Genomic DNA, 133,681 nt, shown 5'->3' on the forward strand with positions numbered 1-133,681 from the left:
GGCCCTGGGGCTAAGGGGCTGAAGAGGGGGCCCAGTGGGAGTTGCACCCTGAGGCTGGGTCTGCAGCGGGGCTCAGAGGCTGTATGGGGCCCAGCTCACAGACCCCCAGCCACCTGCACCGGGCGAGGGGCGCTGGGCCCTGTAAGGAGGACAGGGGGACCCAGAGGCTCTTGCACAATCTCGCTCGGCTAACAAGTACAGATGGGCCAGCCACAGCCTGTGACCGACAGTGCTCTGTCCTCAGGAGGGGCTCTGGCTTGGGTGAAGGCCGCCCAAGGAGCTGGTCCTCTGAGGGCTGTGAGCTCTGGGCCGGGCGGAGGGTGACCCTCTGCCCCCCCTTCCTCTCTGCAGGTGGGGACGCATGAGGAGCTCCTGAAGAAGGGCGGGCTCTACTCGGAGCTCATCCGGAGACAGGCCCTGGACACCCCGCCTCCGGAGCCGCCCCGAGTCCTTGGGCACCGGCACTCCAAGTCCTGAGAGGTCTGGTCACCGCTAGGCATCCGTGGCCGAGGCCAGGGCTCAGCTCAGGGGGCAGCTCCCGCAGACCCAGCCCCCAGGAGGAGAGCCAGCGTGCTGGGTGGGGCGGCTCCCCCTGCTCAGAATAAAACCCCGGGCCAGGCGCTGGGCTGGGAGGAGGCTGGGAGCAGCCGTCCTCCTGCCGCTAGGCTGCCCGCCTCCTGCTGGAGCTGAGTCCTTGGGCTGGCCGCACAGGGAGGGGGCGGGCTCCCAGGCCCCGCGCGGGCCTCCTCCCTTAGCCCAGCCTCCTGACCCGTCTCTCCACCCTGCCGCGCCTGCCCTCTACCTGACACCTTCACGGTGTCCCGGCCTCAGCTGCAAGGGCTCTTCACAAGTCAGCGTTGAGGGAGGGCAGTGGGGACTCACCCCAGTGTTCCTCCCACACCCGAGCCATGACTTTGAGTTCCTCCAGGGACTCGTAACGCGTCTCTCAGACCCTGGGAGAAGCAGGCCACCCTCTGAGCCAACCCTTCAAACCCACAGCACCGTCCTGGGCACAGCTTCCCTTCTCCTTGCCCCGTAACACAGTCCTTTAGATGTCACCCCCCACTACCGCTGTCTGAATGGGACAGGTGCCCCACCTAGAGGGCGGGGGTCCACAGTCTCCCCAGGTGACAGACGCGAGGTGCATGGGGCCGGGGCAGTGGGGAGACAGACTGGCTCCTGGCAGCCTCGTGTGGAACAGGCCACAGCCACCCCCAACCCCCTGCCCCCGGTGTGCGTGCAGCAGCCAGGACTCAGTCCCCCTGCAGCCTCCGTGGATGTGGTCCAGGAGCAGATGCTACTGTCGGGCCACGGCCAGCCTGCTTGGATGCCCTGCTTCCTTGCTGATGAAAGGTCGACTCCCTGAGCAGGCCTGGCCTGGCTCCAGCTTGCTCTGCCATTAAACCCCTCCCTGGGGAGGACAGCCAAGGGCAGGTCTCAGCTTCCCAGCCAGGTCCACACTGGCCGGCTGGGCCCCTCTCAGCCCCGTTCAGCTCCTGTTCCACCAGCAGCCTCCAGACGTCTCCCGGGTGTTTCCTTACCTCTGCAGGGCAGCCTCTCCAAATCCTGTCCCCCCCCTCAACCTCCCCTGCTTTGGGGAAGTAGTGAGGCCATGGAAGGCCCTACGCTGGAAGAACCCGCAGTCAGCCGCCCACTTGTAGTCTTAACCCCAACCTCTGCTCCTGCAGCCATTCCGTGTGGGTCATAAACCCAGCTGTACTTCATTTTGAGAGCCTGTTTTTAAGAGTTTAATTAGAATGATCTGTGGTAACGTACTTGCGACTGCAGCCTCAGAAGCTGGTTACATCTGTGCAGTAAACGGTGTTATTCACTCCTTCAAGATGTGCGTTCATTAAGCGCCTGCTGTGGGCCGCTGAGCCTACGAGGGGGGACGGGGAGGCCCCTGCCCGCTACGGTCTCAGTGGGAGGACAACCTGGAGGCCAGGGGATCACGGCACAGCGTGCCATGTTCAGTTGGCACACTTCCCCTCACTGCCAAGAGCCCACACCTCATGGAGCCTTGCCGCAGAGGCTCTTTGAAAGGACGCGGAGTAGAAATGAACATAGTCAATAAAACTAGCAGAGGTCAACCCGCAGCACGTCTCAAGCCAGCAGCGCCTCCTGCAGCCGCACACAGGCGGACCAGCAGCTAACCAAACACTGGGTCTGGCGGCCCGGCCGGCCCTCCCCGGCTAGGCCCCCTCAGCAGCTGCCTCCTTCCTGTCCCCCGTACTTCAGGTCAGCAAGACACCGGAACCCCACGAGGCCAGCGGGCCTGCAGCTCTGCTCTCTGTTTTCCAGCCACTGGGAGCTCTCCTCCACCCAACCCATCACTGTAACATCTGAGGCTTCATTCAAGGGCCCCGACTCTGCCCTGAGACAGCCAGTGTTACCACCCCATGCTGGGCCCTGTGGCCCAAGACTCCCCAGCTGGCCCAGGGGCCATGTAGGTCCTCCTTTAGAAAAGCGCCCTCCCCCTCCCCCCGCCCACCCAGGGAAGACAGACACGCCCCTGTCGCTGATGGGAGCGCCCACGTGGGGAATTTCACGGTGTCAGTCAGGTTCCCCATGCAGTCACCTCTTCTTGACCCAGCGGCTATATTTCTGGGAGTTTCCATCTGTGCAGCGTTGCTGAGAGCGCCATTGTTTGCCACGAAAGACTGGAAACCCCCAGTGTCCATCAGCAGGGGTGGGGCTGTATGAATGCGAACGATGGTGCATCCGCATAAATGAAATGGTATGCAGCCGTTTAAAAAACGGGAGGTTTCCGTGTACTGGATACCACACGGCCTCCAGGATGTGTCGCTAAGTGAGAGGTGTGAAGTTCACAGAGCATCCGTACTATCCGGGAGGGCGGACCATGGGCACCTATGTCCCATCTGAAGGGTGTCAGGTGAGCCCACTGTCACTGTGGCAGAGGCCAGCCCCCCCACCCCAGACAGGAGGGCCTGCGTGTGGGGAGGTGGGAGAGGACCGCCAGAGATGGACCGCCTCTGGGCGTGGGGCCAGAGGAGCCCTGGGCACCCAGAGTCAGCTGGGACACTGGGGGCCCGGAAGGAAGAGCTCGCTGATGCCAGCTCCCCATCGCTTTCCAGCCTGGTCGAGAGCCAACTCTGCTGTTTGCAAAAGAGCAGATGAGCCAGGGTGAGGTTGGGAGGAGCGGGGGGAGCGAGGGCTGGGCCAAGGGTCAGTGGCTGCCCCTCAGGCCGAACACTCAGGGGCTGCAGCTGGGAATCTGGGGTCCACCCAGAGCACCCCCAGCCCTAATTTATCTCTGGGCTCCCCCTCCTCAAGCCCGATCCAGGAATGCTGTGGTTTCCTGCTGGCGCCTCTGGTAGTCTCCACGGCCACCCACCTCCCTTACCCCCCCACACTGCACTAATGGCTCAGCCTGGGGCCCCAGGGACCTTCCCCCACCCCACCAGACTGCTCTGCCAGCCCCCTTGCCCCCTCACCGCTGAAACCCAATCCTCTGCGGCAGCTTCGGCTCAGCCAGGCAGCCTCCAGCAGAGCCTCCCTGCTTGCAACGTCAGCTGCACCCTACCTGGTCTCTGCCACGGAGCACCCCCCGCAGCCCCTGCACCCCGGGGCCCATCACTGTGCCCAGCGGGGCCACGACCCGGGGCCAGACGGACCCTCCGACGGACAGGACAGCCCTTCTCCCCAGGCCAGTGCCTCTCCCCCACCTCTCCCCTCCTTGACGCACCCCTGCATGACCCTTCCCAACCCTTGACTGACCCTCTCGCCTGCCCCCCTGCACCCCCGCCCCTGGAGCTGCAGCCATGAAGCCCCCCGCGGGCCCAGAGGAGGCCCAGCTGCCTGCCTCGGACATCCGCGCGTTCGCCAGCAGCTGCACCATGCACGGCCTGGGCCACGTCTTCGGCCCGGGGGCCCCGCCGGCGCGCCGGGGGCTGTGGGCCGCTGCCGTGCTCCTGGCACTGGCCACCTTTCTGTACCAGGTGGCGGGGCGGGTGCGCTACTACGGGGAGTTCCACCACGAGACGGCCCTGGAGGAGCGCGAGAGCCGCCGGCTCACCTTCCCGGCCGTCACCCTGTGCAACGTCAACCCGCTGCGGCGCTCACGCCTCACGCCCAACGACCTGCACTGGGCCGGGCCCGCGCTGCTGGGCCTGGAGCCCGCCGAGCACGCCGCCTACCTGCGCGCCCTCGGCCGGCCCCCCGCGCCACCCGGCTTCATGCCCAGCCCCACCTTCGACGTGGCCCGGCTCTATGCCCGGGCCGGGCACGCCCTCGAGGACATGCTGCTGGACTGCCGCTACCGAGGCTGGCCTTGCGGGCCAGAGAACTTCACCACGGTGGGTGAGCCGTCCAGGGCCAGCCTCCCCCAAAGCCAGGGATCCTGGACAGCCCAAGAAACGGTCCTTCTCAGCCCCCTCCCAGCCCTCAACTGGACTGCAGAGGGCAAGGTCACACTGGGGGCACTAGGGGCCCTGACCCAGGCTGGCTCTGGGCCCAGGTCTGGTCTGGGGAGAGCCTGCTCCTGGGGAGTTGGGGGCATCTGGTGTGCTGGGGCAGGGTCCCCCCTACTTCTCTGCCAGCTGGGAGGAGGCTTGGTTTCCCTCTGCCTCTTCTGCCAGACCTGAAGGAGGGCAGCTGGGACCCTCTTCCTTTTACGCCAGTTTCCAAAGAAACCCTTGTTCTGCGGGCTGTGCCCGGGGCCTGCGGTGAGGGTGAGGCATGGGGGTGATGGGAGCTGATAAGGGTCCAAGCCCATGTGCCGGTTGAGGGAGGGTCAGGAGGCATGAGGCTTTGCTGGTGGCTCAGCTTCCAGGTAAAGAATCTGCCTGCAGGGCAGGAGACCAGGGTTCAATCCCTAGGTCGGGAAGATGCCCTGGAGGAGGAGATGGGCTATCCACTCCAATATTCTTGAGCTTCCCTGGTGGCTCAGCTGGCATAAAATCCACCTGCAATGCAGGAGACCTGCGTTTCATCCCTGGGTCGGGAAGATCCCCTGGAGGAAGGCATGCAACCCACTCTAGTATTCTGGCCTGGAGAATCCCATGGACAGAGGAGCCTGGCGGGCTACATAGGGTCCATGGGATCACAGAGTTGGGCATGACTGAAGCGACTTAGCACACACGCTGGGGGCGTTAAGAACACGTTGGCTTCAGTGTTCAAAGGGAGAGCCAGGCAGAGGCTGGGGAGGACAGAGGTGGCATGGTCCTTGCGCTGGCCTCGGGAAAGGGCCGGCTGGCCCCCGGAGACGTCTGTCCTCTGCGCGCCCCCCAGATCTTCACGCGGATGGGGCAGTGCTACACCTTTAACTCCGGCGCTGACGGAGCCGAGCTGCTCAGCACCCCCAAGGGCGGCATGGGCAACGGGCTGGAGGTTATGCTGGACGTGCAGCAGGAGGAGTACCTGCCCGTGTGGAGGGACGTGGGTACGGCCCGCGTGGAGCCAGGCCTGCCCTTTCCTGTGGGAAGGGGCGGAGTTAGCTCGTCACAGTTCTGGGGAGAGGGGGCTGCAGCAGGGGGCCCCCGGGGACCTGGGCCTCAGGACTCAGGGTCCCCCTCTTTCTGCAGAGGAGACCCCATTTGAGGTGGGGGTCCGAGTGCAGATCCACACCCAGGAGGAGCCGCCACTCATCGACCAGCTGGGCTTTGGGGCGGCCCCTGGCTACCAGACTTTCGTGTCCTGCCAGAAGCAGCAAGCATCCTCCCTGGTGCCCCCCAACCCCCCTCCTCATCCCAGCCCCCACCCCACCCTCCCAGACCCCATCCCAGCTCCTCACACCCGCTCCAGCTCCCCAGGGAGCCTCCTTAACCCTCCCGCCTCCAGCTGAGCTTCCTGCCGCCGCCCTGGGGCGACTGCAGCTCTGTCCCTCTGGACCCTGACTTTGAGCCAGAGGCGCCTGGTCCTCTGGGTACCCCCAGCCCTGGCCTCAGCCCTCCCTATAGTCTAATTGGGTGTCGTCTGGCCTGCGAGAGCCGCTATGTGGCCCGGAAGTGCGGCTGCAGAATGATGCACATGCCGGGTAAGGGGCTGGGGGCCGCGGAGGAGGGGGTAGGGGAAGCGGGGTGCTGGGGGCCGCTCCTGAAGCTTCTCCTGCCCCTCGCCCCACGCCGTGCAGGCAGTGCTCCGGTGTGCAGCCCCCAGCAGTACAAGGACTGTGCCCACCCGGCGCTGGGTAAGGGGCGAGCCTCCCCCGCACCCCGGCCCCATCCCCATCCCGCACCCGGCTCTGACCGACCCGACCCAGCGCCGGCCCCGCGGGGCGGGCGGCCCTGACCCGGGCGCCTGTGGCCGGCAGACGCCCTGCTGCGGAAGGACGCGTGCCGCTGCCCCAACCCGTGCGCCAGCACGCGCTACGCCAAGGAGCTCTCCATGGTGCGGATGCCCAGCCGCGCCGCTGCCCGCTACCTGGCCCGGAAACACAACCGCAGCGAGGCCTACATCGCGTGAGCCGAGCCGGGAGGGGGCCCGGCCCGGGGGCGGGGCGGAACCTCCGTGCGCACGCAGGGCTGGGAAACCCGGCTACCCATCGCTCCCCGGCTCAAGGGGCTCTGGGCAAGCGGCTCAACCTTCCTAAGCTGGGTTCTTCTGAAAAACGGGCTTCCCCACCACCAGCCCCTCCTCCCTACCCCGGCTCATGAAAGGACCCAGAGACCAGAGAACAGGGCCCCCGTTCCTGCCAGCAGCCTGCACTAGGGGTGTCCAGAAAACACTCTCCTCCTCCAGGGAGAACGTGCTGGCGCTGGACATCTTCTTCGAGGCCCTCAACTATGAGGCGGTGGAGCAGAAGAAGGCCTATGAAATGTCCGAGTTGCTCGGTGTGTCTGCGCCCACGTGCAGCAAGCGCCCTGCGGCCTGGGGGGAGGCGTGGGCAGGGCAGACAACTGTGGGCTGACGGGGTGACCCCGGCTCCACAGGTGACATTGGGGGCCAGATGGGACTGTTCATCGGGGCCAGCCTGCTCACCATCCTGGAGATCCTGGACTACCTCTGTGAGGTGGGTGGGCCTGGGCCCCAGCTGGGGGAGAGGGGGAGGAGTCAAGCCACAGCATCCTGGGGTGGGGTGCAGTCCACCTCCAGCCCTGCTCCTCCCCAGGTGTTCTGGGACAGAGTCCTGGGCCGTCGCTTCTGGAACCGAAAGCACCCCCAGAGGCCCTCCAACGCCAATCTGGTAACAGCCCCCCTACCCCCAGCCCTGCCATCATCACCGTGGGTGCTCTGCCCCTTCCTAAGTGGAGAACACCATCCCTCCCCAGTTGGGAGACGGGAGGGGAGCGACCCAGGCTGGTCCCCGGGGGAGGGGGGGTGGGAGAGGCCCCCTCCATCCCCACCCCCACCCCTGACCCTCTCCTCCTCTCCCAGCTTCAGGAAGGGCCGGGCGGCCATCAGACCCAAGCTCCCCACCTCGGCCCAGGCCCTAGGTAACAAGAAATGGCCTCCTGAGGTCAGGGAGGAGGGCAAAGCTTAGGTCTGGGAGGGCAGGGGCCAGGCAGGCCCCGTCGCTGCAGCTGGTCTGTCTCCCCAGGCCTCCCACTTCCTGCTCTGCTGTCGCCAAGACCCTCTCTGCCTCCCACCGCACCTGCTACCTCGTCACCCGCCTCTAGACTTGGGCGTGGGGGGCGGGGGCGGTCTGTGTCTTCAAGGCCGCACCCCAACACCCTGGACGTGACCAACCTGCCTGCGTCTTTGCCGCCTTAGCCCCAAATAAAGCTCTAGCCCATCAGCCTCCGCCACGGTTCCTCTTATAGGCCGACTGGCCCGGCCACCCTCAGCCTTACTCAGCCCCAAGAAGGCTCCTGCCCACCGTCACCCAGCAGACACGGTGTCTGAAACGTTAACCCCCCAGAAATCTCTCTCTGAGAGAAGCGCGCTGGGAGGGCAGAGGTCACTGCGCCTCTGTGTGAGTGAGTTTTGTCAAACCGACATCTCAGAGGCAGACATGAAGGCAGACCCGAGGCAGCAGTAGGACGAACCCCTGGGGTCCTATCAGGGAAGGGCGGGCGGGAAGGCGGAGGGGCAGCCCGCTCCCAGGAACCAGGATGTCCTGTTTGAGGCCATCATGACTTTTTCTCGCCTTAGGGATTGAGTGCCGGCGTGCCCCCCGGCTCCCCTCTGCCCCCCCGTCTCCTTGGGAACCTCTGTTTGCTTCCCCAGCCTCCTGGCAAGAGCCGAACGCCTCAGCTTGGGGCTGGGGCGCGGGGGGAGCCCTGGCCCTCCCTTCCCACCCCTCCCAGGAAGCACACGCCCAGATCCGCTTTCCCTGCACCCTAAGTGTCAAAAAATGACAAATTGGGGAGCAGGGCTGGAGGGGTTCCCAACCACTGTCGCGGGTCTCTCCTGGCCCAGCCTGCAGGCCTAGGTGTGGGGGGTGAAGACGGAAGAGGAGGGGCAGGCACAAGGGACCAGAGGAACCATAAAGAAAGGCCCGCTCTCTGCTCCCCATTTCTGGTGGTTGCTCCCTATTTCCGGTGGAAGCCCATCCTTGCCTTCAGACACTGGCAGCCTCACGCCCCAGGACCAGCCCCTCCTGGGCAGAGGAGAAGGGGGCAGGGATGAGAGCACACAAACCGCTGCACGTGCATGCACACGCACACACACACACGTGCAGGAGCAGCACTGCCCCCGCCCCCCGAGCACGGGTGAGCATCACAGCCGCCAACCCCCAGCCTCCGGTCACTTATCGTAACAGAGCAAGGGCGGGACAGGCTGCTGGAGCTGGAAGCAGGGTGACAGAGGGCGACCCAGCGACGCAGACGCCCCCCAGCACCGCCCCGGCCACCCCACCCCACCCCACCCCAGAGCCGCGTCACCACCACATCAGCCAGACAGTGGGAAAGGAGCCAATTTATGAAATTAAATAAAGTCCACAGAGGGAGTGAAGACCATGGGTGAGGGCACCTCCACCCTGGCCGGCCCAGCACAGCTGGAGCTTGGCACATGGCGCATCCCTGCCTTTCGGTCCCTCCCCAGAGGGGGCGTCGAGTAGGCCAGGCCCCCAGCCCTGGAGCCTAGGGGGGGCAGAAGTCAGAGAAGTAAGGGTGCTGCAGGGCCTCTTCCGCCGAGATGCGCTGGACCGGGTTACACTTGAGGAGGTTCTGGACGACAGGAGGCAGCGAGGTGGGTTCAGGCCGGGAGGCCCCGGGCTACCCAATCCACACCCCACCCCCACCAGCCCCAACAAGTGCGCTGGCCACCTCCCCACACTGCCCTTCATCACCTGCAGCAGGTCCCGCCCTGTGGCATTGAGCTTGGGCACGACGTTCACCAGGGACGTTGTGGCCGGGTACATCGGGTAGGGCTGTGGGGGGTCAGGGAGAGTCAGACCGGGGTGCAGGGGTGTGGAGGCTGCCAGGGCCAGACACTCGGCGGGGGGGCTACTGATGAACCACCACGACCCCCGCCGCGCTCTCCCGTCACACCTTATAGTCTGGAAGCTTGGTCATGGCGGGCCACTGCTCCTCAGTTGGCGTCCCCAGGAGTGTGTCCATGGGGTCAAGGGCCACTCAGGTGGAGGAAAGGGGCAGGTGAGGGACTCTCTCCCTGGGGAAGGGAGGTTCCTCCTACCCACCCCCCACCTCCCGGCCCTGCTCACTTCACCCCCTAGCTCACGACACAAGCCAACCCCGGCCCCTGCCACCCTCATGTGCAGTCTCAGCTGCATGCTATTCTAGCAGACCAGGTACTTGACAGCCGTGATTAACTACTTTGACCTAAGTCCTGAGGTCCGTGGCCCCAGCCTCCCCCTCTATCACGTTCCTGCTCCTTTTGGCTCCCTTGCCCTGAAGATTCAGCTCTCCGCTGGGGAGGAGTGAGCCCTCCCTGCCTACCAGCCACACCAGCAAGCAGCATGCACCTGCCCCGTAACCTCCAGGGTGCTCACCACTCTCTGCCCTCAGGACAAGCCCGGAGGTGCCCCCAGTCCTGGCCCCACCCCTCGCCGCCCTCCCTGCCTGCACTCTGAGCTCCGGGGGGGCTTCCAGATCCCCTCCTGGGGGTTGGGGGCCGGCGTGAGGTAAAGGGAGACAGAAGGATATCGGAAGATCCTCTTCAGCTGGTCATCTACGTCATTGCCAGGGAAGAGGGGCCGCCCAGCGTTAGCCAGCTCTGGGAGAGAGGTGGGGGCGATATGAGAAGAATCCCTCACCCCCACGCCCCCCACTCCCACCGCAGGGGCCCCACCCCCTTCCCCGGAGGGACCCTCCACTCCAATGGGGCTCCGCAGACCCAGACACGTCACCTGCGAAGATGCAGCCAGCTGACCACATGTCGATGGACGTGGAGTACAGCTTGGCCCCAAAAAGGACATCAGGTGGGCGGTACCACAGCGTGACAACCTGGAGAAGAAGACCCCACCCACGGGAACCCCCAGTTAGAAATGAACGAGGGTGCCCAGATAGGAGTCCTGGAGGAGGAGCTGAGCGATGCTCGTTGGGGACCCCCTCCCTCGCTCCCAACATCCCCCCACACCCCCACAGCTCACCTCAGCTGAGTAACAGCGAACGGGGATCCCAAAGGCGCGAGCCAAACCGAAATCAGCCAGTTTCAGCTCCCCATTCTGGGGGGTGGGGGAACACGGGCAAGGAGAGGGGCTCTGCACAGTCTGAGGGCAGGCCCCCTGCTTCCACCTTCCTGCCCGGCTCCCCTCACCCTGCCCCAGCCTCCCAGACGCCCTGCCTGCTCCCCAGAGGTACCCTGTTGATGAGCAGGTTCTGAGGCTTCAGGTCCCTGTGCAGCACGTTGCGGCTGTGACAGAAGCCCAGGCCTTTCAGCAGCTGGAAGAGGAATGACTGGGGGAGGGGCAGGGAGGAGGTCATCAGACCCTCGGGATGGGATGTGCACCCTGTGGGGGATCACGGGCCCTGAAACCCCAGCCGTCTGTCAGCACCAAGCTCAGGGCAACTCACCCTTCACTACCGAGGGCCTTCTTTGTACTCTGCTGGGTACTCGAAATGAACGCCGAATTGGGGAGCCCTGGTCCCCATCTTTCTGGAACTGGCAGCCTGGTGGGGCTTCCTGCCTTCCCATTCCACACTGCTCTCTCTCCCCTACCTGGCCTCATTTAACACGTACATCATAACCATCCATGTATATGTTGTGCCGTGTTATCATTCATCATTCTCGAGAATCCCTTGAACAGCAAGGAGCTCAAACCAGTCCATCCAAAGGAAATCAACCCTGAATATTCATTGGAAGGACTGATGCTGAAATGTTCCAATACTCTGGCCACCTGATGTGAAAAGCCAACTTGTTGGAAAAGACCCTGATGCTGGGAAAGATGGAGGTCAGGAGGAGACGGGGATGACAGAGGTTGGATGGCATCACCGACTCAATGGAATGAGTTTGAGCAAGCTCCGGAAGATAGTTAAGGATGGGGAAGCCTGGTGCATTGCAGTTGATGGGGTCGCAGAGAGTCCGACATGACTGAGCAACTGAACAACCACCACAGTCGTCAAGCATTTGTTTCCCCCTGGAACCTTGGACAGGGCACTTGGGCCGAGAACAGTGCCTGGCACAAAGCATTCAATAAGAATTTGTGGGATGAGTGAATCTCTCGGAACCTCATGTTCCCACCTCTCAAATATAAATCCTATCACTGACAGCAGAGTTCCTTTCAGGTTAAAGGGATCGCGTGAAAATGATCACTAAGACGGAGGCTCCTGGAAGCAGACACAGGGTTTTCTCCTCCCCTTGGGCCGTGAATGTCCCAGTGCGGGGCTTGAGAGCACGTTCGCTGAATACAGACTCCAACTCCAGCCTCAACGAGCTCCCAGGAAACCAGTTTCCTTACCTTCACTATTTCAGGATCTAGGTCACCATTGCAGCTGTCGAAATACTTCTTAAGGTCCTGATAAAGGAACGGGGGTGGGGGATGGGACAGAGATGAACCTCAGCTGGGGTCCCTGTATCCTCCCAAGGCTACTGGCCCTCCAGCTCCCCTTTCACCTGGTCGCAGAACTCAAAAACCAAAGTCAGCTTCTTGTCGCTGTGTAGGACGTCATGGAGCCTGGGGAAAAGTGAGGGCTTGGGCAGGCAGGGCCACAGCCCGCACCTAAGAGCCCAATATCAGCCCAGCCCATCTCTGAAGCCCCCACCTCCTCTGACCCAGCCCACCCACACACCTGACGATGTTCTTGTGCTTCAGCTCCTTGAGTAAGCAGATCTCCCGAAGGGCAGAACTCGGCACACCCTACACGTTGGAGGGGCCAGGTGGTCATAGTCACATCCCGCCCGGCCCAGGCCCCCGGCCCCTCCCCGGCCCTGGCACCCCAGTCCTACCTCATCATCGTCATCCAGCCTCACCCGTTTCAGAGCCACGATCTCATGAGTCTCCCGATTTTTGGCCTTGAACACTGTTCCATAGGTGCCTAGCGGAAGGAGGGGAGGGGTAGGGAAAGGATGGGGCACATTTTCCCAACCCAGGAAGCCCCTGCCAGGACAGCAAGCAGCGTGGGAGGGTGTTACTGCTGATGCTGGAGAAACAAGGGAAGAGATCCGGGGTAAAGGCCGGGCACTGGCAGAGAGCTCTTTTGGGGGGGGAGGGGGGAATGTGGCAGAGAGGTGCCTGCAGATGGCTCAAGGGTGTCTGCAACAGGCAGAGGCTGCAGGGGCCAGGTGAGGAGGTCTATCACAAAGGCCAAGCTTCTGGAGGGTCTGGAAATTGGGAGCAGGGGCCTGGGGAAGTAATGAAGGCCAGCAGGAATGCAGAGGTTGGAGGTCTGCAGCGGGAACTGAGGCTGGGGCTGGGTGAGGTTGTGCAAGTGGTGCTGAGGATGGAGAGGAAATGCAGGACGTAGAGGTCGGGAGGTGGGTCACTGGGAGTGCTAAGGTGGGCAGGGGGGCGTCCATGGGAAACGCTAGCAGGGGGAGGATTGCTGTCTGCATGGAATGTTGAGCTGGGGGGCCGGGGCTGCAGCCAGTGCTAAGGTCGGAATCTGTGGGTATTGCTGACGGTAGAGGAGCCAGGGCTGTAAGGAATGCTGAAGGATCTGCAGAAGATTTTGCAGGAGCATCTCGCGGTCCCATTACCTTCCCCAATCTTCTCCAGTTTCTCGTATTTCTGCATCGCGGCAGCCGCGCGGGGACCCTTGCGGGCCCTGGGTTCTAAGACTCCCGGCCCGGCGTTGCAGAGGAGGCGGTACCCCAGCCTCCGGGCCCTGCCCCGCCCTCCCGCCTGCGCATGGGCTTCTGGGCCTTGTAGTCCTAGGACGCCAGGTGTCCCAGTAGTGCCCGGGGCCGCAGGCAACAAGAAGACTACAACCCCCAGCAGGCTGCGCTCGGACTCGCTGCAGCTCTTGCCTCCCGGGGACTCCGGTCCACCGCGGATGCCACCCTTGGACTTCAAGTTCCAGGAAGCACTGCGTGTCCGCTTTCCCGACTCCCCACAGTAGCGTGCGGCTCCCAGGTTGCCCCACTCGGGTATCCCTTTCAGTGATTACACCCTTCTTTCGGGAAAGAGCCTCTCCGGGACTACACGTTCCAGAATGCAGCAGGGGTGGGGGCGGCGGGGTTGGGTGGGGTGGAGGGGCGCTTTCCAGAGTCTGGGCTTTGGCAACCTGCCTCCCGAGCCCAGGTGGCCCTGGCTCTGGCCGGGTTGATGGTGTTGAGCTTCCAACGACCTCCTGACACTCCCATAACCGGTTTGAACCTCTCCCTGGGCCGTCCGGTGAGCTCAGGATTGCCTGCGGAATGGCTCTGAGCCATATCTTGCCGATGATGACTTCACAGGGGCCAGCTGCCCGCAAGGCTGGAAAGAGAGACAGGTGTGCCCCATTGGAGGCTGGATTCACCATACGCCAGACTCTTCTCTCTCCCCTTTTTGTGGTCCTGGAATCCACCCGACTCCAGCAGTTCGCTCCACCCTGATATTCCGAGGCAAGCTGGCGCACTGGGGAGGTGTACCCCCGCCCCCACCCCACCCCACCCCACCCCCACCAGTCTACAGAGCCCTGGCCCACTGGAGTCGGCCGGGGTGTGGCCCGAGGGCTGGCAGGTTGGTTACCGCCCTCAACAGACAGAAGGACAGACAGAAGCTACACTTGAAGCGGCCTTGACCTCATCCCTTAAGGAGTTGATTATAGATTTATCTTGTGGCTTCTCTCTAATTGTCTCATGATTGCATTCTTGAGGGCTGTGAACTGGATGAAAACTGCCCCCAAACAGCACTCCTCGGCGCCGCCGGAACCGACGTTGGGGCTTAAACAGTTTGTTAATTAACTCGTTTATGTCTGAACGTTTTCTGCGTACACAATGCTGTCCTTCCCTCGGTGGCAGACTCTCAGAAGCGAAACATAGATTCGCTTACCTGGAAGAATTTATAATTTGAGAAAACAAGAAATAGATCTTTAAATGACAGATGATGATTATGAATAGGGTTCGAGAAGGGAAGGCACGGCAGGGAATCTCTCCGAGGCAGAAGTCCCCCGGTTCGGAAAGACTTAACTCAGCACAGAGTAATGGGTATCCACCCCGCGCCGCCATCACCACTCTTCGCCCCCACCCCCATCCTCCTGGCAAAGACAGGGGCTTTCTTGGAGGCACTGGGGACAACTAGGGGTGGAAGGCTGGGGCTGCCTGCGGTCGCAGAGACTCTTGACCCCCGATGCATTGACATTTCAATTTCCTCCGAATTGCCTGATAGCTTGGTGCCTCTTTTTTTCTTTTCCTGCCTGGGATCCCGAGGATGAACCGGGCTTCCTTTCCGCCCAGAGGGGCCAAATGAAGCCAGGAGACGGCGTCTCTAGGCACCCGAGCTCGTTGCGGGGAAGCGCGGGGCGGCAAGCCGGGGGCGGCCTCCTCTGCTCTGGGATCCGGGCGCCCGCAGTGCCTGGCCGCGCGCCTCCGCCCCCCGGGTCTCGGCCCCACTCCCCGCCTCCGGGCCCGCCGCGCCGGGGCCGCGCACGGTGCGCCGGGACGCGCGCACGTAGGGGGCTGGCCTGCCCGCGACGCGGGGGAAAGTTGAGTTGGGAGAAGTTGGGAGCGGCGGGGGGCGCGCCCCGAGGTGGGCCCGGGGGAACCGTCGGGAGCGCGCGAGGGCTCGAGAGCCGGCGGGGAGAGAGACCCCGAGACCCCTGGAGCGCCAGGTCCAGAGGAAGCGGGTAAGCGGGGAGGTGGCGGCGGGGGAGGGCCGGGGCCGCGGAGAGAGGAAGGGAGGGGGAAGGAAAGGGGGGAACTCGGCACTCGGAGCGGGGAGGGAGTGGAAGTGCAGGAAAGGGCGGAGACTGGGGCGCGGGGACGCGAGCTCTTGGGGGAGAAGGATGGGGAGGCGAGCGGAGTGATTGCGGGTCGGAAGCGGGGTCTTGAGTCCGCTTCTTCGAGTTCTCTAAAAGCGAGGGTGCCGCGCCCCCTGCCACCGGGAGGGGGCCCTCCCGACCCCCGGGCGGTACTCCAGACGACACCCGTCGCGTGCCACCCCCTACTCTAGCCTTAAGGCCGGTCCAGGGCTCCCCTGCCTAAGAGTTGCTGCGAGCCTCAGCCTCTGCCCCCCAATCTCGGGCTTGGGAGGCGGAGCCAGGAATGGGGGTGGCGGGTCAGGTCGGGACAAGGGGTCAGGCCGGAGAGGGAGCAGCTGGGTGGGGATGGGAAAGACGAGCCCGGGACAGTGCGACCTAACTCCTGGCGGGGGTGGGGGGATGCTGGCTGGCTGGCCCGGGTGGGGAGCTCTGTGCTGGCTGTGGGGGTGCGGTGCTGAGCTGCACTCCAGGGTTCACTTTCTCCTCTTCCCTGAGCGCCCCACTCCCGCCAGCCCCGCGTCCGGAGAGCGGTGGAATGTGCCAGTCCACTGCGGGGGCGATTAATGCCCATGTGGGGGTCCGGAGTGCTAATCCTCTGGGCCGGTCGGGGCTGGTCCCTGGAATGTGCCCCCACCCCGGATTATCGACACCGATGCTCTGGACAGAGGCGGCTTTGTGTTCTGGGGAAGGCGCGGTGGGGGTGGGAGGAGGTGGAGGGAGGAGGGCGGGGGAGGACGGCGGAGCACACCGAGAGCCCAGCCTGGAGGTGGGAGCCGGGCACCGGCAGGTGCTGGGCACTGCTTCCCAGACCAGGTCGCCTCCGCCAGCGCCTGGCGCCCCATAGCAGACTTGCCCTGGCGCACAGCCTGCCAAGGGGGGAGCTGAAGAGAGCACTCAGCTGAGCTGGAATGCCCCGCTAGGGGCATGGGTCGCTCCAGGCCCCCTAGCCCGGACTGACCCCCAGACCTATATTGTTTGACCCTACACTGACTTGTGTCACCCCTGAGTTGGGCCCTAAATCCAGTAACCCTGACCACCAACCCACCACCCCCACCCCCAGCGACACACCGGGGCGGTCAGTTCTCTTGCCATCACAGAGCACCCCCCACTAGGAACGGGTCCCCCCAGTTTGCACTGGCCAGCTTCCCTAAACGCAGCCCTTCTGGCCTCCTTCCGCACGGCGTCCTCCCCAGACGCCCCTACAGTCACAGTCAGGAGGGCGTCAGCCGGCCGCTCAGATTTTCCTGGCCGCGGGCTTGGGGAGGGGAAGCCCTGAAACTGCCCCCGAGGGCAGAAGCTCAGGGTTTCTGTGTCCCCCTCCTCCCCGGGCATCACGTGCCCCTCCCCCAGTATAAAGCGCTGCCGGGCCAGTGCTGCCCTCCCACTGCCAGAGTGGAGCTGGGCTACCGCCCCTCCCCCGGGAGCCTCCTCCTCCCCCACTTTGGGGCTGGGCTTTTTTTTTTTCCGGAGGAGAGGGGCACAGGACTGCAGCCCCCTTTGCAGGCTGCTCTGGGCTCACTCCAGATTTCTGTCTGCCTTCCTTCATCCCCGCCCTGCCCTGGCCCGGCTCTGGGTCTCACCCCCCGGGTACACCCCTCTCTGCTCCCACTGCACTTCTGGCTCGGCCTGTCCTCCCTCTTCTTCTATCTCCCCACGCTGATCTCTGCTGCTGTCTCTCCAGGTCTGGGCCTGACGCCTTCCTGCTTCCCCCACCCCCCGCTGGGGGTCTCCCACCCTCTGCTCTCTCTCCCTAACTACGCTCAGTCCCTGGGCCTGCTGAGCCTCCATCCTTGCTTTGTTTCTCTCTTTTCTTCCTATAACTTTCTCTGCTCCCCGCTCCACTCTCCCAGAATCAGGCGCCAAGGCCCTTGGGAGCCCGGGAGGATCCTGTGCAACCAGGAACCGCCCCCCCGCCCCCCCGCCCCGCGTGACTTCTGCAAAGCCCCCGCCCTCCCCTGGGGGTGGTTTGGGGTGGGGGAAACTGTGCAATGTTGGGGTGCCCCCACTGGCCTGGGACCTCTCTCACCCGGTGATCGGTGCCCTCCCTCAGGTTATGCCGCCACCTTGCCTCCCTGAAAGCCGCAGCTACAGCGAGAAGGGCTAAGATTTGGCCATGAGCAGCGGCCCCCGGCGCCCCATGTCGGGCGCGGATTCCTTCCGCACGGTGAGTATTGCTCACTGCCCCTCCTCTCCTGTGCACCACCATCCCTGGGGCTGTGGCTCAGGGTGTGTGCGTGTGTGAGTGAAGAGGCCACCACTGGGGCTCTGGGCAAGGGTGAGGGTCTGTGTCAAACAGGGGTGTGAGTGTGTGTGTGTGTGCGCGCGTGTGAAGAGGCCCAAGAGGGGAGCCCAGGATGAACTTGGGAAGGGCTCTGCCATGCCTGTCTGAGCCTTGCACGGGCCACCAGGTCTGGGACAGGTACTGGTGGTGGCAGTCAGACAGCTTCCAGCCCTGGGGAGGGCCTTGCGGCTGTTCCCTGAAGCCCCGGGAGGTTGTTTATGCTCCTCCTCAGCGGGAGAGGAACTTTGGGAATCCTGGGTCTCTAACCGGCGACAGCCCCCTCCCCCGCCCTGGGTCTTGGAGGCTGCTCCCGCCCGGCCTGCTACACGGGGCTTCTGGGCAGACCGCCCCGCCCCCCAGCCCCACGTGCCACCCAGGCCCGGCCCCTCCCGGCCCCCACGTGTCCGCCGTCCCACGTGTCCCCCTCCCAGTGATCCTGGGAAGGGCAATGATTAACCCCAGCGCCGGCATCATCATTGCGTCATTGGTCACTTGGGCCCACGGGGACACGTGACCGGGCGAGGTGCCGGTCGGTCCCCTCCCCCTCCGCCCCCAGTTCACCCCGGCCGGCGGCCATGGACTTCCTCCTGCGGCCTCAGGTGCGAGGGGCTGTCTGCCCTCCTCCCCCCACCCCGGGCTAGCCCCCTTCTGCTCGCTGGCTTCAGCCGCCCCGCTCCGCCACCTTCCTCCCGGTGCTTTTTCTGGTGAGAGTGGGGCCCCGTGCCTGGAGGGTGGTGGTGGGGATGCCGGGCTCGAGCGGCAGAGATGGGCTGACCAGGGTTGGGGGGGGCAAGCTCCTGGTCCCAGCCTCTCGTATCCAGTGTGTGCCCCCCCACAGCGGCTCCTGACCCCACCTCCCAGGCTCTGCAAGGCCCGCCCTCCTTCCCAGCCCACCTCCCTCTGCTCTTTCTTGCTCGGGTACCCCTGCCCTTGGAGATCTCGATGCCCTTCAAGTCCAGAAGCTCTCGCTTGAGCAAATATTTGGTGGTGCCTGGAGCCGAGACCAGCCGGCAGGGGGTGGTGGTGGTGGTGGCAGGTGGGGGGGCGCTGGACTGAGGCCGCAGAGTGGTGGCCGCCCACACCGCTGGGCCAAGCTCTCCAAAGCACCACCACGGTCCTGGGCTCCCGCAGAATGACTCAGGTGCAGGGGGGGTAGGGAGAAGCAGGGCGGGGCGGGGCCGCGGCCCGGAGCACTGGCTCCCTCCGGGAGCTGCCCAGCAGGGACCTCTTCCAATGGGGTGACGTGCTGCCTTCCTGCCCAGGAGCCTCAGATCAACCCCGGTTGGTTAGATCGGTTAGCTCAGGTGCCCCGAGAAGTTACTTCTCAGGCTCAGTGGGATGGGTCCCAGTCGTATTCACGACCATCAGCGTCAGCTGTGTGAACGGCCCAGGTCACACCCCCGACCTTGAGCTCTGGAGTGGACACACAGGACTTCTGCAGAGGCCTCCAGGGCTGACGCTTCCCACCTGTCCCAGAACCGACAGGAATGGATCCAGCCAGGGTGTTGATGGCCCAGGACCCTGGGGTGGGGGTGGGGGGGCAGGCTGCTGGGGGTAGGGTGCTAAGTCCTGGCTTTAGGGATGCTGGGGCAGCTGGGAGGAGGGTACTGGGTTTCTGCCGCTAAGCGGGCAGGGGGTGTGCAGAGACACACACCCCCCTGCCCCCTGAGAGTCTTCACTGCCCCTTCTTCCTCGCAGCCAGAGCCTGAGAGCCTGGGCCCCGTGACGGCGCCCGGCTTTGCAGCTGAGCAGGAGGAGGACGAACTCCACCGCACCCTGGGCGTGGAGCGGTTCGAGGAGATCCTTCAGGAGGCGGGGTCCCGAGGAGGGGAGGAGCTCGGCCGCAGCTATGGGGAAGAAGACTTTGAATGTGAGGGGGTTGGGGGAGGCGAGTGGGGGGCTGGCGGGGTGCTGCTCCGGGTGTGACTGAGCTGGGGGCCTGGGGGCGGGCAGAGGCTGGGAGCCGGCCAGTTGGAGAGGGGGGAAGCTGGGCCCATTGGCAGCCGGTCCACCTGTCCCTGCAGACCACCGCCAGTCTTCCCATCACATCCACCACCCGCTGTCCACCCACCTGCCTCCCGACACCCGGCGCCGAAAGACACCCCAGGGCCCAGGACGGAAGCTCCGCAGGCGCCCCGGAGCCTCCCCGACTGGGGAGACCCCTACCATCGAGGAGGGTGAGGAAGAGGACGATGAGGCCAGTGAGGCCGAGGGGGCCCGGGCCCTCAGCCAGCCGTCGCCTGCCTCTACTCCCTCTTCTGTGCAGGTGAGCGGGCAGGGTTTCCCGGGGGTGGGGGGCGCCTGCAGGATCTCTGACCCGGCCTCCCCTGCTCACACGGCGTCCCTGTTCTAGTTCTTCCTCCAGGAGGATGAAGGTGCAGACCGGAAGGCAGAGGCCACCAGTCCCTCTCCACCTCCACCCCAGCCCCACCAGGAGGCAGCTCCCCGGGCCACCAAAGCGGCCCAGACTGGGTAAGGGTCCCCACACTGAGACCCCCCACACTGAGACCTCCCACACCGGCGTTGGTCAGGTGGGGTGGGGAGACAAAGCCAGAGCCTTGAGAGGCTCAGGTTGGGTCATGCCGCTAGGATTTGACTCTTGTCAAGAGCCGATGTCTCTGAGTCTGTCTCCCCGTCTATAAACCAAGTGTAATAGGACTTTTCCCACAAGGTGGTGGTAGGGGCTGAAGGGTGGTGTGAACAGCTTTAAATATGGTTTAGCCACCTCCTCCCACGCCTGCCATCCCCACCCTCCTGCTCACGACTTCAGGGGAGCAACATCAAACAGATCAGGGACTGGACAGCTGACCTCCTCACGCCCCCTGGGACCCCAAGGGGGTGAGAGGAATAGGAGGCCCCCCTCCTGCTTTTGGGGAGCTGCCAGCCCACCCTGGCTGTGGTCTGGTGAAGTGGCAGCCAGCACAAGTGACTGCGCCAGACGACTGGGTTCAGGCGGAGCGTCAGTACCAACAGGTGATTGTGGAGTTTGGGGACGTCAGCCAGGGAAGGCTTCCTGGAAGAAACCACTTTGAACGAGGTCTCAAGGTCACTACTATCGCCTCCCTGTTGTTTTCCGGGTGCCAGGCAGTGTGAAGGGGCGGGGGGAAGTGAAGGGCGAGTTGCCCCTCTGGGGCGGCACAGACTCGCTGGGAAGACAGGCTGTGTGGATGGAGCTGGGTCCACCTCGGCCGTCTGCATGGGGGGTGCAGGCCTGCGGGCCGCTGGACAGCCAGGAGGCGGGGGAGCCCGAGAGAGAGTGCGGCATCGGACAAGGGGGTCAGATTTGTGGGCAGGAGTGCGAACAGAACCTCGGGCACAGAAGGTGGGTGCAGGGGGAGAGAGCCTGCCTCAGGGCGCTGGTCACGGGCGCGGGACAGGGGCTTGGAGCCATGGGGGTGCTGGAGGCTGGGGGAATGATGTAGAAAGGTGTGGCAGGGACAGGGCCCTCTGGGGGAGGTGGAGAGAAAGGAAACCACCCCTGCCTGGGAGATAAACGCAGAAGCCAGAACCCTAAGGGACAGGCGCTCATACCCTCCTCACGGCTGTGGGGCGGGGGCAGGCGTCTCCAACTCCAAAGGCCCATTTCCATGTCCTTTACTCCATTCGATTAGAAACAGGGTCTCCTGTGAGCCCCGAGTCCATTGCTAGGGGTCCCACCCTGGGCACTTTTCCGATGTCACTGGGCCACCCTGGGCCCTGGGGAAGGCTGGCTTCAGCCTCCCTTTGGCGGCTTGAGTTTCTGTCCCGGGGCGGCTCGGGGGATTGCTGGGAAGGAAGGAGCTGGGTTTAAACGCCACCCCCTGATTCCAGAACCTTTGCTGCGCTTCCACATTCCCACCTACCCAGGCGTGTGGGGATGGAGGCAGGGTTGGGGCCAGTGGGGTCCCCTTTCCCAGGGGCTTCCCGTGTGGCACCTGGCCAAGCAGGAGGGGCCAACCTTCCCAGGCTCACTCACGGCCTCCCTGTCTATGCAGGGCCCAGGTGGAGGAGGTGGCGGCCGTGGCCAGCGGCACGGCGGGAGGTGATGACGGGGGTGCCTCCGGGCGCCTCCTGACCAAGGCGCAGCCCGGGCACCGCAGCTACAACCTGCAGGAGAGGAGACGCATCGGAAGCATGACGGGGGCTGAGCAGGCGTTGCTGCCTCGGGTCCCCACGGACGAGAGCGAGGCGCAGACACTGGCCACAGCTGACCTGGACCTCATGAAAAGTGCGTGCCAGGCCTGGGCGAGCCTGGAGCTGGTGGGGCTGGGGGTGGGGGTAAGAGAAAGGGACCTTTGACCCTGTCCCCCCCCCCTCCACCGCAGGTCACCGGTTTGAGGATGTTCCTGGCGTACGGAGACACTTGGTGCGGAAGAATGCCAAGGCATCTGTACAGAGTGGCCGGGAAGGGCGAGAGCCTGGCCCCACGCCTCGGGCCCGGCCCCGGGCCCCCCACAAGCCCCATGAGGTGAGTTCTCCGCTCCACCATCTTCCATCATCTCCCTGTTCATCTGTTCTCCACAGCCCCCACCGCTTCTCAGACCAGTGGTGATCTTGAGCCCCGGGGTGGCCATGCATGGTTTTCAAGGTTGCACACTGCACAAGAGTGCAATCTTCAACAGTATTGATTTTTTTTTAAATTACATATAGTTGATAACACAATATTATGTTAGCCTCAGGTGCCCCACATAACCAGTCAACATTTAAACATTACAGAATGTTCACTACGGTTAAGTCTAGGAGCCGTCTGTCCCCAAATTGTTATTATGGTGTTACTGAGCTGCTGTTGCTGGTGTGGCTGTTATCTTAGACATGTTGACTTCTCTCACGGCCGTTCTCTGGCAGCTGGCAGTGAGGTGTCTGAGAGGGGCTTTGTGCAGCAGCGCACGTCATGTCTCAGAGTCCAGTCACCTCCCCGCTCGAGTCCTCCCACATCCTGTGAGGGTGACAGGGACAGTGACTGGCCAAGGCCACTCAGGTACTTAGTGAAAGTGAAAGTCGCTCAGTCGTGTCCGACTCTTTGTGACTCAATGAACTATACAGTCCATGGAATTCTCCAGGCCAGAATACTGGAGTGGGGAGCCGTTTCCTTCTCCAGGGGATCCTCCCAACCCAGGGGTCGAACCCAGGTCTCCCGCACTGCAGGCAGACTCTTTACCATCTGAGCCACAAGGGAAGCCCCGTACTTAGTGATGCTGCCCATCTAAGATTTCAGCGCTCTGGTCTTGAGCCCTGCCCCTGCCAGTGGGTTTTTTTGGGGGGTAACTTTTGATTGCGGTCAAACAGACACAGTAAAAGCCCACTCAGGTTAAGTGTACAACTCCGTGATGCTTTGCATGTGTCAATCCTAGCCAAGCCTACCTTGATACAGGACATGCCCACACTCAGAAAGTTCCTCCAGGCCTCTGCCTAGTCGGCACCCTCAGAAGTGACCGCTGTGTCACTCTTCAGTTTTGCCAGTTCTAGAAATGCGTGTAAATGCATCCTGCCGAGTTCCTGTGTGTGTGTTTAGAGACCACTCATCAAACACTTCCTCTGAGTCATACGCCATCCTAAGTGTTCCATGTACTTTTCTTTTATCCCCCACTATACCCCCCATTTTTTTTAATTATAGTTGATTTACAAGGTGGAGCTGGTTTCAGGTGTATGGCACAGTGATTCAGTTATACATATGTATACCTATCTGTATTTTCAGATTCTCTTCCCTAACAGGTTATTACAGACTATTGAGTACTTAGCTCTTTGAGCCGTACAGTAAGTGGGTCTTTCTTGGCCCGCTCGTGGCCTTTGAGGTGGGTGGCATCGCTCGTCTTTCACAGCCGAGGGAGAGCCGCAGGTGGGTTGGTAACTCGTCTGGGCTCCGGGCCTGCGCCCTGTGCCCCCCGGGGACACAGCCTCCGTCCCGCCACGCCCTCTCCTGTTGCCCCAAGGTGTTTGTGGAGCTGAATGAGCTGCTGCTGGACAAAAACCAGGAGCCTCAGTGGCGGGAGACGGCGCGCTGGATCAAATTCGAGGAGGACGTGGAGGAGGAGACGGAGCGCTGGGGGAAGCCCCACGTGGCCTCCCTCTCGTTCCGCAGCCTCCTGGAGCTGCGCCGGACCCTGGCCCATGGTAACGCGTGCCCCCGCACCCACCCAGCCCGCCCATCCTCACCCTGAGAATTGCCTTTGCCCAAGCCCGTTCTCCGAGGACCAAATGGTCCTGTTGTCTTGAGCAACAGGGTGTGTAATGTCACCAGAGCCCAGGAGGGAGCATCTCTTGTCGTGACGTCACCTCTCGCAAGGCCTGCTGTTCCTCGGGCTCTGTCGTTGGGTGACTGCAGGGCAGGACTGACCCTCTTCTCTGGTCTGGCATCTTCAGCAAGCAGCTTCTCTAGAAAGTGATATTTTCAGATAAACTGAAGCTGGTATGTTTTGGATGCTGCGGTGTTGTTAAATGGTTTTGGTGGAATGCTTTCTGAGATCCTAGAGGTTCTGGGCAGTGTGACCTAACCTATAGGGCGGTGTGGGCTTTTGGCAGTGTGACCTAACCTGTAGGGCGGTGTGGCCTCTGCCGTGTGAGCACAGGTGCTCCCGTCTGATGTTCTGCTCTTGGCTTGTTTCCTCCTTCTGCTGGGGAACCGCTCCCACTTGCTGTCAGCGGTCGAGGACTCAAAAACCTGCTGTCAGGACTGTTTCCCAGCTAGGAGTTACTAGGCTCTGAGTGAGGCTTGAGAGCTTTGGGTGAGGTGCCAGAGCACAGGGCTTGATGGCAAGGCTGTGCCATCTGCCTTATGGCTGCTCAGGGGGCCTTCGGTCCTGTTTGTTCCATGTCCCGTGAGTTGACCTTGACGGGAAAATGACCTGGTGGCTTTTGAGAGGACCTTCATCTCTCTAGGAAATGATAGCTCAGAGCAGGGACGGGCTTGGTGTCCTTGAGCAGCTGCTGGACTTGGGGACGCTGAGGAGTCCAGGGTCGGCGGGGAGGTTACCCTTCAGATGGCTTCGGGGCTGCCACAACCGGCTGGGTCGTGTTCCAGAGGGCAGAACTGGGCCCTCAAGCGGACGGCAGAGGCAGCAGCGTGGTCTGGAGGAAGTTCCTGGCAGCGAAGGGCAGTCCAGCCTATGTGGGTGGCCTGGGACGCTTCCTGCTGTGTGCTTCCAGAAGGGGCGTCTGGGCAACGTCTAGCCAGGTGTCCTCTCTGAGAGCTGGGGTTTCCTGGCCTCTGCTGAGCCTCACAACATTCCTGCAGGGAGAGAGGGCCTGGGGACTTGGGCCTCAGGCCCAGCTGGGCCCCGCTCACCGGTTTTGGGGTTGGGCAGTGCCTCCCTGGCTGTCCCCCCATTCCCAGCCCAGCCCCCCGATTCTTGGCTGGGGACGAGGCCCCTCTGTGTCGACCTCATTCCAGGGGCCGTGCTCTTGGACCTGGATCAGCAGACCCTGCCTGGCGTGGCCCACCAGGTGGTGGAGCAGATGGTCATCTCGGACCAGATCAAGGCTGAGGACAGAGCCAACGTGCTGCGGGCCCTGCTGCTGAAACACAGGTGAGACCCTGCGTACCACATTCTGCCTGCCTGACCCCAGCCCCAGCCGCCAGCCCGCCTCACCTCCCTGCCTGCTGCCCTGCAGCCACCCGAGTGACGAGAAGGACTTCTCCTTCCCCCGCAACATCTCGGCCGGTTCCCTGGGCTCCCTGCTGGGACATCACCACGGCCAGGGCGCCGAGAGCGACCCCCACGTCACCGAGCCCCTCATCGGAGGAGTTCCCGAGACCCGGCTGGAGGTGGAGCGAGAGGTGAGGGGGAGAAGGCGGCCTTGCCAGGGTGAGGTCCGGCCACCCCAGCGGCTGCAGGACCCCGAGCCAGCAGGGCGGGGGCGGGCAGGGGCAGGGCGGCCCAACTGAGCCCTGGCCTCCCGCCTCCCCAGCGCGAGCCGCCTGCTCCGGCTCCTCCGGCCGGCATCACTCGCTCCAAGTCCAAGCATGAGCTGAAGCTGCTGGAGAAGATCCCTGAGAATGCCGAGGCCACGGTGGTCCTCGTGGGTATGCAGGGCGAGGAGTGGGGCGGGGGCTGGGGGCCACCCAGGCTGAGCTCTCACCCATGATGGCCACACACCCACAGGCTGCGTGGAGTTCCTGGCCCGCCCCACCATGGCCTTCGTGCGGCTGCGGGAGGCGGTGGAGCTGGACGCGGTGCTGGAGGTGCCTGTGCCGGTGCGCTTCCTCTTCCTGCTGCTGGGCCCGAGCAGCGCCAACATGGACTACCACGAGATCGGCCGCTCCATCTCCACCCTCATGTCTGACAAGGTCAGCCGCTGCAGCACGCCACCCCCACCCCCGACCCCCCACCCCTGGTGCCCAGCCCGACTCCTGGGCCCTGGCCTCTTGTCCTGCATCCTCACTCGTCCCAGTCCCGCTCCGGCAGCAATTCCACGAGGCGGCCTACCTGGCGGATGAGCGGGAGGACCTGCTGACGGCCATCAACGCCTTCCTGGACTGCAGCGTGGTGCTGCCGCCGTCGGAGGTGCAGGGCGAGGAGCTGCTGCGGTCGGTAGCTCACTTCCAGCGCCAGATGCTCAAGAAGCGGGAGGAGCAGGGCCGGCTGCTGCCCCCGGGGGCGGGGCTGGAGCCCAAGTCGGCCCAGGATAAGGGTACGGGGCCAGTATGAGCCAGGGGGCTGGGTCGGGCTGGGGTGTCAGGAGGGCGGACGGGTGGGCGGGCGCCCTGACGCAGGCCCCGGGCTGCAGCGCTCCTGCAGATGGTAGAGGTGGCCAGTGCGGTGGAAGACGATCCCCTGCGGCGGACGGGCCGGCCTTTTGGGGGGCTGATCCGAGACGTGCGGCGCCGCTACCCCCACTACCTGAGCGACTTCCGGGACGCGCTGGACCCCCAGTGCCTGGCTGCCGTCATCTTCATCTACTTTGCGGCCCTGTCTCCCGCCATCACCTTCGGGGGGCTGCTGGGTAAGGAGGGGCTTAGGCACGGCAGAGAGGGGAGGGTGTGACCACCCACGCCCCGCCACCAGCCCCTGAGCAGGCTCCTGCTGCCCTAGGGGAGAAGACGCACGACCTGATCGGGGTGTCGGAGCTCATCATGTCCACGGCCATCCAGGGTGTGCTTTTCTGCCTGTTGGGGGCCCAGCCATTGCTGGTGATCGGCTTCTCAGGGCCCCTGCTGGTCTTCGAGGAGGCCTTCTTTTCGGTGAGCGGCCACAGACTGTTGGTGCTGGTTCCTCCTGCCCAGCTCAGCTCCCTCTCCCTTTCTCTGCACCTGCCCCCCCACACTCCCCCCCCCCCCGCCACTCCCCCCACTCCTCGAGAGCCCCCAGGCTCTGAGCCCGACTCTGCCCACCCCCTCCCCCTGCCCACCCCAGTTCTGCAGCAGCAACGACCTGGAGTACCTGGTGGGCCGTGTGTGGATCGGCTTCTGGCTGGTGCTGCTGGCCCTGCTCATGGTGGCCCTGGAGGGCAGCTTCTTGGTGCGCTTCGTCTCCCGCTTCACCCAGGAGATCTTTGCCTTCCTCATCTCGCTCATCTTCATCTACGAGACCTTCTACAAGCTGGTGAAGGTGGGTAGGGCCCCCGTGGGACCTGGCCCGCGAGGGAGCTGGGGGCCTCCTGCCCCTGGGTTCTCTACGTGTGAGGCCTGTTGCTAATACATACACCGGGACTTCAGATCGGTCTCAAAGACTCACCCAGTTTTAATAACAAAGGTGACGTGTGCTTTTGATAAGATGGCAGAGGATCCAGAAGTCAGAGGGAAAGGCCCCCAAGTTGACAGACAGGCTCTCATGTCTGTGTCTGGGTCAGGATCAGACTTGTCCGCAGGGTTTGCCACGCTCCCCTGGATGCTCCTCCAGGCCTGTCTGGAGCCTTGTTCCCAGCTGCCTTCCCCAGTTAGAGCAGCCCCCCTCTTAACCCTTAGTGGTCTTGCGCTCCCGTCTGTTCACCTCAGTCATTTTCTTAAGCTCCTTGAGGGCAGGCCGACTACCCTGGGCCCTCCTGTCCCACCCAACACACTCAGTCCCAGACCTCTGGCCAATTAAGCGTATGGAGTCCTTCATTCTCTCCCCAGATCTTCCAGGAGCACCCCCTCCACGGCTGTTCCATCTCCAACAGCTCTGAGGCAGACAGTGGCGAGAACGCCACATGGCCCGGGGCAGGAACCACGCTGGGGCCAAGGAACGAGAGCTCAGCCAGGCCGCCCGGGCAGGGCAGGCCCCAGGGCCAGCCCAACACCGCCCTGCTGTCGCTGGTTCTCATGGCCGGCACCTTCTTCATCGCCTTCTTCCTGCGCAAATTCAAGAACAGCCGGTTCTTCCCCGGCCGGGTGTGTGGGCTGGCAGGCCTGAGGGAGGCATAAAGCCCCGGGGCGGGGGAAGGAGGGGGGTTACCCGGCCTGGATGGCGGTGTGGGGCCTCTGAGCGCGGTGCTTGCCCACAGGTACGGCGCGTCATTGGGGACTTCGGGGTGCCCATCGCCATTCTCATCATGGTGCTTGTGGATTACAGTATTGAGGACACCTACACGCAGGTATGGTGGTGCGCACGCAGTGATGAGGGGGTGCTGGACTCCAGACCCCCAGGACCAGAGCTGCTTCTAAACTGGGCAGATACCCAGCCTCTCCCGCAGCACACGCTCAGCGTGCCCCCTGCCCCAGTGCAGCTCAGGGCATGCCCCCCACCAAGGTTCACCCGCCTCGGCCCCACCCTCTGCCCTGCAGAAGCTGAGTGTGCCCAGCGGCTTCTCAGTGACAGCCCCAGAGAAGCGGGGCTGGGTCATCAACCCCCTGGGGGAGAAGAGCGCCTTCCCTGTGTGGATGATGGTTGCCAGCCTGCTGCCCGCCATCTTGGTCTTCATCCTTATCTTCATGGAAACACAGATCACCACGTGAGTGGTCCTGGCAGAGGGGTCGCTGTGCAGACAGGGACGAGCTGCTGCATGGAGGGGCTGGAGCCCCCAGCAGGCTGGCTGCTGAAGTTTGTAGACAACAGAAAACCCCACTGCACTGTGCCCACATGGGCACAGTGCACACTGGCTGCCTCCAGGGGGTAGGGGGTGGCCACTGGGATAGGACTCAGCTCCATGATGGAACCCTCATCCTGAAGGGGGTGGACAGGGACCTCCGGGCTCCAGAAACAGAAGTGACTGCCTGGGCGCCCTGGAAAGACCCAGTTGTCTGCCGAGCTGGGCTGGGGGGCCCGGGGCTCAGGGCGTGCCTGTCCCCGCTCAGGCTGATCATCTCCAAGAAGGAGCGCATGCTTCAGAAGGGCTCCGGCTTCCACCTGGACTTGCTGCTCATCGTGGCCATGGGCGGCATCTGTGCCCTCTTCGGCTTGCCCTGGTTGGCTGCCGCCACTGTCCGCTCCGTCACGCACGCAAACGCGCTCACGGTCATGAGCAAGGCGGTGGCGCCTGGGGACAAGCCCAAGATCCAGGAGGTCAAGGAGCAGCGGGTGACAGGGCTGCTGGTGGCCCTGCTCGTGGGTATGTTCGCCTCTTCCTCCCAGCCTTCCCGGAGGGGTCTCATGGCCATGGCCACTTCGGGTGGAGGGGTGGAGCGCCCCGGGGCCAGCTGTTCCTCCCCCTCGCCCGCAGGCCTCTCCTTGGTCATCGGGGATCTGCTCCGGCAGATCCCCCTGGCTGTGCTCTTCGGGATTTTCCTATACATGGGCGTGACCTCCCTGAACGGGATCCAGTTCTATGAGCGGCTGCACCTGCTGCTCATGCCGCCCAAACACCACCCAGATGTCACCTACGTCAAGAAGGTGAGACCCGGCTGGGAAGGGCCCCACGCCTCTCCCCCCTGCCCAGTCTGTGTGGGTCACCCTCCGGCCCCCCATCTATGCACCCTGGCCAGCCACCATTCAGCCTGTGCAGACCTGGCTCCCGTAAGCACCTACGCAGGCACTTCCACCTGCCTCTGCGGAGGGGAGAGGGGCCGTCATCCTCTGGTCATGGCAGGCCCTGACGGCCCTCCGGGGCCGGGCTCACTCTTCTGGCCCTGTCACTCCGCCCCCAGGTCCGGACCCTGCGTATGCACCTGTTCACGGCCCTGCAGCTGCTCTGCCTGGCCGTGCTCTGGGCGGTCATGTCCACCGCGGCCTCCCTGGCCTTCCCCTTCATCCTCATCCTCACGGTGCCGCTTCGCATGGTGGTGCTGAGCCGCATCTTCACCGAGCGGGAGATGAAATATGTAAGGCCTGCGCTCCTCCCCAGCCTCGCCCGGCCCCACCCACGCAGTCTTGCTGGGAGGTCGCCCACCTTCCTGACTCTGTCCTGGCCCACAGCTGGATGCTAACGAGGCAGAACCGGTGTTCGATGAGCGGGAGGGTGTGGACGAGTACAACGAGATGCCCATGCCTGTGTAACTGCTGCCTGGACGGACAGCCAAGGGATGGACGGACAGAGGGAACGGGGGCTGGGGGGGAGCTCTCCCCATCCTCTTCCCTCCTCATTTTTATTTAAGTGAATAATTTAAGGCCCTCCCCCCACCCCTCCGCAGTAAAGCGCTTCGGCCCCCACCTATCTCTAGTCGTCTGTGTGTGTCAGTGTCAGCCGGGTGTGAATGGGAAACACGTGGGGGAACCCAGCCCGCCCGTCCCAGAAACAAAACGTGCGATGGGGAAGGAAAGGGACTTTAATGACAAATCAGAGGGAAGCAAAGTGCAAACTGTCCACCCCCACGAGGGGGCCATCCTGAGCCCGTGTGCACCCCTCACCCCCCTTCCGGTCCCCAGCGGAGGCCCAGGGCCTGGAGCTTCTGCCTCAGGTAGCCCTTGAGCTGGGGCAGGCCCCTCTGGGACTCCAGTTCTTCAAAGGGTAGCTGCGGGGCAGAGGACAGAATTCGTCATCCCTGGGGGCTGGGGAACTGGCCGGGTCGAGTGGGGGCGTGGCGTTGGCACGGGGTGGGCGGGGCCGCAGGGCGTGGCGCGGGTGGGGCGGGGCCTCACCGGCAGGAGCTGGTAGCCCATCAGGCCCAGGTGCCGCTCCCGCAGGGCTCGGGAGCCCAGCAGCACCCGGCCATCCCGACAGAAGTGCCAGCGCTCCCGCAGCATCAGCACCACCCTGGAGAGGAAGGCACTGCGGCTCAGGCGCTATGCGCGGGGGCCGGGGAGGCTCTCCCAGGCTCCCGCCTTACCTTTGGGCAGGGTCCCGGGTGGCGCGGGGACAGGACCTGGGAGGGTACGGCAGGAAGGGGTCCTGGGCTCTCACGGGCAGCACCGCGCCGCAGCTGCTGACACACAGCAGGAAGTCTGCGGGGCCGGGAGAGAAAGAGCCACTGGCTTCCGGCGGAGGCTCTGCTTCCCGGGGGCTCGCCGGCCCACCCAGAGCTCACCTGTGCTGTAGCCTGGAGGCACGGTCAGGTCCTGCCGGTATTTCTCCTCCCCCAGCAGCTGGCGCAGCCCCTCTGCTACTATGTCCTTGTGACTGAGGGGAGGAGCCCCGGTCAGAAGGTCCCCCAAGGCACTCTTTAGCTTGGTCCCACCTACTTCCACAGCCATGCTGGGAAATGGCCTTCGGGGGCTTAGCTTTCTGGTGACCCAGAGCACAGCAGCATAGACAGCTCAGGGTCCCCCAGGCCGGTCTACCCGGTGCTCCTTGCCAGCCAACCCCTCCCCTCCCCTTCCCCAAGTGCCCACCCACCTGTACTTGCAGCGGGCGCGGTCAGTGATGAGTGGCTGGGGGAAGATGGGCACTTGCTGCCTTCGGGGAAGGCGGGCGCCCTGATATCCTGGGAGCTCCAGCTCCACCGCCGTGTCTAGCAGGGAGAGGTAGCGCCGCACAATCAGGGCATGAGGGGTGCCTGTGGGGAAAGCAGGACGAGGCTTACTGGGGTGCAGACCCTCACTCCTGCTTCCCCGGCCCCCCAGCCCTCCAGGACACAGCCAGCCCCCCAGGCCTGCGCACCACTGACGTGGTTGATGAAACCAGGGGAAAAGACAAAGTGCAGGGCTCGGAAGGGCAGGCACCGCAGCTGACACAGTGACATCAAGATGTTGACAGTTGCCAGGGGGGCCACCCCTGCTTCCCGAGCCAGGATCCTCTCAAGGCAGGGCATAAACTGCTGCTCCAGAGGCACGTAGTTCAGCCGCCCAAAGGGCAGGACCAACTTCTGTACCACCTGTGGGGCAAAGAGCAGCCCATCACCCAGGGGGAAGGTTCTCTGGTCTTCTTTACAAGCTGAACCTCAGGAATGATTGGCCTGCAAGCTGATAACATCAGTCACTGGAAAGGCAGGACAGTCCCCTCTACAGCACAGACGCTCAACAGCATAAGCAGTGCTCGATCTCCGTGAGGTCAGTCTCCAAACAAGCAGAGATATGGCTGTGGGTTCTGGCCCTGAAGACTTGGTGGAGTGGGATCAACCAAGCTAAGACAGTGGCTAAGGGTGTTTGGAGAAGTGCAGAGAACCAGGTGTACCTAGGGGGCGGTGTGAGCCTAGGTGGTACCCCAGGGAGAGGACAGAGAGCCTAGGTGGGTGGTCTGCTGCATTAAGCAGCAGCCAATCAAGTGGACAAGGGGGGAGGGGTGGGCAGCCAGGCCTGCCGGGTGTCTGAGAACCATCAGGAGAGGAGCCTGGGAAGGTGGGAGGCAATCCCACCTTGCTGTTGAGCTGGGCTTCCTGGACCACCAGGAAGTGGGCAATGGCTTCCAGAAGCTGGGGCTCCCTCAACCGGTGGCGGGCCAAGTGCTGGGCCAGGAGCACCATCACGTGGGGAGTCAGTTCCTCGGGCCTGGCCCCTGTGAAGAACAGCTTATCACGCTGGACCCTCAGGCCAGACCTGGGTGAGATTCCAGCAGATACCACCTGCCCCCAGCCCCCTATCACCTGTCCCCCCCTCCAGCACCTGCCAGGCTGCGGATGAGGTGCTGCTGAGGCCGCCGCTGGAAACGGGGACAGCTTAGAGCAGCTTCCAACCTTTGCCCACCTCGAAGGACAGGCGGCAGAGGGGGCGGTGGCTTCGGAGGGAGACGGAACCTTCGCTCCTGCTCCAGGGTGCAAATCAGGGGCCCATCTGATGGGAAGCCTGAGAGGCAGAGGGTCAAAGGAGGCAGGGAAGGAGCTGCTCTGCTCTGCTGCAATCCTGCAGTTTTAGTTAGTGAATCCCTAGTCCTTCTCATCTCTGTTTTCTGGGCTGGAAGTTCTGCTACAGAGCACGCGGAACCACTAGAGAAATGGGAACTACCACGTGAATAAAGGTATCACAACAGTCTGTGGGGAAGGCCCTATACAGGGAAGGTAGTAAGATCTCGTCTCTTGCCAATGGTGATAAATTGCAGTGGCTCCCTAGGGCACTGTATTAGAAGAGACCTGGCGGCTCAGTGATAAAGAATCCACCTGCCAATGCACAGGTTTGATCCCTGGGTCCGGAAGATCCCCTAGAGAAGGAAATGGCAACCTATGCCAGTATTCTTGCCTGGAGAATCCCATGGACAGAGGAGCCTGGTGGGCTATGGTCCATGGGGTCACAGAAGAGCCAGACATGACTTAGCGACAAAACAACAACAAAAAAAGGGGTGGCACCCTAATCTAAGCTCCAACTCATGCTGCTTGATTCGTGATAACTGTTGTGGATTCTGCAGAGCAGCAGCAAGTGTGGCATCCCTCAGCAAGTGTGCCGTTCCTGGTAAAGCCTCAGGTGGGTTCTGTCAGTATCTCGGGTGGGTCTGCTACAGTTTCTCTATCCTTCCGTTAACACCCACCCACCCCTAGACACCGTCCTCACCCAGTAAGGCTGCAAGGTGCAGACACACGTGGATGGTGTGAATGTCAAAGGAGGGGCAGTTTCGGATGATGAGCTGACTCAAGTCCTGCAGCGTGGCCTGCTCCACAGGAGGCGGCCGCGGCAGAGACCCCAAGAGCTGGCTCAGACGACGAAGTGCCACAGGGTAGTGGTGGGCGCGCACCTTGGTGGGATTCTGCCCCAGCCAGCGCAGCAGCTCCCCAGGGCTCCTCGCCTGTTCCAGAAGCCGCTGCAACCCCTGCACAGGGCCTGCACGGGGGCCTCCTCCAGGAGGCCGGTGGTCTCCCCATTTGTTGGGTCCCAGACAGCAGGGCTGTACTGGTGGGAGCAGCAGCAAGCCAGACAGACGAGCACTGGAGGCCTGGGCAGAGAGCAGGACTCGAAGCATGGAGTTGGGTGCTGGAGACCCTGAGGGGTGGCCCAGAAAAGGGGGTGAGGTATTCTCCAAAGGGGAGAAAGACCAGCTCTCTATACTCCTCAACTCACTCCCCATCCAGAGAAGCCTAGGGTCAGAGCAACCCGGGCTCTCTTCGCCCTTCTTTGTGACTGCTCTGGTCCTCTTCCCCAACCCACCCCTCTCTGACTCCTTCCAACCTTTGCGAGAGCAATCGGAATCCTTCAGAGTTCTCACGGAGGGATTTTTACAGAGCAATTCCACATGCATCATCTCCTCTGATCCTCCTCTGACATGCCCGGGAGGAGGTAGGCAGGGGCTGGTACTATCTCGATTTCACAGGTGGAGAGACCAAGGCCCAGAGAGGCGAGGGGGTTAAGGCAAGCCCCGAGGTCCCGAATCTGGTTAGTGGTCGCGCCCAGCTTGGAGCCCAGCTCGCCCCACAGATACGCTCCCCCCTACCCCCGACCACCTCCCCCTCCCGCAGGAGGCGGCGGCGGTACCGGAGGGTGGAGCGCGGGCTCCGCGGTCCTGGGTTCCATGCTGGGCGCTCCCACTTACCAGCTGCGTGACCTTGGACAAGTGGCTTCGGTCTCCCTGCCCAAACCTTCTCGCCTGTGAAACGAGAACGCAAGGCCCACCTCGGAGGGCGCCCGTGGAGCCCGCGGGCGCGGCCTGCGCTACGGCGCGGAGTCGGCGGTGTCAGGGGGGCCCCCACTACACACACACCCCCACCCGCGGCCCGGGGGTGCTGTCAGGGGACCGTGGTCGCGGTCGCCAACACCAACTCCCGCCGCCCTTCCCCGCGGCCCGCCCCGCAGGCGCCACCCCTACATGATTCCCCAGGCCCCGCGCAGGTCGCTCCCTCAGTCGGTCTCGGGGCCCGGGAGCCGGGCTCCCCCCGCGGCCTCCTCATCAGGGGGCCACCGAGTCCTCCATCTTCCCGGCAGCCCCCGAACCGCGCGGCCCGGACGCCAATCGCCGAGCCAAGTAAGTCCTCCGCCAGCAAAAGACGTGGCTCCCGACAAGCCCCGCGCGCCAAAGCGCCACGCGCCCCGCCCCCTGCTTCCGGGAAGCTGCGCGCGCACTCGCACGCGCGGCGCCGGGCGGGGCGGGGCCAAAGGACTGGGGCGGGACCGGGGCGGGGCCAAAGGGCTGGGGGCTGAGATTGGGGTGCAGAGGGGAGTTGGCAGCGGTTGTCCTGGACGGGCAGGGCTGGGCGAAGCGTCTGGCCCACCCCTTTTCTCCCAGTAGGCAACAGCTCCCGGCAGCCCCACTCACCGACCCACACACGCAGACTCTAGGCCAAGAGTGAAAACTTCACAGTTATTTAATCTGCAGGTGTTCCAGAAAGCCCCCTCCACCCACCCCGACTCCCCTTCTCCAGCCCTTCCCAGTCCTCGGGTCCCCAAACCAGCCAAGGAGTGATCCGGGACTAAGAGGTGCCCAGGTCCTCAGGCTAAGCCCTAGGGGCCCAGGGGCGTGGCCCCACTCTGTCCAGGGCCGAGGCAGCGACAGCAGCTATCTGACCTGGGGTAGCCCACTGTCAGGGGGCGCTGAGGGCCAGCTGCCCCGGGACGTGGCCCAGAGCCAGGAAGGTCACAGGGAGGGGCCTCCGCCGACCCCCGGAGTGCTCTGCGGCGCAGCGCTGGGCTCCAGGGTAGCGGGAAGAGGCAAGTCGGAGAGGCGGGCCTGGGCAGACAGCAGCTCCCACCTTGTCGTGGCGAGCAAGGTCCCGAGGGGCCGGCGGCGTGGCCAAGAGCCCGCGGAGGCACTACGGGCGGTACATGGCAAAGGCCAGGAGGCTGAGGAGCAGGGTGAAGCCGGCCAGACCCAGAGTGGCGGTCAGGGGAAAGAAGGGCCGGTACTGGATCTGGCAGTACCAGAGCAGGAGAAGCAGCAGAAGGAGCAGGGGCAGCAGCAGGCTGCCTACTTCCAGCCCGGAGGGGCCTGGCTCGGACCCCGGTGGGCAGGGCGGGTCGGGGGGACCCACCCGTGTGGACACGTGGCAGTGGAGGACACAGTTGGGGGGGAGGTGAAGGCTGCCCAGCGTCTGGGTGTCGTCTCCTAGTAGCTGCCCTTGGTAGATGAGTCGCACGTGCTGTTCCCGGCCGGGAAACTGGGTCCTGAGGAGAGAGGGACCTGGGTAATAGAGTGGGTCTCAGGCACTCCTGGCCCCTGGTCCGGAACAACTCTCCCACCCTCACCGCTGGCCTCCACGGTGTGTGTGGGAGGGCCCTCCTGTTTCAGGGGAACAACACACTGTGTTGTTGTTTCCTCATCTATAAGAGGATCTCCTGGATCTTTGCTGGCCCTTCTAGGACTGTGATCATCCCCGCCCCACTCTTTAGCACTTCTTTCCTGTCGTCCTCCTGGCTTACCTTTTCAGGGAGCCGATGGTGTCGTGGGGCCAGGCTCTGGCCACCTGCTCGGAATCGTTGAGGAATTTCAGCCGAAGTACCAGGGGCTCCTGGGGGGAGTCCGGAGGTGGCGGCGTTGCTGCGAGCCCCACGCTGGGTTCTGGTGGTGCCGCCTGACCTCGCTGTCTCAGGCCGGGGGTCTCAGCTCCTGGGGCCTCCCCTCTGATGCTGTCCGTAACCGCCATGGCTTCGCTGGGCTGCGTTGGTGTTGGGGTCCCTGACGGCTGGGGCAGTGGATCGGCGCCCTCGGCAGTGTGCGTTGAGACCCAGGCGAGAGCCAGCACCAGAAGGCAGGCAAGCACCGAGAACAGGATGGTCACCTCATCACCTACCCCTTCAATCAGGGCCATGGCACCTGCCTTGCCCGCCGCGCTACCGAGCTGGAGAGGCACAAAGAACCCGTGAGGGGCTGGCTCACCCGCCAAGAGCCCTCTGAACTTCAGGGGGCCCCTGACCCCACCCCACCACAACTCTCCCACAGTCCTCATTCCGCCCAGTTATCCCAGCCCTACCCTGGGACATATACTGCTTGACACCTGGCCACCCCAAACTTGCCCCACCTACCTCTTCCCAACACCAAATCACAAGTCCTAATTTTCTGTAACCTAAATTTCAGGTGTTTAAGCAGTCCCCCAGTTCACCCAAACCCTATTCCGAAGTCAGAGCTTTGACCTTCTAAGCAGCCTCTCCCCTAAATTCAGCCCCCACCAAACCACCCCAAAGCTTACCTATTCTTCCCACCTAGATCATCTCAAACTTTATCTACTCATTTGCCTATTTCATAGCAAAGCCTATCTGTTAATACTGCTCCATCGCTAAAGTTTCTCCAAGGGAGAAGAAAAACGGTCTCTGCACACACATACACGCACACACGCACACCGCCCCCTTATAATTCAGCCAACCCCCCCACCCGCAGCACAGGACGTCTTCGCAAGGCTTCCCCACTCCAAATGTCAAAGTGCTCCCCTTTGGCAAATTGGAACCTCCGAGGGTTCCCACCCCCGCACCCCTACCCCCCACCCCTACCCCCCATCTCAACTCGGCCCCCCCTGGTCCACTGAAACCCCACCCGAGGCGTCCCGATCCCGCGCCTCCCCGGGAAAGCCTCTCCAAACCCAGCCTACTGCAAGACCCCTGATCTCGCCTGGGAACCCGAGACTTTGCCCTCCCCACCTCCATCCTCCACCACCCTTCGCATCTTCCCGCCGCCCGCCCCCACACCCCGAGTGGCTGGCGGGCGCGGGAGATCCCGGGGCGGGGCCAGCCGGGCCCGCTGCTGGGGCAGCGGGGTGGGGTGGCCAAGGTGCAGGGACTCACCACCCGACTCCGCCAGCTCCATAGCGGACCCTCGGGCACTTCCGGGCGGGAGGTGGCGAGGTCGCAGACACCTGAAGGCACCCCCTCCTTCCCCGCTGCCGCCGCCGCCCGGAGCATTGTGGGTCTTGTAGTCTGGAAGGATGCGCAGTCCAGCGTTCTGCGCTGCGGACCCACGTGCGGGGCTCGGCCGCCTGCGCCCAGCGCCCACAGATCGCTGAGGGGCTGGCGGGGGCGCCTTTGAGTTTGCACCAGACCGCAGAGGTTCGGGGCGGGGTGGGGGACAGCAGGATCCTCTCCCTCGCCCGCGGGCAGCCAGGACGTGTATCACACCAGAAACCAACGTCAGCTGGTTTCTGGCTGAGCCTGTCATATCACCGCCCCCCCCCCCCCCCCCCCCCGCGCCCCGTGTTTGGTGATGCAGTCTTTGCGGAGCGCAGGTGGACCCTACGCAGTCCTACTCTTAAGTCAGAGTGGACCCTCCACATTGACTCTTCAGCCCAGAGCCCAGTAGCCACGGGCTGTCCCCGCCAAGGCTGGCTGAGGAGATGGGTTTTCATGGCTGGCCATGGGAGGCTTCAGTTCAGTTCAGTTCAGTCGCTCAGTCCTGTCAGACTCTTTGCAACCCCATGATCTGCAGCACACCAGGCCTCCCTGTCCATCACCAACTCCCAGCGTTTACCCAAACTCACGTCCATTGAGTCGGTGATGCCATCCAACCATCTCATCCTCTGGGGGCTTGGGGCTGCCTTATTTACCTGGCCCCTCCTCCACTGGGCTCCTGTAAGACTGTGTGAGGAGCATGGACTTGGGAACCTGGCAAGAAATTCTGACCCCTTATCCTGTGCTTATCAAATATATGACCTTGAGTGCGTTACTGAATCTATATGAACCTAAGTTTCTTCGTTCTTAAAACTTACGTTGGCAAACAATTGTAATGGGGAAAATTTGGTGTTTTATTAAAGAAGTGTGAAAACTGTATAGGGGATCTGTCACACGGTAGATATTTACTCACTTAGAACGCTTCCTCCACCCAAATTTGGGCTCAGAAATTGTATCCTTAGAGTATGGCTGTTCAGGTGATGTTGAGCCTTGTGTGGCCTGAGCCAAGTTAATTTCTATGGGTTTTCCCTCCTTCCTTTAGGCTGGTATAGCCACAGACTTTATAGGTCAGTCTTGATTAAAAGTAATGTACCCTGGTGCCCTGATAGCCTGTGCCTACTTATGGGAGCAAACACTCCAAATGTTGCCTTGAGACTGTCAGTTTAGACTTATGACATACAGAACTATTAATAACTTATCTCTGGTTCCTTCCCATTTATCCATTTATTCTAGAAGTATTTATTAAATGTATACCATGTGCCAGGCACTGGGTCAAACTCTGGGAATACAATGGCAAACCTGACTGTACCCATGTCCTCATGTAGCTAATGTACTAATAGAGGACACAGACAATTAGCCCACTAGTGCTAAAACAGGTGTGTGCCGACTGCTGGGGCAATACTTTTGAGGGGCTCTTTACCTTCAGCATCTTTCCTGGGAGGTACCTACTGCAACTCCTTGCTGTTAGTTCTAATTACGCATCTAAAATATATGTTGGGTACTGCTTTTAGACTTACAGAACATCAGGCTAGATGATCTGTTCAACCACTATATTTTTTCAGATGAAACCCAAAGAGAGTGAAAGACATTCTTCAGATCAAGCAGGTAGGTAGGACCCACACCTCTCTGGAGCTTGGGAGGCCCCAAGGTGTTGATTAGCTTGCACCAGGTTCTTTGGAAGGCCCAAGATACTTAGGAATGGTGACCGGGTTGGTACTGGGGTCAAGTGGTTGTGGGTAGCTTAAATGGTGGGCAACTTTATGCTGGGAAAATACCCAGCTTGGCCTGGGAAGTGTAAGTGTATGTAAAAAGGATGGTATCTGTCAACTGTGCCAGGGGACATCGGGGTAGAGTCCCGGCAGGCTGATTGGCTGGGGCCAGGGCACTGCACAAGCCACCTCATATGGGGTTTAGGAAAAGTTGGGGGGAAAGGGGTGGCTAGCGAATCTGCATTCAGCTTTAGCAGTGAGGATGCATAGGAACTAGGACATTGAAGGGGGCTTCCTGGCCCAGGGAGTGGACAGGAACACAGGATGGACAAAGGAGAGAAAACAAGGAAAACAGGCCATCATGTGGACCCTGGTGAGTGTCTTACATGGGGTGAGTGGGGGAAGAAGGCATAATACTTGATTCTTTTTTTCCTTCCCCTTTCCAGGGAGGTCCAGCAGCGTTCACTGAATCCTCCACCAGTTTGGCAGTGGGGATCTTTTAGGAGAGGCTGGAAGATAAGAGCGAGGACGTTGTTTCAAGTGTCATCTTCAAGGGCCCCACAGATGAAGGTCTCAGGAAGAACTGGAAATAGAAACCCGGGACCCAGATTCCCAGCCTCGGTGCCCGCAGCTGGCAATAGAGTCCAGGGAGGGCCTGAGAAAGAACCCTGAGTTGGCGTGGTCTCTAGCGGTGACCTCTGGGCGCAGGGACAGGGGAGCCTGTGCCGCACGGATGGCGGGGCAGTGTAGGCGAGGCGCAGTTGGGTCCGGGCCGGCGACCATCCTCGGCCCACCAGCCGCGTTCATCAGCATCCCGGCACTGCCCGGAGAACAGACACTCCACCCAGACCAGCGCAGGGGGGCGAAAGCGACAGCTGGGGCCGCGAGGCGGGCAGGGCAGCTGTCCCCTCTAAGCGAGTGGCCCTCGCAGCGGGTGTGGTGGGGGCTGGAAAGGAGGCGGAAGGGCCCAGGCTGGGTGGGAGGGGCTGGCCGCCGGGGCTGAGCGCGCGGCTCGGGGGTGGAGGCTGCTTCGCCAGCCAGCGAGCGAGGGGCGGGGGCGCTGGGGCCGGCGCGCAGGAGGGGCGGGGGCGGGGGCGGCGGGGAGGGGGGCTCGGGCTGCGTGTGCCGGAGCCGGCGGGGGCGGTGGTGCGTGCGCATGACGCGGGGGGGAGGGCCTGGGCCGCGCGCTCCCGGTCCCGTTGTTGTTGCCGCTGGAGGCGGCTTCCAGGCAGCGGGATCGCGGCGCCGGGGAGCGCCCGGCAGCAGCGGCCCCAGCGTGCGCGGTGGCGCCTCCTGGCCTCGGCCCCCAGCCCTCGGCCCCATGCACTAGCCCCGCGCCGCCCGCTCCGTAGTCCCGGCCCCGGCAGCCCCGCGCGCCCGCCCGCCGCCGCCGCCGCCGCAGCGCCGCCCCGGGCCCCGGCCGGGCCCACCTCGGGCCCCGCGGCTCCGGAGCCATGAACTTCCAGGCGGGCGGGGGACAGAGCCCGCAGCAGCAGCCGAGCCTGGCGGCGCCGGGAGGCGGCGGCGGCGGCGGCGCGGGGGGCGGCGGGCAGTTCGGCGGCGCAGGGCCGGGGGCCGGGGGCGGCGGCGGCCCCTCGCAGCAGCTGGCCGGCGGGCCCCCCCAGCAGTTCGCGCTCTCCAACTCGGCGGCCATCCGGGCCGAGATCCAGCGCTTCGAGTCCGTGCATCCCAATATCTACGCCATCTACGACCTGATCGAGCGCATCGAGGACCTGGCGCTGCAGAATCAGATCCGGGAGCATGTCATCTCCATCGAGGGTGAGCGGAGCCGGGGGCTGCGGGAGCCGGGGCGCGGTGGCCTCTCCGGGCCCGGCTGGGGGCTTCGCGGGCTCGTTCTGGCCACCCTTTCCCGGTCTGGGGGTCCTCGCGCGCCTGAGGTCGGGGCCACGCGGTTTGCCGATCGCTGGCGCTGCAGAGCCGGCGGCCAGGCTTCGCCATTTCTCGCCTGGCGACACTTTGGGGCTGGGGGGCAGGTCTCGTGCCGGGGGACACGTTTTCTGGTCTGCGTGCTCCAGGGTTTGACGGTGGCGTCGCTGCGGGGACGGTTGCTCTCGGAGTCGCGGAGGTTCCAGGGCCCTGGGGCCCGGTCTGGTCGGGCATGGCCCAGGAGGGTGGGCGCGGCGGAGGGCCTCGGCGGGCCAGGAGGTGGGGCCGCTGCCCGAGAGGCGTCTCAGCTGCCGCCCCGGCCCTGCCCGCCTCGCAGCGGTGAATCGGAGTCTGCCGTTAGTGGATGGCAGCGTTCCCGGGCCCGGCGCCCGCGGGCCCCGGAGGGTGGCGCTCGCCGAGGCCCTCTCTGCCGACGCACACCCCGCACGCCGCGGCGGCCGGGAGCGGGGCAGGCCTGGCGCGGGGCTGGGGCACCGGGGGCCTCGTGAGAGGCCTCGGCCAGGCCAGTGTCGCCTTCGCTGGGTCCAGCGCGCGCCGGGCACCCGCCGCTGCTCTCCAGGGAGCGACTCCAGAGGCGAGCTGGGGGCTCCTGGGCGCTGACCGACCTCCAGGGTACCAGGCGTTGGAAACTGGAGCCGTGGGCCACTGAGTTACCCTGCGTTCCTTTCTCTAGGATCTGAAGCCTGGACTTGGCAGCTGAGGGGCAGAGGAAGTGGGGGCACGCTGCTGGCAGATGTGCCAGGACCCCTGGTGTGGTGGGGACAGGCAGCGTCGGCAGACCGCCCCCTCCTTCGGCGGCATGGTGACCTTTGAGCGCCCGTGGGGCAGATGGACCTCAGCCTGGGCCATCTGCTTCCTCCTCCTGCTCCTTTGCCTTTGAAGGGGGACGCCCCCCAGCAGGTGGTGGGTTCAGAAATGTAGAGAGAGGGCAGGGCCTTTTGCTGAGGACCTGGAGTTGGTGGGAAGGGGCCTGTCCACTACCGGGGCCTCACAGGAGGGCCCCTCCAGCATCTTTCTTTGTGTGAGGCTCTGGGGGTGGGGTGTCCTTCCTCTGAACACCCCCTGTCTACTTTTAGGGGTCCCCACGGCTGAGAAAGGAGTCGTTGGGCTTTTGGGGGGTAGGGGACCTCATTTAGAGCTGGAGTCCCGCTCTGTTCTAGACATGGTCCTCTCTGACTTCTTCCTGCTCCTTGCCCAGCCCTTGCTCATCTCTCTCCAGGCTGAGTTCACTGTGAACTAATTACGTGACAGAAAAAAAAACAAAAAACCTCATTAGCTTGGATCTGAGTAAATGACCTGAATCATCGGTGTGGCTGGGGACCAGGAGGTGGCATCTGTGTGAGCCAGGGGCCCCCAAAAGAGAGGAGATGACCAATTTTTCCTCCTCGGTCTGAAGAGGTAGGGCGGGGAGAACCGCCATTCCCTGCGGCTTCCCGCTTTCCCCTGAGGAAGTAAGTTCCATCAGCGCCCAGATGCCTCCCTCACCCACCCCCTCGCCCCCCACAGGCCCTTTTGGAGGGGGAGGAGGCTTGGTGGGACAGCCACAGGGTGGGGGTGTGGAGGAATGCAGGCCGAGCAGGGAGAGGCAGGAGTCTCAGCTGGACGCCGCCTCTAACTTCCGATTCCTTAGCAGTAATCGCCCACCCCCCTCCCCAACTCAGGAGGTCTCTGGCTAAGCATCTTCTGTGATGTGCAAGCCAGTGTTTCTGGGCCATGCTTGGGTGTTCACCCCCGTGCTGAATCCAACACGACAGGCAGAATTTCCCCCTCTAGAGCCCGCCCCCGTGACCAACTTCCCCACTGCGGTTTGGAAGTACCCCGAGTTCCGTCTGCCTCGCCTGGAAGCTCGGTGTCACCATCTCAGATCCTAGGACCCGGTGTCTCATTGTCACCAGGCCCAGCTGCTTCTCACACATCCGCTCCCAGCTCTCCTGGTCCCTACTTCCCTACTCTTTCTTGGCAAGGCCACCTCCCTCTTTCCTCCTTTTCCCCCCATAACCACCCCTCTTTTTTTTGCCAACCTCTCTCTTGGAACCCATCTTGATTCTCCACCTCACCCCTGCTTTCCCACTTCTGTCGCCCTAGCTTTTCCACTGTAGGCAGGCATCAAGACGAAAAAAAAAGCCCAGAAAACTCCTTCTTCGATTTCTGCCCTATATCCTTCCTCTCTCCATCTGCCGAACCATATTGCCGCTGTCCTGCAGACAGCATCCCCTCCTCCCCGGCGGAGGGCGGGGTGGGGGCGCAGCTTCACAGGCAGGGCGTTTCCCCGCTCACCCTGGGAGCCTGAGCGAGCCCCGCCACCCCAACCCCCCGCCAGGGCCCCGCAGACCTGGGTTGAGAGGCTGTTACATAAACACGTCCATCACCGGGGAGGCCGATCCTGTGTTTACTAGACAGGAGCCTCTTAGTGGCCAGGGATGACATTTGCCTCGTGGGGAGTAAGCCTCACTCAGTGGTGCTTTGCTGAAGGGTGTTCATTCCAGCCCTGGAGGTGACTGGGGAGGTGTGGTCAGGGGCCCCTTTGGGACTGAGAAGGCTCAGTGGCACCCGGTCCTCCTGCCCTCTCTCAGCCCCTCTGAACCCCGTGGCCAGGGCAGGAAGAAGCAGAGGAACTCTGAGCTTTCCTGTGTTTCAGGACAGGATCTGGAGGGAGGGAGTTCCTCTTCCCTCCAAAGGCAAGGAAAGAGAGAACCTGTCTGCTGTTAGGCGTTATGGAATGTATGAGGGTATCATCAAGAGCCAGGACGGAGGGGGAGACGAGCCTCTGAGCCATCCTCGCCGCCCTGGTGGGGGCACCGAGGCTCGGAGGAGTGGGGGACCTGATGGTGTGCCCCGTGTCCTAGAAAGAGGGCCGCGGAGGATCCGGGTCCAGATGGGGACAGCCTGGGTGTGCGGGACCCAGGGATGCTGGGTCACGTGAGCTGGGAGCTGGGATGAGTTGTTGGGAAAGGCCGCCCTTGGGGTCCCCGCGGGTGGCCTGGAAAGGCAGGCTTATCCCTGCGTAGCCATAAGCTTGGGGAGGTCTGTCCAGGGCGACACATGGCCTGGATTCAGACCGTGGTCCTGGGTGGCTACTACGTCAACCGGGTAACTTGTTCCTCTGACCCTTGGTGTTCCTGCAGGTGTTTTGGGGGTTTTTTTGAGCTGTTTTAACTTATTTTAGTTTAAAAGCATGTTTTACCAATGTAACTTGTCTACAGTGTGGAAAAAAGGGCTCGTTGCTCAGTCATGTCCAACCCTCGGCGACCCCATGGACTGTTGCCCGCCAGGCTCCTCTGTCCATGGAATTCTCCAGGCCAGAATACTGGAGTGGGTTGCCATTCCCTTCTCCAGGGGATCTTCCCAACCCAGGGATGGAGCCCGGGTCTCCTGCCTTGGAAGCAGATTCTTTACCATCTGAGCCACCTAGGGAAAGCCCTGTTATAAAATAAAACATCAGGAAAGTGAAGCCTCCAGCTGGTGAGTGGCTTGGGGAGTGGCCCCCAGGATTGCCCCAGTCCTCAAGCTGCGAGGCCCCCATGGAGAGGGAGGGAGTGAGGAGCCTGGCCTCCACTGGGTCTGGGCCTGCCTTCCTCCAGGTGCTCTTAAGCGGTGAAATTCCTTGGTCGGGGCAGCACATGGCTATCCTGTTACCCCTCACTCACTGAGGCATTGTCCGCCTATCTCCATGGGCTCCGGGCTTGGTAACATTCTAAAGGGACTCAGATAAAAAGATGTGCGGGTGTTCCTGGTTCAAATCCAGGCTAAGGGGAGAAGGTGGCCCGGAACTGTGGGCAGGGCGGCCGGAGCCTCTGCAGCTGCAGGGCTCCCCAGAGCTGTAGATTTTGTCCCTTGTTGTGTCCTGTCCTGTGACCAGATCCCAGCAACAGCCCTGTGATGTGGAGAGAAGCTTTGGGTCCATTCTGGAGACAGAAAAGCTCTGTCCTGAGCTGATTCCCTTCTCCTACTCCTGGGGCTAGGCATTCCCCAACCTGCTGATAACACATGCCTACCGGACTTGCTGCCTCCAAGAGATCTCACTTGGTGGGTTTGGGATGGGGGCCCAGGGTGTGTAATGTCCCCGGGGCCATTGTGGTAATTAGCTGCTTTGGGGAATGCGTGCCTTGTGGGGAACTGGTTATTGAGGACTTTGCACAAAAGAGCTCTAGGAATTCTCAAAAAGAGGATATTGGTGTGGGTGCCAGGGGCCAGGGAAAGCTGCATTTGTTCCAGATACATGTATTAGCTCCTGCGATGTGGCCCAGTTGCATCTAGCACTGCAGAGAGCAGGAGGGGAGGGCGGGGGGCTGAGCCAGCACTCTGGACACTGAAGGTGAAAGGATCAGTCCTTAGCAGGTCCCAGAGTGGGAACTGGGCATGGCAAGAGTAAAGCCCAAGTTTTAAGAAAAGCAGGGCGAAGATGAGAGGCTGGGAAAGGCTTGTCAAGACCCCAAGTCTGCAGGAACTCAGGTGGGGGACGGCCTGGAGATGCCCCCCCCATCCCCGACCCCCAACCATTTAGTCCTCCTTCACTGTGTTCCAGCTCTCTGCCAGATTTGGAAGACAGTCCATGTTTCTAAACACACCCATGGCTGGCATGTACCATAGCTTTCTTCTACCATTTATTTATGCATTTATTTGTTTCTGGCTGCACCGAGTAACGTATGAGACCTTGGTTCCTTGACCAGGGATTGAACCTGCGCCCCCTGCAGTGGAAGCTGGAGTCTTAACCACTGGACTGCCAGGGAAGTCCCTGCCATTTATTTCTTTAATTGAATGTGTGTGCCAGGCACGGGGTCTGGGAGGTGCTCCATGCAGAGGGAGCAGGTGTGCAAAGGCAGCAAGGCATGGGGTTCCAGGAGCCACAGGCTGGTCTGTGCACCTGAGCACTGAGTCCGCAGGAGGAGCACCCTGGTGCAGCAGTTTTGAATGTTTTATCCTCTATGAATTCATTTACAGCTCACCTTGTTCAGGAGACCCCTCACGGTGGCACTTAACGCCTGCAGGAGATGGGCAGTCGCCGGAGGGTTGAAGCAGGAGCTGTCTGGCAGGTGTTACCTGAAAGCAGGTTGGGGCTTCCCTGGTACCTCCGATGGTATAGAATCTGCCTGCAATGCTGGAGACGTGGGTTCGATCCCTGGGTCGGGAAGATGCGCTGGAGAGGGAAATGGCCACCCGCTCCAGTATTCTTGCCTGGAGAACCCCCATGGACAGAGGAGCCTGGTGGGCTACAGTCCAGGGGGCCGCAAAAAGAGTCGAGCCCGACTGAGGGATTAACACTTTCCCTTCTCACTCGCATTTGAGAATGAAGTCTCCATTTGGTGCTGGCTGGACCAGAGGGTACAGGGTCACAGGGAATTCAGGCAGGAGAAGCGGATGAATGAGCTTTTAGTGTCCATGCTGTGCACTTGACCGTGAGCCCTTCCGAGCCGCTGTCAGCAGGCCTCTGATCTCAGAACCCCAGGAGTGGAGGGAGGAAGGAGACTCTAGCCGGGGAGAGCTGGGGGTGAGGGGGGCCAACCCAGGGCCCTGTGAGCCTAGGGGTCTGTTCAGCATCACCCGAACACCCACCCGGGACCCTTTGGCTTGCCCCCATTCTCTGCAGGTAACTTGATTAAACAGAGAATGGGGGATTCGTTGAATGGACTGCGTTCCTCCTGACATCTAGCCGGCTTCCACCACACAGGCCAAGGGCGTGGGGCAGCCAGTTTGGCTCAGGGAGCTAATCTCTGGGGTTCTGGAAGCAGGAAGGGGAGGTGCCTTGACCACCTGCTTTGAGGACGCGGACCTTGGGCTGTGCAGTGTCCCACCAGTGAACATTCCTCGCCTGCCTGCTGGAGATTGTCATGAGACCTCTGCCGTCCCTTGCGGTCTTCTCGGGTATCCACATATCATCCCCATTTTGCAAATGAGATCACCTAGGACTTAGAAGGGCGTCCCTGATGGCTCAGAGGGTGAAGTGTCTGCCTGCAATGCAGGAGACCCTGGGTTCGATCCCTGGGTCTGGAAGATCCCCTGGAGAAGGAAATGGCAACCCACTCCAGTATTCTTGCCTGATGAATCCCATGGACGGAAGAGCCTGGTAGCCTACAGTCCGAGTCGCATCCCCGAGACCACTCAGGGACTCTGCCTGATTTTCCAGTTCCAGGCCTGGGGCGCTTCCCCTCACAGGGATGGACTGATTGAGTTCTGCTGGGCCATGCTGACATGCAGTCAGCCGTGCTGGGTGCTTCTCAGGCAAGCTTTTGACCTGGAGTTTCACTTTTGGAAGCTTTTAGAGTACAGCTTAAGGGCGATTCAGAGCTCTTCTCTCCTGCCTTAGTTTTCTTCTGGATGTTTTGTATGCCCGGCTGAATGATGCCTCTTGGAGGGGGGATCTCCCTTCTGGAAGCAGCGTGGATACTGCGCATGGTAGAAAAGATGCTCAGTCAGGAAATACTCCAAAATATTTGAACATTTAAAAAATGTAAATATATGTTTAAATGGGGAAAATAACGCCTGCTTGTTCGAACACTTTCCAGTATGAAAGGAAGTAGAACACCCCACCCCTCCCTGGGGCACCTGCTGTCTGTCTGATGGGTATCTCTGATCTGCCTCCTATCCTGTATCTATCTGCTATATCTAATTACTCCACGATCAATGATTATTATTGCCGTTTCATAGCAGATGTGGGACTCTGGAAAATACTCCCCTGGGGAGAAGGGAAACCAGAGCCACAGATTCATGAAAGGCTTCTGTGTTCAACCACCCATCTGGCAGCTCCCCATCGGGGAATCCGGAGACCTGGGGTCTCCTTCCTGTTCTGCAGCTGACTGGCTGCGAGAACTCAGGCCCCCAACCCCCCTCCCCACCCTGGCCTGTTCTCCTGAGCCCGGTGCCGGTCGCATCTGCACAGCTCACCATGAGCTTGTGGGCCATCTCAGTCTTGGATTCCTGGTCCGTGGAGGACAGACTCCGTTCAGTGCGAGGTTCCGAGCTTGCCTACCTGTGCGCCGCGTATGACACACACTGCCTGGCGCAGAGCGAGTGCCTGGTGCACGCTCATGGTGATCTGAGAGGCCGTGTGGTGCCCGGGGCAGGGCTGTGCAGTCGAGCCAATCTGCTGGTGCCTAGATCTTTGCACACTGAGACCTTTGCACGCCTAGATCTGTTTATTCCCTTTGGACAGATTCCCGGAAGGAAGAAAATGGTAGGGCCGTTGGGCTCGCACGACCTCTTGGGGACTTTGGCCCCATGTGCCACAGTACCCCGCAGACAAACCCTTCCTGTTTTCTGGGTCAGAGACTGCCTGTTCTCTGCCCCTACCCCATCCACCTGAAAGGTGAAGAGAAAGGATGAAAGGGTTTTTCTTGTTTTATTTTGTGTGTATTTGATTACCAGTGAGAGTTAAGATTCAGCAATGGTTTTTTGGTCACTGCATTTTGTTGAATTTCATTCATACCCTTTATTTGTCTTCCCCATGGTTTGTTACTCTTTTGCTTGACACGTGGTGTTGTTTAGTCCCTCAGTCATGTTTGACTCTTTGCAACCCCGTGGACTGCAGCATGCCAGGTTTCCCTGTCCTTCACTATCTTCCAGAGTTTGCTCAAACTCATGTCCATCGAGTCGGTGATGCCATCCAACCATCTCATCCTCTGTAGCCCCCTCTGTGCCCTCAGTCTCTGCCAACATCAGGGTCTTTCCCAGTGAGTCGGCTCTTTGCGTCAGATGGCCAAAGTATTGGAGCTTCAGCATCAGTCCTTCCAATGAATAGTCAGGGTTGATCTCCTTTAGGATTGGCAGGTTTGATCTTGCAGTCCAAGGGACTCTCAAGAGTCTTCTCCAGCACCAGAGTTCAAAAGCGTCAATTGTTTGGTGCTCAACCTTCTTTATGGTTCAGCTCTCGTATCCATACGTGACTACTGGAAAAACCAGAGCTTTGACTAGACTGACCTTTGTTGGCAGAATGATGTCTCTGCTTTTAATACGTGTGGGCCAGTTTTAATCTCTGAATTCAGAGCAGGTGTACACTGCTGATTGGGGAGGTGAGCTGTGGTCTGTGTCTCTCCGGCGGCCCTCTGACCCTCCTGGGGCCCTGGGCACCAAGATGAGTGAGCCCACAGCACGTGGTCCCAGAGGGATGTGCCTTTGCTGTTTTCGTGCCTGTTTATACTGTGTATTTTCTTTCTCTTTCTTGTTTGTCAGCACCCCTCCTTGCCACTGTTGGCGTGCCCGCCCACAGCAGTTTCTCTTTTGCCTTTTAATTTGATGTTTTGATGGCTTGCGAACCTGGAGCCCAAGCTGGTAGAGTGGGATTCGAGCCCAGGCACGGCCTCTCTGTGCGTTTCTGTCTGTGTGTGCGGGGCGGGAGCCTGGGAACTCTGGGTGCTCCTGCTCTGCTCCTGGTGGGAGCGCCCAGCCCCTCCTCTGCGTGCGGTCTCTTCCAGGGAGGGGTAGATGTGCTTGGACTCTTGGTTTAACAGGCCGTAAATGAAGACCCTTTGGTGAGAAAGACTGTGAAGATTTGGTGGCTTTCAGTCCCCTCTGAAGCCCCCACTTATTCTGGTTATTGTTTCTAGACTCTTCTAGACCGTCTTACATTGGATGTTGCAGTAGATTGGAGCCTGCTGCCTAGATTTGGATTCCTAACACTTAGTAGCTGGGTGACCTTGGGTGAATTCCATAACCTTTCTGTGCCTTGGCTTCCTTGTGGCTAAAATGAGGTTAACAAGCACCCATCTCATTGCTGTGAGGATGAAATGTGTTAATGCGTGCAAAGTTTTTAGACCAGCCCCGACCCCTCACAGGTGTTCCCAGCGGCTCCAGCCTCTGCAGGGCTGGGGCGATGACTCGGTGAGGACACAGGATGGCATGTGCGTTGTGGCATCTGCCGCTGTGGCTCCACAGTCACCCTCCCTGGACCCAAGTGGGCAAGCGAGAGGACCTAGGGAGCAGAGTTGGGGGTAGGTTGGTCCAGCCTGGCAGACACTGGGCAGGGGTGCTTGGTCACAACTTGTCTGAGGTTCCAGCTGATAGACGCAGAGCCCGGACCACAGCTGGTCACAAGGAGTGTGTCATACAGGCACCCAGCGTTACTTTCCTCTGACTGTTTGCCTGTCGATTAGCGTATTTCCTCTAATTCAGCACCAATTACATATGCGAGTCACGTGTAAAGTCAGATTTTCAGGTAGCCATATTAAGAAAGTAAAAAGATAGGCAAGAATGGATACACGTATACCTGTGGCTGGGTCCCTTCGCTGCTCACCTGGAACTGTCACAGCATTCTTCATTGGCTGTACCCCGATGCAAAATAAAAAGTTTAAAAAAGAAAGGAAAAAGAAAATCAACTTTAATGATGTGTTTTATTTAACCCATTGTATCTGAAATATTATCATTTCAACGTACAGTTAATATAAAAATGTTTAATGAGCCATCTCACATTCTTTTTTCAACGAAGTCTTCAAGCTCCCCTATTTCACACCCTCAGCCCCTCTCCATTTAGACCGGCCGCATTTCAGACACCCAGGAGCCACCAGTGGCTCTGGTATTGGAAGAATGGCTCTAATTTTATCCTCTCGGATAATGAAAGAATTCCTCTTTGTTGGAAAAATTGAATATAAAAGTATTTCCTTTCAGATTCATCTTCCTAAAATACTACATTCAAAATTTTTTTGTAAGTAATGTGCCCTTCACGTTATGTCCTGCCGTTTTCATTCAGTCATTCAGCAAACACTCCTTTATCGAGTACCTGCTCAGGCCACGGTGATGGGTGGCACGCAGATCCATTTAGAAGTGTTACTGAGTTCGCAGTGGCTTTTTTGTCGGCACAGATTTTCCTAAAACCTGAAAGTGTAACTAGTGTTGCGGGGGCTGGGCCACGAAACGTGTTCCCATCGAGGGAATTCTCAGATTTCGGAACCAAGATTCACAGAGTTCTGCTTAAGGTGGAAGGTGGGGAGTGAGCCCAGGCCCTGCTCTTTGGCAAGAAGCTGGAGGAGAGGGTGGGTGTCTAGGGAGAGAGCACATCCAGGCTCCTCTGAGTCAGCGTCTTGGTTGCGGATGGCTTTGCCCACAGGCCCCAGCGTGGCTCACGTCACTTGGGTTTGGCGGTTTAGTCCCACGAGGCTGCTGCTCTGCCCTACTTAACATCCCTGCCTGCCCCCTCTGCATCACAGCCAGATAATCCTGAACTCTAGTGAGGGGAGAGGGGGGCGGGGAGGGACTCTCCCATCTGCCGCTGGGCCAGCGCTGGTGGGCCCGACCAGAAGTGGATATGCCAGCCCACGAGCCTGTCGGTGGGCAGAGCTCAGGTGAATGGCACAGTAGGGACTGGCTGACCTCTGCATATCCACCTCGGGCTGGATGGAATAAAGTACTAGATTGGGAGGTGCCGGCTTTTAGGGGAGAGTGAAGTCGCTCAGTCATGTCCGACTCTTTGCGACCTCATGGACAATAGCCTGCCAGGCTCCTCCATCCATGGGATTTTCCAGGCAAGAATATTGGAGTGGGTTGCCATTTCCTTCTCCAGAGGATCTTCCTGACCCGGGAGTTGAACCCAGGTCTTCCGAATTGCAGGCAAACTCTTTACCGTCTGAGCCATCAGGGAATCTGCTTAGGGGCTAGGGTGCCGATTATGTAGCCAGTAGTGCAGGCCAGAGAGGGTGGAAGCCACCAATGCGGGATTCAAGGTCACTGAGGAACAGCAGGGTGGGTGAGGCCCCCAGCTCTTTTCTTGTCATGGTGGGGCCTCCTTCCAGCTCACGGAGCAAAGGCTGGCTGGGCAATCCTGCCAGCCGCGGCCCCCTCAGGCGTGACCCCCGGCAGCGGTACCGGGACGAGTCACCAGCAGAGCCACGGCGAACTTCTCACCCCATCCTGGCGTCTTAGGCAAGAGCTGTTTTTGTGAGGCTCCTTTTTCCTTCTTGGTCTGTGTTCTGTCTTTGTGCTGAGTAACGTGTATATAGAACAGTGGAGAGTTCATAAACATACATGTACGCTCAGAAAAACACGTGGCGCAGGCAGGCCTCTCTCAAGCTGGCAGCCCTGGTTGTTGAATCTCTCAGGCCACTTGCGGGCCCTGAGATTAGGGAGACCACTCCATCCCCCTCCCCCTCCCCTCCCCCTCCCCTCCCCTCCCCCTCCTGCTCCGATATGCTAGTGGAACTCCTCAGAAAGGAGCTTCCGGCTGTATTGCAGCAATAAACACCACCTCCCTTGCACCAACTCCATGTTGTTAACCTTTGTCCAGGGACCCAGCAGGGAACTTGCCGACAGGCCAGGCCGGGCAGCCTTCTGCCTTCAGGAGGCCCTTGGATAAGACATCTTGGATAAGCCTTCCTGAGTCCTCCTCCAGCCAGCCTAGAGAAAACAGAGGTCGTCACCCCGCAGAGCTCTCTGCTCCCAGCATGTCAGGGGGGACCCGCCATCCTGAGCCGGTGCCTCCGGGCCCTCGCCTCCCTCCCGGGTCCCGTCACCCCCTGGCTGTGGCCCTGGGGCTGCACTCTGCTCAGTGGGCCCCGGGGGCACTGACTGCCCTTTCCCCGTGTGAAGAGCTGGGCCGTAAGCCCGCCTCTCTCCAGCTCCATCGCTCACCTTCCCGGTGCAAGGCCCTGGTCTGTCCCCCCCGACCCCCCCAAGACTCCCCCGGCCTGGTCCCTCGTGGGCCTGGAGCCGTGCGTGTCCTGCCCCCGCTGGTCCCGAGCTGGTGTCCACCCCACTTGCTGTCCCCCTCTGGACGCTGAGCCAGTGGTGGGCAGGCCTCGGGCCCCCAGCCTAGCAGAGACCGGTGACCGGGGCCCTCCCTGCTCTGGTCAGAGCCCAGGAGCCCTGTGGGCCCTGGGGGTCTCTGGGGAGCCAGGTACCACCTGTAGCGGCCCGGAGCAGCCAAGGGTGGGGAGAGGGGTTGTCAGGGGCCTGAGGCGGAGCAGGGCTGGGAGGAGGCCGTCTGTAGCAGGGCCGGCTTCTCTGTCCCAGGCCTGTCCTCCCCGCGGCCGAGTCTGGGCCCTGTGCTCTGCACCCGGCTCCGGCCCGGCCTGCACCAGCAACGCCCTGGGGTGACCCCCGGAGGAGGGTGGCAGTGGCGTGTGGAGACTCTGTCCTCTCCTTCCTCCTCCAGGGCTCAGAGCTCGGTCAGAGCTGCCAGGCCGTGGAGGGCTTGGTGTCTTGCTTTCCAGCACGTCAGCCAACGCAGACCTTAAACGCCCCGCAGATGTGTGGGGGTGGCCTTCCTTCCACCCGGCCCCGGGGGGCGGTGGGGACAGGAAGGTGGTCACCTTCTAGCCCACTTTGTGACCCTCGCCTGCCACCAGCGGGCCTGAGACCGAGGGAGGGACACCAGCCAGCATCTGGGTCTCAGGTGGGTGCAGGAGGGGAGGACAGGCCCTGTGTGGGTGGGTAGGGGGGCTGATGTGGTTGAGTCCAGCCGAGGGCACCAGTGACATCAATACGGAGACCCTGACTCAGGTCCAAACAGCCTAACAGCGACCCGCTGAGGGGCAGGGTGCCTGGGAGACCCAGGAGAGGGTCCTTCCTCTGTCTGCAAGGGAAAATACTTCCTGGAGGGTGAGGGGTCTGGGTGGTCCAAGTCAGGGAGCTGTGTGTCTGTGTGGGGGGGGAGGTGGAGGGGCAGGAGGGGGAGGCTCTTCTGAATTCTGAACTAGGTGCCTTGGGCACTGTCACTGCCTTTCCTTCTGGTGAAAAAGTGAAAGCTGTGAGTTGCTCAGGCAAGAAAACTGGAGTGGGCTGCCATTCCCTTCTCCAGGGGGTCTTCCTGACCCAGGGATGGAACCTAGATCTCCTGCATGGCCGGCAGATTCTTTACCATCTGGGCTGGGGAATCCCTTCCAGTGAGTGAAAGCCGCTCAGTCGTGTCTGATCTTTGCGACCCCATGGACTATACAGTCCATAGCATTCTCCAGGCCAGAATACAGGAGTGGGTAGCCTTTCCCTTCTCCAGGGGATCTTCCCAACCCAGGAATCGAACCCAGGTCTCCCGCATTGCAGCCGGATTCTTTACCAACTGAGCCCTTCCAGGGTGCCCCCTAAACTTGATCAAGGGTGCAGTTGATTTCTGCAGCAAGTGGGCTATAGGTCTCAGAGCAACTCAGCCAGGAGTGGGCTGTGTGTGGGGCTCCCTCTGCTTCTGAGCGGGAACGGTTAGGTACCAAAGATAAATCATATTTCTCAGCGCGCCACATGCCAGGGGAGGCGGGCGGGAGGGGGAGCCCTGCAGCATGCCTAGCTGCTGTGAGACGCGCCGGGAGACATTGTTTTACTGGAGTCGTGATCGTATTAGGAAAATCACTGGCGTCGTGTGTTTTTAAACTATTCACAAGTGCCACCCCACACTCCGGCACTTTGTGCGGCAGACGTAAGAATGACAGCTTTTGCTCTGGCGCCGGGGAGTGGCAGGTTCTGAAGTAGGGGTGGCACATCAGATCTGTCTCCGCTGTATGTACCCCTCCGTGCCTGCTGTGATTCCTGAAACTGCCTTGTGGTGTGGGCGCCCCCACCTTGCAGATGAGGAACCCGAGGCCCACAGACGTGACAAAGGCAGGATCTGGACCTAGGACGTCTGGTCTCAAATGCCAGGTTCTGAGCCGTCACGTGCTGCTGCACGCTGGAAAAGATAAAAGCTCTGAAGAATACAGGAGGAAATCAAAAGACTGTTGTCTCATCTTGGGATGAGAGGATCCTCTTAAGCCAGACAGGAAACCCGGAACTCATAGAGGGAAAGACAGACTGATTTTCTTTCCCCCCTGAGCCTTTTATTTTGGAAAATAGCCACCTTGAATGATTCATGGTTAACATCTACCCCGTTTGCTTTCCCTCTGTCTCTCTCACACATTTTTTAATTTGGTTGGTGGAGGTGATGGTCAGTAGTTGTGGACACAATGGAGCTTGTCCCCCAAGCACTCTAGCGGGCATTTCCTATGAACAGACAGTCTTTCTACATGGTTTCACAGCAGGGTCACACCTAAGAAGATGAGTGAGGACTTTGAACCATCACTGGATAGCTCCTGCATAACCCAACGTCCTCAAGGAACCCCCAGACGCCGTATATAACCTCTTTGTTTTCCCAAGTCAGGACGGCACAGGCCCCATTGTGATGCTTTTCCCTATCACGCAGACTCTTTTTTTAAAAGATTTTTTAAAAGTTCACTGAAGTATAGTTGATTTACAATGCTGTGTTAATTTCTACTATACAGCAGAATGACTCAGTTAAGCGTATTCTTTTTCCATCATGGTTTATTACAGAATACTGAATATAGTTCCCTGTGCTATGCAGTGGGCTTTCCTGCTGGCTCAGTTGGTAAAGAATCTGCCTGCAATGCAGGAGACCCTGGTTCGATCCTTGGGTCGGGAAGATCCGCTGGAGAAGGGATAGGCTACCCCCTCCAGTATTCTGGCCTGGAGAATTGCATGGACTAGTCTGTGAGGTCGCAAAGAGTCAGACACGACTGAGCAACTTTCACTCACTCACTAGGCTAGATTTGTTGGACTTGCGAACATGCTCTTGGAACGGAACTTGTTCGTATGTATATAGTAACGTATAAGCAGTGTTTAGTGAAAGTCGCTCAGTCGTGTCCGACTCTTTGCGGCCCCATGGACTATACAGTCGATGGAATTCTCCAGGCCAGAAGGTTGGAGTGGGTTGCTGTTCCCTTCTCCAGGGGATCTTCCCAACCCAGGGTTCGAATCCAGGTCTCCCACATTGCAGGCAGATTTTTTATCAGCTGAGCCACGAGGGAAGCCCAAAACAATGTACTTAATACTACATAATAGTTTGAATCTACTAAAGCCCAGATTCCCAATCTTTCCCTCCCCAGCCTCCAGCCCCTTGGCAGTCCTGAGTCTGTTCTCTATGTCTGTGTCTGTTCGCAGATACGTTTCTTTGTGTCCTATTATGGATTCCACGTGTAAGTGATATCATATGATACTTGTCTGTTTGACCTGACTTTGCTTTAGCGTGAGAGTCTCTGGGTCCGTCTATGTTGCTGCCAGTGGTGTTACTTCATTCTTTTTTGTGGCTACCTAGGATTCCATCACGTGCACCACATCTTCATCTGTTCATCTTTCAGTGGACATTCAGGTTGCTTCCACGCCTCAGTTCAGTTCAGTCGCTCAGGCGTGTCCGACTCTTTGCGACCCCATGAGCCGCAGCACGCCAGGCCTCCCTGTCCATCACCAAGTCCCGGAGTCCACCCAGACCCACGTCCATTGACTGGGCTATTGTTACTAGTGCTGCTGTGGGCATAGGGCTGCATGTATCTGCCTGAATTATAGTTTTGTCCCAGTTACCCAGGAGTGGGATCGCTGGACCTTAGGGCAACTCTTACTTTTGGTTTTTTGAGGAACCTCCACGCTGTTTTCCATAGCGGCTGCGCCAGTGTGCGTTCCCACCAGCTGTCATCGGAGGGTTTCCTCTTCTCCACGCCCTCTCAAGTGTTTATTATTATAGACATTTTAATGGTGGCCATTCTTACCTGTCCATCACACAGACTCTCGGAGAGTCTGGGGCAGTTTTCTCATAGAAGGCTGTGCTCTGATTCGAATGCTGGGGCCAGTTGGTGTTATTTAACTTGTTGTTTTATATCCCGCTTGCTGCCCATGACCTGAAGTGCGGTTTGGGGGCGCTTTGGTGAGATCTAGGTTAAACCTTTTTGACAGGAATACATCCTGTTGTGGCAATTCAGGCTCTGTCCTTGGTGATGCTAAAGAGATAATTACCAGACCTCCTCATCCTGAAGGCCCATTGCCTCCCCCTTTGTAATTCACAGTCTGTGGGGTGAGACTTCTGCACCCGGGAAATAATAAACTCCTCCCAGCAGCTCTCACTCAGCGGTTTTCAGCACATCAGTGACCTGAATCTGGCCTGTTGGGGTTGCCACGTGGTGATTTTTCTCATCTGGACCTTCCTTCTGCAAGTCTTAGCTGGTATTCTTCTGTCAGTAAAAGCTCTTGGCTTTTTTTAGTATCGCTCTTGTGGATATTTGTTGTTGTTCAGATGTTATAATCAATTACAAAATTAACAGATTTAATTACATTTTTGTAGAATACAGTAAGAGAATTCGCTTGCCATGAACATATGCCAGATAAATGATTAAGATACTTGTTACACAAAGAATTCCTCTACTTTTTTTTTTTTTTTTTTTTTGGTTGCATTGGTGGGTTGTGGGATCTTAGTTCCCCAACCAGGGATTGAACCTGGGCCCTCAGTAGTGAAAGCACAGGGTCTTGACCATTGGACCTCCAGGGAATTTCCTCCTCTAAATTGCTAGGGAAAAAAATTTTATTTTATTTTGCTTTTTTTAAGAAAAAGAATTTTAAAACCCCAAGGACAATTAGACAAAGAATATAACCAGATGGACAATTCTGAGAAGAGGAAATGCAAATTGTTGATGCCCATGAAAAGATGCTTAGCCTCAGAGAAATCAGGGGAATGCAGATCTGAGGAGCAAGGTACTGGGTTCCCCCTTTGGAAGTGGAAAGTGAGCTGATGACTTTTGATGCTGGTGAGAGTGGCAGAGTGGGCATTCTCATGTGTTGCTGGTGGGGGATTGGTCGGGGGTGGGGGTGGGATTGCTGCCTCCTGTTTGGAAGAGTCGTCAGGCATTCTCCATGAATATGAAAAATTCATATTTTTCTTTGAACTCAACTGTTCTACTTTGGGGCATGCAACCTATGAAAAGAACATATGTAGGTACACAGGTGTTGGTTATAGCCTTGCTTGTAGACATTAAAAAAAAGGGGGAGAAGCAACCTGAAGGTCCTCACTAGGGGGAATGGCTGGATGACAGATGGAACATACATACCATGAAATATTGTGAGGCTTTAACCATCAGTGAGGCCCATGCCCATGGGCTGGGGATGGTTGCCAGCCCATTCCATGAGCAGCTGCTCCAGCTGCCCAGGCTGGGCGTTGTGTTGAAATGCTAAGTCCAGGTCCTAGCCTTGGGGCTGTGGTGGGGGGGTGGGGGGACACTCATTCTGGAAGCTTTCATGTGAAGGAAAGAGAAGGGGGCAGAGGACCAAGGGCAGTTTTCTGAGCATGTTGTGAATGTGCTTTTTAAAAAAGTCATGATATTAAAATTTTTGTTTCTTTATTTTTTTGCACGGTGTCTTCATTGCTGCATGGGCTTTCTCTAGTGGTGTGTGGGCTTCAGATTGCGGTGACTTCTCTCGTTGCAGAGCATGGGTTCTAGAGCACAGGCTCAGTAGTTGTGGCTTATTGCTCTGCAGCATGTGGGGTCTTCCCGGACCAGGGCTCGAACCCGTGTCCCCTGCATTGGAAGGCGGATTCTCAACCACTGGACCACTAGGGGAGCCCCAGGAATGTGCTTTTATACCCCAAAATAAAATTCTAAAAAGGTTGTCAGAGTGCACATTTATTTGACTAGCCCCAGCCTGCTTTTTTCTTTTGGGTTCCACAGGTCTGGAGCTGGAAAGCTCTTGGGAGCCCTGCTCCAGAGCGGCTGCACGTGGGGGACTCGGGGCCTTCAGGGCCGAGGGTTCAGCCAGGAGAGTGCAACAACCCCCACCCCCGACACCCTGTCTTTCTCACTCACCAGATATTTCTTCCTTCACCCAGCCCTCATCCCTCACCAGCCCTCATCCCTCACCCAGCCCTCATCCCCAGCTAGAACAGGTTTCCCTTTCTTCTGTTTCATTTTCTTTGTACAAAAGTAGTGTATTCTCTATAGACATTTTAGGAAACAGGGTGAAACACACATTTCACAGAGAAATAGAAAGACACAGAAAAAAAAAAATCACTGCAGGGCCTAACTGCCAGAGTTGGCCTCTATCATCATTTTAACATGTTCATTTTTCCCTCTGTTTTTTAAGACGGGTCCATGTTCCCTGGTGACTCAGCTAGTAAAGAATCCGCCTGCGATGTGGGAGACCTGGGTTTGATCCCTGGGTTGGGAAGATCCGCTGGAGAGGGGAAAGGCTACCCACTCCAGTATTCTGGCCTGGAGAATTCCATGGACTGTATAGTCCATGGGGTCACAGAGAGTCGGACACAATTGAGCGACTTTCACTTTCTTTTCACTTTCTGTGTTACATACAATTTTGTATCTTAATTTTTTAAAAAATGATCATAAGGGTTGCTGCTTTGCTAAGTAAAAGTCTCTGCAAAAAAAAAAAGTCTCTGCAGACATTATTTTATTTAATTATTAATTAATTTATTTATTTTCTGGCCGTGCCACCCAGCACGTGGGGTACTCGTTCCCTGACTAGGGATCGAACCTGAACCCCAAGCACCGAGTCTAAACCACTGGACTGCCAGGGAAGACCCCAGGAGCTATTTAAATGGTTGTGCCATGTCCCACCGTCTGCAGACACAATCGCTGAGGCCCTCACTTCCGTGTTGGTGGACACTCTGGTTGATTCCACTGCTTCAGAAGTGCTGGACTTCTTTGGGCCTCAGTCTTTGTGTCCACGTCAGGGGGTCTCTGTTGGAGCCCCTGTGGCTTTTAGTGTGGGGGCAGAGGGCTGAGCTTCTGGGGAAGGGGGCTCACACGCTTGCCAGCATGGGCCGCACGGACACAAAAGTCATGCATGTTAAGGGTTTGGTAGGTGACAAGTGGAACTTCATTTTTAATTTCTATTTCTTTAAGTCCTAAGTGAGAGTGAGCGATTTCCATGTAGATTGCGCATTTGGACTTTACTTTGTTAAGATTTTATGTTGTTGTTTTTTTTTAAGTGATGTCTGCATGCTTTGCATGCAGGCGTGATGTTAACCCATTAGCATAGTCACATTTTTATCCAGGTGTTAATTTCCCTTTTGGGGGTTTTCCACATGGCTCAGTGGTAAAGAATCCATCTGCCAGTGTAGGAGACACAAGAGATGTGGGTTCTGTCCCTGGGACGGGAAGATCCCCTGGAGAAGGAAATGGCAACCCACTCCAGTGTTCTTGCCTGGAGAATCCCATGGACGGAGGAGCCTGAGGGGCTACGGTTCACGGGGTCACAAAGAGTCCAACACGACTGAGCGAACAAGCGCAGCACAGCATAGTCACATTTTTATCCATAATCACATTTTTATGATTTCCCTTTAGCTGTATCTTCTCTTAGGGTTTTTTTTTTAAACAATTTTTTTTATCATTTAGGACTTCATTTTTGTGCCATGAATCTATCGATTTCCTCTCTCTGTCCTTTAAATCCAAGGAACCTTGTTGCAAATTGCATCTCTGAGGGCCTAGCACAGCGCCCCCTGCAGCTTGACTGCAGCTCTACAGAGGCAGACTCCATGGCCGGTGGGTTTCCTACTGCTGCCCGGCCAAGCTGTGCTGGGGGTGGGGCGGGGTCTGCATGGTCGGGGTGGGGGGCTGGTGGCTGAGGTCCGAGGCCCCAGGCTTCAGGGAGGAGGTGGGCCGGGTGAGGCAGGCACGCAGGGGAGGCGGGTGAGGGTGCCCAGAGGGGAGGGGGAGGGCACCTGCCCTTGTGGGATCTCCAGGCTCAGGGTGGACATTTGAGAAGATGGTTTGCAGAGACCCCTCCCCCTCTGCCCTGCGTGTCATCCGGCTGTTGCTAATGACAGACCTGACAGACCCAGGAGACGGAGGGGGTCCATCCGGGGGCTTCTGGTGGGCCCTGCCGGTGGTGTGGCGTGAGTTCACAGAGCAGGGCGGCTCTGCCCCTGACCTTGACCCACGTGCCCTTCTCATCTCTCAGCCGATGGCCGCATGGGGAGGCTGCAGTTGGCCAGGCAGCCTCTAAAGCTCCCCCGGAGGTGGCCTCCTGTGAGCCCCACGCCGTCACCAGGGTTCCCTCACACTGTTTCATGGTGATACTGTGGCCCAGGGTCCCAGGCCTTGTAGCTGATTGCCTAGCAGGGCAGGGAGTTGCCAGCTGAAGACAGACGGGGGTAGAATTAAGAGGAAAGCCAGGTCTCCAACGCCACTGAGGTGCACAGGCCAGGCCTCTCAGCCACCATGAAGATGCGCCTCGTTGCTTCCTACCTGCCTGGCGCCCTTGGGTGCGATGCCGCCCCCCAACTCCAAGGACGCGAGAAGATCCTGGGCAGTGCGGGCACCTCGGTGGACGACGCCCAGCTCCACCAGGTCGTCTGTGAGCTGAAAAGAAAGAAGGTCCGGGACATTATGGCCCAGGGCGTCGGCAAGCTGGCAGGAGCACCCGCTGTGGGGGCCGTGGCCGTCTCCATCGCTCTAGGATCTGCAGAAAGACGAGGAGGAGCCGAAGGAGTCAGACATAGGGTTTGGCTTATTCTACTAGAGCCCCGCTCCTCTGCAAATTAAACCCTTTTTACTTAAAAAAAAAAAAAAAAAAGCAGAAGAAGAAAGCCTGAAAACCAACTGCCAGGTGCCAAGGCTGTGATTGCCACTCCCAGTCACTGGTGGGGCTGGGAGCGCTTGCTGGTGTTAAGCAGAAAGAGTGCGGTTGAACCGGCCCCTTGGAGCTGGGCAGCAGAGCCCCTGCAGGGTGATGGGGGCAGGGTGTCGAAGTGTAGGCCCTGCTTTTTCTCCTCTGTAACGGGAATTCAGATGCTTTTATTTATTTACAGCTTTATCTTATTGACATAGTTGATTTACGATGTTGCATTTCTGGTGAACAGCAAGGTGATTCAGTTACACACATATAATCTTTTTCATATTTTTTTACATTATGGTTTTGCACAGGATATTGCATTGATATTGATACTCCTCTGGAGGAGGGAATGACTACCCACTCCGGTAATCTTGCCTGGAGAATCCCCATGGACAGAGGAGCCTGGTGGGCTGCAGTCCATGAGGTCGTAAGGAGTCAGACACCGCTGAGCGACTGAGCACGTACACCTTGAATATAATTCCCTGTGCTGTTCCCTTGCTGTTTGTCCATTCTCTAAATATAATAGTTTGTATCCGCTAATCCCAAATTCCCATTCCTCACCCGGAATTCAGATGCTTTTAAACTTTGGTCCATTAGACTCTCAAATTACCCGAGTCTTTATTCTTAATAGTGTACACTGACCCTTTCCTTGAGACCTTGAACTTATACATCTGTACTGGAGTTTCCAGGTCAAGGAACACTCCTCTGTCTTGGAGCAAAAAGGGTACAACTATTTGAATACTGTATTGCATCTCCTCTTTATTAAAATATTTTACTTCTGTAAAAAAAAGATGAAAGCAGACTCATGAGCATGTTGATACTGCTGATAAAGGAATGAAGAGCTACAAACTGAATGCATTTTAGAAACCTGTTGGACTGGAAGAGGCAGATTTTTAGCTCATGGGATTCGGCTGGACCGTTGTTCAGTTCTAAAGGAAGAGAACAACCTTTAAAGACAGATAAAATGTAGGACACGTGTCTAAACTGGGATGAAAACGCAGAGTGCCTCGAGGGGGCGTGCAGTTTGACCTTCTGAGGCCAGAGTCCCCTCGACCCACCGCAGTGAGGCTCACCCCACCTTCAGAGGCGTCAGAGGATTCTGAGGGATTTGGGGGTGCACGCAGTGTTCGTGTTCTCTTTGGGGGAAAGCTCTTGAAAGGCAGCAGACTTTTCTCGGCGGAACAGATGGTCCTCAGTCGTGATGCTTCTCAGCTGAGCAAGGAGCTATGTCTTGTCTGTCTGGTCTCCCTCAGGGTTTTAAGGTGAGGTTAGGAGGCCGGTTTTTCCAGTAGTCATTGATGGATGAGAAAGTCGGACTATAAAGAAAGCTGAGTGCCAAAGAATTGATACTTTTGAACTGTGGTGTTGGAGAAGACTCTTGAGAGTCCCTTGGACTGCAAAGAGATCAAACCAGTCCACCCTAAAGGAAATCAGTCCTGAATATTCATTGAAAGGACTGATGCTGAAGCTGAAACTCCAATACTTTGGCCATCTGATGCGAAGAACTGACTCCTTGGAAAAGACCCTGATGCTGGCAAGGACTGAAGACAGGAGCAGAAGGGGACGACAGAGGGTGAGAAGGTTGGATGGCATCACCGACTTCGATGGACATGAGTTTGAGTAAGGTCTGGGAGTTGGTGATAGACAGGGAGGCCTGGCGTGCTGCAGTCCATGGGGGTGCACGACTGAGCAACTGAACGGAACTAGGAGGCCGGTAGGGGGCGTACAGAGGGGACTGAGCCTTGCTCAGACTTGGTGGACAGGAAGAAAAATGAAAAAATTGGTATCGAGTAGCTGGCTTGGTGCTGGAAGGCCTGTTTCCAGGTGGTCTTTGATCCTCCCAGCTTTCCGTGGGGGAGGGGACGCAGTCCTTGGGGAGCTGACTCCGGAACCTGGGGCAGAATTCCCCAGGGGGGTCTGGGAAGGGGCTCCTTTCTGTGTGGACCCTTTCTCTGTGCTGGGCCCCTGGAGTCTATAGTGCCCGTATGTTTTTTACATGCCTCTTAAAGTTCTCGGTAAAGAATCTGCCTGCCACACGGGAGACCCAGGTTCGATCCCTGGGTCGGGAAGATCTTCTGGAGAAGGGAATGGCTACCCACTCCAGTATTTTTGCCTGGAGAATCCCATGCACAGAGGAGTCTGGCGGGGCTATGGGGTTGCAAAGAGTTGGACACATGACTGAGTGACTAACCGTTGAAGTGCTAAGTGGGATCCTTGGCTTGTAGATGGCCGTCTTCTCCCCGTGTCTCTTCACATCATATTCCCTCTGTGCATGACTCTCTGTGTCCAAATTTCCCCTTTTTATTAGGACACCAGTCATACGGAGTGGGGCCCACACGAATCTAGGGGGACCTCATCTTAGCTAATCCCATTTGTATCCACCCTATTTCCAGATAAGGTCATACTGCCAGGTACCAGGGGCTAGGACTTCAAAATACAGATCTAAGGGGAACCCAGTTCAGTCCATGAAAGCTTTCATCAGATTTTCAGAGAAAGACATGATCCAGAAGGGCCTCAGGATCTCTGGAGGTAGTCTGGGCCACAGAGGCAGTCTCTTGGGGAAGAGATGGAGGGACCAGTAACCCACAGGCCTGAGCTGATGGGGAACTGGCTCCCGGGACCCAGAGAGGAGGGCGCCTATGTGTACAAGTGCGGCCTGGGGCTTGGGGCCTCCAGCTCAATCCACAGGCCCGAGCTAATGGGCAACTACTGAGGTGTCCAGCTATATTGGTCACCTGCTGCATGCCAACTTGGTGCCAGACCCTCCATAAACATATCACTGCATAGCAACCTCAGCTGGAAAGGGGATTATCCCCAGTTTACAGACTAAAAACCCTGAGACCCAGCGACATTCAGGGGACTAGACAGACGCGGAGCCAGTAGCTGCCAGAGGCTGAATTTGCACCCAAGTTGTCTCGGCTCTAGAGCACGTGTCTTGCCAACACACCACTGTCCGTCTCCACTTTGGATCTGATCTTGACTGCGATTTCTCTCAACAGACTGTCCCAGCCAGGGACCACCTTCATCAGCCTGCCGCCCTCCCCACAAGGGGAACAAAAGCCAGGGTGTGCAGCTCAGCAGCTAAGATGAATGTTCTTCATTCCTTCATTGACTCGTTGATTTATTCACAGAATCACCACGCGCCACCCGTGTGGCCCTGTTCACCTCCCCGGCTCAGCGGTCAAGGGGCTTGATGGACCCGTGTGGCCACCTGCTCACGGGCCCCTGCCAGGGTCCCCACACCTTCCTGGGCAGCTCAGCTGGCAGCCCCCCTGGCTGCAGGAAGATGTTTTGCTGCCACCTTGTGGTCAAGACGACTCCAGCCGGCTGTCAGCAGGAAGCTCGCCCTTGCTGGGCTCTGAGAAGGACCTCCCAGGCTGCCTGGCTCAGTGGCCTCAGCTGAGCGCGCCTCCACACTTATCAGGGGATCATCAGGCAAATATTTGAGAGGGACTAGGTACAAGGTCGGAGAAGGCAATGGCAGCCCACTCCAGTACTCTTGCCTGGAAAATCCCATGGACGGAGGAGCCTGGTAGGCTGCAGTCCATGGGGTCGCTAAGAGTCGGACACGACTGAGTGACTTCACTTTGACTTTTCACTTTCATGCGCTGGAGAAGGAAATGGCAGCCCACTGCAGTGTTCTTGCCTGGAGAATCCCAGGGACGGGGGAGCCTGGTGGGCTGCCGTCTGTGGGGTCGCAGAGAGTCAGACACGACTGAAGCGACTTAGCAGCAGCAGCAGGTACAAGGTTCCATGGGATTCCCCGGGCCCGAGGCCGCCCTTCTTCCTCCCAGCACAGCACTGCCCCTCTGCACAGCATGCCTTTGCAAGGGGCTTTCTCTTTCTCCTGAGACTTTCTGGGTTTGGTTGTCCCCGCCGCCCCCAGGCCACAGCCACACACACAGGTGCCCTCTTCTCTGGTCCCCATACCCAGTCCAGAGCACCCGGCTCTAGAGTCAGCTCTCCTCCTTCTGACCTGCCTGTGCTGCGGCGGCTCATTGCTCAGCCTCCAGGGACCACTGTCCATCCTCGCCCAGGACCACACCCAGGAGTGAAAGAGATTGTGTCTTCAGCTCCCCCAGAACCTTCCGGGGGGTCTCTGGGCAACAGATTCAGCCTGGCATTTCTGATGCCCTTAGGCACCAGAGAACTGACACGAGAGCTATTATGGGATTTCCGTTTGGTTGGTGTGGCCTTAGCCTAGAGCTTTTTAGGACTGCCCTACTTTCCTTTGGGCTGTGTTGAGTGAGCTGTTGGCCGCATCTCTTTGGAGTCGAGTCTTGTGAGATGGAACATGGAGACCTTGTCCGTGACCGGGGCGGCGGTGGCTGATGCCAGCAAGGAAGAGAGGTGTGCGCCTGCCCCGATCTCCTTTCTGGGGTCTTTGTCCAGGCCGTTTATGTGCAGGCTAGTGGCCTTCTCTGTCTAGTCTCCCCGAGTCAGGAAAGGTTTCTGGGAAGAAGTAGGAAGGAGTCAGCCAGACGAGGAAGAGGAAGCAGTGCCAGGTTTAATTCTTTAAGGCTCTGCTGAGTCTTCATTGCTGTGCCGGCTTTTCTCTACTTGTGGGGAGCAGGGCTTCTCTCTAGCGGGGATGTGTGGGCCCCTCTTGTTGCAGAGCATGGGCTCTAGGGCACACCGGCTTCCAGAGTTGGAGCACTTGGGGCTCAGTAGTTGTGGCCCCCGGGCTCTGGGGCACAGGCTCAGTAGCTGAGGTGCAGGGGCTTAGTTGCTCCAAGGCATGTGGGATCTTCCCGGGTTAGGGATTGAACCCATGTCTCCTGCTTTGGCAGGCGGATTCTTTACCACTGAGCCAGCAGGGAAGCCCCAGGCTCAGTGTTTTGCCTGGACCGCAGGTGCAGTGGGAGCCCAGAGCTAGTGTGTCCTCTGAGAATGGACGGTGTTCTTTCACCTTCTGGACTGGGTACGGCTGCCTGCCTTCCTGGAGCCTGTCTCTGTGTCTGTGTCTCTGTATGTGTCTGTGTGTGTGTCTGTGTCTCTGTGTGTGTGTGTCTGTGTCTGTGTGTGTGCGTGTGCCTGTGTGTGTGCCTGTGTCTCTGTGTGTGTCTCTGTGTGTGTGTGTCTGTGTGTGTGTCTGTAAGTGGGGGCCTTTTACTCTCTATTCCATCCTGCCCCTCTCCGCCTGAGAGTAGCCAGCTGGGTTCTAAAGCAGCTCATCCCCCCGTTGGGCACCTTTTCCCCTGTCCCTCTTTAGTGCCCACTTGCCTCTGATAGCTGCTGTCCCGTGCGTGCATTTCATTGGCTCGGGGAGAGGGTTTGGAGTGAGCTGCCGTATTCTGTGGGGGAGGGGCCATCCCATACGTGTGCGTGAGACAGACTGATATGAACAAAGATAGGGAAGTTCGGTGTGTGAGGCTTAAACTTGGGAACATGAGTCAGGATTCCTGGGTTGCATTCTTGTCTCCACGCCTGAAGGATCCTGGGAAGGGCTCTTGTGCAGAACCGACTATTATGTGGGGGAAATGTGCCCCAGAGAGCAAGGCGCCATCCTCATCACCATTAATAACCAGTCCCAGGAAAATACAGAATCACCCCCTGGGGCCCTGGAGATCCAGCCCGGGACTTGGAAGTTTCCAGCTCGAGGTTCTGCGGGAGCACCCAGGATGGAGGCCCTGCCTTCCTCCGGCATTCCCCCACCCCAGCCCCCTCTGGAATGTGCCACTTTTATCTTGTACTTTGCTTCTGACCAGGACCGTGGAATTCTAAAGCTGAGAGGGACAGATATGTTGGGAGTTGGGTTGGACTGGGGCTGGAGCAGACCTGGGAGTATTATGTCTTCAGAGGGAAACGCAAGCCCCCTCAACCTTGCCACTACCTAAACTGGTTTGTCCTGATCTGCTTGTGGTCCTTGTGGATTCTGCTAAACTGGCCCATCTCCAGGACCCCGGAGAGGACTGACGCCTAAATGGTTAGTGGAGGGCACAGCACAGCAAGACCTGCCGTCTGCCCCGTCCTGCAGGAAGCCCTGCATTTAACGAGTGCCTGGGGCAGCCCACGAAGGGCATCGGTGCTTGGAGTCAGCCTCCCACGAGGTCTGCCCTCTGCAGCTTCACCTCTGCACGGCCTCTGGACAGGAGGAGGGGGACCAGCAAGCTGGAGGAGGCAGGAGACTTCAGGGGCTCAGAAGTGAGTCACTCGTCCGGAACGATACGGTTCAGGTCCCAAGGTTATCTTCTGTCCCTTGGGCAGGACAGCACTTATCCTAGTCCAGGTGATTTTATAGTCTTCAAGGAAGAAGCCAGCCTCGGTCATTAACAGAAGAGCTGACTGAAACAACCAGCAACTCGGACTTGCGAGTTTCCCAACCTCAGACTGAGCCAGGAGCTAACACAGGATCACCTCGTTTAGGCTCCGTGTTTTCCAGATAAGAAGCCCTCAGTGTAACTCCTGACTCATAATTTAGGCTTTTACCAGCTCCTACCCTGGTGGATCATCTCCTGGTTCTTCCCTGGAGAAAAGAGCGAATGGCCCGCTTCTCTCCAAGACCGAGCCCAGCGCATGGTATGGCCAGAACTGTTATTTATTTGGCCTGCTCTTAATGACAGCTCCTCTCCTACCTGCCCCAACTGAGGAGGAGCCCTGGGCTGGAATTTCCTGTTTTCTGAGGGCTCGGGGGCCGCCGCCGCCGTTCCCTGGTGTTCCAGGCCAGGCTTGCCGCCTCTCTCGGTGCTGGGCTGGCTCCCGGCCTCTCCAGGTCTGGGCTTGCCGGCGTGCGAGGTGGAGGCGTTGAGAGGCTCAGTCGGCCGACACCAGGTGCCCAGAGGCCGGAGGTCCGTGCGCCCCGGCCGCGGCCCCGGCCCGGGCCCAGCCCCGCGCCCCTCGCCATGGGCCTGGCCCTTGCCCGCGGGCCCTGAGTATGGAGCGGGGCTGGCCCCCGGCGGACAGCTGCAGCCGGGAGCGGCCCGCCGCCTGCCGCCGCGCCCTCAGCGTCTGCGACTCGCTGGACCTGCACGGCGCCCCGGCCGGCCGCGCCGCCTCCGCCCTGCAGGCCGCCCTGTTCGCTGCGCGCGAGCAGCCGGCGCGGCCGCGGAGCGTGTGCTCTGGCGGCCCGGGGCCGCCGCCGACCCCCGCCGGCGCCCGCAGCCTGCTGCTCGGACTCCTGCGCCCGCGCCTTGGCCGCCGCGGTACCCCCGACGGCCGCGCGTCGGCTCCCGGGCCCGCGCCGAGCCCCGCGCCAAGCCCCGCGTCCAGCCCCGCGCCGGCTCGCCGCAGCCGGCCCCGGGCCGCCCAGGCGCCGCGGCCCACCAGCATGACGTTCCTGGAGGTGAACCGCTTGGAGCTGGCGGCCGAGGCCGAGGCCGCGGGCGCGGGACTGGGTCGCGCGGGCAGCTCTGGCTTCCTACGGGGCGCCTCGCTCTGGAGCAGCCAGCGCTGGCAGGTGCTGCGCGGCGGCGGCGGCGGGCGCAGCGCCCCGAGCTCCCGGCGCGGCCTGTCGGCGCTGAGGAAGAGCTTCAGCTTCCGCCTGCGTCGCGGCCAGGAGATCCGGCGCGCCGAGTCCGGGCTGCTGCCCCGCGCGCGCACCCGCAGCGACGGCGACGCCAGCTCCCTGGGCGCCTTCCCCAGCCGCCGCGACCTGCTGTTGGGCACCGAGGCCCCGCGCGCCGCGCCCGAACCCGGCCGCCCCCGCACCGCCGCTGGCCTCTGGAGGCTGCTCACCAGCCGCTTCCGCCGGAGGGAGCCCGCGCCCGCGCCCGCGCCCGCGCCGTCCGAGCCGCTGTGGAGCCGCCGGGCGGCCGCGGCCCCCGGACTCCTGGGCGCGCCGAGCGGTAAGGGGGAGCGTCTGGGCCTGGTTGGAGTCCGGGCTTGAGGGCGGGTGTGAAACAAACCGGACACCTACCGGGAGAGGTGGGCGTGCCGTGAAGGCGGGGGCCGTGGGGGGTCCGCCAGACGGGGCTCGACCGAGTGGATCAGCGCCCGGCAAGGTCTGGGGTCGCTGTTGGGTCTGAAGGCCGTGGCAGAGGCGGGCTTCCTGGTGGGTCCCGGGAGGGCCTCCCTCGCGTGGCCCTAGTGAAGAGGAATGAGAGCCGAACGGAAGGGCCCCTTTCTTTCTCACTTTTGGAGACCCAGGAAGGGGCCCCGGGAGGGATGAGACTCACTCGGAGCCGGGCCGGCTCTGGAGGGCGGGGAGGACGAGATCAGCAGCTGCTCTAGCTCCCAGGTGAGGCTCTAAGCTGCTTTTGCAGATGAGTTTAGGGACTGGACCCGCGTCGTTAACTACTCTTGGAGGCAGCCTGGGGGGTGGGGGGGGCGTGAGCCCCGCCCCCCAGAGCCTGGTCCCTGCGGAGCTGCCTGGAGCTGGCCCCAGGATGTCCGTGCCAACCTAGAGGCTCAAGGAGAGGGGCTGGCCCTGGCAGGGGCTCTGGGTAGCGCCCGGGTGAGGCAGGAGCTGGGGATGGACTGGATAGGAGGAGCGCTGGAGGCGGATCTCTGGGAAAGAAAGGAGGAGCCTGGGGAGGAGGGCCGGTTGGGCGGGGCAGTCGGCTCCCTGCTGTACCCGCCTCTCACCAAACATGGCCAGGTGAAGGGCTCCGCCCTCTTTGCTCACCAGGAATGCAGTGGGTGGCCCCACCCTGCAGGGTGAGCTGTTCCTACTGGCTGCGGAGGCGGGCCCCCAGCCCAGCTCGGGCCTGGCGGAGACCCACTGGAGCGGCCTCTCACCAGGCGGGGGCGTCGGCCTGGAGTGACTCAAGGTAGTAGCTTGTAAGAGAGCAGTAAGAGAAGGGATCTTGTCCTCCCAGGCGGGAGAACTGAGGGCTGTCACCCCTCTGTTCAATTCACAGAGAGCATTCTTGCTGCTCTCTAGGGAGCTAGGGGCCTCCAGGTGGCGCTAGTGGTAAAGCGCCCACCTGCCAGTGTAGAAGATGTAAGAGACACGAGTTCAATCCCTGGGTGGGGAAGATTCCCCTGGAGGAGCTTGAGTGTGCACAGGGAACTAGGGCGTGAGGGTGTTTTCTGGCTCTGGCCTCGCAAAGGGGCCAGGTCGCGGAGGCAGCCAGCCAGTGGTGGATAGCAAAGGGGCATGTGCCATCCCAGCCCTGATGGGTGGCCTTCTCTCCTGCAGACTCCTTTGTGAACAGCCAGGAGTGGACCCTGAGCCGCTCGGTGCCGGAGCTTAAAGTGGTGAGTGAGGCCCGTGGGAGGCACAGGCAGCCCTGGGCTGGGGGTGCGGGCTGGAGCGGTGGACTGGCGTGACTACCCCCGACCACCCCGGCTTCCAGTCTCCTCTGTCTCCAGGCTCGGCCTCGCCCCGCGCCCGTCTCTTCCTGGTTTCTCTTGGCTTTCCCGTCCTCGGTGCTGGGCCGTCTCCTCCCGAGTGGATCAGCCTGTCCTGCCGTCCAGTGTCTGTCCGTCCTGCCCTCTGACACTGCTCCTTCCTCTCCCGCAGGGCATTGTAGGGAACCTGTCTAGTGGGAAGTCGGCCCTGGTGCACCGCTATCTGACGGGGACCTATGTCCAGGAGGAGTCCCCTGAAGGTGAGCGTTAACGGGCCGGCCTCAGGCCCTGCACCTGCGCTCTGCCCGCCCCGTCCCTGTTTCCCATTGTCTGTGCCCCGTGTCTCTCTCCATCCTCCTGTCTTCTCTGTGGGAAGTTGTGGGTCCCTTCTTTGTGTGGCCACCCCCCACCCCCGCCGTGGGCTTGCTCTTGCGGCTTGGGGCCTGACCGCGTGCTTTGTCCTAGGGGGTCGGTTTAAGAAGGAGATTGTGGTGGATGGCCAGAGTTACCTGCTGCTGATCCGAGATGAAGGAGGCCCCCCTGAGCTCCAGGTAGCCCTGGCCCGTGGCGCCCCCTGCTTTTCGAGGTTCCCAGCTGGGACCCCGGCAAGATCACACGCAGGGCGGCAGTGGCAGAGTTCGCCTGTGCCCAGGTGAGGGTGGTAATTCTGCTCCGTCCCCCCTCCCCCAGTTTGCCGCCTGGGTGGACGCAGTGGTGTTTGTGTTCAGCCTGGAGGATGAGATCAGCTTCCAGACAGTGTACAACTACTTCCTGCGCCTCTGCAGCTTCCGCAACACCAGCGAGGTGCCCATGGTGCTGGTGGGCACACAGGGTGAGCGGGCCTGCTCGCTGGGGCGGCGCGGTGGCTGTGGGTCCCCGGCGGGCCGGCGTGAGAAAGCCTGGCCCCCTACCCCCCCCGCCCTCCCGGTGCACCAGCCCCGCACCCCCACCCCGAGCAGGCACCTCCTCTCTGCCCCCTACACACTGGGTCCGCCCCGGCTGTGACCCTGCCATCCACGTGATGGCCGTGTCCCGCAGCACTCTGAGATGGACACCCAGAGGGGCTGGCTCATTCCTACTCAGTGAGTCAGCGGCAGAGCTGGAACGAGGCCCAGACCCCCGTATTCTCGTGCTCCGTGGCGTCTGCCACCTGGGCTCTTCGCCCATCCCACCCTCCAACCAAACGGCCCAGCGCCCAGCTCGTCAGCCGGCTGAGTCAGCCCCCGATCCCCCCCTCCGTCTCCGACAGACGCCATCAGTGCCGCGAACCCGCGGGTCATCGACGACAGCAGGGCCCGCAAGCTGTCCACAGACTTGAAGCGGTGCACCTACTACGAGACGTGTGCCACCTACGGGCTCAACGTGGAGCGCGTCTTCCAGGACGGTAACTCGGCGGGTGCCAGGCGCTCCCCCGGAGGGGGGTCAGGCAGGCTCTGGGGAGGAGGGAGTCGGCTCTAAGCGGGGGTTCCCCCGCCTCCCCAGAGGGGTCATTGACTCTGCTGTCCCCTGCAGTGGCCCAGAAGGTAGTGGCCTTGCGGAAGAAGCAGCAGCTGGCCATCGGGCCCTGCAAGTCACTGCCCAACTCCCCCAGCCACTCGGCCGTGTCCGCCGCCTCCATCCCAGCCGTACACGTCAACCAGGTGCGGCCAGCCCCCCGCACTCCCCCCGCCGCACGCCCGTCCCACCCCGCGCGGCCCTGCCTCTCCATTCCGTCTGTCTGCCTGCCTGTCCCCACCGCGTCTGCTCTCCTGCCTTGCGGATGGTTTGAAAGCACTGGCTCGGGTCCCCTTAGCCTGCACGCCTGGCCTGGCCTGGCCTGGCCTGGCTCTGCCACCTGTGCCCCGCGGTCCCTGCCCTCCCACTCCCAGCTCCCCTCGCTGCTCCACATGTCTCACCCTGCAGCAGCAGCCGCCGCCGCCTAAGCATTTGCTCTGGTCAGCCAGGGTTAGCGCGGACTCAGTATGCACCTCCAGAGGAGTCCCTGGAGACCCGCCCGCTCCTCACCCGCCCGCCCTGGCCCCCGGGTTTGAATTTAGAAGGGCAGCACTTACCCCACAAGGACCAGTGGCCTTTGTGCCGCGTGGGGTCCGTGGGGGAGTGCCTGAGCTGGGTCCTGCCGTGTCCCTCCCAGATAACCCCTTGGACACCTGCCCGCTGCCGGGGCCTACTGCCTGGTCAGTTCTGGGCCCTTGACGTTCGTCCCAGGCCTTCCGGTAATTGTGTTCCCGGACTCAGCCTCCCGCTCTGCGGAGAGCCCTGGGTCAGCACGGGCGTGCCTGCTGAGCGGTCAAGTCCACGCTGCTCCTCTACTTCCGCCAAGGGCCGTTGTTGTTGCAAAGGCCTCCTGGCCCCCAGCGTCCTGACGGCCTGGTGGGCTTTTCCAGGGACCCCCTCCCACTACAGCTGCAGAAGGTCTCAGGGCTCCCCTGTAGGAAAGTGAGAGCCGTACGCAGGCGTCTCCGCCGTCCCTGAGCCCCTCGGCCTTGCAGCAGAGTCAGCGGGGCGCAGGGGCCCTGCCCGCCGGGACAGGGCCGGCAGCGCAGGTGTTGGCCTGGGCCCGGAGCAGGCTGCTGGGGCAGGGCGCGTCCTCTACCTAGTGACCGTCCGGTGGGCCGTCGGGGGTGGCCTTGTCATGCCGCCCGTTGCTCCCGGAGCCGCCACCAGCGAGCACCACTGTGGGTGTGTGTCCTCCGGTTAGCAGCCTTAGTCGCTGTTCGCTCCCTGCCCAGCCCTCCTCCTCCCCGTATCTCACGCCCTGTCACACACAGGGCCTGGAAGCCAGCCTCACCCTCCCCCTGAGCCCCACCCCGCTTCCCGCGGCCTCGGCTCTTTGTCGCAGGCCTGGGGAGCTCATCCAGGGTGACCTGTCACCCGGTGTCACGCCCAGCTGTGAGCCAAGACGCCGCAGTCTTGTTCTCTCCCAGCCCCTGCCCTTGACTCTAGCCCTCTGCCTCTGATTCAGCTAGGGGCCCTAGGCAGGGGGTGGAGGGTGGGCAGCCCAGGGCGGTGACCGTGGCGTCCCGCAGGCCTCCAGGCCTTTGCTGCCCACCTCCTTGGTTAGCCTCCATGGGAACCGGCGGCCCCCTTGCTCTGCCCCGCAAGCCCCAGGCCCCCCGGGCCGGCCGCCCTGAGAGCCCTCTCTGTTCTCAGGCCACGAATGGCGGCAGCAGCGCCTTCAGCGACTACTCGGCCTCAGTCCCCTCCACGCCCAGCATCAGCCAGCGGGAGCTGCGCGTGGAGACCATCGCTGCCTCCTCCACCCCCACACCCATCCGCAAGCAGTCCAAGCGGCGCTCCAACATCTTCACGGTACGTGCCCGCCCCCCCCTGCCACCGACCAGGCAGGGCTGAGCCCCCAGCCTCCAGGACGCTGCACCTGCCCTCTCTGCATCTGCACAGACACGCGCCGCTCCCAGGGGCAGCTCCGTGCAGGCGCCCCCCATCTGCACCCAGACTGTGATCCTCCGTGGGCTCCGTGCAGGCACCCCCTCCCACCTTCCATCAGCACCCAGACTGTGATCCTCCTGCAAGCCCGTGGGGCCGCCCCTCAGTGCAGCCACACAGAGACCCTCCTCCCAGCCCCTTAGGGCTGTCCTGGCCAGCTGCAGGGCTCTTTGGACCCGTCTGTTCTCTTAGCTCTGAGACATCCTGGATCCCACCCTTGTGGATCCAGGCCCCAGGTGGCTGGCCCGAGGTCGCAGGAAGCAGTAGATGGCAGAACCGGAGCAGGTCCAGGCCTCCCAGTCCACCTGCACCCGCCACCCACCCACCCCTGTTCTTTGCATTCCACCTCGCTCCCCCCACCACCTCCCTGCCGCTGCTGCCGTCGGCCCGACAGAAGGCCCAGACGTCTTTCCCCAGGCCCCTGTGTCTCCTGAGTCCTGCCTCGGTTTCCCACCCCCCAGCCGCCCACCACAGGCTCTGCTTTCAGCCCCTCCGTGCAGACCCCCTGCCCAGGGTCCCATGAGCCTCCTGCCGCTAGGGCCCTATACGTCACCTCTCGGGGGACCAAGCCTGCGTCTGGCCTGCAGACATACTGTCCAGTGGCGGGGCTTGGCTGGACCCTCCTGGGAGTCGTGGGCCCAACGAGGTGGGCGCGCCGCCCCGGGCGGACCCGCACGGGGAGATCGCCCTATCTCTCCGCGTCACTCCTCATCCCGCTCTCCGAGCGTCGGGCCTCAGGTGTCGGTCGGTTAGTCCGGCGCCTGGCCAGGGTCAGGCCCCGGCCAGGCCCTCAGGAACCCAGCTCAGACAGAGCCAGTGCTCCCCAGGCCTTGCCCCTGCATCCTCGCTGTGCGTGCTTCTGCCTCGTCTGCCTGCCTGTCCCCTGCGGCCCTGCCCCATGCCCTCCATCCCACTGACCTCTGCCGTGCGTCACCCGCCACCCCCAGCCCCAACCCTGCCTGGGCTCACAGCTTCTCATCTCTGTTTACGCCTGCTGAGACACACACAGCACCCCAGGCTGCCTGCTTGTGCGTTAACCCCCTTGCGGCCGCCGTGGGGCCCGTGGGCGCCTGGGTCTGCAGTGACAGCCCTCTGTACCCGCGGTGCCCGCTCGCTGACGTCCTGCCCACCTGCTCCTCTCCCCCCGCCTCTCCCCTCCCACCTTCCTCCGCTGCCCGCCCGGCGCCTCCGTGCTCCCCGCCGCCTGCTCCTCCGCGCTACCTTCACGTTGCCCCCTCGCCGCGCCCGTCCTCCACGGCACAGCCGCCCCTCGAGGCCTCTTTCATTCTCTCCATCTTCACTGTGGCGATCTGATTTTTTTTTTTTTTTTTTTCTCTCCATCGTTTCCATGGTGACCTCACTTGCGCCATTGTCCTTGAGGGAGCCTCCAGATGCGCCTGGGTCTCTCGAGGTGCCTCTCGGGACCTCCCCTTCTCATCGTCGCTGCTGGGATGGGAGGGTGGGGGGTGCCCCCCTCTTGCCATCCTCCGGCAGAGCCATGCCTGCCCCTGTCCCACCCCCATGACTTTCCTGCCGGATGTGCCTCTGACGTCCCCCTGGTCTCTCCCCTGTGACTTCATGTCCTTGTTTTTGTCGCTCCTTTCGCCCTGGTTCTCCGTCCCAAGTGGGGTGCCCACCCCACACCCCCCACCCTCTGGGCTCCCAGGGGCCCTCAGGTGGTTGCGGGGGGGCTCTCTGCTGGCCACCCTGGCTGGGACAGGCCTCATGTGAAGCCCACTCCCCACGATCGGCTCTTCCATCTGGGGGTGCAACGGGCAGAGGCCACAGTGCCCAGGAGAGGCCCCCGGAGGGCAGGCACTGATAGCAGAGCTGTCCGTGGGCAGTGAATAGCCCGGCTCTCCCTGCTGGCCTGGCTGCGGCCCCCGGGGCCTGCTCCCCGGCAGCCCGGAGGAGCTGGGGGAGGGACGTGGGGCCCGGAGCGCAGTGCACCCCCTTCCCTGCACCCTGATGGACCGCCGGCCTGCAGCCTCTCTCCTCCTCCTCCTCTTCAGCCGCCTCTCCTCCCCGGGCACCCAGGTTCTCTGCCCTCGTCACCTGCTGACCCACCGTGTGCGCGGCTCGAGTATAACTTGCCAAAAATCTCTATTCTTTCGATATTTGCAGATATGTGCCACTGTTTCCAACTTTTCATCAACAAAAAGGCCTTTCCAACTCCTTCCAAATTAGAAGACCAGGTGGTGACACACAGCACCTCTGGACATTGTCCCCGTTGCGGGGCCGGGCCCTGGGACTGCTCTCAGATGAGAAGCGGCCGCCGTGCTCCCCACTCCAGAGACCCACAGGAACCTTTGTAACTAACCCCCACACCCCCAGGCAAGGCTAGGAGCCGCCGGAGCGCGCGGCCAGCCCGGCGGAACGCACGGCGCCAGGCTCTCGCCGCATGGAGAAGAAGGGAGCTCGGCCCCTGTCCCCGCCCGGCGCGCCGGCCAGCGACGAGGCCCAGAGGCCGGGGCGTCCAGCGCCCGGCCGGCCGGCGGCCCAGCTGCTCCCGGGGGTGTTCCCCGCCCCTCCCCTCCTCTGCTCCTTCCTGCATGGACTTCTCTGCTGTTCCTGCTCCGCTGGACGCCGCCGCCGCCTCCTCCTCCTCCTCCTCCTCGCCGCGCTTGCCTTCCCCTCTCTTGGCCCCCCCACACCCCGTTTCCTAGGATCCGCATCGGGCCGGGCTCTGCCCCAGGAGCCCCGGTAGGGGCGCAGGGCCTCCTCCGGCCCGTCTCCTCTCTCTCTCCATCCACTGTGCGCCCTCGGGCCTCGCGGCCTCTGAGCTCGGCACGCCGTGCCGCCGCGTGTGGTGTGTCTGTGCCCGCGGACGGGCCGCGGCCGGCTCTCACTTCTGGACTTTGCTCTCCCCCCGCCCCGGTGGTCGTGCCCCGTGCTGCTCCCGGCCAGCCCGCAGCCTCCACCGTCCACCTCACCTCTCCTCTCCGGGCCCCTTCCCTTCTCTTAGGCCCCAGCCTCCCTCCGGCCCCCCCTGGGCTGCGCGCTCCTCACGCCCTTGGTATCTCGTGTCCTCGCTCTTTTGTAAGGGGCGGGCCCGGCCCAGTGATGACCTGTGCTGCTCTGTATGGTGCCGTGTGTAAGAATAAACACCCGTTGGAATACTCGTGGTCTCCGTTCCTTCCCAGTCCCGCCGTGCCCCCCACCCCCCACCTCAGCCCGGCCCTGCCTGGCTGCTAGGGCCTGTCCAGGGTGGGGGAGGGATTCGGGGAGGGTGGGGTGCTAGCTGGGGATTCCAGGCGGGCAGCTGAACCCCCGCAGATCCTGGGGTCCCTCTGACACGCCCTTTCTCTTCTCTTCCAGTCTCGAAAGGGTGCCGACTTGGACCGGGAGAAGAAGGCCGCCGAGTGCAAGGTGGACAGCATCGGGAGCGGCCGGGCCATCCCCATCAAACAGGTCAGTGCTCCCTTTCCCCCGGGGCTGGAGAGGAGCGGAGGGGAGGCCCCGGCAATGCTGGAGGATGGTTCTGGAAGATGGGAGAGGCCAGCACCCCCGGCCCCTGCCAGGCCTGAGCTGTTAAACACCCCTGGCAGGGATGGTCGGAACGCTCACCGGGCCTGGCCCTGCCTGTTCACCCTCATCACCACCTGGGGGCAGCAGAGAGCCGCCCGCCACCCTCTGCGGCTCTGCATTGGTGGTGGTGATTCTGGAGGTGCCCGGCCCTGCAGGAGGACTTGGTCTCCCCTCTTCCCTCCCCCAAAAGGGAGAGAATTCACAAAAGAGCACCCTGAGGAGTATGGGTTGAGAGGGCATACCAAGGGCTGGTCCTACCCTGGGTTCACCGGCAGAGTCTTACCGGGTGAGCCGAAAAGAGGAAACTTGGTCCTGATACAGTGTCTGGAGTCACTGCCTGGTAGGGCGCCCGCACCGCCTGTCCTGGGTGTCTTTGCTAGAGAAAGGCGTTGAGTGACGGAGGGGGGGTCTCCGTTGATGGAAGGCAGAGTTGCTTGCTGGTGTGCTGGGCAGGGCTGTAGAACCGCCGAGCTGGACTCAGTGGAGCGAGGAGGTACCAGGTGAGAGCCTGCTGGCCCGGGTGCCCCCAGGGATGGCCAGCAGCCTGGTGGTTAGCCTGCTGTGTCCCCAGGATGCTGCACTTGGCACAGACACGTCTTCCTGGAAGCCGGTGTTTAGAGATGCCCCGTGTCTACGGGAGCCGTGATGTCCGTGTTTGAGCGCAGAGTAGACTTGTGTGGCCAGAGGACCTGAGGTCAGCCTGGTCAGGGTCCTGTAATCAGGTCTGGCCATCCAGGCTGGGGGCTTCTGTGACCAGAATCGTGTTAGGGATGGGGGTTTCTGATCCCACGGTGAAGGGCCATGGTGAATAGAGAACGCTGGAAGTGTCTCGGGGGCCAGAGGACAGAGTGGGGAGCGCTGGGTGTGCTTCAGTGCTCCAGAAGGGTCACTGAGGAATGCCCCGCAGCGACCCTCCTCGGTGGACGGGGAGATGGACTGGGAGGATGGCAGCGGGCAGTCTCCTCCCTGTTTCTCTTGTGTGTCTGGGCGCAGAACTGGCCCAGAAACCTGTTGATGGCCTGTCTCTAGGGCTGTCAACCCAGGCCGCCTCGCAGGGCCTCTTGCCAGGCCAGGCAGTGGGGACCTGCTCCAGGCAGGGGACCGTCACTCCTTGCTTTGTGGCATCTGCTTTCTGAGTGTACACACAGGCACAGGTAAACATTCAGCCAATGCAGCACTTCCCCCACCCACCCACCCAGCCGCCCGTCGTCACTTTGAGATCAGTCTAGCCCCAGACGCACCCCGCTTCCTGGCTGGGGTCTGGCCTCATTTATCTGCTCCCTGAATCCTGCACAGGGAGGGGAAAGAGGGTCTGTGCAGTAGGGGATGAAGCCCCGAGAACTTGCATCTGAGGCTCCTGTCTGCCTGGAGGGGTCAGGGAGGTCACTTGAGGACCCCAGACCCCCCTAAACTCAGGGATCCTCAGGAGGAGGGGCCTGGCCAGGAGCCAGAGCCTCCGCACCTGTCGCCAGCCACCAGGGATCATACGGCGGGGGGTGGGGGGGTGGGGGGTGTCTTTGGGGACGTGCCTACCGTCTGATGGGGCGCCGCGCACGCTTTCTCCTCTCGCCTGGGCTGGTGGCCATGCCTTGCTGCCCTCCCCGCCTCCCCGGACCGGGGCTCACCCCTTTCGCAGCCCTCCTGTCCCGCGCTTCTCCCGGTTCCTCGCTCCCCCTCCCACTGCTCCTGCTGGGAGTGGAGATTGCATTTCAGTTGCCATTTGCATTCCCAATCAATCCGGACTCCGCAATTAAGCCGGCTGGCGGAGCCGGGCGGGAGGCGGCGGGGAACGGGTCCTCTGGGGGCTGTCGCCCCCGCGCACCGCTCACATTCCGCCCCAGATTGCTTCCTGCGCCGCCGTGCGCAGCCGGCCTGCCCGGGGAGGGGAGCCGGCGCCCCCGGGGCGCGGGGAGGGCCGGGCCGAGAGGACGGCCCGGGGCAGGTGAGCGGCGGGGGCCGGGCGGACGCGTGGGCGCGGGCCGAGCCCCCCTTGCAGCCGCGATCGCGCGTCCCCCGCCCCCTGGCCCGGGCGCTCCTCCCACGACCCCGGCTAACGCGCGCCTAACGCGCGCCGGAGCCTCATTCCCACGGTCTGGAGAAGGGCCGGTGGAGGAGGGGAGAGACTTCGGGGCAGAACTAGTCCGCCCTCCTCCGCTGCCTCCGGCATCCTGACTCCGGATCTCTTGCTGGGGGGTGGGTTGGAGGTGCTCCGTAGGTGAGTCTGCGCAACCGAGACGGAGGCCCAGGCAGTTTCCGGGACTTGGGGAATGTTAAGAGCTCGTGGGTGGCAGAAGGCAGTGTGAGGGGGGACCGTGAGCCGGGCAGACCAGGAGGGCACACGGTGAAGGTGAAGGGACAGAGAAGGGAGCCCCAGTGTGAAGGGGTTTGGGACAGAGGCCCTGTGGAACCTCCTGGGAGGCTCAGGGAGCAGGTGGGAAGGGAGGCGGGACATGGGGCGCCTCCCACAGCAGCAAGAGGAGCCTGGGCTGCCTCCTCCAGAGGCCGGCCCCCCAGTCCTCAGGGACCCGGGTCCACAGTCAGCGGAGAGGTAGCGGCTGAGCTGTGCCCACATCCCTGGCCTGTGAGGGGATGGGTGCCATGCCCCCGAGGCAGGTCAGCAGGGCTCTTTCAGGGACCACCAGACCGGAGCCCGCGGCCTTCTCGGCTATTCCAGCCACCCTGCTGTCTAGGGAAGGTCTTGGTTCACGCCCCTGGTCTTCAGAAGCTGCTTGTGAGGGAAGGGGACCAGGTCTCCACAGTGTCCTTAGACGGCCCCGCCTCCTCCAGCCGGAGGATGAGGGAGGAAGGGGTTAAAACACCTGTTGAAAAGCGGGACCTGAGGCCTCCACCACCGGCCCCTGATGTGGGAATCCCATGCCACCTGCTTGCTAAGGCAGTGCTTGCTAATGTGGCTGTTGCAGGACTGAGCGTCCCAGTAGGAGGCCTGAGCAGGGGAGGGTGCCCTGGAATTGGGGTTTTACCCCCACTCTCTGTCACACTGAGTCTCCTGACCCCCATTTCCAGCTTGCCTGAGGGCAGGGCACCCCCTCCTGAAGGAGAGGCCCTGAGCTCCTCCTTTGTGACCCCCTTCCAGGAGGGGGGACGCTGGGGGACACTTGGTGTGCTGATCCATCCCACCCCCAGCCGGGGCCATCCCGCTGTGGGGCTCTCCCCCGGGAGTGGTGCGTAGGAATCTCTGGGGAGCACTGCTTCTTCTCAGCGCCCAGAGTTTGGGGAGGGGGCCCACAGCGGCGATGCTGGTCTGGGGGAACCTGCCGCCCAGGCCTCTCTGTGTCCCATCCCGACCCCGGCTTCATCCTCAGGCCGGTCCCCTGTGCTGGCTGCTGTCTCAGGAGCCAGCGGTGGGTCGTCATTAGGGGAGGGCAGCAGAGACCATCCGGGCTGTGGGCGGTCCTTCTTGGTGGGGTCCTCCCCCCGCCCGCTCTCGGCACCTCCGACAGCCACAGGGTCTCTGTTGGCTTTTCCCCACCGCCCCCTAGTGTGTTGCGGTGCTGGGGGGTGTTGATGAATAGCACTCCGAAATCCCGGCCCTCATGGGGGCTTTGTCCATCCTGGGGCCCATTTAACTGCCACACCCAGCATCCCCTCCGCTCCCATAGGAGATTTGGTTGCTGATCTGGATGGCTGGAACTCCTCACTGCCTGCTTTGAGGAGACAGGGGGTATTCTGGGGACGCTTAGGTGCTTGTCTGCCCTACTCTGGGGCTACCACGGGGATTAGGAGGCCAGCGCCCCCGGAGGTCTCTGTGTTCCACCGCACCCCTGGAGATCCTGCGAAGCCGTCCAAACCCACGCCTCCTATTGTGGATGTAGCCCCACAATCTGGGGTCGGGGGCACCCCCCCCCAATGGAACAGTGGTCCACGGTAACTGGAGAGGCGGCCCTGAGTCCCATGGATGGACTGGTCCGGGCAGCCCTCCCTGGTTCAGCTTCCGTCCCGCACGGCGTCTCCAGGCCCGCACAGTGACCGGGGAGGATGGGGGTGGAGGCCCATGGGGCCCGTGGGCGCTGAGACCCTCCCCACGCCCTGTGACTCGCGGGCCTGGCTCCCTTCTCTGATGCGGCCTCTGTCCCCAGGGCATCCTGCTCAAGCGGAGCGGCAAGTCCCTGAACAAGGAGTGGAAGAAGAAGTACGTGACCCTGTGTGACAACGGGCTGCTCACCTACCACCCCAGCCTGCACGTGAGTGGGGGGCTTGCTGCACCTGGGGCGGACTGGGCGTGGGGGACCAGGCAGACATGGAGAGGCTGGACTCCAGGGCCGGAGGAGAGCGCGCCCGAGCTCCGAAAGTCCTGCCCTTGGGAAAGGGGCCCCGCTTTGGGGGCTCGGGGGACCACATGGACCCTAAGGCCCGGTGCCCGGAAGCTCTGGGTCTTGGCTAGGCCCTTTGGAGTAAACCCACCACCTGGGTGGTCGCCCCGGGGGCTGGACTGGTGTGCAAGTCAGGTTCTCCATCCATCACTGGAGCTGTTTTAAGAGCTGGATCGGGCCTGTTTACATGGAGCTGCTCACGTTTGGGGGGTTGGGAGGGGAAGACGGTGTTGCCAATGCTCCCCACACCAGGTGGGGGTGCCCCTGGGCTCCCGGGTCAGTGGGCCGCGAGAGGGCCGTTAAGCCAGGGCTGCAGAGGGGAGCCTGGGGCCGGAACAGGCCCCCTTGGCGCGAGGTGCGTGAGGGTGTGGGACCTGGGCAGAGGGGTCCGCAGGGGGCGGGGCGTGGTGACTCGGGGGCGGGGGGCCCTGTGGCGGCTCCCACACTCTCCCCCCCTCCCCTCGCTGCGTGGCTCCAGCGCACAGCTGTCACCGGAATCCATCTCTGTCACCACCCCACTGCGGGCCTAATGAGTTCTCCCGCGAAGCCCCTCGAGCACAGCACGCAGGCCGGCCCCACCCTGGGCCCAGAGGCCCCCGGGCCAGCCTCAGAGGGGCCCCTCGCCCGCCCCTGAGTCTGCACGAGGGTTGCAGGGGGCCCAGCCGAAAGGAACTGGGGTCCATGCACCAGCCGTAGCCCAGCCCCGCTGAGGGCAGCACCCAGGACCCCAAGAAAGCCCGCAGGCCTGGGGTGGGCCCTTTCAGTCAACCCGGCCCTTCCCCTCGGCTCGGGGGGCCTCTCACTGCACAGGGTGGGAGCAGTGCTCAGATACCAGCTCGGGGGGCTGGTTAGATGAGGGGCCTCGGCCTGGCGACCTCGGGGCTTCAACACAGAGGTTCCTGGGCACCATCCTTGCCCCTACTCTGGGCTTTTCCTCCCCAAGTAAGTCCTGCCGAGTCCATGCGTCCTGCTGAGTCCAGAGGTGGCAAGGCTCCCCACAGAGCCCTGATGAGGGGCACGGTGTCCTAGGAAGCAGGGACGCTCCCTTCCCCATATCCCCACCCCCTGACCAGGAAGAGGAGCGCAGTGTCCCCAGGGAAAGGGCCTGGACCTCCCGGCCCCAGTGCCTACAGCTCCTACCCCGGCGCTTCCCGGCTGCGGGGCTGGGAGCCCGGCTGCGGCCTCTCTTCCCCACCCGTGAGGTCCACCTGCCCTCTCTCTCTGCTGCATCCTCGGTCTACCCTGCTTCCTGCTGCCCTAGCTGGGCATTCGTGCCCCCTGGGTGGCCCCGAGCCCCAGAGGAAGGAGGCAGGGCTAGAAGAGGGGTGTCTGGGGACAGGGAGGAGGGGGCCCGGGGTCATGTTTGGTGTTGGTGGCAGAGAAGAAGGGAGATACCCTGTGGGGTGGCTGTTTTCACATGCAACTTCCCTGGTGGCTCAGCTGGTAAAGAATCCGCCTGCAATGCAGGAGACCTGGGTTCGATCCCTGGGTTGGGAAGATCCCCTGGAGAAGGGAAACGCTACCCGCTCCAGTATTCTGGCCTAGGGAATTCCATGGACCGTATAGCCCAGCGGGTCACAAAGGGTCGGACACGACTGAGTGACTTTCACTTCACTAACAACCTGAAGAGCAGAGGCTCGGTGGGCTTTGTCGACTCCTCGGTCACCCAGCCAGTGGCTCATCAGTGACCTGGCCCCCCCGTGACTTGGACTGTAAGCGTCACCCAGAGTTTTCTGCACAGGCCAGGAGTGCCTCCTCTCCAGGCTGCCTGAGGGTCCCTGGAGAGGTACCATCAAGGCAATTGAGGCTGGCTGGATGGCTGCCACACTTGGGAACTGTGTGTGGCCAGTGTGCCTGGCCGGGATGTGGTGATGCTGGCTCCAGGCTGTCCCTGCTTTGCTGCGAAGGTGAATCTAAGAGGCCGCCGGCTCCGCGGGCGTGGTGAAGAGGCTGAGAGCGTGGCCTCCCCGTCACTCAGCCCTTCAGTCGCCGCCCTCTAGGCTCCGAGTGCACGTCCTCCCCCACCCCACGCCGGATGCCCCGGGCACCTGGCCCGTGCAGATGGCAGGTTCCCAACCCTGTCCACGCTTCTCTTCTTGTCCAGGCGACCCGAGCCAGGTTCACAACCGTGGTAACAGTGAGAGCACCAGTGAGGCCAAGTCCAGAGTGTCCGTGCAGGCCCCCCGGGGTCCGAGGTCCCTCCTGACGGAGGCTGCTTCGCCCCGTCTGCTCCTCATCTCTTGGTGTCCCCGCCGGTGGCCGCTGAGCTCCTGTTGCCGGCTTCCCTGCCTCCATCCCCCTTGGCCATGTTTTCCAACCTGAGCAAACTTTCCACCCTGAGCAAACTTCCCAGCTGCCGGCAACGAGCGGGGACCCGCTCTCCCTGGGAGCCGTCTGCTCCCCTTGGAGGCACCCTCCTGTTAGGAAGCCAGCGGAGGAAGGCCCTCCGGGAACTCCGGAAGGCACATGCTCCCCCTCCCAGGAAACCCGAGGGCAGGGGCGCTGGGGACTCGCCTCCTGATCGGCAGGCCGGTCCGGCTGGTGGGACCCGGGCTGGTGGGACCCGAGGGGCTCGTGGAGGAAAGGCTGGTGGGCAGGTCTCGAGCCTCACGCCTGGTCCTCGCCGGGGCCCAGGAGAGCCCGCCACAGCCTCCCCCATTTTGCAGCCAGCGGAGCCATTCACACAATCACCTTCTGTTAATTCTATCTGCAACATCAATTAAATTGTTTGTAGAAACTAATTGAATGTGGCTTAATCACACATCTTAATAGCTTTCCACGCTCTGAACTCGTTGTTAATTCCAGTAATAAAACGAGATGAGAACGCTGGCTGGGTAATTAGTGAGGAGGCTGGGGAAGAAATTGCTGTTTGATGGTGGGTAATAAAGGCAGCCGTGGTGACCGCTCTCCGGAGCCGCCGCGGAGCTCCCCCGTTCTGCTGACGGAGGGAAACGCTCCCTACGCCCCGTCCGCCGCCGCCTCTCCGGCTCACCCGCTGCAGTCTCCTTGGGGGACCCGGAGCTGGTCCGCCCCCACCCCCGGCTGGCTGGGTGCTTGTCTGTTGGGTGGTCAGCCCTGCTTTCCCCCTTCCGTTGGTGTGTGGCTCTCTGGTCCCAGACGGAGTCCTTCCGAGCGGCTCTGGTTTCTTGGCCTGGGGTCAGCTTCTCCCCGGCTCCGCCCCGACCCGTGTCCCAGCCTGGGGAGCCCAGGGCTGTCGCGGGGCCTGGAAACTGTTGCAGCTGCTGTGACCTCCTTGCGAACTAGAGCAGCCCGAGCCCTGCCCCCGGGAAAGGGACGGCAGCTGTGTCTTCGGCCCTGCCAGCTGTTGACAGTCATCTCGAGCTGAGATGCGACCGTGCGTGGGGACCCGGGATGCGTTGCGTGTGGAGCCGATCGGAGGGCCATGGGGGCCTGGACTTCGGGGGCCACCGGGACGGTGGGGTACACGCTGGGTACTAGGCAAGGCCAGAGGGCCAGCGGTGACAGGAATGGGGGTGGGCGGAGTTGACTGGGTAGGGCTCGGGCTGGGGTCCGAGCCCTGGCAGTGCGCAGCGGAGCAGGGGTGGGAGGTCGGGGCGGGGGGGCGGGGGGGCCCTCCTGTGGTGAAGCCTGCCCTCGTCCTCGTCTCAGCGATGCTGTTCTGTGCTTCTGAGACACCCTGGGAGCCGGGTGTGCCCGAGTCCAGGCACCCGGCCCTGTCCCTCACCAGGAGGCCACAGACGCAGGGCAGAGCTGCAGGGCAGGGCGCGCCTCCTCTCCGGCTGGCGGGGCCCCTGTGGTCCTTCTGAAGGGTTTCCCCGGTGGCTCAGCGGTAAAGTGTCCACATGCAATGCAGGAGACGCAGGTTCAATCCCTGAGTTGGGAAGATCCCCTGGAGGAGGGCTTGGCAACCCACTCCAGTATTCTTGCCTGGAGAATCCCCATGGTCAGAGGAGCTTGGGGGGCTACAGTCTGTGAGGATGCAAAAGAGCTGGACATGACTGAAGCGAGTTAGCACGCACAGGCCCAGCCAGGCCTCCGGGAGTCGGTCCGTGTGCTGGCATCGGGGTGCCTTGTCCTCCCCGTAGTCCTCCCGCTGGCCCCAGTGATTCCTGCAGGGAATAGCTTCCTGCCGGGGGCAGAAGCGGAGCAGGTGCTGGGCTCTCTGCTCCCTCGATCTCACTCCTTCTCCTCTTCGGAGACTCCCACGTTCTCTTGGCTCCTTGCGGCCAGGTGACCCCTTTCTCCTCGAGGTCATCTCAGTTGTTCACAGGGTTAGGGTCAGCCCGGAGCCCCTGGTCAGCCTGCCCTGGCCAGCACTCCCCGTCAGCTCTTTTAAGCAGAGGACATCGTCCCTTTTCCCTGAAGCTGCAAGATGGGAAGGCAGGAGAGCGCCTGGGGACAGGAAGTGGTGTCTCAGTGGGTGCAGTGAGAGGGCTGGGACCTGGAAGGACACAGGCTGAGCCGGGTGCTCAGGGAAGCACCCTGGATGCAAAATGTCCCAGAGGCACTCCTGATGACGGAGGAGAGGAGCCCGTCCGAGTCCAGCTGGTGAAATTCCCTCCAGAGTTAAGTTGGCGAAACTGGCCTAGTTTCTGCCCCCTGGGGAAGGACCGCCCAGGAACTCGCCAGGGCCATGGACGAGGGAGTAGCACCCCAGATCAGAGCAGTAGGGAGACCGGGCCGGGCTGGGCGAGGTTTTAAGCAGAGGGAAGCCAGAGGGAGGGCAGGGCTCCACTCTGCATCCCCCAGCCTACCTCCCGCCAGGTGCCACCCCCCACCCGGGGCGAGGTGAAGACAGCAGGCATGATGGGGTCAGCACCCAGCTGCTCCTGCTCTTGGGGTCCCTCCCCCCTTGTCTATATCTAGCCCTCCCGGTGCTGACATGAAGGCAGGGCTGGTTTGCTCCAGGGCTGAAGAGGAGGTTCACTGGGGACCTGAACAGCTGGGCTTGGGTCTGGCTCTGTCACCTGCTGATTGTGACCTTGGCAGGTTATCTGTTGTGAGGATAACCTGTTTTTCCATCTGTAAAGCGGGCACAGTAACACCGTCCTCCTGGGTCGTCGGGACACTCACATGAGGCAGTGCATGAAATACAGACGTGATGTCAGCTGTCGCTTGGGGGACCCCTGACGCGTGGCTGGGTGGGCAATGTGTGACATTAGCACTGATTACTCTTCCTGCCGCTGGGATGTCCACGGGTATCTGGAACTGTGCATTTGTCTCACTGTTCCTCAGGACGGCAGAAAGAATCGAAGGCTTCTCTTTATGGGACAAATATTTATCATCAGGCACCAGGGCTTCCCCGGTGGGTCAGATGGTAAAGAATCCGCCTGCCATGCAGGAGACCTGAGTTTGATCCCTGGGTTGGGAAGATCCCCTGGAGAAGGGAATGGCCGTCCACTCCAGTATTCTTGCCTGGAGAATTCCATCGACAGAGGAGCCTGGTGGGGAACAGTCCATTGGGTCGCAAAGAGTCAGACAGGACTGAGCAGCTTATATACATTCGAAGGACTAGGCACTGCTCTAGGCTGGCAAAGTTCTTGAGGCCCCAAGTTGTGGTGGGAGCGTCTGCAAACGGGGCTGGGGTCCTTGGTGACCAGCCACCCATGGCCCAGGGCAGCCCCATCGTCCACGTCCCCAGGGGCCTGTCGGTCCCTCTCCTCGGCCATCCGGCTTCTCTCCACGTCCCATCTCAGGTCAGTACTTGGCCTCCTTTGCTTTGCATCCTGAGCCGTCTTCCCTAAAGGAGCCCAAGTGTCACTCCTGGCCCCAGACCCTCTGTGGCCCCTGCCCCACTCCCGGCAGAGCCCCCAAAGCCACACGCAGGCAGACCTAGAGGGGGGTGCCGGGGACTCCACAAACGTGAGCAGTGCGGAGAGACCCAGGCGTCGGGAGGGTTGGGACGGGGTGCTGCGGAACAGTGAGCTGCCCTAACAAGTCCCCCCCGTCTTGTCCGTGTGGCCCCAGGACTACATGCAGAACATCCACGGCAAGGAGATCGACCTGCTGCGGACCACCGTCAAGGTGCCCGGGAAGCGCCTGCCGCGAGCCACGCCGGCCACAGCCCCTGGCACCAGCCCCCGGGCCAACGGGCTGGCCTTGGAGCGGAGTAGCACGCAGCTGGGCGGGGGCACAGGTGAGGGGCTGCTGAGGTGGGGGCGTGGGGCACACTGTGAGGGGGGCGGGGGGGGGCCTGGGAAGGTAGGCGTCGGGGCGCTGCGTCCAGCCTGGGCCCTCAGGGCTCCGGGCAGGCTCGCACCGAGTGTCAGGCTTCAGGATCAGCCCGGCTAGCACGTTGGCCAAAATGCGGCCCTCGTGGGGTCAGTAGGGGAAGTGGCCAGTGAACAGCCCGGCGGATCAGAGCAGGGACGGGAAGCCTCAGGCCGACAGGTGGTGTCAGCGTCCGGAGCGGGGCAGGCGATGGGGGGGCACAGGAACCAGGGCCACGTCTCAACCACGCTGGCCAAGGGTGCTGCCTGGGGGTCCGCAGTGCCGGGTGGGGTCTTTGTTCAGAGGCGTGGACGCCGCCCCGTCCAGCAGTAAGGAGAGAAAGACGGTGCTTGTTAGAGGCAAGGGTCCCTGCCCTGCCAGGGTGCCACCCTGTCTGGAGGCGCTGATTGAGGGGTGCCAGGTGTGCTAGCCCTAACGTCAAGATCGTGATCCCATGTTACGGATAGAAAAACAAAGGTTCAGAGCGGTTAAGTAACTTGTCTGTAAAATCCCCCAGAGGGGCTTCCTTGGAGGCTCAGTGGTAAAGTGTCTGCCTGCAACGCAGGAGACACAGGTTCAGCCCGTGGATCGGGAAGGTCCCCTGGAGAAGGAAATGGCAACCCACTCCAGTATTCTTGCTTGGACAATCCCATGGGCAGAGGAGCCTGGTGGGCTACAATTCACGGAGTTGCAAAGAGTCAGACACGACTTAGCACTGAAGTGGTAGAGAGGGGTTTGAACCTACATGTGCCTGACTGGGGCAGCTATGTGCTTCCACTCAGCCTCCTCGAGCTCAGAACGAGGCCCTTGAAATCGGCAGAGAGTGCGCTAGTGGATGGGTGGAGGGAGGGACGCTAAGGACAGGAAAACAAGAAAGATGGGTAGGGTGCTCAGAGCCGCCGGCGGGGGTGCGGTTGGGGGTGAGGGGGCAGGTTCGCTGGCCTGAGGACAGCAAGGGCAGGCCGGGGGTGCCAGCCTGGGGCTTCTCAGGTGGCACCAGAGGGCAGAGGACGTGGAAGTGGATGGAAGGGGAGCCCTGCTTGCAGGCAGGCAGCAGGGGCACAGCTGGCTGCTTCCTTGGAGGAGGGACACCCAGGACCCTTTGTCCTGCCATGTTCCCTGAAGGCCCCCACCTGGGGAGCAGAAGTGGTGTGTGAAGCAGGGGTGTGGCCCACGCCCCCATGTACCCAGCCTCGCCCACCGACGGCTCCCCAGTGTCCCCGGAACACGTGGCCGGGCCGCCCCCCGGGGCCGCGTCCCCCCGGCGTACTGCCAGCGACCTCGCGCACACTCACAAGGCGTCTCCGCTCACCGGGCGATGTTAACATCTCATTATCTTTGTTACTGTAATTACATTATCCGCTGCTTTATGCAGAATTATCCTCCGAGGACTAATTGATGGCTCCATGTTTAATTCATTAATCATTAGCATCAAATTCGACAATTACAGTGCACACTGATTGTGGGATTGCAGGCGTAATGAGGGGAGAATTAACAAAGAAAAGGGAAGGCGCCCGCCCTCCCTCGGGGTTTTAGGTTGGGGGCTGGGGGGAGGAGGTGTGGGCCTTGTGGTATCTTTGGTTAGGGCTGGGCTTTGGGGGGATTAAGACCTGGAACCTCAGGGGAGATGGCCGGGGGGCAGGAAGTCCAGCCCTAAGGCTGCTGCTCCCCTGGAAGGTCGCCTGACAGGGCTTGAGGGGCCGGTGAGGAGGCCACCCCAAGAAGGGCTGAGTTGGCAAGGACCTGTTAGGCTGAGCAGGAAGGGGGCAGGATTCCGGAGAGAGGAGCCTCGGCGTGTGGCCGCGAGGGGCTGGCCCGCACCGGTGCTAATCAGCGCTTGCTGTGTGTCTGCTCCCGCCGTGGGTGTCAGGAGACACAGAACTCGCCCCACCCTGCAGCGTCCTGCGGGCCCCAGAGCATCGGTGTGACGCGGCCGGCCTGCTCCTTTCCCTTCTAGGGGCTTCCGCTTCTTGCAGACACTTGCCCCTTGTGCTTGTGGGGCTGGCCGGGGCCCCCTCCGTCAGGCTTATCCAGCCCCGGGGGTCTCTGCCTGTCACGAGCACCCAGCACCCGGCTGCCCCCCCACCCCACTTTCCATGCAGACCCCTGCGTGTGACTGCTGGTCCTCAGACTTGCCGGCCGGCTGTGGCCTCCTGGCCTCAGGCCCCGCGGGGTCTCAGGTCGGTGTCCGAGGCAAGAGGGCTGCGGTTGCCTCCGGGGGCCGTCCACGGTGACTGATGAGCAGGGAGGGCCCTGCCACCGGCCCCCTGGCGCTCCTGGAGCCGCCGCCCCATTCCCCTGGCTCCGTCGTCCTTCCCCCCAATGGGAAACGAAAGATTAATTTTCTGCAGCCCAACAGGATAATTACTAATACTAATTAGACATAATTACTTGAATTTGATACACTTATTTCTCGTCAGAACGGCAGCAGAGCTGAGGCACAGCCCGCGGCGTGTGTGGCCTGGAGTGTGGGCTTTGGGGCCTGACCAGCAGGGTCGGCTCGGGCCGGGACGGGGAGTCAGCCCCGCTGTCGCCCCGGCAGCGTCTGGCTGTGCTCACAGGGTGGGGTGGAGAGGGGACACGACGTGTGCAGGGAGCGAGGCAGGGCGGGAGGTCTGAGGCCGGCCTGAGCCCCCACCCGAGCTCTCTGGCGAGCATGGCAGATACTCGGTGAACCCAGGAGCCCCTCGTTTTTTTCCCAGTGTCCTGCGGGCATCTCTCAAGCTCTGCCCGTAGGTAGCGGTGCCTTCAGGACGGCCTGTGGGCCACCCTTCCCCGGGGCCCCTCCCCGTCTGACCGTTCCCCCCAACCCCCCGTCCCCAGGTACCCCCCACCCAGCCAGCAGCCCAGCCTGGGCCGGTCCGCGCCCCGAGGGCCTGCACCAGCGCGCCTGCTCTGTGTCCAGTGCCGACCCGTGGACTGAGGCCGCTGCCCTGCCCCCAGGTACGCAGGACCCGGTGAGGCTGAGAGGGGAGCGGGGGTCCCCCTCCACCCACCCCGGAACAGCCCTCCAGGGCTCGGGGAGGCCAGGCGCTCCTGGGAAACAGGGAATCAGGGTGGCCACCCCAGGCCCCCACCAGCAGCTGGCGCTGGAGACCCTCCCTGCCTCTGCAGCCCCCCTGCTCACCCTCTGCCGGCCCCAGGCAGTGCTGGTGGCGCTGGCATCGCCATCAGCCCCCCGTGCAGCCAGCTCATCAGCCTCGCCGCGGGGGGACAGGGAGGGAAGCCGGGGCAGCGGCGGGGGGGGGCGGTGCTGGGGGCTTCAAAGACGGGAAGGGGGCCCTGCAGACAGATCAGGGAGTGGTCCAGAGAGTCTCCCCCCACAGTGCCCCTGCGATAGGCCGAGGCCCCTCCCCGACCTTCCCATGTCCCTCGCTCTCTTTACGGGGGTCGCTGTCTAGACCTTGCTCACATGGCTCTTCTTGCCCTTACCTCTCCCCTGTGTCTTCAGCGGGTACCTCAATCTCACCCGCGTCCTGACCCTCAGCCCTGATCCATCAGTCAGCGCAACTCCGCGAGGGTGTGGGCAGGAGGAGACCCACCCCCTCCCAGGGCTGGTGCACCTGCCGTCCCTCCTCCTCCGGGCAGCAGAGCATCAGCTCCTCCCAGAGACCCTTCACAGGTCCCCACTAAGCCCCCCGCCCCAGCTCGGACAGCGGGAGGGGCTGGCTGCCCACAGCCCGGGGTCTGCCCCCACCTCCTGCGCCCAGCCCAGGCCCCCCCGGGGATGGGGGGTGGAGGCCTGGCCAGGGCCGGTCACCGTCCAGGGCCGTGCCGGCCTCCGGCCTCCGTGGGCCGCTCTGTTGAGTCTGGAAGGAGGCAGGCAGGCAGGGAGGGAGGGCGCCCGCGTGTCTGCCTCTAATGAAGTTTGACATTTAGTGGTGAGCGCCGGGCGGGGTGCGGGAGTCGGGAGCTTGATTAGCGCGCTCTAATTGACAGTAATTAGGCAGCTCCCTGATTGTCTCTAATTCTGCTATTAATTGTGAGGAGCTGGGAGTGTGATTGAGGATAAATTTGGTGCGGAGCTGCTGGGGTTTCAGCTCCCCGCGAGCGAGTTCCCGGCCGCCTTCCGCCCCTCTGGGCTGCAGAGGCTGGCTTCCCCTTGCCTTCCCCCTGCTCTGCCTGAGTTTCCCACCCTCTCCTCCTCCAGGCCCGGGGCTCCAGGGTGGGGTGGGGCGGGGTTGGGGGGTGGGGGGAGAGGGCAGGAGGGGCTGCTCCCCCCGGGCGGTGCCCCAGCTTCAGGTCAGGGTGCTGCCCCCTCCCCGCTTCCCACACGTCTCCCCCTCTCCCTCACCAGCCAGTGGCCCCGCTGAGGTGCTCAGCTCCAGCCCCAAGCTGGAGCCCCCCCCATCTCCCCACTCCAACCGGAAGAAGCACCGGAGGAAAAAGAGCACCGGGACCCCCCGACCAGACGGCCCCAGCAGTGCTGCTGAAGGTTAGGGGGACCCCCCGAGGGAAACCGGGGCACAGGAGGTGGGCAGGGGGACTTGGGGGTCGTCCTGGAAACTTCACGCCCTCATACCCTCTTGTCTGCATTAGGTTAAGCACCTTCTCATAATATCTCATAACAGCAGCTCCATAACTCCTGGTCATTTAGATCTGGTGTCTTAGCAAAAAAACTCCTTCTTCGGCCTAACGTAACCCCTTTCCTTGTGAAAACGTGGGCTTCCTTCATTTACTCTCCTAGAAGGTAAAAGACGGCAGGCTGCGAGTCCCGTACCTCTTCCCAGGTGATGCGGGCAGGACCTGTGTTCCCTGCGCCTCTCGTAGCACCCGTCGAGTTTTTCAGCATCCGCGTGTGTCGGCCTGAGTCTCTCCTTGGTTGTGTCTGGGCAGAGGAACCCCAGCTCCTCAGGTGTTTTCCACAGGTCCTTGCTCCTAACTCCTTATTCATTACAGCGCTGCTTGTCTGGCTTTCCCCACGTCCTCTTTGAAGCGTGCGTCTTCTCAGTGGCTGGAGTCCCTTTGGAAGTTTAACTTAGGTGGATGCACACTTGCTGGGCTCTGTTCCCATGGGCAGGGGCAGGGCTATGGGGAGACCATCACTAAGGGAAACAGCGGCTTCTGCAGAGCCGGCCTGTGATACAGGGGTGCTTGGCGCTCACGGCCCGGGGCCCATCTGGACCAGGGAACTGAGTCCCCATGGATGATCAGGGCCGTGGGGTTCAGAGACGGTGGGGAGCAAGGTGAGGCGGAATGGTGGAGCCTGGGGAAAGAAAGGTTCCAGCTTTTGCCATGAAGACGGTTCTGTTCAGGGCTTCCTGGAGCGGGAGCCTGGCCCTGAGGACTTCCGGGGTAGAGGAGGGGTCAGTGTCACAGGCGCCATGGGAGGCTGCCCTGCGGAGCCTGTAGCCTGGTCTCTGCAGCCCCCACGACACACTTCTGCTGGTCGGGAGCTGTGTGCCCCCCGGGGGAGGGATGGGGAGCGGCGGTGAACATTAGGAGTAAGGCTCACGGGGTTGGTCTGGTGAGAGCGCAGAGCCTGGAGCAGCGCCTCCACACTGCTGGGGGGTCAGAGTTCAGCTCCCAGGGCTTGTAACTGCACACATCCGCGGATCCCTATCTGCTCACACGTCCCAGGTGGTCTCTGGAGGAAACCACGACCGCTCCCCACCCCTGCCCTCCCTGCCTGCCTGTGCCAGGGGACGGGGGGAGGGGCCCGGCTCCCAGGAGCCCCACGCCGACGCCGTCAGGAATATTGGGTTTAATGAGCTGCAAAATGAGGCGGCTGCAGCTGACATGTACGGATGGTGCCCACACCCGCCTCCAACACCCCCCCACACACACACCCGCCCCCTGGCATTGCCTCCCAGAGCCCTGGTGCATCTTCTCCAGACCCTGGGCTCTGCTTTCTCTGGGAAGCACCCCTCTGACTTCCAGACTTGTTTCTGGCCGCACCGGGGCTGCCCACAAACCTTGCGTCCCCACCTTTTCCACCCAGGCTCCACAGGTGGCCAGGTTGGCAGGTTGCTCTCCGCGCCCCCACTTCCCCCTCTGCGAGGAGCCCGGAGAGCACAGTCCTCCAGGCTGGGGCCCAGAGGGGCTGTATGTGCGTGTGACAAGAGCCCTGCCCTGACGGGTGTGTGCGCCCTGTGTGTGCCCGCAGAGGCCGAGGAGTCGTTCGAGTTCGTGGTGGTGTCCCTCACCGGGCAGACATGGCACTTTGAGGCCTCGACGGCCGAGGAGCGGGAGCTATGGGTGCAGAGCGTGCAGGCTCAGATCCTCGCCAGCCTGCAGGGCTGCCGCAGCGCCAAGGACAAGGTGGGCGCCGGGCGGAGGGGCGGGGCGGGGCGCTGGGTGGGGGTGCCCCACGCTGGCCTCCTGACTCACCGACCCCCCTGCCACCCCCCCATCCCTTCAGACTCGACTGGGGAGCCAGAACGCAGCTCTGGCCGTGCAGGCCGTCCGCACCGTCCGGGGAAACAGCTTCTGTATTGACTGCGACGCCCCCAGTGAGTGCCGCGGCGGTGGGGCCGGGCTGGGGGCTCTGGGTGGGTGGAGCTCGAGGATGGGGGGGCGACTCCCTCACGTCCTCTCCTCGCCTAGATCCGGACTGGGCCAGCCTGAACCTGGGTGCGCTCATGTGCATCGAGTGCTCCGGGACTCACCGGCATCTGGGGGCTCACCTGTCCCGGGTCCGCTCCCTCGACCTCGACGACTGGCCACCCGAGCTGCTGGCCGTCATGACCGCCATGGGCAACGCCCTGGCCAACAGCGTCTGGGAGGGGGCCCTGGACGGCTATGCTAAGCCGGGGCCTGACGCCTGCAGGTGAGGGCATGAGGCCCCGGGTGCTCCTGCCGGGTGGGGAGCTGGGAGGCTGGGGCGGTGGGGGGGGCCGGGCGGCTATGACAGGGCTGCGGGCTGGAAGGGTTAAACCCGGCCGTTGCTCTGCTCGGCCGTGGGCCCTGGGGGTGCCCTCCGCCTGTCACTCAGAGGCTCACAACAGCCGGCCCTTTCTCCGGCGTTATCAACACGTCGCGGGTTGGGGGCGCGCATGCGCAGGGCCCTATCGCGCAATGGCGCAAAGCCTACAGCCAGAGCGCCGAGATATGGAGAATGGGTGGTAGATAGACAGGGTCGTCCGTGGGCCCCCAGGGCAGGCCCCCGCCTCCTTTGTTCCGGCAGGGCCAGATAAGCTGCCCACCCACGCCCTCCCGCCCCCAGCCCTGCCTGGAATCCACCAGCCCTCGCGGCCCCCCCAGTCCCTGCCACGCCCCCCGCACATCCCCACCGCCCCCCTGGGGTCTCCCCAAAGAGTTCCGTCCAGCCTCCCCCACACCCTCTGCGCCACCCGCTGCCCCCGACCGCCCTGCGTCCCTCGGACTGGTTTCTGCTCTGAGGGTCCTGGCCCCCTAACCCCCGCCGTGCTCGCTCCCCTGACCGCCCCCCTGGCCTGGCCCTGCCTCTGCCCGCAGAGAGGAGAAGGAGCGCTGGATCCGGGCCAAGTACGAGCAGAAGCTCTTCCTGGCCCCGCTGCCCAGCTCGGACGTGCCGCTGGGCCAGCAGCTGCTCCGGGCGGTGGTGGAGGACGACCTGCGGCTGCTGGTGACGCTCCTGGCGCACGGGTCCAAGGAGGAGGTGAACGAGACCTACGGCGACGGGGACGGGCGCACGGCCCTGCACCTGTCCAGCGCCATGGCCAACGTGGTCTTCACGCAGCTGCTCATCTGGGTGAGTCGCTGGGGCCCTCCTGACCTCCCTGACGTCCGCCCTCCCCCTGCCACCCCTCGCGGGGGGGACCCGCACCTTTCCTGCCAACCGTGAGAACGTGCTTCCTTCTGCAGTACGGGGTGGACGTGCGGAGCCGGGACGCCCGCGGCCTGACCCCGCTGGCCTACGCCCGCCGCGCCGGCAGCCAGGAGTGTGCCGACATCCTCATCCAGCACGGCTGCCCCGGGGAGGGCTGTGGCGTGGCCCCCGCCCCCGGCAGAGAGCCGGCCAACGGCACCAGCGCCTCCGCCGAGCTGCACCGCAGCCCCAGCCTCCTGTGAGCCCCGGGAAGAGGCCGGAGGGGCCAGGACTGACGCCGGGGCGCAGGCACCCACCTCCCTCCAGGTCCCGGGGGAGACGAGAGACACAGAGGCTGAGACCCAGGGACCCGGGAAGAGTCTGGGAGGAGAGCCGGACGGGAGGGTCAGAGGATACGGAGACGCCTGGGACTCCAGCCGCCACAGGTGTTTGGCCCCTGCCTGGCCTGCGCCGCTGCGGAGGGACAAGATGCTTTGGGGGTGCTGTGAGAGGAGGGGAGCAGGACCTCGCCCTCCTCCAGGTTCCTGCCTTCCCGTACCAGCCCCCTGTAGGCCCCCGCACCCCGAGCCGGGAGCCTGGGCGGGGCAGAGGTCCCATGTAAATGTGTACATTGCAGTATTTATGTTTGTGTACATACTTGGCGTGTGTGTGTAATGAACCAATAAACCAGACCGTGTGTGTGTGTGTGTGTGTGTGTGGCCTGGCTCTCACCTTTCATCCCCCCGCCCTCCCAAGAAAACACCCCTCTGGACTCCACTTCTGCGTCCCTGTCCTCTCCTCTCTGCTGTACTTTGGGCTGCCCGCCCCCCTGCCCAGCCTCCTCCGCGGGCTTCTCTCAGCCCCTCTTTCTCCAGGGGTGGTGTTGAGTCTGTCAGCCACCCCGGGACGGGAGACTAGCCCTGTGCTTCCCACTGGAAGCTCCCCGCCGTTCCCCCATCGCCCTCACAGAGGTTTCCGACTGGTGTGCTTGCTTTCATCTGTATTCTGTCAAGTAGCCTTATTAACGCCACGCCTGTGCTGGCCAGAGGTCACCCGCAGAGAGGGCAGGAGTCTGGGAACCAGCCCCACAGCCAGACGTGCAGGGGGTCAGTGCCCGGGAGGAGGGTCTGAGGACATGATGGGACGAGGGGGGCTCATGCCAGGGGAGGAGACACAGCGCCGACGGCAGGACGGCACCCTGGGCTACCCCCAGCCTCCCCGCTAAGCCAGAGGCAGGACCCAGGCCTGCTCCCCCGCCGTGTCCCTCGGACTGTCCCGTCTCGCTAGAAAGACGGTCGGGAGAAACTCTCTGCTTGTGCTCTGAAGAACTTGCTAGTTTAGGGTCCCCGCTCTCGAGGGAGCCTGCCGCCACCGTGGGTGTGGCGGGCTGGCAGGCTCTGCCACTGGGAAATTAACCAAGTAAAGCTATTCAGAGAGAAAACCGGATTTTATTTTCTTCATCCACAGCCCCTTTCGCAAGGCGGATAAGTGCCTTAAGCAAAGATAAGGGCAGAATAGAGACAAGGCTATGGGTATGTGTTAAAAGATTGGGTTCCTGGGCTCAGAAAAATGCTAGCAGTAATCATCTCCTTAGGTTCCCTAAGGAAAAGAAGCCGCTTGAGAGGGTGAATAACTGCCTGGTTATTATAGTTCAGGAGGTTTCAGAGGCAAAGCCAGGGGAAAAAAAGACAGATGACGGCCTTGGTTTTGCCAGTTCTCGCCCACCCCTCGCCCCCGACCCGGGGCGGGGGGGAGGGGGGGCATAGAGCCCGAGGGCCTCTGCTCCCACCCTCATTAGACCTGCGACAGGATTCCTGAGAGCAAGGTGACTACAGCTCCTGGGATCCTTGACCTCTCTCTGCCTGACTTCTCTCCTAAAAAGAATCTCACCCTGTAGGTTCCCTCTGTGGGTCAGTCTAAGGTTTCAGACAGCCTTGATCTAGATCAGGTTGGGGCTCATCTGGATTACTTTTTTCTTGGCCTCCAGCCTTCCTGGAATTTAGCCAAAGAAGAGAGAAGACCCTGGATGCCTGTCCCAGCCCAGGCGCTGTGCCGCCGTGGCTCGTGACCAGCCACAGCTCCAGGGTGCCTTCCCTCTGGCTGCCAGAGCCGCTGGGAGGGAAGGGCTGTCTCAGTCCCATCGGGGAGAGGCAGGCGGTGGACATGTGACTAGACAGCTGACCCGCCCAGAGCCGGACCCACGACACGGTGCCCTGGGGCAGTGAGGAGGCTGGCCGGGGCTGCCCTTGCTCACCTGCCTCCCTCAGAGCCTTTTAATCTCGGCGGCTCAGGAAGAGAGCAGGTTTCTTCCCAGGCGGGCCTGTTAACCGTGACAGCAGCTTCACCCGGTTTCTCTGGGTACAGGAGGGCAACCCGTCTCGCGAAAGCGGGGAGCGGCCGACAGCTTCAGCGAGTCTCCTTCCCTCCCGGTCGACCCTGTGCCGTGCGGGTGTCCCTGAAGCCTCACGTCTGTCTCCTGTGTCCACCGCGGATGCTGTTCCGTAATTTGCTAGAAGAATCTCCACCCCGAAGCCTTTAAACCCTGTCTCTCTAGCTTCCCCCACAGCACACACCCTCCCAGAACCACCAGACACACCTTCCTGCCTCCTGTACTCTAGTGGGCCCTCTCAAGCGGAAGAGGATCTGGGGTCCCAGGCTTCACAAACAAGGCAGGGTGGGTGGGAGGGGAGAACACCATCAGCGCTGTAAGCACAGAGGACTGAATGTTGGTCTTCCGCTCCAGGCCCTCAGTGTCTGGAGTGTCAGAGAGCAGCAGACATGGCCTGAGCTGCCGTGTCCTCTGCACAGAAGACAATTTATGATGGTTGGGCTCCCGGGTGATGAGGGTGAGCCCCTGGCCTGCCCCGGGCCCTCACAGGACTCATGGCCTCCACCTAGTCAGACACGGCCTGCACCTACCCGCCTTGAGAACCTGGTCTGTAGCCCACGTTCACTTCCTCTCAATTCAAAAGCGAGCGAGTCCTCTACCCTGAAGTCAGAAGCAGCAGCGTGCCTGCTAGGATCGTGAGATCTGGAGGCGGGAACAGTGGGCAGTGAGTGCAGCGGGAAAGGACAGCAGCAGAGGTAGGTTACGCGGGGGAGATGCTGAGGGCTGACGGGCACCTAAAGGGGCCGGCAAGAGTTCCAACTTTTGTTTCTTTGCGCATCCTGCGCTGTAGACAGGCAAGGCGCTGCCCGCCCTGGGGCTGGGAGGTTAGACTGAGGCTGGAGGAGACACACGATCTCCCCAGTCCCTCTGGAAGACACAGACCGAGGCAGAGAGCTCCATATATACAAACTTTACACAAAATAAATAAGGAGCCGTGACCAGCTTGGCAGGTCTCACCCTGGCTTCCTCCCGCCCCTCAGAAGCGATTCTAGGGCATCAGTGGAGGGAAGGGGGACCCTGCAGGCCCGAGGAGCCCCCTTTTAGTCCCAGCAGCTCCTCAACAGCGAGAACCCCTGAAGTCCAGGCCTGGAGCCTCTGGTATGGCCCAGGACCCAGAAAGGGTCCGCATCTCAGGTTGCCAGGAGGGCCCCCAGAGCCGTGCCAATTGCCAACAGGAGCCCCATCCGCAGGCAGGACCGTGGCGGGGGCCTGTGGCCCCCAGAGCCCAGCCCAGTGTCCGCGCAGACCCGTGCCTCCCCAGGCCCCCCGGGGGCCCCTCAGGGCCGGGCCCCCTGCTCCATTTGTTGGTGCTGGCTCCTCACAGCAAACCTGTTGACGTGCACGGGGATGGGGACCACTATCTTGGGGTTTCTCACGGGCTCCCCAGAGCGGCTGCTCACGTTCCCAGCTTTGATGCGCTTCCACTTGGCCCGCCGGTTCTGAAACCAGATCTTGACCTGCACCTCGCTGAGCTTGAGGGCGTGTGCGATCTGGGAACGCTCGGTTAGCGAAAGGTACTTCTTGCAGTGGAATTCCTTCTCCAGCTCCAGGAGCTGCTCGCTGGTAAAGGCCGTGCGGCGCCTCCGGCTCTTGCCCCCAGGGGCCGGGACTCCCGTTGAGGGCGCCCCCTCCTCCGCTGCGGTCCCCAGACCGCCCTTCAGCTTCGGTTTAGGTCCCAGGAGGGCCCCGGGGCCCCCGGCAGAACTGTCCAGGAAGCTGTCCTCCTCACTGTCCGCACCCGAGCCCTCTTCCTCCTGCTCGCTGCCTGCTGGGTCTCCTGCGGGTGCTTCCAGCTTTTCCTCATCGGAGCTGTACACCTTCCCCTCTGCTGCGGGGAGTGGGGGCCAACAGGGTGGGGTTGGGGTGGGATTGGGCAGGCGAGGAGAAGGCAGATGGGTTGGAGGCGGCACATGGAACCGGGGCCAGGCGTGGACAGTGTGCCGGCCGGAGGAGAGAGGCGTGGAGGGGATGAGATGGAAGGGGAGGGGACACAGGCAGGGCAGAGTGGGAAGAGGTTTGGGGAGACAGAGAGACAGGAAGAAAGCTATTAACCAGCACAGACTTCACTCCGGCCACGTGGGGGAGGCATCCATCAAGAGGACCCCATTTCCAGGACCCAGACGCCTCAGCCCCTACCCCTCAGCCTCGTTTTCCTACCTGCTACCTCCCTGGCTTTCTCTAGACCCCAGTGAAGGGCTCCCCACTCATGGACCGCCCCTCCAAGCCCAGAGCCTGCAGCTGCTCATCGTGATGAAACAGCTGGAGCCGGGCTCAGTATCCTTTCAGTCGCTACAGGTGGGAGTGAGAATGCAGGAGGATTCACTTTTGCAGGACAGAGAAGACGCCACCTGTGTTCTCCTCCCAGGACTGCTCACCTGGCCTCGTGGGGAGAGCCACGCGAGCCCCTCTAGCCTGTCCCCCTTCCTTCCCTCTTCCTAGAGCTGGGAATCTTAGCATCTCCTCTCCAGATGGAAACTTCGGGGTCATGTGACTCCCTCCTGCCCCAAACTGGGATCCAGGAAGTGCTACCCAAGGACCCAAGAGTCAGCAGGTGTCTGTACCCCCACCTCCTCAATTCTCCATAACCGGACCACCCAGCCCCGACCAGGGAGCCCTCCCAACACACACACCACCTTCTCGAAGGCCAGGTTTTTCTTCCGATCACTCAGCTCCCCCAGGACCCTTTCCAGCCTCCATTTAAAAAAGATGCCATCTCTCTCCCACCTCCCCTCTTTCCCAGCCAAGGCAGTGAGAAGCGCCAACAGCTGCTTTCTGCCCAAGTTCAGAATCCTGGGGACCCTGAGCTCAGCGTGATCTGAGAACCGGGGGCGACACGGGAGGCGGAGGAAGAAACAGAAGTGCAGCGGCGGAAATACAGAGAGAAAAACGGGAAAGAAGAGATTCTGACTCAGCAGGCTGCTGGTTAATTGTAAGCACAGGCATATAAACATTTTAACCCATACATAATTCTAAAGTTTAATTCCACCGTTGGTTGCATCATAGCGACTTTTTTGTCGGAACCGCAAATAAAGCATGACAAGTGTTTTTTAGTGTTTGAGTTTTACAAACCCCCGTGTTTTCTGCCCAAAGGACCAAACAACAGGGGAACCACAAAAAGTCAAAAAGAAAACCAACCAGTAGAAAGGAGAACGGGAAGAAGACATATTAACCCGTCAACTGAACAGTCAGCCCCTCACCCGTGGAGCTCGCGGTGTACAGGCGGGGGCGCATGCATGCACATCACCACGTGTGTCGCGCGCACACTCTGAGGTCGAGAAGATGACCCCGCGAAATGCTTCCTAGACGGGGCCTTGTGCGCGCGCGCATGCATGAGGCTGGAGCATCTCCACGCTCCCCGCGGGGGGGGACTGTCTCTCCTCTCACCCCTGCCATCCGCCTGCGCCCCCGCACCTGCCCGCTCACTTTCAGTTCCCTTCCCGTCCCCAGAGCTGTCCTGAACAGATGCCATCCACACCTGTTCCTTTTGCTCAGGAACCGCTTTTACATTCTTCTTAGAGGCCACGACCCAGCCCCGCCCAGCTCACCACCCCCGCACCCCAGTCCGCGTTTCCACCCCTCCTTGGGCGATGCTGTCAGGCCCAGGCCCCGTCTCTTCCTGGAGGTCTTCCTGTTTCATCCGACCATCTCAAAGCCCACGTGGCACATCCCCTGACAGCGTCACCCAGGCCTCGCTGCTCCCCTCGAAGGTGGGCTTGGTTCTCTGACAGCCCACCCAACTTCATCCACCTTGCGCCCACCAGTGACCTGCCCCTTGGGGCTCACCTCCCAGCACCCCGGGCTTTCTCCCTGACCTCATCCCGATCCAAAATCGGTTTAATTTCTGCAAGATTCATATCCCTGGGTCCCCTTTTCATGTCATTAAGGGCCCTTTCCCAGGCCATCCCCACCTCCCCAGAACGCAAGTGAACGTCCGGTGTCCCAAACTGTACTCCTGGACCTTCTCCCAAGTCAGCTCTTCCTGGTCTGAAACCCCCTCCCTTCCCACCTCAGGTAGTGCTAACTCCCACCCCCACCCCTGGTATTCAGACCAGACCTTCCCTCCCGCCACCTTGCCCAGCCCACCAGCAAATCTCAGTAGAGCCACTGCTCAACTGACCTCTCATCACCTCCTCTGGGTCCAACTAGCCCGAGTCACCCTCCTCTCTTGCTAGTTCATCAACGTTTTCTCCTGCTCTGCCCCTCCCACGCCGTCCCCTGCCCTTCCCCTGGGTTATTCTGTTTGGAATACTACATTCTTCACCTAGATTCAAAGTCCCTTCAGGTCTTTATCAATGAGACCTTACCTGATCTTCCTTTTTAAAATTAAAACTCCCTACGCTTCCCATCTCCCTTCTCTGCTTTACTTGTTGCTATGGTATACGTAACCAACTTTATTCATTTATTTTTACTGGCTGTCTCTTCCTACTAAAATGTAAGTTCCATGAAGGTGGGCTTCCCTAGTAGCTCAGCTGGTAAAGAATTCACCTGCAATGCAGGACACCCGCAGGAGACCTAGGTTCGATTCCTGGGTCGGAAAGATCCCCTGGTGAACAGATAGGCTACCCACTCCAGAATTCTTGGGCTTCCCTGGTGGCTCAGCTGGGAACGAATCTGCCCGCAATGCAGGAGCCCTGGGTTTGATCCCTGGGTTGGGAAGATCCCCTGGAGAAGGGAAAGGCTACCCACTCCAGTATTCTGGCCTGGAAAATAGTCCATGGGGTTGCAAAGAGTCAGACAAAACTAAGTGACTTTCACTTTCACTTTCCAGGAAGGTAGAGATTTATATATATATTATATATATATATATATATATTTCACTGCTATATTCTCAGCATCTAGAAAGTTACCTACACAGAGTAGGCACTGAAAAAATACCTACTTTTTAAATTTATTTTTATTTGGCTGCACCAGGTCTTAGTTGTGACATGAGGGATCTAGTTCCTTGACCAGGGATCAACCCAGGCCCTCTGCACTGGAAGCATGGAATCTTAACCACCGGCCCACTAGGGAAGTCCTGGATAAGTATTCGTTGACTGAAAGAAAGAAACTACTCCGGAGCACTTTTTGATTCTCCCTCTCTGCCCCTTCTTTCTCAAGCCTCTCCTAAAATATTCCCTACAACTCTGTTTCTCCAGCCCAGCTCTGGACATAAGACATCCTCTCCATAAATATCATTCTCCCCACTTTCCAGTGAAAGTGAAAAGTGAAAGTCGCTCAGTCGTGTCCGACTCTTTGCGACCCCATGGACTATACAGTTCATGGACTTCTCCCGGCCAGAATACTGGAGTGGGTAGCCTTTTCCTTCTCCAGGAGATCTTCCCAACCCAGGGATAAAACCCAGGTCTCCCACACTGCAGGCAGATTCTTTACCAGCTGAGTCATAAGGGAAGCCCTAGGCCCTCTGATCTTAGGGTCACTGGAGAGGAATCCGTGTGCGGTGGGAACCGACAGGATCGTATGCTAAAGGAAATCAGGGACAACCCCCAACATCGTTACTTAATCCTCTTTTTTTTTTTTTTTTTTTTGGTTGGTCTTGTTTGGCTCACAAGACCTCCAAAAATTGAGGGTAACACAGTGTATGTTTCTCCTCGTACCTAACCATGTGAATAATCCTCTAACTTTTAATTTCTAATTTTTAAAACATGGTTTGCAGTAAACAATAACAGAAAGAAAAGCCTGTTAAAGCTTGTTAAAACCCAGCCCAGTACTACACTACTTTAACCAGCTGCTACAAAAAGGCAGAAACTAGGATTCAGGGTTTGAAGGATGAAATCATTTAGCACAGCTCCAAGCACCCAGGGGGTGTCTAATAAATCTAAATTGATAATGACTGAGATGAGGTTCCCAGGTTCCCGATCTGGCAGGGCCCTCCTGAGATCACATCATCCATCCCTCTGTCTTCACACAGATTCCGTGAAAGCTGAGCCCGCACGAGCAGGCCACCCCCAGCGCTGCTTTTAAAGCCATATAGGAAGCACAGGTTCACAACCTCTCTTGGTTACTTGATCCCGGCGGGATTCTGCATGGGGGGGGGGGGGGGGCGGTGAAGAGTTTCTCTCTGAGCCTTTATAATCGTGACATTGAGGGGTCTGATAAGCAGCTCTTGGAAGGAGATGGGGGCAGGGACATAGAAGAAAGCAACAGAGAGGGAAAATAGAGCTAGCTCTCAGAGGAGAGGGTCTGGGACAGGGAGTGAGGCTGGGGGAGGCGGGGCAGAAGAATCATGATCAGTCAGAGAAACTGAAAGGGCTGAAAAGTTTAGGGAGAAAATAGAAAGAAATCGGGAAGTTGCAGGGGGAAAGAGTAAAAAGCCTTCCCCCCAAAAAAAAAAAAAAAAAAAAAACCCAACAGATGCTAGATTTCTCCTCCCTAAACGCTGATGGATTTGGAGCCTGGCCATTTGTTCTTTGCTCCACCAGCACTTTAGAACTCTTAAGACCCGAAGTGACCGGAAACATATTCTGAAGGACTGGCTGAACAATAGAGCAGTCCTATCCTTTACAACATAGCAATCCTGAAACAGCCTTATTTTCTCATGAATTAGCTAAAAAATTAATGCAAACTCTTTTATCGAATTCATAACACATACTAAATAGTAAGCATACTCAAATCAAAAATTGCACATAGAAAAATGGTTTTGACTAAAACCTGACAGAATTTTATCACATCTTGTTGATAAAATTTACAAATTTTGATTTAGAATAATTGAACCTGGTGGATAAAATGTCCATAAAAGTAAATTTCTAGCTGCAGATGCTATATAGCTGGCTAATGTGAACAAAAAAATTTGATCAATAAAACATCGTTGAAAATCTTACATGGGAAATGGTGATCTTGGTGAGAAAATTTTTGGCAGAAGGAAGAGTGTTTCATTGGGAACAATTTGGCTGTGCTAGGTAGGATGACCAAACAGAGAGGGTCTGTCCTTTGTGATTAAAAGTGACATTCCTGGTTATATAGGAGAACATTGATCTATATGTAAAATAGATAATCAATAAAGACCTACTGCATAGCCAGGGAGCTTTACTCAATACTCTAATTATCTATATGAGAAAAGAATCTTTAAAAGAATAGATTTATGTATGTGAAGTGAAGATAGCTCAGTCGTGTCCAACTCTGCAACCCTGTGGACTCTACAGCCCATGGAATTCTCTAAGCCAGAATACTGGAGTGGGTAGCACTTCTCCAGGGGATCTTCCGAACCCAGGAATCGAACCCAGGTCTCTCGCGTTGCAGGCAGATTTTTTACCAGCTGAGCCAGCAGGGAAGAAGATTTATGTATAACTAAATTTGGACATGGAACTGGACATGGAAAAACAGACTGGTTCCAAATCGGGAAAGGAGTACATCAAGGCTGTATACTGTCACCCTGCTTATTTAACTTATATGCACAGTACATCATGTGAAATGCCAGGCTGGATGAAGCACAAGCTGGAATCAGGATTGCCGGGAGAAATATCAATAACCTCAGGTATGCAGATGACACCACGCTTATGGCAGAAAGCAAAGAAGAACTAAAGAGCTTCTTGATGAAAGTGAAAGAGGAGAGTGAAAAGTTGGCTAAAAACTCAACATTCAGAAAACTAAGATCACGGTATCTGGTCCCATCACTTCATGGCAAATAGATGGGAAAATAATGGAAACAGTGAGAGACTTTACTTTCTTGGGCTCCAAAATCACTGCAGATGGTGATTGCAGCCATGAAGTTAAAAGACGCGTCCTCCTTGGAAGAAAAGCTACCAACCTACACAGCATATTAAAAAGTAGAGACATTACTTTGCTGACAAATGTCCATCTAGTCAAAGCTGTGGTTTTTCCAGTAGTCACTTATGGATGTAAGAGTTGGACTATAAAGAAAGCTGAGTGCTGAAGAATTGATGCTTTTAAACTGTGGTGTTGGAGAAGACTTTTGAGAGTCCCTTGGACTGCTAGGAGATCAAACCAATCAATCCTAAAGGAAATCAGTCCTGAATATTCATTGGACAGACTGATGCTGAAGCTCCAATACTTTGGCCACCTGATGCAAAGAGTGACTCCTTGGAAAAGACCCTGATGCTGGGAAAGATTGAAGGCAGGAGGAGAAGGGGACGACAGAGGATGAGATGGTTGGATGGCATCACTGACTCAATGGATATGAGTCTGAGCAAGCTCTGGGAGATGGTGAAAGACAGGGAAGCCTGGCGTGCTGCAGTCCATGGGGTCACAGAGTCTGACATGACGGAGCGACTGAACTGAACGGATAACTAAATCACTTTGCTGTTCACCTGAAGCTAACACAACATTGTAAACCAACTCTACCCAACGGAAAATAAAAGGTTTAAAAGAGTACACTGTTTTCAGCTTGTTCCCTAGAGTCTGTGAAAAGCCTTTGCTTATCTACCCAGGGGAAACGGCAGTGGGGCAGCTTGTTTTTAGGGAACATCAAGTCCTCCTGGTAGATGCTATTGTCCTGAAAAGCAGAAATCACAAGGTTTGAACCAAGATTACTTGTAGGGTCCACTCCAAGGGCATGGTCCCTCTGCAGAGAGCAGCGCTCAGGTTTCAGGGGCACCCTTGCAACGAGTCTTCCTTGGGAGAGGACAAGAAGCCCTAACTTGGGGCCAGAGACTCCGTGGTAGGTATTCTCCAGAAGGAAGAACAAACAGCACCAGGCTCATACCACCTAGAGAGGAGTCCACCGTGGCCAAGGTCAGCGAGGATGACGGGCCTGTGTCATGGGGCAGAAGAGCCCCCAGGATGCAGAAGCACCTTAGACCCCCAGCCACGGGAACCCACAGAACTTCTGCACTGTCCAGCCCTCACCTGGCCTGCTCTGGTCCAGCTGACATACAACCAAGGCGTTATTATTTGCTGAGAAGCCCCTCCCCCACTATGCTCGGTTCTGGCTTCTCTTCCCTCCACTTAAAGAACCACCACCTTCACAGGCGGGTCTTCCCTGGTGGCTTAGCGGTGAAGAATCCGCCTGCTAATGCAGGAGATGCAGGTTTGATCCCTGACTCGGGAAGATTCCCTGGAGGAGGGCACGGCAATCCACTCCAGTATTCTTGCCTGGAGAATCCCACTGACAGAAGAGCCTGGCAGGCTACAGTCCCTGGAGTCACACAGATTTGGACACGACTTATCGATTAAACGACCCTCACATGCCCCAAACCCCTCTCTGGACAACTACCCAGCTTCCTGAATACAGAAGGGTGGGGTCAAAAGGTGGGAAAAATCCAGGTTATCTCCCCCAAAAGAGGCATGTGTGCACCACCTTCATTTTACCATCACACCCAGTTTGTAATTATTTCTCTTTTTGGAGACGGTACTTTCTCCCATCCTTCATGGCAACTGGCTTGCTTTCAATGTGTCCTTCATTCATCCTCGATAATTTCATGCCCTGCTATGCTGCTACTCCTTGCTATACTTTTAGGTAAAATAAGAAATATTCACTTCCTCTCTCTCCTCTCTCCCCGTGACTCTTCAGCTTCCTTTACTCCAAATCCACATGAGAACTTCCTCTGTGTCACTGCGGTCCAGAGCCCCTCCCACCTTCTTGACAAGGTCACAGAGACTTCCCCACCACTGCCCGTCCACCCCAAGCTTGGAGCTCCTTTCAGGGCATGCTAATGCCACTCATTGGAAAAGACTCTGATGCTGGGAAAGATAGAAGGCAAGAGGAGAAGGGGACGACAGAGGATGAGATGGTTGGATGGCATCACTGACCTGATGGACATGAGCTTGAGTAAGCTCCAGGAGTTGGTGATGGCCAGGGAAGCCTGGCGTGCTGCAGTCCATGGGGTCACAAAGATTCGGACACGACTGAGCAAATGAACTGAACCGAATGTGGTCATTGCCAAGAGCACTCTTGCATGAACTTTAACCTTCCCAAGCAATTTCACATTTAGTATTGTCATCTTCAAGCAACTCACTGAAGTAGCACTGACCTAGTATGGCAGTAATGGGAGGTTAGGCACCTTATTTTCAGGTGGAAAAAAAAAATGAATTTCAGAAAGATTAAATGATTTCCCAGTCACACCGCTAGGGACAGAGCTGATCCAGAACCCTGTTCTTCTAAGTCTCCAATCAGCTCTTCCTACTCTTCCCAGTAAACTATCTTCCTCCCTCCACTTGGAGCAGAAGTCCTCCCCAGATGCTTCACCAGATCCACAGCTTTCCTATCAAAGCCAATTTAGGTTTAGACCTGGTCCTTATCAGGACCACTTATCACCTCATCCTCAACATCTTCCCTTAGCATTCTCAGAGAAGATCCTTAAAATCGCCGCAGGAGAGGCCTCACTCCCCGAATCTCACCTTTGTCCTGTAACAGGCCATTTCCCCCTCATTCCCAAGACAAAATTCCCACCTGATCTTTCTCCTGTTTGCTTTTTCCATCATTACTGGTTTGTATGATACCACCTTACCAGTCACTATTTCTTTTATTTATAAGTGTATTTTCTCACTTAAAGAACAATACTGCCCGCTGAATGGAAACAGTTTTCTCTCCCCAAATATTGACTTATTCATTTGGTTGCCTTGGGTCTCAGCTGTGCACTCGGGACTTTCACTGTGGCTTTCCTCCCCGATACTGAAAGGGAGTTCAAGGAACGTGGTTTCCTTCCTTTCCGCTTGCCCCTCCTGCTCACTCATGGCACCTCCTTCTTCGGCCGCTGTTCTGTCAACTGCCCAGGAGAGTGGGGATGTCAGTCACATTTCTCCACCTTCCCAATCACAAGGACAGTGACCTGGAGCTGGCCGACCCATACTCCCATCTCCTGGGGACTTGACTCAAGCTAGTGAATTGGTCTTCTTAGGGCTTCCCATGTGCTACGCTCCACTGGGGTCCCGGCCTGGGATCATAAGAATTTAGGGCCGCTTACACTTGTGCCCTCCCTTCCCACTCATCAAGAGGAAAGGAGGCAAAGGCAGAGAGAGGAGCCAGACCGAGAGCAAGACAAAAAGACCCAAAAACATGGCTTGCATTTTTGGATCCACGTGAATCAATAAATGTCCATTTTAGTTTAATTAGGGAAATGCCCTGAATATTCATTGGGAGGAGTGATGCTGAAGCTGAAGTTTCAATACTTTGGCCACCTGATGAAAAGAGCTGACTCATTGGAAAAGACCCTGATGCTGAGAAAGATTGAGGGGAGGAGGAGAAGGGGGCTACGGAGGATGACATCATTGGATGGCATCACTGAGTTGATGGACATGAGTTTGAGCAAACTCTGGGAGACAGGGGACAGGGAAGCCTGGCGTGCTGCAGTCCGTGGGATCGCAAAGAATTGGATGTAACTGAGCAACAGTTGTCATGAGCAACCCAAGAGCTCTGACTACAGGCACCGCTGTAACTAAAAGTGACAGGAATCACATGACTCCAGGGAAGGGAAGCCCCCCGACTCACTCCCACACCTCTCCCATCCAAAATAATTTCCCCCAAAAGATACCCAGGTCATCCCTCAAATTACTCATAATAGTGACACCTAAAATTTCACAAGTTTGAAAGTTATTTGGACTTTTAAAAACCCTCCTTAATCCATCCAGCATGAATTATTTTAATCCAATAGCTGTGCTCCTAACACTAAGCTGAGATCAGACATATGAGGGAACAGGGATTGTGATGAAGAAAAATGAGTTTTGTTTATCTGTTTGCTGCTTTTGGTTTACGTTTGTTTTAACGGAGAGAAAGGAAGAACAGGCTCCCCGGGACGCAGCAGAAAGGCTTTGGGCAGCCGTGTCCACGAGGGAGAAAGAGCCAAAGACAAAATCTGAAATCTACCTGTATTAGGTGCATGCAGTGTTCTCTCCAGGCATGCCCCATATAAACTAAGTCCTCGGAATACAAGGCTATTTTACCATCACTCCGAGAAATATTTGTCCTTTTCAGTTCAGAGAGTGTCACCCATCATTGTTTCTAGTAAAGATGCCTTTCACAACTTAATCTCCAGGAAAGCTCCCCATCCATTTCTAGCATGTGGACAATACCGATAATTTCTTGCCCACCTATTACTTTAGGAGGCTCAACAAACTGCTTCTCACTTAATCCTCAAATCCATCAGGTAAGCATTGCTGCCCTTCATTTTACTGGTGAGACAATGGAGACTGCAGAGGTTAGTATTCTGCCGTAGGTCACAAAAGAGGTGGTGCTGAGATCGGTATCCACTTGACCTTAGCCAAAAGGCCGAGAAGCGATTGAGATCAGTATCCAAAACCTGTGTCTGTTCCTCCAGGCCACACGGTCTCTGTTGTCAGTGAATGAAACAGAGATTGAAACCCACTGTCACCCTGCCATAAATCCTGCACCAGGGACATCCCCGATGGTCCAGCGGTTAAGAACCTGCCTATCAGTGCGGCGGACACGGGTCCGATCGCTGGTCTGGGAACGAAGAATCCACATGCCACGGGGCACCTAAGCCCGTGGGCCACAACTACTGAGCCTGTGCCCCAGAGTCACAACTACTGAAACTCGAGCACTCTAGAGCCCACGCGCCCCAACGAGACACGTCACCGCGGTGAGAAGCCCGTGCACTGCAACCAGAGGAAGCCGGGGCGCGGCAACAAGGACCCAGCGCAGCCCAAAAACAAATAAACAGAAATTATCTTTTAAGAATCCTGATGGAACCTATAAAAAACTATTTTCTTATACTCCACTTTATGCTTTTGGTATTGTTGATCTTTAAAAATTAAATGGTCTTTGATAATGAAAAAAAAAAAAAAAAAAAAGACTCCTGATGGGGAAATAGTACAGGGGACCAGGGACTGAGCGCACAGCGCAGCTTTCTGTTTCCCACTCACCGGGGGCACTTTTTCCTTCCTCACGACATCCGGTCCGTCACAATTGATCTCTGATGTTTCTGGTCCAGATAAGATCTACCCCACCTTTTATCAAGGGTTCTCTCATCCCGTACGACGGCTGTCTGTGACTACCACTCAGCCAACACACCCCTGGTCACGGATGATGGAGCCTTTTCCACCCTGGAGCCCAGCGCTGATTCCATCCTGAGATGTGGGTATCTGGGCGCTGCCTCCTTGACAGTGACCATGACAACTAAGCACTGAGAAATAGAATCTGCCGCCCCCCACTGACCCCTTGCATTTTTTTTGTGGTGGCTTTTTTTTTCTTTTTTTAAAGGGAACAATTCACTAATAAAGGTATCCTTACAGATAACAGAACTGTCAAGCTGGAGTGACCTTAGAGGTCACCTAATTCAAACCTCTAACTTTACTGATGGGGAAGGTGGGACACACAAAGGCATGGTTTGGCCAAGACCGCTCTGTTACACACTCCCAGGACCTGTGCAAAATTTATAGGATAGTTGTCATTCCATTCCAGCACAACCCAGGGCTTTCCAGGTGGCTCAGTGGTGAAGAATCCACCTGCCAGTGCCGGGGCAGAGGGAGAAGCAGGCTCCATCCCTGGGTCGGGAAGATCCCCCGGGGGAGGGCAGGGCAACCCACTCTAGTATTCTGGCCTGGGAAATCCCCTGGACAGGGGAACCTGGCGGGCTACAGTCCACGGGGTCACAAAGCGTTGGGCATGACTTACCGACTGAGCACGCACTCATGCCAACACAAACTGCTTCTCACCTCCAGTCTCGGGGTAATTTCATCTCCCTCCCTCCTGGAACACCTGCATCGCTTCTCTTCCCATTGCTCTCAGTACAGAGTTCCAGCTTGTCCAAGACTTCTACTTTAATACCTGAAGCTCCAACACTTTGGCCACCTGCTGCAAAGAGCTGACTCATTGGAAAAGACCCTGATGCGGGGAAAGATTGAAGACAAGAGGAGAAGGGGACGACAGAGGATGAGATGGTTGGATGGCATCACCGACTCGATGGACAGGAGATTGGGCAAACTCCGGGAGACAGTGAAGGACAGGGAGGCCTGGAGTGATGCAGCCCATGGGGTTGCAAAGAGTCAGACACAACTGAGTGACTGAACAAAAACCATCGTAACTCTCAGTCAAGGAATCCATCTCCCACTGCCCCCTGCTCAGAAGGAGTTTCCAGATCCCCCCACCCTCATTTTCACGAAGTGCTTTCTCCGCACACCCCTGGTCTCTGTTAGTCTTGGCACCACCCTGCCTTTGCTTCTAATAAGACGCCTCCTCTCATCTCTGGAAGAGTGTTCCCTCCCCTTCCGTGATGGGAAGGGAGGGAAGCCACTGCCTCCTGACCACCTGCCTTGCTGTGCTTTCTCTTCCGACCTCAACTGAATTCACCTGTGAGGGTCACTCTTCTGTCACACCAATTCAAGCTTCTCTTTTCCCTCTCACTCTCCCAATTAGCGTTTCAAAACTTCTTCCATGTGACCCTAAGCTGTAACTCCAAGAATGATTCTTATCGCCAGTGAAAACTCCCGCCTCTCCTCTCCCGCTCCTAACCCAGACCTCCTGAATCACCACTGCAGCAGTGGGCACCACCACCTGAAGAGGGCGCTCTCCACTGTTCCTTGGTTGGGAGGTGGGGTACCCCCCCCCCATTCCCTCCGGGGAAAATGTCTCTCCCAGGAAGTTCTTTTCTTCTCACTGTTCCTCTTTAAGCGCCTCTCTTTTATATAACTACCCCACTACTTGTATCACTGCTGCTTCCTAACTTGCAATCCGTTTCACCGCAAAGATCCTTCTTTCTCTGTTATTTCCAAAGCAAAAATCTTTGCCTGTAGCTTCTCACTCAAACACTACCCTTAATGCAAATACTTTGCTCAGAGTATTACGTTCCTCCTCCTTTCCAGTTAAAACATTTCCCCGCCTCATTCCAATTATTGCCTCTCCCCTACTAGTCCTAGTATAGACTATTCAAGCCCATGGCGCTGAGTATAAGAATTATGCCCCAACCTTCTAGAATCTAGGCTTCCCTGATAGCTCAGTTGGTAAAGAATCTGCCTGCATTACGGGAGACCCCAGCTCAATTCCTGGGATGGGAAAATCCGCTGAAGAAGGGGTAGGCTACCCACTCCAGTCTTCTTGGGCTTCCCTTGTGGCTCAGCTGGTAAAGAATCTGCCTGCAGTGAGGGAGACCTGGGTTCTATCCCTGGGTCAGGAAGATCCCCTGGAGAAGGGAAAGGAGGCCCCTCCAGTATTCTGGCCTGGAGAATTCCAGGGACTGTATAGTCCATGGGGTCTCAAAGATTCGGACACGACTGAGTGACTTTCACTCCTAGAATCTCCAGTTCCCTAGATAACAGCAGAGACCCCTCTGTCTTCCAACCCTCCCACGTGCTGCCTTCACTGAGGCATGAGGTATCTCAACATCCATTCCAATCCTCCCAGTAACACTCTCTCTCTCACCCAGGGTCAACCAAAGGTGGCAGCCTGAAACAGCCTGTGAGCCCCTTCTCAGAACAGCGCTGTTAGGTGCGTAACATAAAACACATAGGATTACATTAGGGAACAATTATATAAAATACGGTTATCAAATATTTAAAATGCATCTGAGATATAATCATTTACATTTCTTCATCAGTTCATTAAACAACAAGATATCTCCCAAAATTGTTAATTTGTATGAAAATGTCTGTGATCTCTACTGGCGACAGAAATCTCAGGTACTGTGAACCCTGCGATAGTTTCTGGCCTACCTTCATAATCACAGAATGTGCCAAATTTTAGTGAGAAGTTGGTACAAATGTAGACATAAAAATTGTTTTCCACATCCATAATTAACAGATTTCCTCACAGGGGGTCCATGGAGTCCATGTTAACAGTCTGGCTTTAAGTTTTGGGGCTAGAAAACCAAGCTTTTAGTTCTATAAAGCTGAAAGGAATGTTAAAAATCATCTGAACTAAAACTTTTACATCACAGGTGAGGAAACTGAAGCCTAGAGAAGTGATAAGACTTTGAATCTCCTATAGGATCTTAAGTGGCTTCCCTGGTGGCTCAGAGAGTAAAGCATCTGCCTGCAATGCAGGAGACCCAGGCTCCATCCCTGGGTTGCGAAGATCCCCTGGAGGAGGAAATAGCAACTCACTCCGGTATTTTTGCCTGGAAAATTCCATGGACAGAGGAGCCTGGGGGCTAAACCCATGGGGTCGCAGAGTCCAACATGACTGAGCGATAAACATAGCGTCTTAAGGGCTTCCTTCCCTGGTGGTTCAGCAATAAAGAATCCGCCTGCATGCAGGAGCCGCAGGAGACCCGGGTTCAGTCCCTGGGTTGGGAAGCTCGACTGGAGAAGGAAGTGGCAACCCACTCCAGTATTCTTGCCTGGAGAATCCCACGGACGGAGAAGCCTGGCGGGCTACAACCCATGGGGTCACAAAGAGTCAGACAGGACTGAAGAGACTTAGCATGAATACATACAGAGTGTCTTAAAACTAAGGCCACAATAGTCACACAACAAATGTTTCCTGAATTGAGCTCAGCGGCTTGCTGAAGCTGCAGAGCTAATGACTGACAAAGTTGAGACCTGAACCCCTGTGTCACTCCTAAATAAATGTCCATTGTCACTCACGTGAAGTTAATGCAACACGTGCCTTTCTATAGACGTCAATGGAGCGGTCCCTTTCTCTGTACACTCTTTCTCAAAATTTCTAGGAAAACATGCTCTCCATCACTCCCAAGAAAAATCTCCCTCCTGTTTCTAACAGAAGTCTCTGATCCTACGTCACATCATTCTTCCCTGCTTTTTTCTCTCGTGAGTAAATATATTCCAACAGTCATAATGGATACCTGTTCAGAAATTAACTGATGGGTCGTCTTCACCGCTCCCTGGCTACGGCCAGGTGTGTGGCTGACCTCAGTCAGCACTCAGATATCACGCTAAGCTCCTTGCACGATTTCCATTATTATTGCCAGTCTCTATTCAGAAATTAGCAAATCTTTTTTCTGTTTAGTTTTAGAAGAGAATGCTGGCTACCCTGCCATCTCCCTCCCAGGTTAGCCCCACCACACTTTCTTTTCCATACCATCTCATCTGCAAGTGTTCTTTTCCTCTCCACGCTCAGCAGTGGCATTATCTTTCATAACAATCTCTCACTCTATTTGCATCGTCGACCCAACAGTCACATACAGAGTATCCACCATCCCTTAACTATTTGCTTTCAGGCAATTCAGCCCTTTTCCCCCTGAATGAATCACTGCTCTGAAACACCTCCAAATCAAAGTTTTCTCCTGATTTTTCCCGAACGGACAGCTCTTTTCATCATTCCCTAGCACGCAGCATCCGCTTCCCCCATCCTCTCTGTGACGTGTGTGAGCTCCACATTCTCAAGTCACCTTCGATAACTCGGTCAGAGCTCACACACCTTCACATACAAGATCATCTCAGCCTGCCCCACTCAAGGCAGAACTCTTTCTTCATGTCTTTTGGGGCCAACTGCTCTCTTACCTCCGTATTCCTAACACATCAACAACTTCACTACCCACCTGGTTCAAAGCTCCTTTCCCCTCATCCCTTTCCAGGACCGTTCTTACAATTCTCCAGATTTGATATGTCAGCTATGGTCCACATGAGGCTACAGACCATGTGAAACATGGCTAGTTTGAACTTGAGGTGTCCTGAATGTGTGAAACACACATTGGATTTCAGAGACAGCGTGAAAAGAGGATATCAAACATCTCATTAAATTTTTTTATATTGAATAATGCTGAAATAATATTTTGGACATGCTGGGTTAAATAAATTATAAAAATTAATTTCACCTGTTTCATTTTACTATTTGAATGTGGTTAAGAAAATTATTTTAATTACATAAATGACTTGCTAGATGGCACTGCTCTGGGTGCTTCTGTTGATTCATACTTTTAAATCTTCCCTGCTAGTTCAAAATTCTGTTATCACTCCTATTAAGACATCTCTCCCGTTATTCACACCGACTGCTCCCATGCTCCAAACTTAGACTTACTTTCAGGGTACCATTTTCAAATTTTTTCTGCCCCCATTATTTCTGTACACAGAATTTCTCTTTGCCTGCCAATATAGCTTCTACCCTGACATCAAATCATAATAAAGATCTGCTTTCTTCCTCATCAATTCTAGTAGGGCGCTGTCTCAACTCTCAGCAAAATTTTTAGAAATAGTCCTTCTAATTCCCAACAAAAAGAATTTCACTCATCATCCTCCAAATTGGCCTATCTTCACTGTAATTTCATTAAAATGGATAGTAATTGTAAGACACTAGACAAATGTAAATTAATAACTTCAGACCCACGTTACCCATTCACTGTAGAATAACGATTCCTCCTCCGTCATTTTAAAGATGCCATCCCTTCTCCAAAATCTTCTGTAATGAGGTTCCAACTCCATTATTTGCTCTAAGAACTCTTTTACTTCGTACTAAATACTCTAATACAATTTGCCAAGCGGAGTGTTCGTTTTCCCACCACTTTCAGCATGGGCCATGTGTCATCACTCCTCAAACTGATTTTACGTCTAATATTTCTGGAAATGCTTTTTTCTTTTCTCAACTCTGTTGGGGAAAAATAAAATCAAGACTGGGAAGGTGGACATGAGTGGCGTGAGCGGCGTGAGTGGCGAGGTGAAGACGAGTCTGGAGAATTTGCACCAAGAGGGAGAAGCAGCCCTCCCACTCATTAACTGTGAATGTTCCATCTGAAACCTCCCTTCCTGCTCAGCCCCAGAAGCCCCACTGAGAACCCTCTTCTGAGCCTCTGATGACCTTCGCTCCAGCACCTCTCAGAATTCTTCTTCCGGGAGGTCTCCTTCCCATCCTTCTTAGCAAACAAATTCCTTGTCTCTTCAAGTGATGAAGCTCTTTTCTTCCTCGTTCTGTATACAAATTCATGTCTTATAACTCTCAATACTGACAAACCTTAAAAAAAAAGTTACTCCTAGCGTTGAAACGTTCCCCTCTTTCCTACTAGTATATTTATTTAGCTCCTTTCCAGTCCTCTCAGGACAGAACTCTTGCACATACACACACGCTTCTAGTCCAGAAATGCTGCTCCCCCTTTTCACGGAGCCAGCACTAGAATCCCCTTGCATGTGTCTCCTCCAATAGACAGCTCTCTCCTTACTCATAGTCCCTTTGGATAATCTGGGTATACAGTCCGTTTGTGCATCCTCTATTCTACTCCTGTGTTTCTCTTCTGTTCTTTCCTTCTGCTTTTCCCCACCTCCATGCCTGGTGTTACTACCAATATTCTACCTGCTTCAGAAAAGAGGCCCCACTACACAGATGGGTCAAAACAAGAAGTGGGGGGAGCCTGAAGAGCAGGACGAGTTGCTTGTTCTCCCATGCTCTGGGGATATTCCACCCCCCTGCTCTCCTCCACTGGGATGTCTTCCTCTCCCCTTCCCCTCTGCTCATCTGTTCCTCAGGTGTCTGCTTCTCCTACTGCCTCCAAACGGCTTCACCCCCCCCCCCCCAGTGCCCCCCTGGCTCTCCTTTCTGTCTCAGGACTCCCCTATCCAACACCCCACTGATCCTCCCCCGGTCCTCCTGTGGCTCCTCCCCACCCCCACCTCCTTATCTTGTGGACATCTCCTCCCACATTCCAGCTGTTGCTCTATCCTTTCCTCTGGATCCTTCCCAGGAGATGCTGCCTAGATTTCAGTCACTGGTTCCTCCTGGTCCAACCAGGTACAAAAAACCAGCGGCTGAGGACCCCAGACCCAGAACACGCCCAGGGCTAAAGGGGGAAAGAAGAGGAAGACAGACTCTAGAGCAGCCCTTGGGCTCTAAAAGAAGTACTAGCCCTTTGGACAACTCCGAGAAAGGCTCCAGGAACCCGTCCCCAGGAACAGCTCTCTCCTGGCGAAGGACAAAGGGGCTCCTGGCTTTCCTTGTCTCCATTAGAGTCCTCCCCCAGGCCTCCGGGGTCCCTTCCACCTGCTAAACTGGATGTGATGAACGGTTAAGCAGAGGCAGGTTCATCCTGATGTTAAAGAACTTGAAGCTTCAGGAACACCACACCTGCAAGCAGTCCCTGTTTTCCTTAAATAGGGCCCACCCACCAAACTGCATAAGCTGTGGGTCTCAGCACACCTGAATCTGCCTCTGGAGAGTGAAAGCTTTTCCAGCTTCTAGGGGTTAAAGGTCAACAGGGAAGCCTGTTTGGACTGATTCAAAACAGGGTTGTTTGAATACACCTTGCCTCTCCGGAGAGGTGATTCTCCTATGGAGGTTGGAGATCCCCTAACGATCTCTTAGCTGAATCTCACTGGTTTCAGGATCTTAGCTAGATTTTGGATCCCAGGCCTTGGGGCCACATCCCACTCAGGCCAGCCTGCAGCATGTCTCTCGGCCTCCCAGTCCACCTCAGTCCGCAGTGCTAGGCCCTCGCTTGGTTCTTCAAGGCTTGGCTGTAAATCCGCCAGTTCAGAAGCGACCTCCACACCCAAGAGACACTCAGGTTCCCCCCACCATCAGCACCACTTTAAGACGCTCCCTTCGCCCCAGCGTTCCCAGGGCCCGCTGGGGGTCAATACCACCGTCTCCGCAGAAACCCTTACCGAACTGACACCTGCCCACCGCCCCCTCACCCGGGGGTCTGGCTGGTGTCCCCAGGAATCCCACACTTGCAGCTTCTCTAATTCCAGCAGAGGAGCAAGAGGTTCTGCAAGCAGCCGCGGGAGCCGGGGCCGGAGGACTAGACCGCGGGAGGCAAGCCTCTAGTCTGGCGGGGAGCACGGGGCGAGTCTCGGGCCGAGGCTGCAGGCTCTCTGGAGGCAGAGAGGGAGGCGGATCTGGGACCTGGAGGTGGCTCCGCACAACGGCGGCGCATCTGGGGCTCTGGGACTCCGGGGACTCCGAGCAGGTGCCGGGGCTCCGAGAACAGGCTGCCGCCTCGGACTTCAGGGGGACCAGCCTCCCGCCCGGCGCCCCGGTCGGCCCCGGGCACTTACCCGGCAGACTTGGGAAAGTCTCAGAGAAGTGCGCAGGCGGGGGCGCTGGGGGTTCTGCCACTTTCTCCCGGGCGGGCAGCGGCTCTTCAGCGTCCAGCCCGCCCTCCGGGCGTCGGCCGCCCGGCTCGGGGTGGTTTCGGGCAGCAGTGGCGGCGGCGGCGGCGGCGGCGAGCTCCGGGGGCCCGTAGAAGGCGTCGGGCGGCTCTGCGAAGCTGGGCAGCGCGGTGGTCAGCGCCACCATCGAGGGCACGGCCTGGCCCAGCCCCGCGCAGAAGGTGTTGGTCAGGCGGCCGGCGAAGGAGGCAAGAGGGGCGAGAGGCGGGAGGCCGGCGGGCAGCGGCGCGGGGGCCAACGCCTGCGGCAGCACGAGGGGCCGGTAGGGCATGAACATGGGGTAGCCCGTGTACAGCAAGTGGCCGGAGCGCGGAGGCGGCGGCCCGATTAGGGAGTCGATGGAGAAGGCGGTGCCCGGGCCGCCCCCGCCGCCGCCGCCGCCTCCCCCGCCGCTGCCCCCAGGGGCGCCCCCGCCGCCGGCTCGCTGCATGGTGCCCGGAGCCGCGGCCGCCCCGGGGCGCTCCCCTCCCGGCGCCGCCGTGCGCCCCCGCGGCTCGGGCGCCCCGCGCGCGCACGCCGGGCTGGCTGCCTGGCTCCCGGGCCGAGGTGGCGGCGGGGCGCGGGCTCGGCGCAGTGTGGCTCCGGCGCCGCGCTCCTCTCGCTCATAAGGAGGGAGGGGGCGGGCAAGCGGGCGGGCTGGGGGTGTCGCCCTCCGGACTCATCCATCTTCCTCAAATTACGCTTCACTTCCTCCCTCCGCCCGCAGCCGCCGCGCCCGGGCTCCCGCTCTCTCCGCAGAGCCCGTTCCCAGCGGCCCGGCCGGCCGGCCAGCCCGGGACCCCCGCCCGCCCCCCGCAGCCCAACCAACTATTATTAATGGAGATTGATGAGGCCGGACATGCCGCTTTGTGAAAGTTTGCGGTCGCCGAGGAGGCAGCGGCAGCGGCGGGACCGGTGCCTCCCACCGGCCCGCCCCCCACCCACCCCGGCTCTGCCCACTCGGCTCCCGGCACGGACCGGGAGGAGGGCCCCCGCGTGGACCGAGCGCTGGGCGGCGGGCGCGGCGAGGGCGTGGGGGCGGGCGCGCGATCGGAGAGCCCGCGCCCCTGCCCCGGTCCGGGCCGCCACGCTCCGTCGGACTCAGGGCCAGTCCCCCAGCGTGGCTTGCCACCCGCCCCCGGACGCCCCCTCCCGAGTCCCCGGGGGCGGACCACGCGGTGGGAGCCCCCTAGGGCGGCGAGGCGCCGACGGCAGGGGGCGCGCTCCTCCGTGGTCCCGCGGCTCTGGACCGCTCATCTCGGTGGGGGGTGGGGGGGATGGTCCTTTTCGTCCTCGGGAGACCCGGTTCACCCTCGCCCCCGGCGGTCCGCCTCGTCACTGGCTCCTCCTCACTCCCCCTCCGTCGCGGACTCCCCGGGTCACTCACCCTGGCCTCCGTGGGCGAATTCATCCAGGGCCCACACTGTACCAAGTACTCACCGCTCCTCTCGCCCTGCTCCCTCCATCTTTCCCACCCTTTGCGTCCTTTCCCTCCCTCCCGCTGTCTCCTTTCCCGCCCTCCTTTCTATCCCAATTCCTATTTGATGGCTCCTGTTTCTCACTCCCTATCCCATCCGCCTTATTCTGTTTGCCCCCTCATTTCTCGCCTACAACGGTCTCTCTTGTCTGTCTGTCTGTCTCTCTGTCTGTCCGTCCGGGTTTCCCTCCCTTGCTCGCTCTCCCTCCTTCCGCTATTAATTTTCCTGATTGGCTCCCCGACTCCCGCGCCGCTGATGAGCCCTATTCATTCCCGGGCCTGACACTCTCGACCTGCCCTGGCTGATTGCTGGGGGCTGGCCCCGGGAGCGCTGATGAGCCCCAAGGGTCAGCGGCGCTAATTATCCGCTAATTGCAGATGACTCTGCTCACCTCCCCCCTTCTCAGACACGGGAATGGCGCGCCTTTTACCCTCCCCCGCTTCATCCTGATTTCCAGAAGTAGAGTCTTCAGTCTAGAGGCAAAAGTCACCGGGCTCTGCTGCTGGATAGCAGCCTCAGGTCAGTGGGCAAGAAAGACTTAAGTCAGGAAAGTCACCAGAAGAAAAGTGACCCGAGCCTTAGGACGGGAGAGCAAGCCTGGCTAACTAAATGAAGGTCATCTGCTCACTGTTATTCAGGTGGGGCCAGGGAGAGCCAAGCATGCTGAAATTCACAGTAGCAGAAGCAAGCCAGTTCAGGAAGATGCAGTCTAAATAAAGTTATCTGGTTCCGGTGAGGAGGAAAACCCACATCGAAGTCACAGCCTTCCGAGAGAAGGCAAGGCAGGTGGGAACTCTGGATCTCAGGAAACTTTATTCACATTGGGAGTGTTGTGTTGGCTCATGTCAGGCTGGTGTATTCAAGTCCGCACCCTCAAAGACACGGTCACCAAAGAGGGACAGAAGAGGGTGGGACTTTCTTTTGTTATGCTTGACTGGCAGTGCATCAGAGAGGTGGAGGGAGAAGGGTGTGGTTTCCACACAGTCCTGATCTGTCTCGGGCTCTGTCTTGAAACTTCTCAAAAATCAAGTCTGGAGGGACGATGTCGCCATGGAGAAAGAAGAGGTGCCTTAGCTCAAGTCTGCGAACACCAGTCACTACTAAAGTACAACAATAATCCTTTCCCATCCTCCTAAAAGTATTCAGAACCCTTTGTAAAATTAACCGAGTACTGCATGGTACCCGTGTGGAAGACCAGACTTCAAAAGTGTTTTAAAAGTGAGAGGTCAGTACTTGGGGTGATGACTTTACAGTGTTGGGTAGATAATAGAGGCTTATTGACTTGAAAAATTACCACAGCAACTTTTGGGCTACAATCACTGAAATTGAAGCTGTATGAGCGTTACTACCACCAAACAAATAGAGCATGAAGGAAGAGCCCCCCCTTTTTTTAAGTAACTACATTTACCTTTTGTATACATAAGAAAACCACCAAACACAAAATTCCAAAAGCTCAAAAGTATATATATTGAAATCTCCTCCCTGACTAGCTACCACCCCCCTCTCGTCCTCCCAGTAAAGGGCCATTTTAATAAGTCTGTCACTTTTTGATGGGATGAAATGGATCGTGTGTTGTCAAGAATTCAAGGTTAAAGACCCTCTGATCTTGAAGAGGTGGGTCATCTAGTTCAAGCCAAGAATGCACTGCCCAGAACTGCACTCTGTAAAGTGGAATTCTCTGCTCAAGCTGTCACAGAGCGTACAGGCTTGAAGCTTGTTGCCAACAAGTCCCAGTGGGCCACCAACTCTGCAAGAAGGCACATGAGACCTCTGGGGCTTTGCGTGGCTCTGCTGTGGCGTGTGTTTGTGAGATACTGTGTTTGGTAATCCATTTTTGTCCTCAGTCTGTTCCCTTGCCATGCTGGGGTCATGGAGTGTGACTTCTGCACAGTCCTTGACATTCAGTAGCTGAATTAGAATAAAACCCTCACATACATAGTGGCAACTGAAGCAGCCCATCTCCTTTCCCTGCCCTTTCATGGACTGTGGAACTGAGGCTGCATGGTAAATGGAAAAGAGCACTGGCTGGATAAAAAAAAAAAGAAAAAACCTGAAGTTAAGTTTCTGTTCTGACTCCTCTCTGGGCCATGTGATCTTGGCCCCCTTTGACTTAACTTCTCCATTCATGAGCGAGAGCAATTAATATCTACTCTGAGCTTCCCAGGAGGCACAGTGGTAAAGAACCAGCCTGCAATGCAGGAGAGGCATGTTTGATCCCTTGGTGGGGAAGATCCCCTAGAGGCGGAAATGGCAACCCACCCCAGCATTCTTGCCAGGAGAATCCCATGAACAGAGGAGCCTGGTGAGCTTCAGTCCAAAGGGTCGAAAAGAGTCAGACACGACTGAGCGACTGAGCATGTACCCTGTCTAGTCAGAAAGCTCCTGCAACAATCACGTGAATATAGGGAAATACCCTTCAAAATGAGTTCTTCCTCCACTAAGTGGACAAAAGCAGATTGATAGATTATGGACGTTCTCCCTATCAGTGGCTATCCAAACACAGCTTCTAACTCTCCCATCAGTACCAAGGACAGAACCTGTCACTCTCAAATCTGAAGGGAGCCGCCTCCTTTCTTCACTGAGAAGAAAACGCTCTGGTTCTCCTACTGAATCCCTGGACAGGCCCGTATAGGTAAGCACCTCCCCTCGGCGTCTAAAATGGAATGCTAAAAATGCTTCTTTGGCTGACTTGTCCCGTCTAACTACTCACCAATTGGGGAAATCCTCTACGGAAGAATTTTATTTTGAATCTACCCTCTCTGCGTGTGCCTGTGTCGACCTCCTTAACTGGCCACCCGTTCACGGACTGGAAACCAGCACCCAAAAAAAAAAAAAAACAAAAAAACCCAAAACGAAGTACTCTTTAAAGTCAAATCCAAATACATCTTCGCCTCCCTCATTGGCGGGCGAGTGTCCACTGACGGTGGGGAGCTTCGGGCTCTGTCCGCGGGTACCCTCTGGTGGCAGCAGCGCGCAACTGCGTCACCGCGAAAGAGGCGCGGAGTCCTGCAGCGCCCCCTGGCGTTAGTCCTGGAGACGCGCGGAGGGCCAGGGAACAGCACCAGGTGAGCCGTCCAGGGGCCAGCGCGCTGGGCGCTGCAGGGGCCTTCACGGTGAGTGCACTGGTGGGGGCGGGAGGGGTGGGGGACGGTTGTACACAAGGGTCTTAAAGCCTAGCATACACACGTGTAGTTTCATGTATGTTGGCTGTATCCAGGTACTTGAACTCTGCATATCGTTGGGTTAAATGTGTGCCGATTGTGTGCCGCGCACGTGATACACGCGGGTAGGTTGGTGGTGGGGAGGTCCGCGCTCCAGTGCAGGGCGGAGTCCTCACGGAGGCGTGAAATTGGTTTGGAGCAAACACATTACGGAAAGCAATTACCGGGGAGAGGTTCTGGGCCCGCGGGACCCGCAGCCAGGAGGCTGAGGAGGAAGCTCCCTGGCTTGCAAGAAGTGTCTGGATGTCTAACCCCAGAAAGGACCTTCCTAACACTGCCCTGCAAAGGAGAACGCGCGAAGCTGGCCAGCAGCCTCTCGTATCGACCACTCCACATCGCCTTTCTTCCCTTATGCCCTACATTCTTAAAAGGCTTCCTGCATGAAGCAGTGCTCTCCAGATATGGCCAGAAATCCTCCCCCCTTACCACTTTTGGGGAGGCACTCCCATTTCTGCGAAGTCTTCCCAGAACCCCCTGCCACTCCTGCTCTCCTTCCTCCTCAGGCCCTCAAATCCTGCTCCCACAAGTCTTCTGCATTCATTATATTGCCCCTTGTATCTGAACTCAGTATTCACACACTTGTTTCTCAGACTAGATGGAAATTCTCAGACTAGGGTGGGAGCAGGTCTCATTCACAGCCCTGTATCTAGTGCCTAAAACCTGGGACTCAGGAAGCACTAAATGAATGACGTGGATGCAAATGAACTAGAATTTCCATCAAAATGCATAAACAGGACTTTCTCAGAAAAGTCCCTTGAGAGTCAAGATTCTCTTGGGACAGAGCTTTAAATATTTTTCACATACAAACACATGCATTCCCCCCTATTTATATCCCTAGGCCTGTCATCATCCTTGGATTCCAAATTCATAGATTTAAATCACCATGTCACACAGCTCCTTTGGTATGTCTAATAGGCAGCTCAAACTTAACATCTCCCAGTTAGACCTTCTGACTCCCCCACCATCTACCCCTTTCTTATCTTCCCCACCTTAGCAAATCAGTCTCACCATCCATCCAGTTTTGCTCTGCCAAAAAAAGGACAACAGGGTCATCCTGGACTATGCTTTCCTTCAGCCTTCCATGTCTACTCCATCAACAAGTTCCATAGAGTCTCCAGAAAGGGTTCCAAGTCTCACCTACTGCTTTTCCATCTCTGCCAGGACTCCTGAAATAGCCTCTGCACTGATCTCTCACCTTTCCTCCCTACCTCTCCCCTCCCCCAAGCCACTCAGCAGCCAGAGCCATCTTTCAAAATATACATCAGTTCATGTCACTTCCCTCTCCCCCCCCCCACTCCACTCACGTGGCTGGCTCCTCCTTGTCACTCAGGCCTCAGGTTAAATGTCACCTACTCAAAGAGGAGGTGTCCATGTCACCTGCGCTCAGCGGCTGATCACTCTTGGACAATCACCAATGAATCCCTCTGCGGAGGTTTCATCGCTCTGAAACTTTCCCGTCTGTTTGCTGTGTCTCTGTCACCACTGGAGCGAACTTTCTAGTGGGGCCGGGGAGCCAGGCCTTTGTGTGACCGGCGACCCGCCCCCGGGAGGCCCTCAGACCCCTGCTGAACCAATGAATGGAATAGGGGGCATTCTGTCCAGGTCCCGGCGCGGGGGCAGGGGGAGGCCCCAAGCCGTGAGTGGAACCCGAGCCTGCCCCAAGCCGCTTCCTGACCTGTTTCTTCGCCTGTGCCCACTTCTCCTGGGAGGGTGCCCTGCGGGGTCTGGCCAGGTCTGGACCGTGTACAGCCGAGGGGCCAGGCCTCAGTCAGTCCCCGCCCCGACCGCTTGTGGGCCTGGGCCCCAGGCGCGGCCCCTCCCGTCCGGCTGTGTCCGCACCCTATAGCTGGAAGCCCACGCGGGCCGGTCAGCCCAAGGTCCGTGAGGCCGGGTGGGAATCAGGGCCCGCTCACCTCCGCGATCTCCAGGTCGCCTTCACGCCGTCTGTCCCCCGCAGGCCACGCCCCTCTGCCTCGCACCCTCTTGGCCCCTCCCCTTGCAGCTTCGCTCCCAGCGACTGGTGGGAAAAGTTGCGAACTCCGGCGCGTGCGCACTCCGGGCCGCTAGGAAATCTGTCCGGCGACCCTTGACGTCACGGGTCACCGTGCACTGGATTGGCTGCCCCGTGGCTCCGAGCAACGCCGCCTCCCTCCTGTGGTCGCAGACGGGCTCCTGGCTGTTGGGGCTGCCTGTAAGTTCTTTAAATCCCGGGATTGCAAAGACCCTCAGGGACCCTCTCCTTCCCTCTTGTTTGACAGATGCAGAAGCTTGTGTCCAGAACAGGGAAGAGACGTCTGTTCCTTAAGTTAATGGCAAAGCTGGGACTAGAACCCAGGGGTGTTACGTCTCAGCTCAGCTCCTGATTGAAGGAGCATTTATAAGAGAGGCCGGACCCAGGTGTACATCCGACCTACGGGACAGGCAGCCAGCAGAGTTGCTTTGGCTTTTCTAAACCTGCGTCTTTCACTCTCACCTGGTCCAGGGTTACGCCACGCTGGCTGCCCTGTGCACCCACCTCCGGTTGTCTTCCTGCCCTCACTTCGCTGCCCAAGCCTGGGGCTGCCTGTACCGCCCTGCCCCACTGTCTGCCTTATTCCACAGCCTCAGCCTCCTTACCCAAGCCTCGTTGCTCCCCCGTCCTCCTGCTTGCTCTCTTTCAGGCCTGTGCTGACATTATCTCACCTGATGGCTATTCCCCCACGCCGTGGCCAGAAAGGCAAGTCTGCCTGGGATCCCTCAGTAGCTGGTGGAGGCCAAAGGAGGCAGGTGATACAGCAGGCACCATGGGGCAGATCCAGGGGGACCCCATAAATCTGCCCTTCTCGAGTCCCTGTGAGCCAGCCAGCTCAGAGGAGTGGCTATTGCAGACAGCATCCAATAACGCAGGCCTGCATATTTTTAATGTGAGCACAGGGTTTGGACAGTCTGGAGGGGGCCTCAGGAGACCCCCCCTCCCCCAGAGGAGTATATATCATTTGCCATGAGTCCTAGCTCTCTCTCCATCAGATGTCACTTGGCCACCTGGTCCGTCTGCCTCTGCTGAGGGAATGACAGCACTCCGTGTGGAGTTGGGCCTCCTGCTGAGGGGACCACCTCGGCCTGAATCCATTCAACTCAGTCCCGAGTTCCAGGCGCTGTGAGCAGTGGGCTGGTGTCCCCTAGGGTCTGGAGCATCTGCTTTCAGACTCTCTCAACAGGCAGTGGACATCTGGAAGGAAAGCGGTGGATTCAGAGAGGTCCGGTGGTCTGGGGAGTTCTGTCTAGGGCCCTGCCCCCACATTTATCTTGCCTCCAACACATTTCCACCCCCACCCCCCCGGCCCCCAGCGACTGGGGTGGTCCGCAGAGCTTCGGGCTCACCTAGTAGAGCACGTCCTCGAAATCCAGCTGCAGATAGCGGAGCAGGCGCGGCGGCAGGGGCAGGCGGGGCAGGGCGTCGGGCAGGCAGGCCGCCAGGTGGGCACGGAGCGCACAGCGGCTGAGATGCTGCAGCGATCTGGGCTGCCTCACCAGGGCGAAGAGGGAGGAGTAGAAACGACGGTGCTTCTGGGGGCAGAACGAGGGGCTCAGGGGGAGCCCTGGGCAGGGGGCACCTGCTTCTAAAGTGGGGGAGGGGCAGTGGGAGTCTCCAGGAGCCTCTTAGAAGTCAGGAGCATTTCAGGTATTCACTCTGAGTTTTCTTTTTCTTAGTAACCTCTGTGGGGGCAGAAAGGGGGGGCCCACAGGGCTTCCCTTTAGGAGCTGGAAGTCTCTTGGGGCAGGCTGGGTGACTGTGTGTTCTGGGTCCAAGAATCTGACCTGCAGAGTTTCAGGAGGCACCAGGCCCATGGCGTCCTCAGGAAGCTTCACGACACTGTAGGTGTTCATCAGGACCTCAATGGTCCGCGGGGACGTGCACCAGCGCTCCAGCACCTGCAGGGGGCAGAGCTGCGTCAGTGCTCCAGGGGTTACCACATGTGGCTGGTACCAGGCCGAACAGGCCCGGTGACCAGACAGCCAAGAAACAGCTATTGTGGTTTGAACTATGTCCCCCAAGAGATATGCTGATGTCCTGATCCCAGTACCTAGAAATGTGACCTACATAGAAATAGGGTCTTTGCAGATGTAATCAAGGTAAACATGAGGTCATTAGGGTGGGTCCTAATCCAACATGACTGCTGTCTTCATAAGAGAAAACGGACACATAAGGAGAATGTCACGTGATGATGGAGGCAGAGACTGGAGTGATGTGCCCACAAGCCAAGGCACACCAAGGATTGTGGACCACCACCGACGTTAGGAGACAGGCCTGGCACAGATTCTCCTTCTGAGCTTCTGGAAGGAGCCAACCCTACCTACACTTGGGTTTTTCGAATGTCCAGCCTCCAGAACTGAAAAGGAATACATCTCTATTGTTTTAAGCCTCCCACTTTGCAGTACTTTGTTATGGCCATGACAGGAAACCAATACAATAGCTAGCATTTCTACTGTGCATAATTTATGCCAGATATTTTCTTAGCACTTTACGTGTGTTGACAATTCTCAGCCCTGCAGGGATGGACTATTGTTGTCCCCATTTTACAGACAAGGGAAGCTGAGGCACAGAGAAGTAACTTGCCCGAGTTGTGGTTGCAGCCATCCAAGCCCAAGCCTGGCGGTGTGCTCTTTGCCCTCAACTACTACCTCATCCTGCTCTCCTGTCTGCCTCTACAAGGCTCTGTGCTGCACCTTCCTGGGTGGGAAAGGGGTCCCTGACCTGCGGCTGGAGCTCCTGAGCAGACAGAAAGATCAATCACGTATAAGGCAGAACCCACTGGTGCCAGGGGAGGGATGGAGACAGGGCAGGAGTGCTGGGTGGTCCAGGAGGGATTCACAGAGAGGCAAACTTGGGCTGTAAAGGCGAGGAGAGCATTTAAAAAGAAGAAAAGGGGCCAGCAGACACCGGATGTGGGAGTGGGCCTAGGATCAAGCTGCAGCCGGATTCATTCTTTCATTCTTCCTTTAACATATATTTACTGAGGGTCACTCTGGGCCCCGCACTGGGGGACCCAGCCGTGAGGAGGAGACACAGGTCCTTGTCAGCTGGTAGCTTCTCTTTCTGAAGGAAGACTCGGGATTTCCCAGTGTTTAAGAATGCACCTTGCAATGCAGGGGACGCGGGTTTGCTTCCTGGTCAGGGAAGTAAGATCCCACATACTGCAGGGCAAGTAAGCCCGCGTGCTCCAAGAACACATGTGCCTCAACAAGAGAGCCCGTGCATTGCAATGACTGAGCCAGCACACAACTAGAGAATGCATGCACGACAAAAGATCCCACATGGTGCAATGAAGATCCTGCATGCCACAAGACCCGACGCAAATAAAAAAACATTAAAACAAAAAAGAAGGAACATACAACACATAAATAGCCACTTACGTATATGTCGCTACAAAGAATATAGGCTCAGGGGCTAAGTGCAGTCAGGAGGGCACGGTCCTAGATGGGTGGTCAAGAAAGGCCTGTCTGAGGAGGTGGCCTGTGCTATGAGGGGCGAGCCATGCTGAGAGGAAGCTTGTGCTGGGCCACCGTCCCCACAGTCAGAAAGTCAGCCGTGCACAGCTCGGAAATACCCGGAACCATCATCTGCTCCATGCCTACATGTGATACATGGAAGCCAAATCGTGCTCAGCCACTCTGTCTCTTACTGTTTCTCAGGCCGTGGCCCTGGACCTTTCGTAACATCTGAGAACAGGTGAGTGCGGTCTCTCGGGCAGCATTCCTGAATGTAACCCCCTCCCGCTGTGTGCACTTGCATGTAACACTAGGGTCTCTAACACCCCTGCCTGCAAGGAGAGGAGACCTTTCTGCCTGGCAGGCTGGGAGTGCTGCATGTGCTGGATGTTACCGGGCAGTGGGAGCAGATGGAAGGCCTTGTCCAGGGAGAAAGCATCTCATACACCGGAGGCCCTCTGCTTCTGTCCCTGCATCTGGGCAGTGCTTACCGGAATCGCCCCAGCTCATCTGCCTGGAGCAGGCTTTTTGGTCTCACTCCTCCTTAGAGCTTTGGGCTGGTTATGTATAACTTTCCTGTATCTTACCTGCTGCTACTGCCTGCTGTTTATGCCAGTCTCTCTGCCCTTCCCAGGCCACTCTGGGAGTCCTGCCTCTGCCCTCCACCTGGAATACCTGTATCTTCCTCCTCCATCTCTCCAAGCTCTGCCCATCCCAGGTCCCGCCCTCTCTAGGAAGCCTCCCGCAGCTATTCTAACCTGCAGCACTCCATCCCTTGTCTAAAGATCCCCTACATTGGGATCATGCCCAACAGCTTCACGCGTGTTTTCATCTACATTATTTAACTTTAGAACAGTACTGGCTAACTGGCATGGAGCAGTGTCTCCAGGTTAGGCCTTATCCAAAGGGCTTGAAATATGTGACTCATTTGTTCTCACACCAACCTGTGAAGCAGGCATACTGTTACATCCCTATTGTAAAGATGAGGAAAACAGAACTGGAGAGGTTTAAGCAACTTGCTGATGGTCACACAGGTAGTGTCCTTGGCTCCAAAGCCTATGTTCTCAGTTGCCATCTCCCTCACGGGGTTGTTGGGAGGACTGCAGGAATCCATGCAGCAGGTAACACATCTTGGAACAGGTCTGGAGCGGGGTCAGGGCTGTGTTTGTTTCTACTGTTCCCACTAAGTTTAGGTCAAGACTGTATCACACACAGGGAACATGGGTTCAAAGAATCCCAGGACTTGCCTAGAGTCCCATGAACAAGCATCGCAGCCAGACCCTGCTTCCAGTCTGAGCACCCAGACCAGTATGGTGGCTTCTGCAGGACTGGCTGGGGGCTGACAGTGGTCACCGGTGGGCCAGGGAGAAGCTCTGTGCTGGAGGACAGGCACCCCAGCCAACCCCGGAGCAGCTGCATGTTGTGGGAGACGAACGCCAACTGTTTGATCACCTGGGAGGCTGTGGAGCCCAGAAGAAGGGACACAGGGGGCACTTTGCTGTGCTGGCCTGTCCCCAGGGCAGTGAGAACAGAATAGGGCTGCAGGGGTGGGCAGTGGCGTCCCAGAATATCCGTTCGCTGCTCTGCCTTCTCTTCCCACCCCCTCCCCAAAGGGGAATCATTAGCTGTCAGAGCCACTGTCAGATTACCGGGAATTGCTCCTCTCCTAATTATCTGGTGTTAATAGGAGATTAATTAGTGTTAATTGTTGATTTTCTTGTATTTTCCCAAAGGGGAGACCAATCTGCCGAACTCTCGGGCTGTTTAATTATTTGGCCTTGCTTAGGAATCTACACAGATGCTTCTAGGTTTATGAGTGAAGGGGAGAGGTGGGGATAGCAGGGGAGTGTCCAGGACTGGGTGGGGCTGGATGGTTCAAGCCCAGAGGCAGGGCCAGGGACCTGCAGGCAGCCTGCTGCCCTACACCCATCCTGACCCAGCCCCTCGGAGAACCAGGGTCCCCACCCCCGGGCCCAGCATCCTCCGCGATATTATATAGCCCTCTCCAGACACAGCACAGCGTGGACAGGGTCCTCTGCCAGGGCATTGGTAGCACAGCCTGACCCCGCCTCGGGGATATTAATGTTAAATATAAGGCAGAGATAGGAAATTGACAGTGAGTGTGTTTTCTTTGGTGCCAGCGTAACAGCTGCTGGTGTCCCTGGTGCACGTTCTGCTAAGCTCTCACGTCTATCTGCAGATGGTCAGGAGGCCTTGAAGCTCAAGACCAGGCTTATCACTCTGCCCTGGGCCAATGTTTCCTGTGACTGGAGTTTCTCTCTGAACGGGTCCCACTGCCAGAGGGAGCTTCCTAAACGTTTCATTCATCCGCTCTCTCCCCTGAGAAAGAAACTAGCCCTTTTGGCCCACATTCGACCTGACTCCTCCTGTCTTTTCAGATCCTTTAGAGTCCGGCCCCTCCGCCCTCGGTTCACATTCATCCCCACGCACGTATACACTCACGCACATGCAAGCACGTGTATAGGCGCGGCACGCAGTGGATATCCATGTGCGCAGGCGCACAAGCATCGTTCCCCACCTCCTGCTGGCGGTGTGCGGTGTGCGCCCTGCTGGGCTGGGCTTTCTCGTCGAATAAAAGACAAAGTACTGGCCCCCGTCCGGAGCTACCTGCGTCCACAGCAAGCTGGCACACCGGCCGGGTCTCCCCACACCCCCACCCCGCCCTCGCGGCCCTCCTTCCGGCCCCAGCCGGTACCTTGGGGAGAGCCCCGGGCCACACGCGGACGGCACCGTGGTTGAGCAGCGCGCGCACCGTGCGCTCTGGGCTCTGGGCCAGGGCTGCAGCGGGGCCCTGCAGCGCGCAGTGCAGGGCCGTATGTCCCCCGTAGTCCATGGCGTTGGCGCCGACGCCGCGGGACAGGAGTAGCTCCACGACGTCCGCGTGGCCGCGGCGACAGGCCAAATGCAGGGGCCGCTGCCTGTCCTGGTCAGCGGCGTCGGCGTCGGCCCCGGCCGAGAGCAGCAGGCGGCACAGCTGGAGGCAGCGGGCCGTGGTGGCCTCGGCGTCGGCGGGGGACGTGCAGCGGGCATCACAGGCGGCCAGCAGCGGGGTCCAACCTTCGGCATCTCGGGCATCGGGGCAGGCCCCGCGTCTCAGGAGGAGGTCCGCCAGCTCCACGTGGCCCAGCCGGGCGGCCACATGCAGAGGGGTCTCCTCCTCCTCCTCCGACCGACCATCCACTTTCGCCCCAAACCTCAGGAGCAGCTCCGCGCACCTAGTAAGGGCAAGACAGCCGTGGGGAAGGAAGACGGTGGTGCAGACCTTCATCCCTGCATGATTGCTGGTGTGAGCAAAGCAAACCTGGGGGGCACCCTTGGGTGGCCCTGGCGCTGTCTGCCCGTCCATTTCCGGCCTGCCTGGCACTAAGATCCTGGCGACATTCTGCAGCATCTCTAGTGCCCTCTCTCAAGCCCCATGCTCTCAGCCAGAGAAGTGCCCTAAACCCTGGATGGGAGCCAAGGCGCCAGCAGCCCTTGTTCAGTTAGAACAGGTGCCTTCTGTGGGCACCACGTGCCCTGACTTTGTTCATCCCCAGGGCAGGTTCAGATGAGGAAACTGAGGCCCTGAGGGTGGAGGGTCTTGGCGGGTTCACATAGCCAGTGAGGGAAGAGCTGGCATTCAGGTCCAGGGGCAGCAGCATGGTTGGAGGGCTCTGCATGCTGGGACTGGAATGGGGAGGGGCCTGGAAGTGGGCACCCATGGAAATTGGTGGGAGAAAGACAACAAAACCAAAATTAGCCAGCCAGTTTTGCTGCAAGATGGTCCTCTCAGAAGATTGTGTATTACTATTACTGCAAGGACCTGTGACACGAATTCAGGGCTAAGGGAGCTCAGTCTCTTTGAGCTCTAGCAGAGCTGTAGAAAGGGGATAATTGCTAATACCTAGACCCAAGAGGTTGTTGAGAGTGGCGTATGAGACAATGCCTGAAAAACTATCAGTTAAGAGTTCAAAACAGCAATGGGCAGTGGAAGTGGGTGGTATAGATGGTGATGGATCATGGGGCTTATTATATTATCCTGTCCACCTTTCTACAGGTTTGAAATTCTCCAGAATGATTAAAAAATATTTACTTATTGATTATCTATTGGCTGAGCTGGATCTTAGTTGCTGCATGCAGGATCTTTAAGTTGCGGTATGCAAACTCTTAGTTACGGCACGTGGGATTCCCTGACCAGGGATCAAACCCGGGCCCTCTGCATTGGGAGCACAGAGTCTTAGCCAACGGATCACCAGGGAAGTCCCTCCATAATAATTTTTAAAATATGTGTACTTAATCAAGGGGCTTCCTTGGTGGTTCAGATGGTAAAGAATCTGCCTGCAGTGTACGGGACCAGGGTTCGATCCATGGGTCAGGAAGATCTGCTGGAGAAGGGAATGGCTACCCATTCCACTATTCTTGCCTGGAGAATCCCATGGACAGGCCTGGCGGGCTACAGTCT

At 59.4% G+C, this 133,681-nt stretch overlaps 9 protein-coding genes across 23 annotated transcripts in view; 4 read left to right on the plus strand and 5 right to left on the minus strand.

Moving 5' to 3' along the window:
- ABCB8 (ATP binding cassette subfamily B member 8) overlaps nucleotides 1–1,839 on the plus strand; it is a 15,184-nt gene extending 13,345 nt beyond the window's left edge. Inside the window, exon 16 of the mRNA XM_065939427.1 lies at nucleotides 352–1,839. Coding sequence (XP_065795499.1) covers nucleotides 352–477 — 126 coding nt within the window. The 3' untranslated portion in view covers nucleotides 478–1,839. The remainder of the gene's footprint in view (nucleotides 1–351) is intronic.
- A 1,943-nt stretch (nucleotides 1,840–3,782) lies between these two features.
- Nucleotides 3,783–7,577, plus strand: ASIC3 (acid sensing ion channel subunit 3). Its single transcript, XM_065939542.1, has 11 exons — nucleotides 3,783–4,316; nucleotides 5,251–5,401; nucleotides 5,544–5,671; nucleotides 5,800–5,995; nucleotides 6,092–6,148; nucleotides 6,272–6,419; nucleotides 6,700–6,791; nucleotides 6,891–6,970; nucleotides 7,070–7,144; nucleotides 7,336–7,394; nucleotides 7,499–7,577. Exons 1-11 carry the CDS (start codon nucleotides 3,783–3,785, stop codon nucleotides 7,575–7,577), a joined length of 1,599 nt encoding a protein of 532 aa, XP_065795614.1.
- A 1,220-nt stretch (nucleotides 7,578–8,797) lies between these two features.
- On the minus strand, nucleotides 8,798–13,152 carry CDK5 (cyclin dependent kinase 5). The gene is made up of 12 exons (XM_065939449.1): nucleotides 13,000–13,152; nucleotides 12,250–12,338; nucleotides 12,093–12,160; nucleotides 11,917–11,977; nucleotides 11,762–11,818; nucleotides 10,665–10,760; nucleotides 10,454–10,528; nucleotides 10,211–10,307; nucleotides 10,007–10,077; nucleotides 9,393–9,452; nucleotides 9,191–9,271; nucleotides 8,798–9,068 (listed from the first exon to the last, which is right to left on the minus strand). The coding sequence occupies exons 1-12, from the start codon at nucleotides 13,034–13,036 to the stop codon at nucleotides 8,982–8,984; spliced, it is 879 nt and encodes a 292-aa protein (XP_065795521.1). The 5' UTR covers nucleotides 13,037–13,152; the 3' UTR covers nucleotides 8,798–8,981.
- A 1,739-nt stretch (nucleotides 13,153–14,891) lies between these two features.
- SLC4A2 (solute carrier family 4 member 2) lies at nucleotides 14,892–29,963 on the plus strand. The gene is made up of 23 exons (XM_065939440.1): nucleotides 14,892–15,068; nucleotides 17,254–17,367; nucleotides 19,183–19,354; nucleotides 19,509–19,750; nucleotides 19,838–19,956; nucleotides 21,459–21,691; nucleotides 21,789–21,931; nucleotides 23,394–23,574; nucleotides 24,851–24,986; nucleotides 25,072–25,237; nucleotides 25,369–25,483; nucleotides 25,563–25,747; nucleotides 25,866–26,091; nucleotides 26,188–26,403; nucleotides 26,493–26,641; nucleotides 26,814–27,008; nucleotides 27,515–27,769; nucleotides 27,883–27,972; nucleotides 28,163–28,329; nucleotides 28,673–28,926; nucleotides 29,038–29,207; nucleotides 29,462–29,635; nucleotides 29,730–29,963. Exons 2-23 carry the CDS (start codon nucleotides 17,317–17,319, stop codon nucleotides 29,808–29,810), a joined length of 3,720 nt encoding a protein of 1,239 aa, XP_065795512.1. The 5' UTR covers nucleotides 14,892–15,068; nucleotides 17,254–17,316; the 3' UTR covers nucleotides 29,811–29,963.
- A 104-nt stretch (nucleotides 29,964–30,067) lies between these two features.
- Nucleotides 30,068–34,623, minus strand: FASTK (Fas activated serine/threonine kinase). Of its 6 annotated transcripts, none has more exons than XM_065939442.1 (12): nucleotides 34,417–34,623; nucleotides 34,144–34,197; nucleotides 33,783–33,911; nucleotides 33,171–33,596; nucleotides 32,292–32,471; nucleotides 32,045–32,184; nucleotides 31,351–31,564; nucleotides 31,087–31,246; nucleotides 30,779–30,870; nucleotides 30,581–30,695; nucleotides 30,393–30,507; nucleotides 30,068–30,265 (listed from the first exon to the last, which is right to left on the minus strand). In XM_065939442.1, the coding sequence occupies exons 1-12, from the start codon at nucleotides 34,496–34,498 to the stop codon at nucleotides 30,158–30,160; spliced, it is 1,815 nt and encodes a 604-aa protein (XP_065795514.1). In that variant the 5' UTR covers nucleotides 34,499–34,623; the 3' UTR covers nucleotides 30,068–30,157. The 6 variants fall into 6 exon arrangements, with proteins under 6 accessions (XP_065795514.1, XP_065795513.1, XP_065795515.1 ...); XM_065939441.1 differs by having other exon boundaries at nucleotides 33,783–33,907; nucleotides 34,086–34,197; XM_065939443.1 differs by having other exon boundaries at nucleotides 33,783–33,907; nucleotides 34,417–34,555.
- Nucleotides 34,624–34,931: 308 nt separating this feature from the next.
- Nucleotides 34,932–37,445, minus strand: TMUB1 (transmembrane and ubiquitin like domain containing 1). The gene is made up of 3 exons (XM_065938943.1): nucleotides 37,320–37,445; nucleotides 35,964–36,382; nucleotides 34,932–35,708 (listed from the first exon to the last, which is right to left on the minus strand). The coding sequence occupies exons 1-3, from the start codon at nucleotides 37,434–37,436 to the stop codon at nucleotides 35,357–35,359; spliced, it is 888 nt and encodes a 295-aa protein (XP_065795015.1). The 5' UTR covers nucleotides 37,437–37,445; the 3' UTR covers nucleotides 34,932–35,356.
- Nucleotides 37,446–40,258: 2,813 nt separating this feature from the next.
- On the plus strand, nucleotides 40,259–96,487 carry AGAP3 (ArfGAP with GTPase domain, ankyrin repeat and PH domain 3). 8 transcript variants are annotated; one of them, XM_065939457.1, is made up of 18 exons: nucleotides 40,260–40,906; nucleotides 70,407–70,465; nucleotides 70,731–70,818; nucleotides 71,024–71,109; nucleotides 71,249–71,390; nucleotides 71,808–71,942; nucleotides 72,071–72,198; nucleotides 73,709–73,867; nucleotides 77,321–77,413; nucleotides 81,628–81,732; nucleotides 87,811–87,979; nucleotides 90,877–90,996; nucleotides 92,351–92,488; nucleotides 94,160–94,314; nucleotides 94,415–94,505; nucleotides 94,600–94,822; nucleotides 95,470–95,725; nucleotides 95,839–96,487. In XM_065939457.1, exons 1-18 carry the CDS (start codon nucleotides 40,582–40,584, stop codon nucleotides 96,043–96,045), a joined length of 2,679 nt encoding a protein of 892 aa, XP_065795529.1. In that variant the 5' UTR covers nucleotides 40,260–40,581; the 3' UTR covers nucleotides 96,046–96,487. The 8 variants fall into 8 exon arrangements, with proteins under 8 accessions (XP_065795531.1, XP_065795535.1, XP_065795536.1 ...); XM_065939461.1 differs by lacking the exon at nucleotides 40,260–40,906 and adding an exon at nucleotides 41,631–41,647; XM_065939459.1 differs by lacking the exon at nucleotides 73,709–73,867 and having other exon boundaries at nucleotides 40,259–40,906.
- Nucleotides 96,488–99,448: 2,961 nt separating this feature from the next.
- GBX1 (gastrulation brain homeobox 1) lies at nucleotides 99,449–119,734 on the minus strand. The gene is made up of 3 exons (XM_065938438.1): nucleotides 119,573–119,734; nucleotides 118,959–119,537; nucleotides 99,449–99,999 (listed from the first exon to the last, which is right to left on the minus strand). Exons 1-3 carry the CDS (start codon nucleotides 119,676–119,678, stop codon nucleotides 99,449–99,451), a joined length of 1,236 nt encoding a protein of 411 aa, XP_065794510.1. The 5' UTR covers nucleotides 119,679–119,734.
- Nucleotides 119,735–126,632: 6,898 nt separating this feature from the next.
- The window catches only part of ASB10 (ankyrin repeat and SOCS box containing 10), a 10,788-nt gene continuing 3,739 nt past the window's right edge, over nucleotides 126,633–133,681 (minus strand). For 2 of the 3 annotated variants that reach the window (XM_065938947.1, XM_065938946.1), the window contains exons 3-6: nucleotides 131,936–132,455; nucleotides 127,549–127,662; nucleotides 127,111–127,296; nucleotides 126,633–126,958 (exon numbers count right to left, since the gene is read on the minus strand). In XM_065938947.1, coding sequence (XP_065795019.1) covers nucleotides 127,111–127,296; nucleotides 127,549–127,662; nucleotides 131,936–132,455 — 820 coding nt within the window. In that variant the 3' untranslated portion in view covers nucleotides 126,633–126,958. Of the gene's footprint in view, nucleotides 126,959–127,110; nucleotides 127,297–127,548; nucleotides 127,663–129,144; nucleotides 129,205–131,935; nucleotides 132,456–133,681 lie in introns of those variants that run through there. The other variant, XM_065938948.1, reaches the window with a different exon arrangement.

The sequence above is a fragment of the Muntiacus reevesi genome, chromosome 6 (genome assembly GCF_963930625.1).
Source record: "Muntiacus reevesi chromosome 6, mMunRee1.1, whole genome shotgun sequence".
Taxonomy (NCBI): Eukaryota; Metazoa; Chordata; class Mammalia; order Artiodactyla; family Cervidae; genus Muntiacus; species Muntiacus reevesi.

Coding starts and splice junctions, on each gene's coding strand:
- ASIC3 (XM_065939542.1), top strand. CDS start 3,783: ATGAAGCCCCCCGCGGGCCCAGAGGAGGCCCAGCTGCCTGCCTCGGAC. Junction 5,996..6,091: donor CAGAATGATGCACATGCCGG/GTAAGGGGCTGG, acceptor CACGCCGTGCAG/GCAGTGCTCCGGTGTGCAGC. Junction 6,420..6,699: donor CGCAGCGAGGCCTACATCGC/GTGAGCCGAGCC, acceptor CTCCTCCTCCAG/GGAGAACGTGCTGGCGCTGG.
- CDK5 (XM_065939449.1), bottom strand. CDS start 13,036: ATGCAGAAATACGAGAAACTGGAGAAGATTGGGGAAG. Junction 11,819..11,916: donor TTTTTGAGTTCTGCGACCAG/GTGAAAGGGGAG, acceptor TTCCTTTATCAG/GACCTTAAGAAGTATTTCGA. Junction 10,761..11,761: donor TAGATCCTGAAATAGTGAAG/GTAAGGAAACTG, acceptor CCCCTCCCCCAG/TCATTCCTCTTCCAGCTGCT.
- SLC4A2 (XM_065939440.1), top strand. CDS start 17,317: ATGAGCAGCGGCCCCCGGCGCCCCATGTCGGGCGCGGATTCCTTCCGC. Junction 21,692..21,788: donor TGACCTGGACCTCATGAAAA/GTGCGTGCCAGG, acceptor CCTCCACCGCAG/GTCACCGGTTTGAGGATGTT. Junction 27,009..27,514: donor CCTTCTACAAGCTGGTGAAG/GTGGGTAGGGCC, acceptor TTCTCTCCCCAG/ATCTTCCAGGAGCACCCCCT.
- FASTK (XM_065939441.1), bottom strand. CDS start 34,498: ATGAGGAGGCCGCGGGGGGAGCCCGGCTCCCGGGCCCCGAGACCGACT. Junction 32,472..33,170: donor GCACCTTGCAGCCTTACTGG/GTGAGGACGGTG, acceptor TCTGCCTCTCAG/GCTTCCCATCAGATGGGCCC. Junction 31,565..32,044: donor AAGCCCAGCTCAACAGCAAG/GTGGGATTGCCT, acceptor TTTGCCCCACAG/GTGGTACAGAAGTTGGTCCT.
- TMUB1 (XM_065938943.1), bottom strand. CDS start 37,436: ATGCTCCGGGCGGCGGCGGCAGCGGGGAAGGAGGGGGTGCCTTCAGGT. Junction 36,383..37,319: donor GGAGCTGGCGGAGTCGGGTG/GTGAGTCCCTGC, acceptor GTGCCTCTCCAG/CTCGGTAGCGCGGCGGGCAA. Junction 35,709..35,963: donor ACCATCGGCTCCCTGAAAAG/GTAAGCCAGGAG, acceptor CTCTCTCCTCAG/GACCCAGTTTCCCGGCCGGG.
- AGAP3 (XM_065939457.1), top strand. CDS start 40,582: ATGAACTTCCAGGCGGGCGGGGGACAGAGCCCGCAGCAGCAGCCGAGC. Junction 71,110..71,248: donor GAGGCCCCCCTGAGCTCCAG/GTAGCCCTGGCC, acceptor CCCCTCCCCCAG/TTTGCCGCCTGGGTGGACGC. Junction 90,997..92,350: donor GGCCGCTGCCCTGCCCCCAG/GTACGCAGGACC, acceptor CTCCCTCACCAG/CCAGTGGCCCCGCTGAGGTG.
- GBX1 (XM_065938438.1), bottom strand. CDS start 119,678: ATGAGCGAGAGGAGCGCGGCGCCGGAGCCACACTGCGCCGAGCCCGCG. Junction 119,538..119,572: donor CCGGCGTGCGCGCGCGGGGC/GCCCGAGCCGCG, acceptor CGGCGCCGGGAG/GGGAGCGCCCCGGGGCGGCC. Junction 100,000..118,958: donor GACTTTCCCAAGTCTGCCGG/GTAAGTGCCCGG, acceptor CACTCCCCGCAG/CAGAGGGGAAGGTGTACAGC.